The following is a 107,785-nucleotide window of genomic DNA, read 5'->3' on the forward strand; positions in this document are numbered from 1 at the left end:
AGGACCCTCCCAAGAGGTACAAGGTAACGCTGGCCTCTGACAAATGGAACTAGGCCAGGAGCTTCTCAGGAAGATAGCTCTGTAATGAACACCTCGCTAAAAGTGAAACATCTATTACTCATAACTCTTGTAGTATTCTTTTTCTCTTCTTTTATCTCCTGGTCTTTAGAAAGTTTTGCTACAACATTCCAGGCTTATCTCAGCTGTGTTAAGTACTGGAGTATGGAGCCACAATCAAAGGAAAAGAGAAGCAATCGGCCTCCTTTCTTCGTGCTCCTTCCCTTAGGCTACCAAGATGGTAGTTATAGTCTTTAGCAATAATTTCCAAGGGACACATGTATTTTTTGCTTGAAGGTTCAAGCACTCTTCCCCACATTCCATTGCAACATCTCTATTGAAGCTTCTTCAGCTGCAAAAAACAGGAATGACCTAACTGCAGAACCAGTGACCTCCTTGGCTATTATCCTAATCAAACTCTCTTCATCATTTAAATTGCTAATGAGCTCCCCAACCTCTCTCAGCATTCACACTATTCTCTAGGTAGCCTTCTCAACGTCTCTCATTCCTAAATCTACTTCTTTTTCATTGATTCTTCCCCTTCAGTGACTATTAAATGTCAGGTTTATCTCTGACCAGATTCTCAGTTATCTCAACTTTTCCCACAGAAGAAGGGGACTTCCAAATCTATGGTTTTTCACTCCAAACATTCTTTTGAATTCCAAACCAAATGTACAATGGCCTGTCATGAATCTCAACATGAACATCTTGTAAGTATCTCAAGCTCAACATGCCTCAAACCAATCTTCCAAAGCTGCTTCTGCTCTTCCTCCTCTAGTTGATTTGCCCACACTGGTTAATGGCATTACTAGTTATCTAGTTCCCAAACAAAAATTTTTCACTCTTGTATCTCCTTCACCTTCCAGTTGTCAAGTCCTTTCAAGTCTGCTTTCAAAAAATGTCCCTCAATCCCTGAATAGTTATTGACAAAATCAAATCTTGTTTTGAAAAGATGCTGTTAACAATTGGCTATCCACAAGCATAAGAATGAAGTCAGATCCCTTCCTCACACCATAAATAAAAATTAACTCAAAATGGATAACAGATCTAAACGTAAACCTTTCCAACTTGAGTTAGAAAGAGCTTTTGTGATAGGACATCATAAGTACAAGTAACAAAAGGAAAATTAGATTAATTGGACTTCATCAACATAAAAATTTTTGTGCTTCAAAGAATACCACCAAAAACGTGAAAAGACAACCTATACAACATGAGCAAATATAACTCATATACCCGCTAAAGGGCACATCCAGAATATGTAAGAATTTACAACTGAACAAAAAGACAATACAGTTAAAAAATGGACAAAGGACTTGAATAGACATGTCTCCAAAGAAGGTATACAAATGACCAATAAGCAAAGAACATGTTCAACATCTTTAGTCAATGAGGAAATGAAAATCAAGCTCATAATGAGAGAGCACTTTACAGCCACTAGAATGCTGTAATAAAAAAAGATACATAATAACAATTGTTGGTGAGGATATGAAGAAATTAGAACCCTCACACATTGCTTGCAGGTATGTAAGATGGTACAGTGCTTTGGAAAATAGCTCGGTAGTTCCTCATAAAGTTAAACATAGAGTTACCATATGACCTGGCAGTTTCACTCCAATATATATACCCAAGGGAACTGGAAGCCTATATCCACATAAAAACTTGAACAAGAATGTTCATAACAGCATTATTCATAATAGCCAAAAATGGAAAAAACCCAAATGTCCATCAACTGGTCATTGGATAAACAAATGCAGTAATAATCATCATACAATGAAACATTATTTGTTCATAGAAAGAAATGAAGTATTAATACATGCTACAACATGGATGAACCTTGAAACATCATGCTAAGTGACAGAAGCCAGTCACATTAGGTCACATATTTTATGATTCCATCCATGAAATGTCCACAACAGGCAAATCTGTAGACAGAAGTAGTTTACTGGTTACCAGAGGATGGAAGCAGTTAAAGAGGAATGCAGAATGACTGCTAATGGTTATGGGGCTTCTCGTGGGGGTGATAAAATGTTTTAAAATTGATTAATGGTTGCACATGTCTGTGAATATATTTAAAAACCCTTGAACTGTAACACTTCAAGTAGGTGAACTGTATATGCAAACTATATCTCAGTAAAGGTGTTATATTAAAAAAAAAATCCCTCAAATCTGTCTTCTATTCCCCATGCTCATAGCCACTGCCTCAGTTTACAGTGAATAACTAACTGGTCTCATTTTCTTAAATTTCCTCAACATCTCCTCCCCACCCACCTATTGTATACCTCCATATAACTATAGTTGCCTTTTTAATACGTATCTGTTTTAAGCAAAGTATATAATATGTGAATTATAAAGGATAAAACTTATACTTCTAACCACATAAAATTAAAACTTTCTATTGTGATAAAACATCATCAAAATTTTTTCAAAGAAAAACTGGCAAAAACGTGTGAAAGCCATGACAAAGTCTTCATTTTCATAATATACAAAGAGAAAGGAACAATAAAATAAGAACCATACAGGGCTTCCCTGGTGGCGCAGTGGTTAAGAATCTGCCTGCCAATGCAGGGGAAACGGGTTCGAGCCCTGGCCTGGGAAGATCCCACATGCTGTGGAGCAGCTAAGCCCGTGTGCCACAACTACTGAGCCTGCACTCTAGAGCCCGTGAGCCACAACTGCTGAAGCCTGCGCGCGTAGAGCCCGTGCTCCTCAACAAGAGAGGCCACCGCAGTGAGAAGCCCGCGCACCACAAGGAAGAGTAGCGTCCGCTCGCCGCAACTAGAGAAAGCCCGCGCAGCAACGAAGACCCAACGCAGCCAAAAATAAATATATTTTAAAAAACCCAAAAAAATCATACAATAAGAAAACTGAACAATAATGGACGAAAATAGGCCAAGCACAGGAACAAGTATTCAATTAGCAAGATCAGTAATTGTCAAAATGAAACGATATCCAAACTGACTTAACAATAAAAGAAATGAAAAAAAAAAGATTTTTTTCTTCCTACAGAGATGGGCAAAAATTATGAAGACTGACAATACCCAGGCCTGGCTAAAGTTTTAGAAAATAGACACTTGGAGTGAATGTTAAATTGTTAACCTTTTTAGAAGGCAGCTTGACAATATCTATTGAAATTTTAAATTTCATACTTTCTGATCCGTGATTTCTGCTTTGGAGGAATCCTACAAAATACTGGTACAGCATATACAGATAAAAGTTGTACTTCTGGGCTTCCCTGGTGGCGCAGTGGTTGAGAACCTGCTTGCCAATGCAGGGGACACGGGTTCGATCCCTGGTCTGGGAAGATCCCACATGCCGCGGTGCAACTAAGCCTGTGTGCCACAACTACTGAAGCCCGCGCGCCTAGAGCCCGTGCTTCGCAACAAAAGAAGCCACCGCAATGAGTAGTCCCCCGCACCGCAACTAGAGAAAGCCCACACGCAGCAATGAAGGCCTGCATGCAGCAATGAAGACCCAACGCAGCCAAAAAAAAAAAAAAAAGTTGTACTTTTATCACTGTAGCATGTTCACTACTCAGAAAGGCCTTTCCTAGTCATCCTTCCTATGAAGCTCCTTCTCTTGCAGTTGTTGGGGGTTTTTGGCCGCTTGCAGGACCTTAGTTCCCCGACCAGGGATTGAATCCACGACCTCGGCAGTGAGAGCTCAGAGTCCAGACGCCAGAGAATTCTCTGTTAATTTCTATTTTAAGTGTTTGCTGCTTCCTTCAATGCCCAGCCTGAGACCTGCAGGAGAGTGGACTCTCCATAACTGTAGAATAAATCAATGGTGTAGCTATTGATGAAATACTATGTAGTTGTTAAAAAGAATGAAATATAACTATGTATATTGACTCGAAAACATGTCCAGGTATATATTTTAAAAATAATACATATGTTCATTATTTAAAAAAATTTAAATACACAAATCTAAAAAGTAAAAAGTTAAAGATATACACTGCATTCCTATTAAGTTTCAAGATTAACCATTATTAAAAACTTTGGGGGTGTGTATACACATATATGAACACACATGTTATATATGTACACACATTACAGAATACATACGCATGCTGTTTGTATACATGTATAATTTTTTGTTTATTTTTATAAGTCCTTGCCTACATTTAAAAATTTTTTTTAAATTTATTTTTGGCTGCGTTGGGTCTTCGTTGCTACACGCGGGCTTTCTTTACTTGCGGCAAGCGGGGGTTACTCTTCGTTGAGGTGCGCGGGCTGTTCATTGCGGTGGCTTCTCTTGTGGCAGAGCACGGGCTCTAGGTGCGGGGGCTTCAGTAGTTGCAACACATGGGCTTAGTAGTTGTGGCACGTGGGCCCTAGAGCACACGGGCTTCAGTAGTTGCGGCGTGTGGGCTCAGTAGTTGCAGTGCATGGGCTGGGCTCTAGGGTGCCTGGGCTTCAGTAGTTGTGGCTCACAGGCTCTAAAGCGCAGGCTCAGTAGTTGTGGCGCACGGACTTAGCTGCTCCGCGGCATGTGGGATTTTCCCAGACCAGGGATCGAATCTGTGTCCCCTGCATTGGCAGGCGGATTCTTAACCACTGCGCAGCCAGAGAAGTCCCCATGTACCATTTTTAAAAATGGTGTTATATAAATACATCATTTTAGAATTGTGATATTTTTTTCACTCAACAATAAATCATGGGCATCCTTTTATATCAGTGCATTTGTCTGTAGATATGCTGTACTGTGGTCCATTAATATGGTAGGGAACACCATAAGTGATTGTCCATTTAGGTTGCTTTGCTATTACAAATAATACTGCAGTAAACATCTTTGTGCAGTTATCCTTGTGAACTTCCGAGAGCATTTTGTAGGATAAATTTGTAAATATGGAATTCATAGTTCAAAGGTACATATATTTTACATTTTGAAAAGAATGACTACATTTCCCTTTCCTAAAGTACTAATTTTTATTTCTACCAGCTGTGTAAAGAGTATCTTCTTATATCCATCCAAAACAGAATTTTTTAAAAAAATAAATTTATTTATTTTATTTATTTATTTTTGGCTGCGTTGGGTCTTCGTTGCTGCGCGGGCTTTCTCTAGTTGCGGCGAGCGGGGGCTACTCTTCCTTGTGGTGCGCGGGCTTCTCACTGTGGTGGCTTCTCTTGTTGCAGAGCACGGGCTCTAGCCGCGCGGGCTTCAGTAGTTGTGGCACGCGGGCTCTAGAGCTCAGGCTCAGTAGTTGTGGTGCATAGGCTTAGTTGCTCTGCGGCATGTGCGATCTTCCCGGGCCAGGGCTTGAACCCGTGTCTCCTTCATTGGCAGGCGGATTCTTAACCAGTGCGCCACCAGGGAAGCCCCCAAAACAAAATATTGATCACCCTTTTTAATTTGTCCAATCTCCTAGGTAAAATAAGATATAATTTCTATGTGCATTATTATTGAAGTAGTAAAAATATGAGTACACATGCCTCACATTTTTGTTGTAGTTGATAATGTTGTGTGATATGCCACCCCATAGAAGATACACAACATTACTTCAAAAAAGGCAGTGGTCAAAAGTATGGTTAGAATGATCTCATTCCTTATAAATAAACGAGTTATATATAAACACATACACACATGCACATGTGCACAGGAAAAAATATGGAGCATTACACCAAATGATTAACTCTAGTGAGTAAGATTATAGAGACCTTTCACTTTATCTGATATCTATTTTTCTGGAATAAACTTTACAAAAAGAAAAAAGAATAAGTATACGTTGTTTTCAGTGAAAAATACTTTTAAACACATATCTGATTATATCACTGCTGTGCTCCAAACTCTTCAATGATTTGTTGCCTACAGAAGAAAATTCACATTGATACAGGAAGCACTCAAGGCCTTACACAATTTCATTCACTCCTATCTAATCTGATCACACAAACTACCTCTATACTCTTTTTATTGTGATTTTCTCTGCCTGAAATATGGTTATTTACCTTTTCTGCCTGTTGCCATACCTCCGAGGCCCAGCTCAAATATCCGTCCACTTGCGTTCTTTCCAATCCTCAGGAACAATTAATTATGCTCTCCTGCGTGCTTACACAGTACCCCCTTTTTTTTTTTTTTTTACAGTTCTATTACAGGACTAACCATAATCTTATGTACTATAGTTGAGTGCACATATGAATTCCTTTAGAGTCCCTTTGTTTTCTTCCGGCGCTCAGAACAGGGCCTAGATTACCAAGATTGCAGTTCCAAGGGGGGAGAACAATAGGCAATGTCACTACAGAATATTAGACTTATGGGACTCATAAACTCCCATGGTGACACCACATAAGATTGTGCCAATTGTGTCTGCACACCCAAACTACCATTCACGTCACGGTTTATGCCAATAGCGCCTTCCTTCCCCCAGCCCAGCTGTGCCTGATTTCCGGTCTTGCGTGGAGGACCTGAGGGAGAAATAAAAAATGCAGACAGGAGGAAGGGGTGTGGTATTGTCCAGAAGGCTTCCCCTTTGAGAAGGTAGGTTGAGAAAGACCTGAAGGCTCCGTGGTAGTTGCCCTGACAAAGTAGGAGGGAGGGAGATAGGAGAAAATTGTGTTCTAGGTTGAGGGGACAGAGTGAGAAAGGGCTGGAAGGTTGGACTATGGTGTGTTTGTGATCCTGCAAAAATGTCCACATGGCTGACCTGTAGGGGGCCAAGGGATGAGAAGAAGCTGGGAAGTAAGCAGGGATCGTATCACAAATGGCCTGATATGCCAGGCGAAAGAGTCTGGACTCTATTCTGAGGACCACAGAGAGCCAGTAGGTTAAGTACCGTAAAAACATGAACACAAATTTTAGAAAGATTACTGATTGTACTAAAACTAATTAGGAGCTTTCTATAATAGATGACAATGGCTTGAACTGAGGTACTGGCAGGGGGCTCAGAATATCAGGTATCAAAAGGACGTAAAAAGTACATTTAATGCAAACCTCTGTTCTCAAGGGAATTTCCTTGAGAGGCAGATCTTATGATTTTCTGTTTGATTTTATTTTTCCGAAAATACAGATGGGAAAATAAGACATAGAAATAGTTGTGACAAAGCAGGAAAAAAAATACAAAACCTGTCGGTGGGGTATTCATTCAATAAATGTCTACTGATCAACTACTACATATTGGGTCCTAGGCACAATTCTCCGTATAACACAGAAAGACATATCAAGGCTTAAAGCGACTGCTAAGCTTCAGGATATGTGCTATCTGATCATGGAGAAAGAGCATTTCTGAGTGCTGGGGGCCCTCCTTGTAGGATAAAATCTTTTAGAAAATATTTCAGCTATTTCTCAGTTTGTTTCTCTAGAAGAGAGGCAAGGTTACATACTCATTAGATGATCAGGTGCTCCTCTTTAGCATTCCTCACCTTGAACTGGGTTTGGAAGGGTAACCTTAAGTTTATCCACTGCAAGAAGGCTGTGTGGATTGACCTTCCCTTCTCTTTCTCCTATGTTGGAAAGAACTATTCCTCCTCCAACTTCCACAGTTTTTACCAAGGGGACTTCCCCACGTCTGGGGCACGTTTATTTTCATCTTGAACTGTTCCATATCACTTTCTCTCTCCTGCTTGGCTTTCGTCACCAACCCCGTGGAGCCATAGATAACACTTTACAATTTAAGAACAAAAGATATTTGGAATGTTAGGTACTCAGACAAGGAGAGATGTCTGGGACGTAGCATAAGCAGGAAAAGGGGAAAGGTGAGGTAGGTTGACATCTCCTGGCAGTAGGTGCAGGAGTTCCCATCTCCAGAGACCTCTCATTGCCTGGAGACACTGGTTCTTGCTTAGGATTAAGTTAGGTTCTAGAAACTCTCAGAATTAGATCATCTCTAAGGTCCCTTCCAGTTTTAAAATTTTACAGTTCTCGTAAGATTTCCACAACATATCTTTTCACAAGGTCAATTTGTAAAGAGAACTAGATAATTCTTTATTAAAATTAGGATTGAGGACCTGAGACTCATAGATAAATCTGGAAATAGAAGTTACATTTCTGGGATCTCCTACAGTTCCTTCAGTAGATTCCTATAAAAGTTATCCAAAACATTAACAACCTTTTGCCTTTAACTTTTGGCCCCTCTTACAATCCAAACACCAGTAAAACAAGGAGTATTAGCTAGGGAATTTGTTTAAGTTGTGCAATGTGTTTTGAAGAAAGTAATTTATTTTTAATATGCGGGATAAAAGAAACAGGTAGAGTTGTCAGATCTAGCAAAAACAAAAAAAATAAACAAATAGAATGCCATTAAATTTGAATTTCAGGTAAACAATGAATAATTCTTTTAGTATAAATATGTCCCATGAAACGTTTGGGACACACCTATACCACAGAACTATTTCATGCGGCAACTCTCAATAGAGGGAGTTCTGTTCCATCCCATGGGTTGTTAGGAGGATTAAATCAGAAAAAGTGGAGGAAGTGCCTAACACAATAAATAAAAGTTCTTTTTGCTTTCCCCTCAGGCTGAGGAATATGATATTAATAATTTTCAATCATCCACGTATAGACTGCAAAAAAGTTCAACCCCAGTCACCCTGCATACTTCTGGTTCATTTTTCCCTGCTGTCCATCTGTCTTAGCCACAGAAGTGAAAAAAATGAAAAAATACTCAGTATTGGATGAAACATATTTAGAAAAGTAAATCTGCTAGTGGTTATTAAAAAGTCATAAATTATTGTGGTTTAGTCATACAATAGCTTCCATTAGCACAAAGAACTGGCTTTATATTGGGCAGCTTCAGATGTTAGAAAAATTTATGGTATAAAGTGAAAGGCCTATTCCCAACTGCATGACCTTGGCTGATCAGTAGAATGGTGACAGGCATGGACTTATTGGAAGGATTAAATAATATAAATTAAAGTTCTTTGAAAATTGTAAAGCACTAAGCTGTCACTGCGCTGAGTCCCACACAGTATAGGAAGTGAGGATTCCTTAACCAGAGGTCATGCAATGGCTCACCCCACAGGCAGACTTCCCTCAAAGGCATTTCTCTCTATATGCAGCTTGGGAAACTAGTGAGTATCATTTGCCTGGTACGTACCATGACTTCATCACTTTATCACTTCCCAGGATAACCCCTTAACTATCACTCTGCACCTATCCTTACATCCTCTTAAGACAGTTATGTCAATTCCAGTTCCTACTTGTTTTCTGATGACCACCCACCTCACCCTTGCTCCCCAAATGGTTGTATCAGCAATGTTGGGACGATAGGGAGAAATCTAAATAGGTCATGGGATATAACCCTTATTCTCCTTGATCTGGCTGTGATGCCTTCCTTACCCTAAACATTTACCACTGTTCCTCCCGGTCCACAAACGCTGCTCTTCTTAAGGCACCAGTCTAATAACATGAAGTAGACTTTTTCTTAAGTTATAATTAATTAGCCGTATCATTTTGCACACAATTTTACTCCAGTAGCCTTCATACTGGGCTATCTTTTTTTTTTTTTTTTAAGATGCATTAGCCACATCTCCCACCAGAATGGTACATTGGTTAGAGTTGATGAACCTACATAGTTCACGTTAGAGTTTACTCTTGGTGGTGTACATTCTGTGTGTTTGGACAAATGCGTAATGACTTGCATCTAGCATTATGGTATCACAGAGTGTACTTTCACTGCCTCAGAAGTCCTCTATGCTCCACCTAGTTAGTCATCCCTCCCTTTCCTCTCCACCCATTTTTGATAAAATAATTTTCCAAATCTTCAACTTTCATGAGTTTTCTTTGCTAAAATTGTTTTTCTTAAGAATGTGCCTGGTTTGCTCTTTTTTCTTTCCCATCTTTCTTTTCACTGCTTTCTCCTACTTTGTAAAAGAAAAGCTCATCTCTAACCCATCTTAAATTTTTACTATGGTGCAACGGGCACAACTTGGGAGCGCATAGTTCCTGAGGGAGAGTGCTCTGACAGTCAATGCGGCATTGATGGCAACTGTTAAAGGGCGAAGCACCTTCCCAGTGCTACTCAGAGGATGCTCATCTGTGGATGGACGACATCAGCATCTCCTGGGAGCTTGTCAGACGTGCAAATTTACAGCTCCGCTCCACACCTGCTGGGTCAGACTCTCTGAAGGGTAGGGCCAAGAAATCTGTCTTAACAATAACAAGCCTTCAAAGCGAATCTTAAATGTACTAAAGTTTTGGAAGCAGCATCTGGTAAAGAAACCCTCAGCAAAGTTCCAGAGCATCTGTTTGTCTTAGAAGTGAGAAGTAAGATGGTTGACGCGGGGACAGAAGTTAACATTTTTATTTGAAATAAGAAAGAAAGTCAGACTTTTTTGTGACAGAGAAGAAGTCTGATTTGGCTTACTGGTTTGCCCATGAGCAATGGCTTTGTCATTTAGTTGATAATTCCACATACTGCATGAGCTATGTCTGTATTCAAAGGTTTTTACCAAGGGCAAAAAAAAAAAAAAAAAAAAGTCTACAAGGCCTGTGGGCTGGTTGTAGTTTAGGGGCAAGTGGAGCCTGAAATACAGCCGCTGCTCCCGTATCACTGGCCAGCCCTGTTCCTCAGCCAGAAGGAGGGGCACCTTTACTCTGCACAGCGGGACTGTCTCTAGAAAACTGTCCAGTCTGCTTTTTCCCAAAGAGACCCCTTTTCCTAATTTGCTCAAAGTTACCAGAAAAGCTAAAAATGGCCCCAAAAACATTCGAGACAGAAGAAATTAATCCCTGAAAGTTATTTAAACATTAAAATAAATTATTTTAATCCCCTGAATTGGCAGGCGGATTCATAACCACTGCACCACCAGGGAAGCCCAAAATAAATTATTTTAGATGTCAACTTAAAAATGTGTGTGTGTGTGTGTGAGGTGGGGCGTACATAGTTTTTCAAAATTATTTTCTGAGTAAACAAGCCAAAAGGGAGATCACTGCTTCTTTCTTTCTGTGTTGCTCTGGCACCCACCCTCCACCCTAAATCTCTTCCTTTCTCTGTGGTTCTATTTCTTATACCCCATCAAAACCTATCGTGTGGGGACTTCCCTGGTGGCGCAGTGGTTAAGAATCCAGTTCTTCCTTGGGGCTTCCCTGGTGGCGCAGTGGTTGAGAAACCGCCTGCCAATGCGGGGGACACGGGTTCGAGCCCTGGTCCAGGAAGATCCCACATGCTGCGGAGCAACTAAGCCCGTGCGCCACAACTACTGAGCCTGCGCTCTAGAGCCCGCAAGCCACAACTGCTGAGCCCTCGCAGCACAACTACTGAAGCCTGCGTGCCTAGAGCCCATGCTCCGCAACAAGAGAAGCCACCGCAATGAGAAGCCCGCGTACTGCAACGAAGAATAGCCCCTGCTCGCCGCAACTAGAGAAAGCCTGCTCAGCAACAAAGACCCAACGCAGCCAAAAAAAAAAAAAAAAAAAAGCTTATCATGAACAGCTTCCTTTCCTTTTACCTTCTGCTTGATCTTTTGCCTAAATGTTCTCAACTTTATTCTCTTCTCTTGGGGGCTTTGCCGATTCATTGATAGGACAGCACTCTCAGGCCTAACTAAATACACCAACCCATCACCAGCTCACCTCATCTGGACTCAGCTGGATTCTCATTTCCAGCCCCTGTGAACCCACAGGACCAGGAAGGGAGCCCCAAGGGCACACATCGCCACCTGGCGGCCGACTGCTAACCAGACCTGGCGACACCAGGACGCTCTCAGTGACACGGGGACAGGCCTGAAGGCAGATTGGCAAGAAGCACCAGTCGCGGATGGAACTGCCAGGGTTAGCTCCCTCTGCTTGGGTAACAGCATCTTCTCTGGCTGGAAACATCCTTCCAAATCTGTTTCTCTCAAAATTCATTTCATCTTTCATAGTCCAGTGTAAATGCCATGATCCCTTTTTCTGACCTTTCGAGTTAGGGGATCTCACTCCTCTACAAGTCTCAGAGTGGGGTCAGCACTTCATTATAAGTCAGGGAGCTCCACATTGCCTAATCCGAACTATTTCTCCTCCTCTAGTGCCTCAGAGACTCAGGTCCTTTGAAGTACATGCCATCAGGATATTGCAATCTGCTGATCTCCTGGGCCACTTCCCCTCATTCACTGGAAATTTAAAAACCTGACTCATTCTCTTGGTTACACAACTCCTACTGTCCTCATTTCTAGTGACTTCGTCATCCTTGGAAACAATTCATCCCATGCGCTGGCCTCAGTGTCTTATCCGCTCATTTCCAATCATCTTGTTTTCCAGCCCACCTTAGTCACTTATTCTCATGGTGACACCCTAGCCCTGGTTATTAGTAACAAATGCACTCCTTCCAAAACTTCTATTTCTTGCATCTCACACTGATCGTTATCGCCTCTTCAACAATTTCTGGACAGAAGTAGGAATTTTAAGCTATTGACTCTATCAAATTTTCACTGCCCATCATCCTTCTATTTTTACTTTCTATATCTCCCAACTTAAATTGTTTGATTCATCACTCTAAACACTCCTTTGCATAAACTTGCAACTCCCTCGCACTTCTTTCCCTCCTGCTGTATTCCTTGGTAAAACCCCAACCCTTGTTAAATCCAGCTCTAATTACTCTGCTTGCTTGCATTCACTAACTAAATAAACATAACTGGAGAAAAATCCACAACTGTGCTAACTGGTCTCGCATTAAATTAGATGATAATCTCAAGTGGGCTCTCCCGCTGCTCTGCAAAGCTTTATTTTCCCAAATCGATTCACTCCCTGTTGTCCAAGAAAACAGTTTCACACCTTTTCCTCTCGACTCAAATTTCCAGGATCTCCTGTCCTTTTTCACACTTAGCTGATAATCTCATTTCTTATTTCTTTGAAAAACTAAAGAAATTTCTCATCTTCCTACTTTCCTACCAAATCGAATTTGACTGAATCAGTATCCACACACTCAGCTTGCTTCTTGTTGAAATAGACTGATTGTCTAACATCTCCTAAGGCTAGCCCATCCACCACAGAACTGGATCCCTTTACCTCTGACCTTACTCAAGAATTTTGTCCTAAAAGCATTTCCCTTATATCATCAAATTTTCCCTTTCTACTAGATCCATATCATAATGTCTCTTAACAACACTTTCCCTTAGATAAAGACAAACTTCAGAAAAGTAGATACTTCTGGCATGGTAAGAAGCTAGAGGAGAATCTTACAATACATACAAGACTCGATTTCTTAAGCAGGGTGGGTATCAAGGTGTTCATTTGCGAAATTCTTGCCTTGTTCACAAAGACAATGCTGAAAGCGAAGGAAGCAGCGCTGAAAGGCATCCACACACTGCGCCTCTGAAGGCAACCCAATATCCCTGGAAGAGCGCCCCCCGCAGAAACGAGCTTGACCACTATGCCATCATCAAGCCCCCCTGACGTGGGTCAGCCATGAAGAAGACAGAAGACAACAACATACTTGTGTTCATAGTGGAGGTCAAGGCCAACAAGCACCATATCAAACAGGCTGTGAAGAAGCTCTGTGACACCTACATGGCCCAAGGTCAACTCCCTGATCAGGCCTCATGGACAGAAGAAGGCATGTGTCCGACTGGCTCCTGATTATGATGCTTTAGAGGTTGCCAACAAAATTAGGATCATCTAACCTGAGTCCAGCTGATTAATTCTAAATATAAAATTTTTCACCATAAAAAATTCTTATAATACATCCATTCCTTCAGAGTAATGAAAGAAATAATTCTTCTCTTGACCTCAAGTCCCTTCTCAAGGTAAGCGCCCCTTTAATGTAAATTCCTCCAATTCCTCAAACCATTCTCTATTAAACCTACTCTACTTAGGCTTTTGTCCCTCCTGCAGTTTGAACAAATCCTATCAAGGTCATCAGCGAACTCCATCTTATCAAATCCAAGGGTCAATTCTCTATCCTGCTAACTTGACCACTCCAAAACATCTGACAAAACTCATCACTCTCTCCTTGTTCGAGTAAATTTCTTCCCTTGGTTTTTCATACACCAATTTGCTCTGGTTTCTCATTTATCTTACTGCCTTTTATCAGCATTTCTAAATGCTGGAATGTTCCCAAGGTTCAATCCTTAAGACACTTTTCTACACACACTCACTCCCTGGGTTCTCTCCTCCAGGCCCATGGCTTTAAATCCATTTACATCAAATCTCGGTCTCCAGTTGGACCTGGTCTTTCGGCTGTAGACTTGGATGTCTCCACATGGAGGGCTAATGAGAATCTCAAAGCCAGGAGTGCCCCAGGCTCCTGCTCACTCCTCTCCTAACTTGTTCTTCCTCCAATTTCCTACCTCAATTGCTTAAGCTAAAAATCGAGGAACTAATATTGACTTCCGTATTACGTTTGAACCCCATGCCCAATTCATTAGCAAGTCCTGCCTGTTGAATCTGGCAGTTTTTACTACCCGTTACTACCACCGTTGCCCAAGTCACCGTCATCTCTACCAATACAACAGCCAATAACTGATCTTTCTGCTTCTACGTTTGCCCCCTACAGTCCATTCTCCCACTCACAGAAACAGTGATCTCTTAAAAACATAAATCTGCACTTACTTGTCCCCTGGTCAGAATCCTTCCAACATATTTAGAAAAAAAAAGGTAAGCATCTCATCATGGACTACCGGGCACTACGTGATCTGCTCTGGGCTGTCTCCCCACCTCACTTCCTGCCACTCTTCTCCCAGATGCACCACACTCCTTCCCTGCTGTTCTTTGAATGCATGGGCCAAATGCAGCCTACCCCGTTTTTGGTTGTCGTTAATTTTTTTTTCCTTAACTTTTTGAGATAATTATAGATTCACAGGTAGTTAGAAATAATACAGAAATCCCATATGTTCCTCACCCAGTTTCCCCTAATGGCAACATCTTGCATAACACAGTCACAATATCACAACCAGGGAATTGATATTGATAAGTCTGCTCACCTTATTCAGATTTTGCCAGTTTTACATACACTCACTTATGTGTGTGTGTTTAGTTCTATGTAATTTTATCACTTGTGTAAATTCTTATGACCACCATCCCGGTCAAGATACAAAATATCAGTAGTTCTATCAGAAGGATACCTCCGAAAAGAAGGAGAAGGAGAAGGCAAAGGAGGAGGAGGAGAAGGAGAAGGATCCCTCGTGCTTCTTTTTATAGCCAGTCATCTCTGGCCCCGAGTCCCAACCAGTGGCAACCATTAATCTGTCTTCCATCTCTATAATTTTGCCATTTAAAAATGTATATATAAAGAAAAACAAATAAAAGAAAAAAATGTATATAAATGGGACCTATTTTAGTTTGGGCTGCCGTAACAGAGTAGCATAGACCGGGTGACTTAAACAACATTTATTGCTCACAGTTCTGAAGGCTGGAAGTCCAGGATCAAGGTGCTAGCATGGTTGGGTTCTAGTTAAGGCCCTTTTCCTGGTTTCCAGACAGGCATCTTCTCACTGTGTCCTCACACAGCAGAGGAAGACTGAGCTAGTTCTCTGGCTTCTTATTTATTTTATTTATTTATTTATTTATTTATTTATTTATGGCTGCGTTGGGTCTTCATTGCTGCGCGCGGGCTTTCTCTACTTGCGGCGAGCAGGGGCTACTCTTCGTTGTGGTGTGCGGGCTTCTCATTGCGGTGGCTTCTCTTGTTGCAGAGCACAGGCTCTAGGCATGTGGGCTTCAGTACTTGTGGCTCATGGGCTCTAGAGCGCAGGCTCAGTAGTTGTGGCTCACGGGCTTAGCTGCTTCGCGGCATGTGGGATCTTCCCGGACCAGGGCTCGAACACGTGTCCCCTGCATTGGCAGGCGGATTCTTGACCACTGTGTCACCAGGGAAGTCCGTCTGGCTTCTTTTTATAAAGACACTCATCCCATCCATAAAGGCTCCATCCTCATGACCTAATTACCTACCAAAGTCCCCATCTTCAAATACCATCACATTGGGGATTAGATTTCAACTTATGAATTTTGAGGGAACACAAACATTCAGTCCGTAACGAGATCACATAACATGTAACCTTTCGAGTTTGCCTCTTTTCACTTGGCATAATTTCCTTGAGATCCATCCGAGTTGTCGTATGTATCAGTAGTTTGCTCCGTTTTATTGCTGAGTAGTATTCTATGGTAGGAATGTACCATAGTTTGTTAACCTTTCATCTGTTCAAGGACAATTAGGTTGTTTCTAGTTTTTGGCTCTGACAAATAAAGCTGCTATAAACCTTCAAGTACAGGTTTTTTATGATTACATTTTTATTTCTCTGGGATAAATGCCTAAGAGTGCAATTGCTGGGTGATATGGTAAGTGCATGTTTAGTTTTGTAAGAAACTGTCATATTCTATACCAGAGTCGTTGCACCATTTTATACTTTCACCAGTAATGTATGAAGGATCCAGCTTTTCTGCATGCTTGCCAGAAAATGGTGTTATTATTTTTCATTTTAGCCATTCTGAAAGGCACGTAGTTATACCTTATTGTGGCTTTAATTTGCATTTCCCTAGTGGCTAATGATGTTGAGCATCCTTTCATGTGCTTATTTGTCATCTGTATAATTTCTTCAGTGAAATGTCTGCTCAATGTCTTTTGCCCATTTTATTAACTGTTGATTTTTTTTAATAACAGCTTTATTGAGATATAACTCACATATTATACAATTCACCATTTAAAGTGTACAATTCAGTGGTTTTCAGTATATTCACAAGGTTGTGCAACCACCGTCATAATTAATTGTAGAACACTTTCATCACCCCCAAAAGAAAATCCTTACCCGTTAGCAGTCACTCTCCGATTTCCCCCAAACTCCCAGGCCCAGGCAACCACTAGTCTACTATTTATCATTATGGATTTGCCTACTCTAGACATGTCATATAAATGAAATCATATAATATGTGGTCTTTTGTGACTGGCTTCTTCTACTTAGTACAATATAATGTTTTCAAGATTCATCCATGTTGTAGCATGTATCAGTACTCTATTTCTTTTTATTGTTAAATAATATTCCATTTTAGGGAATTCCCTCGTGGTCCAGTGGTCAGGACTCGGCGCTTCCACTGCCGAGGGCTGGAGTTTGATCCCTGGTTGGTGAACTAAGATCCCACAAGCCACGCGGTACAGCCAAAAAAAATAAAATAAAATCCATTTTATTGGACATACCACATTTCATTTATCTGAGCATCAGTGGATAGACATTTGGGTTGTTTCCACTATTATGAACAATGCTGCTATGAGCACTCAAGTCAAGTTTTTGTATGGACATATGTTTTCATTTCTCTTGGGTACATCTAGGAGTGGAATTTCTGGGTTGTAGGGTAATTCTGTGTTTAACTTTTTGAGAAACTGCCAGCTGTACCATTTTACATTCCTACCAGCACTGTATCAGGGTTTCGATTTCTCCACACCCTTGCCAAAACATTCCAGCATCTGTATTTTCAATTATAGACAACCTGGTGAGTGTGAGGTGATATCTCATTGTGATTTCCGATGTGCATTTATTTCTCTAATGGCTAATGATACTGGGCATCATTTCATGTGCTTATTGGTCATTTTTATATCTTCTTCTGAGAAATGTCTACACAGATCCTTTGCCCATTTAAAAAATTGGGTTATTTGTCTTTTTATTATTGAATTGTAATAGTCTTTATATATTCTAGATACAAGTCCCTTATCATATACATGATTTGCCAAAATTATCTCCCATTCTGTGGGTTGCCTTTTCATTTTTTTTTTAATGAATTAATTTATTTACTTATCTTTGGCTGCGTTGGGTCTTTGTTGCTGCGTGCGGGCTTTCTCTAGAAACTAGAGAGCAGGGGCTACTCTTCGTTGTGGAGCACCGGCTTCTCATTGCGGTGGCTTCTCTTGTTGTGGAGCACGGTCTCTAGAGCGCAGGCTCAGTAGTTGTGGTGCATGGGCTTAGTTGCTCCGCGGCACGTGGGATCTTCCTGGACCAGGAATTGAACCCATGTCCCCTGCATTGGCAGGCAGATTCCCAACCACTGTGCCACCAGGGAAGCCCCTCTTTTCACTTTCTTGATGGTGTCCTTTGACGTCCAAAAGTTTTTAATCTTGATTATGTCCAACATATCTATTTTTTTTATTTGCTACGCATACTTTTGGTGTCATATCTAAGAAAACGTTGCCTAATCCAAGACCATAAATGTTTATGTGTTCTTCTAAGAGTTCTATGGTTTTAGCTCTTACACTTAGGTCTTTGATCCATTTTGAGTTCCTTTTTGTATATGGTATGAGGTAAGGGTCTAACTTCACTCTTCTGCATGTGGCTACCCAGTTGACCCTGCAACATTTGTTGAAAACACTATTCTTCCCCATTGAATGGTCTTGCCATCCTTGTTGAAAAATCAGTTGAACACAGATGCATGGGATTTATTTCAGTACTCTCAATTCTATTCCATTGATCTATATGTCTAACCTTATGCTAATACCACACTGTCTTGATTATAGTTTACTGTTGAGTTTTGTTGAAAGGGCTTTTTATTTTCTAGATGCAAGTCCTTTGTCAATATGTGCTTTGCAAATATTTTTTCTGTGGCCTATCTTTTCACTATCTTTATAGGGTCTTTTGCAGAGCAAAAGCTTTTAATTTTAGTGAGGCCCTATCTATCTATCTATCTATCTATCTATCTATCTATCTATCTATCTATCTATCTATCTAGGCCTGTGCTTTTGATGTCAAGCCTCTGCCTGTTTTTGTAAATAAAGTTTCATTGTAACACACCATGCCTACCTCCTTACATAATGTCTGTGGCTGCTTTAGTAGCCATGTTGAATAGTTGTAACAGAGACCACATGGCCCACAAAGCCTAAAACAGTTACTATCTAGTTCTTTACAGAAGAGGTTCTTGACCCGCTGCTCCAATCTGCTAAACCTTTACACTCCAGCACCCTTACACACTCCCTCTGTCTGAAACACTCTTTCCTTGGATCGCCTTCTCATGGCTGGCTCTCTAGTGTTATTCTGGTTTCTGCTCAAATTTACCTTAGAGAGGCCTTCCATGACCATATTATTTAGAATACGCAACCCTCCCCATCATTCCACCATCTACTCCCTTACTTTATTTTTCTTCATAGAATTTATCACTTCCTTCACTAGAATAAGCTCCATGAGGGCAGTCTCAGGCACCAACAGTGCCTGTCATATAATATCACTCAAGAAATACTTGAATAAATAAGTGAGTCACAGAGAACTATGTGGAAACCACGTCTTTCCAGGAAAAATAATTCTATTGATATTTATTACCCCATAAACTATTTTGTTAGAGGAACAACACTTGAATGAAAGAACAATAGGTCTGATTCCCTTCATGAACTGTATAATGATGTTTATGTGTCATTTTACCTCCATGGCATTCCCTAACATATCGAGCTGAAGAGTTACATACGGCTGGAGAGCAAGGATGTTTGAAAGTCTTTACATTTGTTTTCTAACTCTGTATTCCTTCCTGATCTCCTCTTGAGCCTGAACTGAAATTCAATGGGTCGATAATAATGTAGGTTATCTTTTTCACACTACAATTGATTTCTCCTGATTGCTCTTGAATTCTGAACCTCTTGATCTGTCTGTAGGGGAACAATGTAGAACAGAGGAAAGGAAAGAGAGCTTTGGCATAAAGATACTGGTCACAGGCCAGCTCTAGCACTAGTTATGTGACCTTAAAAACATATCTCAAGATCTTAAACCTTCTTTTCAGATAGTAACATCTGCCTCACAAATAAATGTATGTAAATAATAATTAATTCCCAATTATTTAACATCTTCTATATGCCAATGTGAGATTATATATATATCTGTCCCCGGTTCCTGGCATAGACCTCTTAAAACCCTTGTAATTTCCTAAGTCATAAGAACACTGGGAACATCTCTCGTTCTAATAATTGTCTTTGACCAGGTCCCTGACGCAGGGCTCCTAAAACCCTTGTAAATTCCTAAGTGATAAGAACACTAGGAGCCTCTTTTGTTCTGATGAGGTGACTGTGGGTGGGCTCCTGGATGGCTCCAGGATGGGGGCTGGTCACCAGCAAGACCAAGCCATGATTAGAAGCTTGGAATTATCAGCCCACCCCTCGTCCTCCAGAGATGGGAGAGGGGCTGGAAATGGAGTTAATAATTGATCATGTCTATGTGAGGAAGCCTCCATAAAATCCCAATAGTAGGTTTGGAGAGTTTTCAGGTTGGTAAACACATCACACTGGGAGGGTGACGCACCTCAACTCCATGGGGACGGAAGCTCCTATGTTCAGGACCCTCCCAGACCCTGCCCTATGTATTTCTTTATCTGGTTGTTCATCTGTATCCTTTATCATATCTTTTAATAAACTGGTAGACATAAGTGTTTCCCTGGGGTCTGTGATCCATTTTAGCAAATTAATGGAACCCAAGGAGGGGGTCATTGTAACCTCTGATCTATAGCTGGTTGGTCAGAAGCACAGGTGATAACCTGGGCTTGCAACCAGTGTCTGAGGTATGTGTGTATGGGGGCCGGGACAGCAGCAGTCTTGTGGGACTGAGACCTTTACTTGTGGGATCTGGTTAGATAGTGTCAGAATTGAGTTAAATTTTAGGACATCCAGTTGGAGCCACAGAGAATTGCTTCGTGTGCAGAAAAACTGAGATTTTTTCCTTTACAGCCAAATACTTTGCTAAGTGCTGAGAATATATTATCTAATTTAATTGTCACAATAATCAGCAAAGATCGATGTCATCCAAAGAGTTAATTATAGTGTCTGGCTAATAGGTATGAAATAGGACAAACTTTCACAGCCATTTGCATCTGGCTATGTCAAAATGGCCTTGTCAAAAGTAAAATCACTGTTTTTTTGTTTTTTGTCTTTGTTGGGGTATAGTTGATGTAAAATCACTGTTTTTAATGCCAGTAACAACAGCAACAACTATCTTAAACCTTTGCTTATCCTTAATTCCCACTAAAATTCTGGGGACTCTGTCCTTTAATTTCTCTATTATTGAGATGTTTCACAGGCACGTACTTCTTTTTTAATAAAACAACCACCACAACGACGATATATGATATCTTAACAATGATAAGGTTGGCATAATTAGGAAGCCCACAGATAACAGAGGCAGACTACCCTATGATTTTTGAAATGGAAAAACACAGTAGTATCCAATCTTAAATAGTCAAATCTAATTATTAAATAATTATGCAGCAGGGGGAGCTTGGTGGGAGCTGGGGTGGGCGGGGACACAGTGGCTTTGCTCACCATTGGTAAAGGGGTGAACACATTTTAAAAAAGGATCACTCCTTGATTTCTGTGTGTCACACCTTGTCCTCACAGTGTTTCCACCAATGTCTTTCCAAAATAGCCTTAACAACTATCATGTAAACGTACCACCTTTAAAAATGTATTGACTTTTTAGATTTTCCAAAAGATGCGTTGTTTTGGAAAATGTGCTACGAAGAGCAATTGCCCGCCCTGTTCTTCCCCCAGCTCTGCTTTCCTTAGTTTGACCAATAAAAAAATTGGGAAAGAATCTGGCAGTCTGATAAGACCGCCATTCAAGATTCCAGTGAATTCCCTGAGAACGAGCTTATTTAAAGTTTTTCTGGATACATCACATGGGCTAAACCCTTGGCTTCAGGCAATATGTGATCTAGTCACCAGATGAGGCCTACCCTGTCCCCATCCCAGGCCAAAGGGTCATAAATTCTTTAATATCTTTTTGTGACTCTTCATCACAGTGCTTTGCAAGTAATATGACTCAGTTACACTTTAGAGTCTGCTCTATAAGAAGAGTTCTTATCATGGTGCAAATTCAGCTATGATTCTTCACACCTATATAGTCATGGCAGTTTTTAAGGAAATTCCCTCTCATCCAGTTGTGTATAATTTTACTGAGGCCTGTTTGCAATTACAATGCTGAACATGGATATTTTATCATTTTTATTATTCTTGATGTTAAAGCACAAAATGCTACAAATGGCAAATACTAATTAATTGTGAATAGAAATAATATGGGAATGTACCAAGTCTATTGGCTGCAATAGTCTCTCCCACCACCACTTATGTAGGTCCACATTAATAAGACAACAAAAGTTTAGAGAGATGACAGGTATTGAGATTACTAACATAACCATGACAAAACAAGCTGATACCAATCTGACATAAATTCTTAATACTCACATCCTGTTTGTTGCTCTCCATCTCTCTGCTATACTAAGAATTGACTCGCCCTCCAATTCTTCTTTAAGGTACTGCTTCCTGTAAATTGTAATTGGCTAGTTATTTATTTGCTTTATCTACTTAAGAGAGATGAGGCTGTGACAGCCCCCCGACCCACTGGCACACCAATAAGTACTTGTGGAAGTAGGTGAAACCTCATATAATTCTAGTGTCTTAGATTAACTCAATTCTGGGGTCCTCAACAAAGCTCTTTCCACTTGTTCAGTAGCCAGTGGGAAGAATTTTATCAAGTAAAGGGAGAGAAAACGGAAAGAGCTGAATATGGTGCAAAATGGAACCTGTATATTTTGAGTCATTGCTCTGTCACCAACTAGCACAGTTTCCCCATCAGCAAAAGGAGCAGGGATACGGTGAACTTGCTGTCATAAAATTCTGTGATTTAATGTGGCTTATTTTACCATATAAAATTAATAAAATATTTGAAATAAACCACCTCCTCACAGCTTCACCTGAGCCTAAACAGCATCAGTGAGCTGCAGTGGAGTCAGAAATCAGGACTCTGCTTAACCAGTTATCAAGTCCGAGTGTTTCCTCCTTGACCAGCTCTCCTGACTTGGATGCATAGTTGGGGATCAGCTGAGATGTATGGTGAAACACTAGTATTATCTCCTGAGTTTATTAGGAGGAAGGGGAGAATTAGGACAGACCATTCCTTTGACTATTCCACAGCCTCCTTATTACCCTTTCCTTTTCATTTCTCTCTGCAGCCCCTGCCCCCCAGTGTCTCTCCTTTCCTCTGTCTGCTAGTTCTTGGCTTCCAGGTCATCATCATTCGGGGAAAAAATAAAAACAAAAAAACTCTACAACTCTTCTAACTCAAATAAATATACTTTTCTTTAAAAGTAAGGTGCTATACTTGCAGTGAATGAATGAATGAGCCATAATTTTCTAAGGAAATTCCAATTTTCATCTTTCAAAAACCTACAGAGCTATCATTTGCATAGCACTTAAACTCCTGGTAGGTATCTTTCAAGGCCAGCACAGTTCCCTTTGCCTGGATGGTTTTTCTACGGCTCTCACTTTCTTCAGGTCTTTGGTCAAAAGACACTTCCTCAGACCCATTCCTTCCCCCACCCGCAATTGAATATGCCAGTCCCCTCCCCATTTCTTACTACGTATTTTCTTCATAAGATTTATCACTGTCTGGCATTTTATTACACATCCACGCGTTTTCTTGTCTATCCCTTCCCTAGAGTATAAACTCCAGGAGGGCAGGGCCATTGCCCACGTCGTTCACTGTGAGGTCTCCAGCACCTGGAGCAGGGCTCGGACACGGTAGGTGCTCAGGAAATAACAAATATTCTCTCCAGTACTCTGGGGCTACTTGCTAGTTTCTCCAGAGTCCCAGGACCCCCTTCTCCCTTAATGCCGCCCAACCATGAGTCACCACCCACCTCTACCCGAGCCCAGCTCGGAAGCTCGTCCTCCCGCCTGCCAGCCACAGGGACAGCGCTGCGCACCCACCACCCGGACCGGGCAACTGCGGTTGGGCCCGGCGGCTCCGCTCAACCGCCCATCTCCGGGGTCACCCACGCCGCTCCGCTGGTCCCAGGAGGCCACGCCCGGGGGTGACAACGATGCCGCCACTGCGCTTCCGCCCGCCAGGCTGCGCGGCCGTTAGGACCCCCGCGCAGCTACGAGATGCCCAGGATTCTGTTTTGAACGGTCCGTTGATGTGGGAGGAAAGCGTGACTCGTGGGTCCGGCTGCCTCCGTTAAGCAGGACGCAGGCAGCCACCCGCGGCGTGAGCAGGGGTCGCGCTCTTGAGTCCCCCCAACCGCGGCCCCAGTCCTACTTCTCACCTTCGCGGCAAACTGACCGGCCGGGCCGAAGCCCACCCCGCTCCCACCCGGCGCCCCGGCGTCTTCGAGGAGAGAGCGGGGAACCCTTTACGGGGAAACGACTCTGGGCCCCACCATCCTTAATGCCGCCGTGAAGAGGGTGTTAACATTTCTGCTTTAAGAGATACCGGTTCCCTCTCAGCGCCTCCGCGCCCCGGGGGGTGATGCCCTCAGACAACTCTGCGGGGTGGGCCGGGGTCGAGGCTGAGAAGGCAGAGGGCAATTTCTAGTGGTTCTTTTGGACCGCGTGGCTCTTTTCTAATGAAAAGCCCCAAATGTCTTTCCTTCCACCTCCTGGAAAGGACTCTTGAAAATTTGGGGTTAGAAGTAATAAAGGTCGTCCCGCGCTGCCTCGTGGGTGTCCCCTAGCTAACTTGGAATTATTTGGAGCCTCATAGTGATAGCATGGCCTTTAGCAAGGGCTGAGTCAGTAGTGACAAGGTTTTTTTTAAAATGTCTGCATTACACTTCTCAAAAGGGAATATTCCCAGTGAGCAATAAACTAAGGAAAAAGGTGTGCAACTGAATTGGTCATATCAGGGAACTCCAAATTAAAACCACAGGAGATGCTACCGTACACCCACCAGGATGGTTAAAATGAAGGAGGAGGAAAAGGAAAGAGAGAGAGAATGCCAAATACGTGAGGCCCGAACTTTCATATGCGGTTAATGGGGGTACAAGTTGATAAACTGGTGCACTTTGGAAAATATTTAGCAATATTTATTAAAACAGAACATATGTATATAATGGAATGTTACTCAGCCATAAAAAAGAATGAAACAATGCCATTTGCAGCAACATGGATGGACCTGGAGATTATCATATTAAGTGAGGTAAGTCAGAGAAGGATAGATATTATATGATATCACTTGTATGTGGAATCTTAAAAAAATGATAGGAATGAACTTGTTTACGAAACAGAAATAGACTCACAGACATAGAAAACAAACTTATGGTTACCAAAGGGGAAAGTGGGGGGGATAAATTAGGAGTTTAGGATTAACATATACACACTACTATATATAAAACAGATAAACAACAAGGACCTACTGTATAGCACAGGGAACTCTACTCAATATCTTGTAATAACCTATAATGGAAAATAATCTAAAAAAAAATGTATGTATACTGAATCACTTTGCTCTACACCAGAAACACAACATTCTTCAATAAGAAACACAACTATACTTCAGTAAAACTTATTTAAAAAAAACCAAACAGAACATATGCCTGCCCTATGACCCAACAATTCCACCCCTAGATATATACTCAATAGAAATGCATACACACGTTCATCAAAAAATAGGTATTAGAATGTTCATCTCAGCAGTATTCATAACAATGCCAGACTGGAAATAATCCAAATGTCCTTTAAGAGAAGAATGGATAATTACATTGTGTTATATTCACACAATGGAATATTATACAGCAATGAGAGTGAATGTGCTACAGCAACCTGCAATTATATGGATGAATCTCACAAAGTTGAGTGGAAGAAACCAGGTGCAAAAGAGGACATATCAAATGATTCCATTTATATAAAGGTTCAAAAACAGGCAAAACTAAGCTGTGGTGTCATAAATCTAAATCTGTGGTTACACTTTGGGGGGTTGTGACTGGGAAGGGACACCAGGACTTCTGGGGTGTGTTCTGTGATTTTGTCGGGGTGCTGTTAACTTTGTAAAAACAATAATCGAACTGAGCATTTTTCCATATGTGTTTTACTTAAAAATGTTTTTAATTAAGAAAAAAAAAGGGACTTCCCTGGTGGCGCAGTGGTTAAGAATCCGCCTGCCAATGCAGGGGACACAGGTTCGAGCCCTGGTCCGGGAAGATCCCACATGCTGCGGAGCAACTAAGCCCGTGCGCCATAACTACTGAGCCTGCGTGCTGCAACTACTGAAGCCCACGCGCCTAGAGCCTGTGCTCTGCAACAAGAGAAACTACTGCAGTGGGAAGCCCGCGCACCTCAACGAAGAGTAGCCCCCGCTCGCCGCAACTAGAGAAAGCCCTCGCGCAGCAACGAAGACCCAACAGATCCAAAAATAAATAAATAAAATAAATTTATTAAAAAAAGAAAAAAAAAGTCTTAACTATTATTAATTTGTCCAAGTTCTCCTCTATTCAATTCAACATACATTCATTTTATAGTCACTATATTAGTAAAAAGCCTTAACTATTATTAATTTGTCCAAGTTCTCCTCTATTCAATTCAACATACATTCATTTTATAGTCACTATATTAGTAAATAAGGCACTAGGAGGCACTGTGGAGTCCTGGAAAGATGTCTCTGCCTCCCAGGAGTTCATCATCTAGGAGGTGTTACAAATAAAAGTCATTGCTTGGGCGTAGTCTTTAATACTATACTAACTGTTAGGGAAGTCCAAAATAATTACCTTGGAAGAAAGTTGGGGAAAAGAATATGCATCTATGCAGAGTTTCTGAGTTAGAAGGGATCTTAAGAGGCTCATAATTTCTCATGGGCAGGGACCAGGGTGATCAACTGTCTCACTTTCCCCAGGACTCAGGGGTTTCTCACAACAGGGGACTTCTAGCACTAAACCCACGATAGTCTTGGGCACCCTGGTATGGATGCACACTCTAGCAGGGGCTGAGCCTGATTCATCTTTGAACTTGCTGAAGTTTCCAACATAAAGTCTGGGACATAGAAGTTGATTAATAAGCTCAATGAATATTTGTTGAAATAGGGGAAAATGGTAACAGAAATAAAGGCACCTGTTTAGGTGATGCCAGTTGTTTTTTGGGAGCAGGAATTGTGCAAAATGTGGGTTAGGGACAGGTTGAGGAGGGCTTTGAATGCCAAGCTGAATAGTGTGTTTTATATTTTATTGGTAGCCATGGAATGCTTTTGAACAAATACAGTGACATGAAAAAAAATCTGTGTTTCTCCTCATTAAATCTGGGTCACTGAACAGGACTAGATGGCCTAAGTAGGGTTGGCATAAGTCTACAAGTTGAGGTCCATGTAGAAGGTTATTAGGAGTCCAGAAAAAAGTTAAATAATAGACTTTCAGACCCTTAAGGGAACTAAGAGCTTCACTAATCTAATGCCTTCCTTATTTTTAAAAAAATATATTTATTTATTTATTTGGCTGAGTCGGGTCTTAGTTGTTGCATGCGGGATCTTTCATTGTGGTGCATGGGCTCCAGAGCGTGTGGGCTCTCTAGTTGTGGAGCACGGGCTCTAGAATGTGCGGGCTCAGTAGTTGTGGCCCATGGGCTTAGTTGCCCCACGGCATATGGGTCTTAGTTCCCAGACCAGGGATCAAACCTGCATCCCCTGCATCAGAAGGTGGATTGTTAACCACTGGACCACCAGGGAAGTCCCCTTCCTTATTTTTTAAATATTTTTTTCTTATTACAGTAGTTCCCTCTTATCCACGGGGGATACTATCCCAGACCCTCAACGGATGCCTGAAACCGCAGATTGTACCCAACCCTATATATACTATGTTTTTTCTTATACATACATACACATGATAAAGATTAATTTATAAATTAGGCACAGTAAGAGATTAACAGCAGTAACTAACAATGAAATAGAACAGTTGTAACAACATACTGTAATAAAATTTATGTGAATGTGATACCATGACAGTACATCTGATAAAGCAGCTGGCTGCCAAGTGAGTAATCAGCATCAATAAACTGGACCAAGGGATGATTCCAGTCCCTGGCAGGACGAAATGGGATGGCTTGAGATTTCATGATGCTACTTAGAGTGGCGCGCAATTTAAAACCTGTGGATTATTTCTGGAATTTTCCATTTAATATATTTTCAGACAGCGGTTGACCATGGGTAACTGAAACCTCAGAAAGTGAAAGTGCTAAGAGGGTACTACTGTATATGTTCCTTTTACAAACTGTTTCTTCCATACCTTTTTTCCCCCCTCCTTTCTTAAATGTTAATATTTATCTGTAATAGTAATTTTAGTTCGCAATAAATGAAGGCCCAGTGGTAAGGTGACTTGTCCAAGTTCATTCGGCAGGTCCTAAGCAGGTCCTGGTGTTTTTCCTGATTTTCCTGATGCCCAAGGGGCTATCTGACTCAATGTCTCATGTTCTCACTAATCAAGATGCCAGTGGTTTATCTTTACTCACTGGAGGGCTTGGGCCTGTGATGAGGAACAACAGCAGTTTTTTTTCCTTGAGATTTAGGTCTCTTCAGAGACAATTTGTGCTTTTGCTTATTGGGCCTCATCACAGGAAAAGTGACAGTTCTTTAAGTATATGAATTATTAACCTAAAAATAATATTGCATGTTTCCACATATTCATTTAACATTACTAGGAACAAAATGCCCTTTTCTCTCATAAACACAATTTTTTTTTAAAGGTTCTAATGTGTTTTTATTGATTAGAATTGTAGTTGTAATCCTTCCGTCATACATATAATATGCAGTAATAATCAAATATCTGATACTAAAATAACTTACTGATAAATTCTAATACTGAACACAGAATAGTTCTATCTCTACTAACAATAAAAAACAAAACCACTTAGTTCATCTTGGAAAATTTAAATTCTGGCCATTATTTTACAAGTTAGGAATCTGAGTAATCCAACTTTGAGATGACTTTCTCATTGTAGAAGTTTGCTCTGTCGACGTACGTTAGTTTTGGGATTCCCTCTTTTTCAAACCATCCCTGCATATGACGCACTTTGGAGATGGGACCTTGAAATTGCCCTCATACTGTGCCCTGGTCGGTGTTCTGGACCCAGCCTCCAAATTCCAGCTTTTGCCCCTCAGCCTGAGTATATTTGCGGAAAAACACCCCGTGTGCCTTCCCCCCAGTTTCATAACCCACTGATATCAGGGTGTCCCCTTATCCCATGCTCATGCTCAAACCCTCCTCGTCCTCCTCTCACGCGGCGGGAACTACCCAGGCGACCACCACGCCAACGGTTCCCCGAGCCGAGTAACCGACGCGCCCGGAAGCCTAGACAATTCTTGAAAAAACTTTTAACATCCTCCCCCTCCCTTGACCCACCCTCAATCCCACTTTGGCATAAGCAAGATATACCTTATTATGCTAGAATTATTTACAGCCTAGTAATAATTTTCCCATGGTACTTTTATTATTGCAGATACAGCTGCCTCTCGTTCCTCCTCTTATTTCTAAACTATGGCCATAACGATACTGAAGGGCTAGTATGATATACTCTCTTGTAAACTACCTGGCCTAGGAGATCCTTGAAAATCATAAAAAGATGAGATCACTTTGGATGAACAGAAGGTACCTGTTCCTGAATCTTGACCCATAGCCCTTGCAGCTCTGCAGTGGGGACAGTTATAATACTAATGGGAAGTCCTTACTCTGGTCCCTCAATTTCAAAGCACAATTTTTAGACAGTGTTAAAGCTTTGCTGAAATGTAGCTATAAGAAAAAGTCTGGACTAGGAAAAAAAAAAAAGGTCCATTTGTGCTGGGAAGCAAGGGAATTCCATAATTTACAGTATAGATGGCATCTCTCAACACTCTCAAATAGTTCTTCCTACCCTGGAATTGCAGATTGTAGGTTAAACACCTTATTTTTCATTCACTGGATGTAGAGGATATCTTTTCTCCAATTCCATCTATCTTTTCAATTTTTCTAGGAAGGTAGGTTGAGGGGAAATCTACTTTCAAATTTTAAATGCCTCAGGGTGTTAAGGAGAAAATGGTAGCATTTTCACAGGTAGGTAGCTTCCCAGGTAGATCTGTGGGAGCAGACTTATCTTTCAATTTATGGCTGGAAAAACCCAGGTGCTGAGTGTGAAACATTTTTCCAGAATCATAAAATTGGCATAGATACCTTTAAAAACATACTTTAAAGGTCTGGCATACTTTGTAAAAAGTCTTCTCATTTTGGTTCGGTTCATAACCTTCTATGTATCAGACACTGCTAGACACTGGATATGCAACGATGAATAAAATACACTCCATATCCAAGCAGGTTTCTGTAATGTGATTAATGCCCTTCCTTCAGACAAACTTTTACAGTTTCCTTCACCTTCACGCAGCCTCTCCGATTATTTTGTGAATGGTTTCTTTAGGAACCCAGCTGCTCGGATACTGTGATCCAGGGTCAGTCCTTAACTTTCTGTATGAGAACCTCGGTTTCCCCATCCTTCCCTAAAGGCAAGGCTAAACCCCACGCTTTTCCTTTCTTCTGTCTCTTTCATCCTTTTAGTATAAGTAAATGGGAAGTCTGGGACCAAAGGCTCATACGAATTTAATTATCACGTATATTTTAGAAAACCACGGTAGCCGCTAACTTCGCTGAGTAAACAGGAAACTATCGATCCCACGCAGGAAATGGCCTTGTTTGAGGGCAACGAAGGTTTCGCGGATTTCCCTTTCTCCTTCAGTTCTCTTCTAAACTCATTTCCGGGTTTCAATCCATTTGGTCCTTCACTACAATAGCGGACTCCGTCTCACTCTTCCCAATCCCACCGTAGACAGCGACCCTGAGAAAATGGCCAATTGGCCCTTCCCTTTCGTGGACATCTTTACGCCTTGTTTTACATCACGGCAAATCCCAACCAATCAGTAGTTGGGGTGGGAGGTACTAAAATAATCTTCACTTCCTTCCCAAACATCCGCCTCTCGCTTGCGTCCTCCTGATAGATTACTTACGCAGCCAATCAACAAGCAACCTTGGGCCCGGCCTACCTTAAACCCAATCAATTAAAATGAAGATGGGGAATTGGGCGGAGAATGGAAAACTTGCCCCCTCTTTTGGAAATGCTTTGAAGAGGTGCGTCCGGATTTCTTGAACTTAACAATTTTCGACCAACGATCACTGCATACTGCGTGTCTCAAACGCCCCAGTTCTGTCCCCCTTCGACCTCACCCCAAGATGAGCCCCACCACTCACATCCCTCCCCCCGCTCGCCCCCCATTTCAGTAGAACACATTCCCATCCTGAATCATCAGGAAAGGAACCAAACCCCAAAAGCCCGTGCTTTACACGTTCCTCCCCGCGCCGGTAGAGTAGGGGGAAGGGGAGACCCTGCAGACTCCGGCGCCAATCTTTCCATTCAGTGTGTCTCTCCTCCCTTCCCCACGTTCCCGGGTCTGAGCTGACACGGGAGTGGGAGGAGCCGAGGGCCTGCTCGGCTTGGGGAGAGGCTAACGCTTCTTAAGGTGGCGCAGAGCTGTTAGGTGGCTGGGCCTCTAAACAACTGGGATGTGACGTCCTCCTGCCTCCCAGCTTCGCTTCCCACGGAGTTTCTCATCTCTGGTCCCCTAACCTTAGTCCTAGTCTTATTTTTAGAAAGAATAAACAGGTTGGGTAGGTAAACTAATGAAACTTACAATAATAAAGTTATGTAAAAGAAATACAAACCACGGAGAGAGCTTTTCCTTTACGATGTAATCTCTTCTTCTGTGTTCTATTCTTTTCTTCCGAGATTACCTTTTAAAGTAGCCGCTAGAATTTTTCTGATGCGCAAATGTGGGCTCAGATTTTGTCTGATAAATATTTTTAAGTGAATCATTTGTATGTTTGTTTATTCTCTCCCCACTAGATCTGACGACAGCCTCTAAAGGAAGCAAGAACCCTTTGCTTAGAGGTTGCGGGTTACCTCCTAGTCCTTTTACCGAGGGTCCCCTGGAAGCTGGAAGAGCGGAGGTGGTATATCGGGCCGCCTTGCACTCTTGCCTCTAGTTCAGTCTTCTCAGTTGTAAAATGGGGATACCGTCTAGGTTTAGTGTTAGTACTAAAAGACTTCGTGTAAATGAAAACACACTGTGATCTGAAAGGTGTAAACAAACATTAGATAATATTATAAATATAAAGCATGTAATAGTAGTAAACATTTACAGAGTCCTTACTATGTTCCAGTGCTTTTAAACAGTATTTAAAAAAAAACTATTTATTTTGTAAAATTTCAAACATATGCAAAAGTAGAGAGAATAGTATTAAAAAAAGACAAATGAAAAAAACCCACGTTGTAATAAGCAACACTTGGCTAGTCATTTATTATCTATACCTCTCTTCCCCATCACTTGATTATTTTGAAGCAAATTTCAGGCTTTTCATGACTAAATAGTATGCCTCTTTAAAAGATAAATATCTTTAAAAAATAATAACACAATTCTATTAACATATCTAAAATATAACAGTAATTCTTTTATATCACCGAAGTCAGAATTGAAATTTCACCAATTGCTTGATAATGTTTTTTCCAGTTGCTTTGTTCAAATCAGGATCTCCCCAAATGTCCATATATTGTATTTGACAGATATGTCTCTTGATCCATATAGATTGCATTTGGTTGCCTTGTCTTTTAAGCCTCTTTCAATTTCTAGGTTACTCTTCCTTCATGCACTTATCTAAGTGCATTCCATGCATGAAATCACACAGTCCCTCCCCAACACTATGAAGTAGGTAATATTATTATCCCCATTTTACTGATGAGGAAACTGCCTACCAGATCAGTTAAATGACTTAAGTTCTCAGTTATTGAGTGTCAAAGCTGGGATTTGAACACACAAATTTTATCCACTATACCATGTTTCATATAACACACAGGTCTTTCATAAGTGCTTCCAAAATACGTATTGTGGCATATTGGTCACCAATAGTATGAAGAAGCATTTCGCTCAAGGCAGACTAGCACTCATGAAGAATTATATATAGGGAGGGTGGGAGGGAGGGAGATGCAAGAGGGAAGAGATATGGGAACATATGTATATGTATAACTGATTCACTTTGTTATAAAGCAGAAACTAACACACCATTGTAAAGCAATTATACTCCAATAAAGATGTTAAAAAAAAGAATTATATAATATGTTCTATTATTGAGAAGGGTGAATCTTTTACATTTTGATTCCTTGCATGTTTCAGTGACTATATTTTTATTCTGCTCCATATCACCCTCCTTAATAGAAAGTAAATGGAAAATGAATGCAAGTGCTTCTCCCTGTCTCAGGGCAAAAGCAAAACAAAACTAGCTTATCGGTTTCTTTTTTTGATTTAAAAAAATCACATAAGCAAAAGCCATACAAATGCTAATTATAGATATAGTAGAAAATGAGGTAAATTATAATAATCTTTAAGCTTACATCTTTGGTATATATCCATCTATGTGTTTGTGTGTATGTACATACACAAATACATACATACACATACATATATATTTTAAAAAGCAACTATATAATCATATTATACAAATTGTTTTTCTTTTTTTTTTTTAAGCATGTTAAACACGAGGTTTATTTTAACTATGAGTCCACTATGTGCTATACTGACAGTAGATACAGGGCCAGAATAAGGTTGTAAATATTCATACATGTGTAAAAAAACTACAACTTACACATACTTTATTTACTTGATTGAAAGCCTTGTGGTACATAAAATGCTTTCTGTAGTTGATCTCAGCTTTGTTCCCACCGAAGTGAGTTGTATCTGGGTTTTCTGTGCTCAAGACTTCTCAATTGCTGCTGCTGCCACTGTTGGTTTGTTTTCTTTCAGGATCAAGGTGGGTACTTTCATATAAAATCTTGTTTTTAATTCCTTCTCTGTCAAGTCTTTCCTGGATTCTTAGCTTTGCATAATTATACCTGCAGTGGAACCAGCATCCTAGTCACCAAGATAAATCCTCACACTCCGGCGTTACATGATCTTCTAATTCTACCTCCCCCTTCGCGGGCTCCCCGTGATCCGGCGCATCCGCCAAGGGGACAGTCGGCGCCTCCCTACAAACTGTTTTTTAACACGATTTTCTCACTGGAATATATTTAGATACATGAAAAAAAAATTCGTTCTTTAAAATAATACGTGACTATTGCAAATATCTAAATGGTAAAGAAGACATAAAAAGAAAAACAATTCCTCACTAATTCTATTTCCCAGAGTTAAATAAAATGACTCATTTAAAAGCTAAGTAGCATCCTATTATGTAACTGTACCATAGTATATTTAACAGTAACCTTATTATGGATATTTATCTGATTTCCTACAGTTATAAATAATGCTGCAGCAAATGTCTTGTATATGTCAAATAAGTTCTTGAGCTTTTAATTTTTCTCAATTTCCAGGAAAACAGAGTCTAATCCTTCCCTAACTTTCCCATTTTTAGTACTTTGACCTCTCTACCCCTGATCCTCAAATTTCATATACATAAAAAATGTCAAAAAAGGGTTGGAAAAAGAAACATAACAAAACATGTAACACATAGCAAGAAACATTTGATGCCAAATTATCTGTGTGTGGGAGAATGAGTTAATGTTTCAAAGAAGAAGGGAAAATACAGTTTTAATCCTGGATATTGCAAGGGTGGAAAGAAAGAAAAGGCTCAATTGGAATTTACTGCCTTTAATTACATTTAAAGGAATGACTTTTAATTCTGACAGCTCAGGAAAATGGAATATAAGTTAAGAGTCATTTGGATTTTGGATGTGTTAATTTAAGTCCTGACTTTGCTTCTTACTAATCATCTGTACTCAGAAGTAGTCAATGCCTCTAAGTCAGTTCTCTCATCTGTAAAATAGGTTTAATAATAGTGCCTTATGGGATTGGGAAAAATTAAATGTGATAATGCATGCATAGCTGAATTCCTAGCACATTGTAAATATAATGTAATTTATATATATATAGTATTATATATTTAGCTAGAAGACAAAAAAAAAAAACAACCTTTAATATCTAAATGTGAAATGTAGTGATCAAGCTGTAATCCTGAGTATGCATTCTTTTTTTTTAGCAATTAAAATATTTCATGGATAATATTTTTGCTTTCTTATTACTTTATGTGACAGAAAGTAGAGTACTTTGAGAAAAGTTTAATAGGCCAGAGGCTGAAATATATAAGAATTTGCAGAGGAATAATATGATTCCAGGAGGAAAAATGGAGGTGGTCTGCCTGATGGCGTTTTCTGTCTTTGGATGAGGATCATTCTATAAGGGGCAGAGGATGTGAACATTCTATACTGTGACCTGGATAAGATTTGTTATAGAATTGTCAAGTGAACTGAACAATATTTTTTTGAACAATATCCTTTATCCTTTGTATACTGTACAGTTTAAAAAGCATTTTCACATAAGTGAGCTCATTTGATTCCTGCAGCAGCCTTATTGGGTGGGCAGGGCGAGCATCAGGATCCCCTCTTCGCTAACCAAGATTCCGTAGAACGAGGGCCTTGCACAAATTTATAAAGCTAGATTTTCTGATGTTTAGTCCAGAGTCTTCTCCGTTGCACGCTCGTTTTCCCCTTTCTACACTCAGTCATTCCACAAGCATTTATTGAACTCCGGGATGATATCAAGACTAACAGACTAACTTCGGCCCAACCCCATACCCCTTTAAAAGCTATCCCAGGGGAAAAAGAAGCCCATCAAAGACATTCCTGAGAAAACCGATGTTCATCAGCGTACAGAAAACAATGAAAAAAGGTCAGTGTGGCAGAATTAGCGTTGAACTGAAATTGACAGTTCCTGCGGCGCGAAACAGGGACTCTCCCGACAGACAGCAGGGGGGTGTCATCTCGGGTGGATGGCAAGCTGCACGGGGCCAAGTGGCGGGGTGGCGGCCGGAGGGGAGCGAGCGCGGCGTGCATCCCCGGGGCCGCGGGAGGCGCGCGGCGTGTCCCCAGGGAGCGCGGGGTCGGTGGCGCGGCTCCTCCGGCGCAGCTCATCCCCGGCGGCGCGGCCCGCGGCTCGGCTCCGCCCGCTCCTCCTTAACCCGCGCGGGGAGGCGGCGGCGGCGGCGGCCCGGCGGGCGGGGGCGGGGGAGGAGCGCCGAGCACGGCGCGGAGGCCGGGGAGGAGCCGGGGCCTGCAGCGGAGCAGAGCGGAGCCCGAGCCCCGGCCGAGCCTTGACACCGTCCGTCCGCCTCCTGGTTCCCCGGGAGCCCGGACTGGCCGGAGCCCGAGCTGTGGCGGCGCGGGGAGCGCCACGCGCCGGCGGGAGCGGAGCGGACGGGACGGGACCAGAGAGGAGGCGCGGCCGCCGCAGCAGCAGAGACGGGCGTCGGGAGCCGCGGCCTCCCGGCCCCAGCTGCCCAGGCCAGCTCCGGGAGAGCGGGGAGTACGAGAACCCCACCCTCGGGGGCAGCCCCAGGAGCGGAGGCGGGAGCGGGGACGGGAGCCACCTCTCCCCCGGCCGGAGAGATGACCCTTCGTGTTCGGGCGAGGGAAAGAAGAGACCTCTCTAGGGGACGAGTCTCTTCTTCCTAGAGGCGAGGAAGATCCCCGTACCGGCCCGGGGATGGAGCTCCCGAAGTAGAGAGGGGTGATCCTTACCAAAGGCAGCGAGTGAGACCGCCCCGGCGGGCCTCCACTCCTCCAAACCCACTCTTCTCAGTTCTGGACTTTTGAGGCATAAAGGAAGGGGGATATGCCTATGGAGTAGACACCCTCCATCCCGTCCACAGGGGAGAGGACTGCTTACACTCAGCGGCAGAGGACACTCCAGGGAAAGAAGAGGACTCGGCTCTCAGCCTTTCAGGAGAGGGGAAGAACTCCCCCCGACTTCCTTGTACCTAGACAGTGGAACAGGGCAGAGCCCCTCCGCTCAGATCTCCAGCGGACAGAAAGAGGCCTCCACTCCCGACAGATTCAGTTTGGGGGGGAGGGGGACTCCCCCGAGGGGGAGGAGACAACTCCCGGTTGGGAGAGGCTCCTCCCCTCGTCCCCAGGGTCACCGGCCGAGTGTGGGGACTGTGCCACCTTCCCCAGGTGGGACCTCCTTCTCCTCCCCCTCCCCCTCCCCCCGCTCCTCCTCATCAGGGGACCCAGTTCCCCTCCCCAGCTTGGGAGGCTCAGCCAAGTACAGGAAGAGCCACTGAGGATGAGACTCTTCATCTGCCTCTGAAGAGGGGAGTCCCTCCAACCCCAAACTCCAGTACCAAGTGGTCCTCTCCCTCTGCTGGGGGGGACTTGGAGACAGGTCAGTGCTTTCTTTCTTTCATCTTCTCTCTGTCATGTTTAGGCACTAGTGGGTGTAGGGGGCTGAGATGGTGACTCTTGGGTTTCATTACAGGGGAAGGTAGAGTAACAACTCGAGAACCTTCTGGGAAATGTGTTCTGAAGCTACTGGATTCAAGCCCTCATCTTGCTGCAGAGGCTCTGAGAAATGGGTTTCTTAGTGTTGGGGGACTAAAGGGATGGGATTCATTTGAGGTCCCTTGGGAAGTGTATGTTTTCATGCTGAGGGCAAAGGGATATCAGAAAACACCTGCATCTTCAGCACTCCATCCACACAGTGTAATAATGATGGCAAGCCGCATCCCAGCCAGACTCCCATGCCACCCTCCATCCTTGGGCCTTTTCATGCAGAGAGTGGGCTCCCACTAAAGTCGTGGTGGCATTTGGTGGCCTGGTCTTGTCTGGGGCTTCTGTTGGTATTACATTTTCTTACCTGTAACCCTAAGTCACTTAATGTCCACCAGAGCTGTTCTCTGCAGCCCACTGTGATTACTGCTCCCTTGACAAGAAAACCAGTCTGTCTCCACTCACCCTGCCTCCAGCACCAAGAGGCCTCCTCTCATGACATCTCCATTCCTGGCCGGAAGCACAAAGTCCACAGGGAAAATGGGGATCCCATGTCCCGAGGCAAGAAGAAAGGGTGCAGGGGAATGCCAGCTCCTGGGTTGAAGTTCCTCCCTAATGTTGGCCGGGTACCACTGCGCCAGTGCCCTACACCGCTCCTGTCTTGCTGACAGTTCCCCAGGAAAAAGCAGATCCTGGGGAGGAGGAGAGGAGGGTTGCTGCCCAGCCTCCTTCCAGTCTTCCATCGAAATCAGTTCACTGCCAGGGAGATTTGACCCCCCCAAGGAGTTTCCTTTCAGAAAAGCACCTAATAGTCTCACCCTCTGCCTTCCTGTTTCTTGTTCAATTCTGGGTCTCTGGAACCTTGTATGTAAGTTTTCTTTCATAAGATAATAGCAGGAATCATCAAAGCCCAGACTGTTCAGAAAAGGCAAGAAAAAGGTGCCAGGAACTCCTTCTGGCTGAGCCTGGGCTATGGGTTTAGTAGCGCTCTGCCTTTCAACCTGGGATCCCTAGCTGGGTGCCTGCTTTCCTGCCTCACCTTTAGGAAATACCTCGTCTCCTGTAAGGGGCATTAGGACCCCACAGAGAGTCCAAGTGGGAGGCTTCATCTTATTTGGGTTTTTATGTTTCCTCCTTTCTCTGTCTGGGCATTGGGTGGACTGTCTGAGTCTCTAAGTACATCCACTGGGTCCTGGAAGTTACCTGTTAGTCATGGTCAGTGAGACAGGGCTCTAATTCAGGTTTGTATGGCTGTGCTGTAGAATGATGTGCATCTGTTTCTTACTTCAGGTGGATGTGGCTCTATCCACATCCGTGCAAGGTGCGGGGACAGGTACATGTGTGCTTTTCAGACTTAGCCTCCAGTTACCTAGAACTGTGCGTTTCTGGTAGGCCTCTAAGAGCAGGTGCCCCTGTGCAGGAACGTGGAGAGGGTGCTGGTGAGAATGCCCAGCTGGGAGGAAAGGCTTGGCCTGCGCTGTCCAGTGGGAGCGCTCATGGATGGCTGCATGAGAGTCATCCCACGCAGCAGGGCAGCCCAGTCTCAGGCTAGGACCACTTCTTCTAGGACTGATAAGAGAGCTTCATTTCTGATGTTTCTGGTCTAAAAAGCATGAGGATCCTTGGCTCTTAACTCTAGAACTCCCTCCCCCATTTTTTGAAAAGAGCCAGCTCTGTGGAACGGCAGACTATTTCTCACAAAGCACTTTACCAGATGCTGGAATGCTACTTGTTGAATGGCTCAGAGTGAGCTGGACCACAACACCTGCAGGTGTCTCACTGCCACACAGCGTAACTGGCCCTGCTGGGACGGAGTTTCCCTAGTTCTCTTTGCCTCCGTGGAATCAGTTAGAAGCATATGGCTATTGAATTGGAGTAACTATGACTTAGAGAGTGCTATTTTCCAGATCATGTCTTATGACTAGACCTAGTTCCCCCTGAAAAATAAGGGATGATATTCCCCCATTTCTTCATCCTGGGGAGTCTACTAGTCCTGGCATTGGTCAGTCCTGGGGCGACACTCCCCCCAAAGGAAAAGTTTGAGATTCTGACATCCTGAAAACTATTGAGAACTCAGTGCAGGTGTAAAGCACTGCAAGTTCGCTACTTCCAGGCTTACCTGTATGGTCTGTCCATTTTCTAATTTTCAATTTCTAATATTCTCCTTTTTTTCTCATTCAAAAATGGTAATTGCTATACTTACATAACACTAGTGCTTTAAAAATTTTAACTCAAGGTAATCCTCCCAACAACCCTATGTAGGTACGGTTATCACCTCTGTTTTCCAATGAAGGAACTACAACACAGAGAGGTTAAGTAACTTGCCTGAGGTTGCACAGCCAGTAGGTAGTGAAGCCAGGATTGAAACCCAGACAGCCTGGCTGGTAATCGGTAATGTGGCAGACTTAGCCACTGCTCTATTAGTTTCTGCGTTATGTACAGAGCAGGAAGTTATCATTCCTTAATGTCTGACCTTGGCACCGTACAGAGAACAATTACTGACCTTTCAGAGAAAATGGGAAGAAAACTGTGCCTATTGTTTTGGGTCTTACATGTCTCACCCAGGATCAGTCCTCCCCCACTACCCACCCATAGAATGTCTTTCTGTTCTTCTCTGCCTTTCTCCCAGTAGTGTAGTGTTCATTAGACGTTCCATGGATGTGATGGAGCCTGCCCTTTGGCTGCCTTTCCCAGTTTCTATGGGTATTTCCTTTCAGTCTTCCAGCTCGCAGAGAAGAATGTAGCCTGACTCAGGTTCTGCCCCAGCCCAGTGGCACGAGGCCCACCTGGAGAGAGAGGTCTGGGTAACTAGGTTGGTTGGACTGAGAAATGGAAGTACCTTTTGTGTGCCTTTCTAATAATAGCCCTGAACATTAGCCTGGTGCCATTATTTTGGGGAGTGTGGAATGTGTGGCAGCCACTGGCTCTTTAAGCTTCCTTCACGTCCCTCCAGGAATGAAGCTTGGACAGTGTTTATGACTGCATCCCTTTTATTGAAAGGGGGAAACTGAGGCAGGAAGACTTCAGGGAGCAAGGGGCGGTTAGGGACATTTAGTGAGTTAATGTCAAGGTTCGGAATAGAATCAAGGAACCTCACTCTCTGAGGTTCCACACGCTGGGCTGCCCTTCAGGAATGGGGAAGTGATGGGGGTGAGGAAGTGGGATGGGTTTAGGAAGAACGGTGCTGAAAGATCAGTAGGACCTTTGCTGCAAGCGTCTATCGGAAGGTATTTTGAGTGCTGGGGCGGTATCTAGAGGGCTGGCTGGGAGGGTGCTGGAGAAAGGTTAAATTTAACCTCAGTGTCCTAACCTGGTACTGGGGAAGTGCTAGGGAAGGGCATAGAACAAGTAGCAAAAGGCCAAGGGTGCTTCGCTTTCCGGAATTCACAGTGATTGGCACTGCCAAATGGGTTCTGTAAACCACTTTGATTGTACTCTCATGTCCCTCCCTGTCCAACGTCTGGAGAGTTTCAAATGAAATGTCCCCTGAAGGCTTCTGTGTACTTAAGGTGAGACTTCCCAAGGATCTCTAGCAGGAGACAGTAGGGAATAGGGTAAAACTTCCTTACAGCCCCAGGCGAACCCCGGTCATCGTGAACCCGCTCATTGCCATGTTCCCGTTCGGCTGGGATAACCCAGCTACGGGAGCAGGTGGCTGCCCTTCGCGCCCTGCTTTACCCCAGAAGCTGTGCTGCTTTGACTTAGTAAAGTGCTCGGAGGTCTGAGGCTTCCCGGAATGCTTAAATGTCCCTATTAGTTTCCAAGTTTCCGTGGTTTGGGGGCAAGATGGTGGTGGTCGGATGGGAAGGAGAGTGGTGGGGAGAGGAGCTAAGGATAAAGGGGAAACCCCATCGTGGTGCTGTTTCTGAACGGGGCCTTTAAAGTTTTTTCTCCTGTCAAGCAGTTCTTGGGTTGCAGTTGGGTCTCATGCTGCCCAGGCCCCCGAGGCGCTAAGGTATTTTATTTCCTTGAGCCTTCGGGAGTGGGCGTGTTGCTGGTGAGGAGGAGCGCAGGGCAGGGGACATGCGCGTGCTCGCAGAGACTGCGTGGGTGGGGAACTTGGGGAATTGGGAGATGAGTGAGAATGCTGACCCTTTGGAGAATGTCTCCAGGGGAGAAGAGTCACTAACTAGAAGAGTGAGCCAATAGCCTGAAAGATGTGTTGGAGGCGGAGACTGGGGTAGGCAGGCCTATCTGCGATTGAGCTTCTAACTACAAAGTGTGTGGATGTGTGTGTAGTTGTATGTAACGCTGGTGCGTATTATCTGGGTGTGGATTTAGAGGTTATATACGGAATAGGTTTTCTGTCCAGGATTCTGAGGCATGTTAGCCTTGGCTCCTCTAGAGCGACGCCTCGATGGACCCTCAGCAGGGGTCCGAGGAAGAAATCCTAGCTGGAATCTGGCCGGCTGTGCAGGCACGAGCCGGTCAGGCAGCAAGCGCTTGCGGGGTGGCTGGCATCGACCCCAGGGGAGAGCCAAATGGCTACCAAGTGGTTCCTGCCAGCCTTTCCAGATTCTGCGATGCAGATCTCACCCACCGTTCTTCACCTTCCCCCACCGAGACGTCACTCTAGCTGCACCTCTCCGCCTGCAAGAGCGCCCAGGCTGCGTGGGTGGCAGCAGGGCGTGCAGACAGCAGGCGTGGGCGGGTTGGCAGCGTCAGGAGTTTGCATGGAGGTGCAGCAAGCGTGCGTGCCAGGCCGGGAAGGAAGGAGAGAGGAGGAGGGCGGGAGAAGGGGAGCTAGCCCTTAGCCCCAGAATGGTTATTTTTAGCCCGGCGATCTGATTGTTACCGGTGAGCGCGCAGCTGGGTGTCTCCCTGGCTCAGTGCAGCAGGGCAGGCCGAGAGGTGGGAGGGCCTTGCCAGTGACTTCTTCCTGGTGTCGGTGTCTGTGGGCGGGAGCTCGCCAGGGGGAGCTTTAAAGGTGCCAGGGCAGCTGTGCTCGGGCTCCGTTCGCTCTGTGTGTGACTTTGTGCCCTATGGGTAACGTTATGCCGTGTATCTCATTGTGATCTCTGGTCGTGAGCCACTGTTGATGTGTCTGTCTTGCATCTGTGCTTGGCTGGTTGTCACATGTAACTTATGTTGGGAAGTATGTAATATGCCTCATGTGCACGCGTATGTGGGATAAAAAGGAACTAACGTGAAACATCTTTAAAAGTATTGGTGTGTGCTTCATCAGTGTATACTTGTGTTTACTCTGGTTGTTTTTCTTTACACATTCACCCGTGCTATCTATCTGTGGATGTTGAATGTAAATATAACAAGCATCACATAACTGGAGAATAGACTTTGGCTGAGTTTACCTGCTATTTATTTTATTTTATTTTATTTTTAAAATTTATTTCTACATAGTTTAAAAAAATTATGTTATAGGGCTTTAAGTGAGAAGAATTGAGGGAATAGCTCAGTTTGGTGGGTGGTTTGATCTCCTTTTTAGTCCTGTGCGAAGGGAGAGGCCTCTTGGCCATGTTCCACGTGCAGATGTAGAGTAAGTACCAGTCTATCACCTGGTAGGTAATTGGTGACATATCCATTTGGGGGTTCTGGTAACACCTGGTTGAGGGCTATCCCAGGAGAGGAGTCTTCTACAGGAATTAGAGTGGGAAGACCCTCTTCTTCCCTTAAAGCCCTAGGATTTGTGTATTACTTGCCACCAGTAACCACAGGTAATATTTGTCTATTCTGTTTTCCTCTTTTTCCTCTTCTCTGCAGAACCCAGAAGTACCATGGCTTCTGACCTAGAGAGTAGCCTCACCTCCATAGACTGGCTCCCCCAGCTGACCCTCCGGGCTACCATTGAGAAGCTTGGGAGTGCCTCCCAGGCTGGGCCTCCAGGCGGCAGCCGCAAATGTCCACCAGGCTCACCCACAGATCCTAATGCCACCCTGAGCAAAGATGAGGCAGCCGTCCACCAGGATGGCAAACCCCGATACAGCTACGCCACCCTCATCACCTATGCCATCAACTCCTCTCCAGCCAAGAAGATGACCCTCAGTGAGATTTACCGCTGGATCTGTGATAACTTCCCCTATTACAAGAATGCTGGCATTGGTTGGAAGGTGGGACGGCTTCTATACCCTGAGATGATTCTTAGCCTTGACAACCTTTTCGTCTACTTTTATTTCTTCCTATAACCTGGTCCAGTTCACTCTGAGCGTCTCAGAGATGTGTGAACTTAAAAATCTCAAATCTCCCATCCGTTACTTTTTTTCCAGAGTTGAACAACTTCCATAAGGTGTATCGGGGAAACTCCAGTGATACCGAGGCACTAAGTATAGTTATGGGGGCAACAGGATGCTGACGCTTATCAGACCCTCTTATCCTCTGGTTCATTTCACAGATATTTATTGCCACTCTACTCTGTTGAAGTCACGTGCAAAGTGTGGCATTGCTCCATCCTACCTAGAGGTAGCATCTCATCAGGTTTGCAGAGCTTCATTCCACATAGTCATCATCTTTTAAAAAATTGTGTACGAAGGAAAAGAATAATATAATTAGGTTCTTCCCCAGCAGTTCATCCACCATGCAAGGAAGGAGAGGATAAGTTGTTTGGCTGGAGATAAAGGAAAAAGGGGCCTCCCCTTCCAAGCAAAGAAGGAAGACTGATGTTCTCAGTCCTTTGGAGCAATCACTCGCTTGCCAATTGTTGAGTAGGAATGGGGATTTAATGTAGGTCTGTCACTCTGTAAATCACCAGCTGACATACAGACCAGATGATGAGCTGGAGACTGTTGAAAGCATTTAGTTTTTCCTTTAGAAATATGTTCCTGCTAGCTGCCACAGCCTCCAGCCACCTCACCCAAGACATGTAGCAACAATATTTCTTTCCTCCAAATGTGACCATTCCATGGGCTGTTGAGAAGACAAAGGCGAACTGTGCCTTGTTTCACTCATAATTTATATTTTGTTATCATTTACATCATCAGTCTTTGCTTTTTTTTTTTTTTTCCTTGGCCACACCACTCGACTTGTGTGATCTTAGTTCCCCGAGTAGGGATCAAACCCACGCCCTTGGCAGTGAAAGCTCAAGTCCTAACCACTGGACCGCCGGGGAATTCCCACATCATCAGTTTTAAAACATTGTTCTTTCACTACTGATAGAATGAGTTAAGGGACTGGGCAGATGTGATTTTTTTTTTAATTGAAGTATAGTTGCTATACAATATTATGTAAGTTATAGGTGTACAATATAGTGACTCACAATTTTTAAAGGTTATACTCCATTTATAGTTATTATGAAATATTGGCTATATTTCCCATATTGTACAATATATCCTTGCAGCTTATTTTATACACAATAGTTTGTACCTCTTACTCCCCTATTCCTATATTGCCCCTATTCCCCTCTCCTCACTAATAACCACTAGTTTGTTCTCTATATCTGTAACTTTGCTTCTTTATTGTTATATTCCCTAGTTTGTTGTATTTTTCAGATTCCACATGTTAGCGATATCGTACAGTATTTGTCTTTCTCTGTCTGACTTATTCCACTAAGCATAATGCTCTCCAAGTCCATCCATGTTGCTGCAGATGCAAAATTTCCTTCTTTATTATGGCTGAGTAGTATTCTGTTGTGTGTGTGTGTATGCACACACCCCACATCTTCTTTATCCATTCATCTATTGATGGACACTTAGGTTTGGGCAGATGTGATTTTGAGGCATTTATATACCTGTTGTTAGTTGGGTGGAAAGATTGAAAAACTATATAATCAGCTTTCTAGAAGCACCTGGTAGTCAAATTTACAGCCATTACCTCTCATCAATTTAATTGCTTCCTTTTTCTTATCTCATTGCTCTTGCTATCTGATAGGTAATTTCCTCCATCAATATAGTTAAGAGGTGCTTTGTTTACCCTGATACTTGAACTTTAGTGTGTGTTATATCCCTTTGTGTCCCTCTGTGCACTACTGGAAAATTTCCTGCTTTGCACAATGCTCAAATCTAACTTGCTTCTCTGCTTCCCCAGAATTCAATTCGGCACAACCTTTCTCTCAACAAGTGTTTCCGGAAGGTGCCCAGACCTCGGGATGACCCTGGGAAGGTGAGATTCTGCTGTAAGCGGTGAAGGGAGGAGCTGGAAGGAGCGAGAAGTAGTTGACAGCTTAGAGTCCTATGGCTGTTTTAATTACCCAGAAGAGGAAATCATGTTAATTAGGAAAGCAGCTTTATTTTTTTCCTCAAAGGAAGAGCTTGGTTATCAAGCAAGTGAGTCCCCATGAGAGTGAATGACTAAGGAAGACTGAAATTTTTTTTAAATAGAAATATTTATTTAAAAAATGGACTTTGATGCCCCCTTTTTTGTGCATGGTGCTCTTTCTAGATGTAAAAGGTGGGCTTAATAACCTTTGTAGGAGTTTTTCTATATAAAAATCCCATGATTTTTTACCTTCAAAAGAGAGAAGGGATAGATCATCCTCTTTGTTTGACAGCTGTGGATGCTGAAGTTCAAGAGAGTTTTGCCTCAGATCACATGGAAGGGAAGGGTTGGTCTGGACATTTCCAGCTCTTTGAACTAGATGCTGTGTTCTGTCCCTCTAGTATGATCGAGGTCTCAGTGAGCTGTTAGGACAAATTTAGTCCTCAAAAATAGCTGGTACCCTCAGGATTCTATGTGAATTTCCAGTCATTTTTCATTTCTTTCTTTTTTTTAAGGTTCCAGATAGATGATCTTCTTTAATGTTAATGTTATTTATTTATTTTTTAAAATTGAAGTATAGTTGAATTTCAGTCCAGTCATTTTTAAAAATATAACTCTTATTTTATGTGAAAATCCCTTCAAATGTCTACTTTTCCAAAGGTGGGAATTTCCGTATATAATGATTTTTTTTTTCTTTATGGGGATGGGTTCTCCTTCTAGGGCTCTTATTGGACAATTGATACCTGCCCTGACATCTCCCGGAAGAGAAGACACCCTCCAGATGATGATGTAAGTCTCCACCTCAATGAGATGCCATTTATGGGCCAGCTGCTCCTTCCACATCTTTGCCTGCTTTTTCAGTCATTTCCTAAATTTGGGGCCAAGGTCAAATACCAGCAGGTGTGGAACCATCGGTCTTGGGAGGATGTTTAGCATCTGCTTATAGATTTCTCTTCTTTCACAACCCTCAGCTATCCCAGGACTCACCAGAACAGGAGGCAAGCAAGAGCCCACGGGGAGGCGTTCCAGGGAGTGGAGAAGCCTCACTGCCTCCCGAGGGGAATCCTCAGATGCCACTCCAGAGCCCCACATCTATCGCCAGCTACAGCCAGGTAGGAGGTGGAGGTGGCAGGGGATATAGGGATGGATGGATGGGTGGGTGGATGGATGGGTGGGTGGATGGACGGGTGGGTGGATGGGTGGATGGATGGGTGGTTGAATAGATTCATATATCTGTTGGTTCAAAATTATGTGTTGAGTATCTGTGCTGTAGTAGGCAGATAAATTGGGAAAGAAGGAGAAAGGGAAAGAGGGAAGCTGAGAGAGAGATGGAGAGAGAGAGAGAGAGAGAGACAACAAAATTTTAAGAAAGATCAGAAAAAAAGTGGTGAGAAGACAAGAAAGAGAGCCAAAAAGGTTATGAGAAAGGAAAGATGACTATGGATGTAGCACAGGAAAAGGGCAAGAAGCTACATCAAGATAGGAACGAATGAGAAAAGAAGGAGAAAATGATGCTCATTCATTGAAAAGGTGGGAGAGGATGAAGAGGACAGGCAGGAGAACTTGGTGTCCACTAAAGGGTTGTATTGGTCCCTCACGTAGGACACGGATCGAGTCTTTCTTACCCCTTTCTGCAGGGCACAGGGTCTGTGGATGGCGGAGCTGTGGCAGCAGGGGCTCCAGGCCGAGAGAGCACCGAGGGTCCCCCTCCCCTGTACAACACCACCCATGACTTCAAATTCTCCTACTCAGAGATCAATTTTCAGGATCTAAGCTGGTCCTTCCGCAACCTCTACAAATCCATGCTGGAGAAGTCCTCTTCCTCCTCTCAGCACGGTGAGTCTGGAGTGGGGAGGGGAGCAGAGACGTCCTTGGGTTTTTGAACAGATGGGGACATTCTCTTCTTTCCCTCTTTCTTACTTGTAACACAAGGAGAGGTTGATCACTGGTCAGGGAAAGCATGTCATGAGCCAAAACTGCTTGGAGTCAGAGCTCTTCTGGCTTAGTTCTGAAGGACAGCTGTTTTAAGAGGCGGGCTGGGTCATTAGTTTCAGTAAGTGAGTTGGAGGAATCCCCGGTCTATTAGAACTAAGGGCCGTGATTTTATGGCTGCCAGCAAGTCATTCTGAGGATGGCCACTAGGGGACAGCAGTAGTTTCCTTTTCCTAAGAATCCCTGCGTTTCACTGTGAGAAGAATTTATTTTTTAGCGTATTTATGTTAATTTTTATTAGGAACAATTTCAAACAGATGCAAAATAGAGAAAATAGTATAATAAACCCTCATATTTTCATTGCCCAACTTTACCAGTTACCGATATGTTAAGCTTGTTTTGTTTACCACCCAGCTTTTCTTTTAAACGGAGGAATTTAATGCACATCATTCTACCTGCAAATACTGGTTCAGTATGCATCCTTAATGATAAAGACTTTTCTTTTAGTTATGCATTGCCATGATGACTCCTAACACAGTAAATAATGCTTCCTTAATATCAGTTTATATCTCATCCATACTCAAATTTCCCGAATTAACATATGAGAATGATTTGAAGTCGTTATTGGGAGACTTTTTGAGAGATTGTCTGGTTCAGTGCTCTGTGATTCCTGTTTCTTAAATTTTTATTTTTTATTTTATTTTTACTTTTTTTTTTTTTTGCCGCACCACACGGCTTGCGGGATCTTAATTCCCTGACCAGGGTTTGAACCCATGCCCCCTGCAGTGGAAGCACGGAGTCCTAACCGTTGGACCACCAGGGAATTCCCCTAAATTTTTAGAAAGAATTTAGAGGTAGGGATGAAGTCAGGACTTTAGGTGAATCATCAGATCTTGTTCTGTCCAGTGGCCTTGGATAGGTGGCCGGAGATGAGTGGAATGATAAAAAGTGGTTAGGAGTCACTTCGGGGAAAATTGTATTAATTGTCATTAATTGTCTTTTATATCCCAGGGGATTCCTATCTAGCGTTGTGTTGCTAGATTGCAGCATTTGCTTGAGAAATGAGTCCAACTCAGGTGATTTGGTTGATTGGAAGTAGGGAGCTTGGAGGGCTCCCAGAAACAAAGGGAAAAATTAGATGGAGCGAGGACAGCAGAGAGTTCACTCAAGTTTAATCACGGCTGAAAGCCCGGGTCTCCATCTCGAGCTCTTCCCTGCCCCATCTGTTTGAGAAATTCATCCGTCCCCACTCTACTGCGCACCCGGACTCCGTTTTTCGTAGTGACTACAAGGAGGCAGAAGCCTGTAGGACAATAAGGAAAAGGAGAGAACAGAGGCTCATGGCTTTGTTTTATTTATAATTTGCTTTTGGAACTTTACCTGATGTCCGATGTCTTTTGAAACTGTGATTCCAGGACTACATCCCAGATCCTTGAAAAATAGCATGAAAAGGTGCATGCTGACCTTTTGGCTAAAATTTCAGCGGTTGTCGGTGCTGTCGAGGGCCTCCGTCTGTCGGTTAACCCTGCCGGGGGGAGGAAGGGGGCCCAGGGGACCCTGCTGTCCCAGAACGTCCCGTCTCCACCCAGTGGACGTCCTGAGCGATGCGTTGCCCCACTGACGTACCCGCTTCCCCCCCCCCCCCCACCCCTCCCCGCAGGCTTTTCGTCTCTCCTGGGGGACCTGCCGCCCTCTAACAACTACTACATGTACCAGCAGCCGCCGCCGCCGCCGCCGCCCCAGCCGCCGCCTCCGCAGCCGCAGCCGCAGCCGCAGCAGGCACCTGCCCAGGGCCCCTCCGCTGTGGGCGGTGCGCCCCCCCTGCACACCCCAAGCCCAGATGGTTGTGCCCCACCAGGGGGGAAGCAAGCGGGGGCCGAGGGCTACGGGCCGCCCCCTGTGATGGCCATGCACCCACCCCCGCTGCAGCACGGCGGCTACCACCCTCATCAGCACCATCCCCCCACCCACCCTGCCCAGCCGCCGCCGCCGCCGCCGCCGCCGCAGCAGCAGCAACAGGCACAAGGCCAGGGTGCCATCAACAGCACTGGCTTTGGTGAGTAGGGAGGGTGCAGGGAGACCCTAGAGGACTGCGGGTTGAGCCGCCTGTTCTGACTCTGGCAGGAGGTGCGACTGGTTAGGAAGTTAACCGTGGGTCTTGTAGCCTCTCTCCCGTGAGAGCGCGTCTGAGCCGCGGAGGTTGCTGCTTAGAGCTCTATATTAGAGAATTCTTGGATAAATCGGGATGGTTTTCCATATTCTTCTGCCCATGAGCTTGGCTGTCTGTAATTAAAGCATCGATAGCTTTGTTTGTCCTAAATCTCCAGGGAGGGAGAGTCCAAAATTATCTTGGTCATGCAGCTGATAACCTACGTAGACGCAAGAATCTTGCATTCAGTAGTCAATCTGCTGTCAGTTGGCGGCTGTCTTACCCCTCACTCTGTCTCATTACCACGTCCCCCTCCTCTTTACAGCCTTTCCTCCTGACTGGTGCTCCAATATTGACTCCTTAAAGGAAAGCTTCAAGATGGTGAACCGGCTCAACTGGTCCAGCATTGAGCAGTCACAGTTCTCAGGTCAGTGATCAAAGGATGGTGCCTGGAGGGAAGAGGGATATAGCGGACGTGGAAAAACCCAGTGGAAGCCGGAACCAGGAGGGGATGGTTAAGTGAAGCTTGAGGATGGAGGATTTCATGTTACACAAGGTGGATGATATTGATGCCCTCTTCAAGTTAGTTTTAATTAATTTTTGCCTTAACGCAAAATATGACGGTGGTTTATTCCACTGAGTTTTATCTTCAGGAGAACAAGGCTCTCAGGAATTCCACACCCTGGACCACTATTTTGTAGTTTTGTCACCATTTACTGACAGTGTGACCACGGCTAATTCACTCAGTCACTTTGAAACTTCTATTCATCAGAAAGATGGAAATTATAACAAGAATTTACTAAGGAACCAAATGTAAAATAGATAGCTAGTGGGAAGCAGCCGCATAGCACAGGGAGATCAGCTCGGTGCTTTGTGACCACCTGGAGGGGTGGGATAGGGAGGGTGGGAGGGAGACGCAAGAGGGAAGAGATATGGGGATATATGTATATGTATAGCTGATTCACTTTGTTACACAGCAGCAACTAACACACCATTGTAAAGCAATTATACTCCAATAAAGATGTTAAAAAAATTTTTTTAAAAAGAAAAGAATTTAGTAAGGAAGAAATCGAATGAGAGTTTGAAAATGTAGGACTCTAACAGATGTCAATTATTGGTAGCGCATATAATCAGCGGTGTTGATTGGCCATGTAGTTGGAGCAGTGAGTTGGGCATAGAACCGCTAGGGGCACTGGGGCCTCTGCAAGGCTAGCCTTTCTTGCTGCTCTGTTTGCAGAGCTGATGGAGAGTCTGCGGCAGGCAGAGCAGAAGAACTGGAGCCTGGACCAGCATCACATTGCCAATCTGTGTGACTCCCTCAACCACTTCCTCACTCAGACTGGTCACGTGCCCCCCCAGGGGGGCTCCCACCGGCCACCCGCCCCCGCCCGCATTGTTGATTCCTGTGCCCTCACTAGTGGCAAACAGGAGCCAGCCATGAACCAAGGTACCGCACAAAGCAAGCTGCCAAGGAGGTGGAGACTGGATGATGAAAAGGAAGGGGGACGAGAAGGGCAGAAGAGAACTGAGAGACATCAGCTTATGAGCAGTGATCCAAATGCCAAAGAAATAGACTGCGTGATTCCTTTTAGATCTTGATCTGGGAGGTCAGGGTTACTGAAGAAAAGGGAAGAGGAAGTCCCTGTTCCAAATTTGTGTCTCAGTAACCCCTCCCTGGATCGTAATTAGGTGGAGTTGTGATTCTCTACAGTTGTATGGTCTTCAAACTGGTGAAGTAAGAGTCGATGATCACGGTTCTATATTTGTCATCCTTCTGAGAGCTGTGATATTGAACTCCACTAGTATCGGGTCCCTTTGTGCCCTAAGTGGTGAGGACTGATAGCTTCTGCAGAAAGCCTTGATGCCCACAGGAGCTACAGAACAGAGCAGGGAAGGGAGAAGAGATGAAGGGGAGGAAGAGTATTTTTTTCTCCCTCTCTATCTGACTCTGCTTCCTTGAATACGATGGTCCCACTCACTTAACTCTTGTCTTGCTTTGGCAGTGAACTCTTACGTGCACCCTCAAGCCCCCCACCTCTACCCGGGTCCATCACCAATGTACCCACTTGCCACCCAGGACTCAGCAGGATACAATCGCCCAGGTAAGAGCCAGGAAGCTTGTTTCACCACCAGTGAGTTGTTTGGCTTTCCTATGGCTCCGAGTCTGCATTCTTGGCTCTTTTGCCTGCACCTGCTGGGAGGGGGTGAGCCTTCCTGATTCTCAAGGCTGGAGGGTGGTCCACCTGCTAGGGAGGTGTATGTCATGGGAGACTAAAGAAGACCAACTTACTTTAAAATGAGCTCGTGCCGGCAGTGATGAAAGGAAGTAGAAGCATGGCTATAAACAAAAGATAGACGTGTAGAACATTTATGCCTAGCTTCGGAATCTAGGTGGGAGATACACTCAGACAAATGACATGAACATGTTATGCAAATGTACCTGCTTTGTGCCCACGTCTGCTTTCTTGTCTTCCTGACCTCTAGTATCAGGGTTCTGGGATTGAACTACCTCTGATGGTGAGAGTAGGTGGGGAGACCCTAAATTGCCATAAATACTACAAAACGAACAGATCCTTCACCTTTAAATGCACTTGAGAAAAATCACTGTTATCATGCTGCCTAACCACAGTGTTTTCAGTTTTGGAGGAGATGTTCAGCTCTTTGTCCATGTATTCCTTCTCCGTGTCATTTATATACAAATTTCTGTATTGCTATTTCATGTAATAGTATATTCTGTATGTTTTTTTGTCATTATTACGTAGTCTTCATAAGTATAATTTTTTTTTTTCTTTTTTGTTTTTTGGCCGCGCATTGTGGCTTGCGGGATCTTAGTTCCCCGACCAGGGATCACACCCGGGCCCTTGGCAGTGAAAGTGCAGAGTCCTAACCACTGGACTGCCAGGGAAGTCCCCATGAGTATAATTTTTAATGGCTGCATACTGTGACATTGCCATGTGGCCTAGTTTACTCTGAGTCTTTCCTGAGATCTCACTGAAGTGGTGGCCGGAAACAAAAATAACCCTGGGCTGATAAGGACCATAGTTTCCCCAGACCTTCCCCATGGTGGTGTTTGGAGTTGACCACCGTCCATCAAGATGGATAGAACGGCTTCCCATCCACTCTCCTTTTAATCTCCTTCTCTCTTCCCCACAGCACACCACATGGTCCCTCGGCCGTCAGTTCCACCTCCTGGGGCCAATGAGGAGATCCCCGATGACTTCGACTGGGACTTGATTACCTAGTGCATCTGAGCGCCTGGCCATCAGCCCAGGGCTGGGTGGTGAAGTCTGGCAGTGGGGAAAGCGCAGCCCCAGCCCATCCCTTCTGCCCTTGCCTGTATATAGATATATATCCTCTTTTTTTTTTTTTTTTTTCTTTCTCTGCCAGAAAAGCCACCGCAAGATGCTGCCGAAGATAACCCCCTCTTTTCTGCCTCATTCTTCCTCTTCCTTCTTGTTTTTTTCCTAATTCTTTTATTATTATTCTTATTATATTATTATTATTATTATTGGTTATATGCTGTCTCCGGTCTCCTGTCCCTCCACCATGGACCACGTCCACCTCTTGCTAATTTAAAATCATCTGGCTGGAAGGTGAGGCCATGAGAGCCGCAGAGAAAGGTCTCAAACTTTGATTTCCCTTTCGTGTTGGGAAAGTCAGCGCTAGTCCCACCTTTCAGCCCCGCATTGTTTTCTGTGGATATCCGTTCGATCCAGGACTGGAGAAGCCACATTATCAAGTAGAAGGGATCTAAAACACTGCTTGGCAGCCATGAATTTGCAGGTTTTACTCAATGGTGCTAATTTTGTCCTCTGAGCTCTTCCTTGTCCCTTTATTTCTCCAGTCCTACTTCTGCTGAATCTCATTCCCCATCAAGGGCAAGAGTGATGGTGGTGGCAGTAAAACCCTAGTGGAATAAGAGGTCTGGGTTGGGTCGAGTAGAATATCGTAGAGGGGTGATGGAATATAAAACAGTCAGAAATTGCGTCTATGCTACTCTGTCAGATAAACTGCCATTGGCTTATTCCTGGCCTGTTCTCTGTAGGAGATAGAGTCGGGCTTAGCCAGAACTCTGCTTTTCTGGTGGAAATGAGGACAACTCTTCAGCATAGGTTCAGCTTTTTGGAGATGGTTTCAGTTGAACCATTTTGACTTTTTAAACATCATTTTCTCTGGAAATTAACTGTGGCTTTTATTTGCATTTACCAATTATCCTTTCACCCCCTTATCTCATCCAGCAAATATTATTTTGTCCTCCTTTAGTTGTCTGCTCACCTCTTCCACCCATGGTATTTTCTTCCCCCATTTTCTGGCATTCTCAAGAAAGGAGAGTAACCCATTATTCCTTGTAGTCTCACCATGTCCTAGGGCAAGACGGGAATCTCTTTCCCACCCATCATAGCAGAACCAAACCTACAGTACTGGTGGCAGGAGGGTGCGGGGAGGAGAGGGGAGCTGGCATAGACATGGGTGGAGAATATTTCAGTTATTTAACTATGTAGGCAAATGCTTCTCTTGGAATCCAGATCATTGGGGCTGAAGCTTTTGCAATCAGGCTTTTGAGGGGTGAAGGGAAATTGGTAGAGGGGAATAAGTAACCTAAAGCAAAGAGCTCCATGAGGGCCAAGGGAGACCCCCCCAGAGAAAGGTACAGGGATAACTTACCTCCTTTAACAAGGAGAGTTAAGCCTTGTTAACTTGGCCATGATTTATTGCTGCAAAGTACTTAGTGTATATTTGATATTAATCGTTGAATTTTAGTCATGAGAGAGAAGAACAATTTTACTTCCGTTTTTATTTTGCTGAATGTTCACTTTCTCAAAGCTGCAGGACAAAATGTACGGAATGGACAAGGCCACTCTCTCTGTGATTTCTGCTTTGTGTTCATATTCTTTTATTTACCCATGCTTTCTGCTCTCCTGCTTTTCCCCCTCATCTGCCCCTTCCTTTCTTTGTAAGGGATTCTATATGAGAGTTTGTTGAAGACGTCCAGTGAGGCTGAAGTTAGGGGGCAAGAAAGGGCAGTTAACTAAACAGCACTTTATTTCTTTGAAGTTCTTTGTAAGAATTAGGGGTGTGAGTGGTGTGAATCCCCCATGGTGTCGGAGGGCAGTCAGTGGGGTTGAAGTATGCTGTAAGATTTCCCCTTGGGGAAAGGAGAATTTCTCTTGAGGGTGGTGACACGCCTTTGCCCAGTGTCCTTATCTGAGGCGTGTCTTCCTTATCCTTCCAATCAAGGTGCCTCCTACATACAACGTCCCATCTGTTCTCCCTAAGATTCCCCCTTGACAAATCATCACTCTTTTCTAAACCCCTTTTCTACCCAGATCCATACAGGATTTGCAAGGGTAGACTAAATCAGACATGTAAATGTCTCTTGTTTATATTTCATCTGTGTCTTCTGGGTCATTAAGAAGGGTCAAAAATGAGGGTCATTAAGAACTCTGGCAGGCAGCCAGAGTAACTGAAGTCTGGGGCTAGGGCTGGAGATTGGCCGTCAGGCCTTCTGGGATTTTAGCTCCTCTCCACTAAACCCAGCCTTGCTAAATGGCACAGGACAAACCTGACCCTCTTTGGGCCTTGGTTTCCCCTCCCCTCCATGAAATGGAAAGAATCCTACTTTGTCTTGTTGGTCCAGCGTTGCTGGCCGTGAAAGTTTTGTCATTGTTTTTGTCTTGGGTGATGTGTGCAAAACTGCAGGAGCTCACTGCCTAAAAGAGGAAGTAAGGGAGAAAGTGGAGGAGAGGGACGGAAGGAGCAATTCTTTGGTATTGATCCACCCATCCCTGCCTTTCTTTCTTCAACCCCCATGTTTCTGGTTTGGTGAGTCCTTCATACCACCCATACTGCTTTGCATTGGTGCAGGCTGGGGCGGGGGGTGTATGGTCTCACAAGTTGTTGTTGTTTGCATGCTTTCTTAATAAAAAAAAAAAAAGAATGTTTATGGTTTTATCTTCCTGGCGCTGGTCTCAAATTTGTTTTTGCCCGGGTAGGAAAAGAGAAACCTGAAAGCATTTGTCTTCTATTGCCCCTCCTCACCACCCCTCACTGGGTTTGATTAGTTGACCCTGACATTTTTGGTAAGATTGATGGGAAAAAAGAATTAAAAGCATGCCTTTAACATTCTTTTTTTCAAATGCTATTAAATATAGCGAAATATTGTTGGGAGAGGCAGTCCCCCCTTGCAGCTTGATGTGTGGACTAAGCCATCTTGCTTGCATTCTGGGATATTTTAAAGATTAAAGATACTACAATTTGAGGAGGACTTGAGTCCCCCTCTGGGACTTCCAGGGAACACTTACAGGTACTCGCCAGAGTTTTTCATTGGAAATGAGGGAATTCCAATTGTGGGGATTTCTTCAGAATACATTTCCAGGGTAAATAGAACTCTCAAAAGGAGTCCAGAAATGTCAACTATTAACTATTGAATCTTTATAACTATGCCAGAATCATTCACCCTGGTATCCTATACAGTAACCCTAGAAGTTAGGGACTTATACCCAGGGTCCCGTGAGAAATGTTGGGATTTCCAGAAGCCCAGCTAATCATCATTATAGCAAGCCTACAGCTACCCACTATGAGATTTATGTTTGCCGTATGTTTAGAGATTATGATATATTCTGAGGGTCAAACAATTAAAAGGATCCATGAATCTCTCAGCCTTGCAAGGAACCATTCAAAAAGAAAGCATTTATTCACATCAAATATATGATCAGATTAAATTGGAAGGTAGCATGGCAAATCTCACATCATGTCAGATATCATTACTGCACAACTGAAAGCATTCCTAGTGATTTGAAATTTTTCCACATAGTACTTTATAACTTATTTGTAGTCCAGACCCTCCCCTCAACCACTGAACAAAGGATAGTGCCTTGTAAAGTCTAAGACATCTCATTTTCTATTTTTCAGATTAAATCACTGTACGCAGATGAGGCTATGTTGTAGTACAAACAAAACCTGAAAATTTAGAGGTTTAACACATGAAACTTTATGTACAGAGAAAAATGAGAAGGTGATGGGGGTTTAATAATGTTTTCTGAAAAAAAATGAAAGAAAAAGAGAAGGGGGGTTGGAATGGGTCGACAAAGTAGAAGAAAATGTGTGATCATGAACAAATTAAAGGATGATGGGTAATGAATATTGGGATGCTGAATAAACAAAAAATATGAATGTGTTTGGATAAAAATCATCATCTTTCAAAACAAGAAGTCATATTATCACGTCTACAAAAACTAGCAGCATAAGGTCATGACTTAGAAATATCATGGTGAATATCAGAGGAAACATCTAAAATCGTTTCAAAGGTTATCCCTGGGAAGTGGGAGTGGGAGGAAGGAGGGGCTGGGCAGAGTGGGGCAGGAAACCTGTTAGATTTCATTATAAGCCTTAGGTTCTCTTTAAGTTATGTGCATGTATTACTTTGGTAAAGAAAGATTTAATTAAAAAAAAACTCGAAGATATATCTGGTAATTTTGGCATGAAAGATACACACCTACAGTCATGTTTTCTTTTAAAGTTGGATAACGTGCCCAGAGGGTACTCAGTTATATTGCAGTGAATTCAAGAATAGCTGCCCTATCCTCCACCGTCTTTCTCCTTTCATTTGAAATGAGTTTCTTGGAAAGTACTAATGTGGAACTAGGGGAGGGGAGTAATTTGCGTCTTATGAAACTATTGGTTATTAGAGGCAAAGTCTGGAAGAAGATTTAGAGGCAGGGGAGGAATAAGGGAATTAAGGAGCTTAAGAAAAGGAATGAAAGATAGATGATTCTATCAATAGGCAGATAGAGCAAACAGAGGGAAGAGAGAACTCCCCGAAATGCGGCTTACACACTGTTTCATGAGAAAGTCTTTAGATACCTAAGTAGTCTGTCTTTACACAATAGATGCTTAATTAGTTGTAATAATGAAAACTCAGAATTCCTACGTCCTGTATCCAGGAGTATTCCAAGTTGCAGGCATCTGGCATTGTACTCTGCTCCAGACTCAGACTCATAACTCCTTGTTTTTATAGACTTTGCACCTTTTTTTTTTCATTTAAAACTATCACCACCACCATCACCACAACAAAACCATAGAATAAATGATCACCTTTCACTCAGGTAGGACTAGAAGAAATGGTTTTAACTTGAATCTGGAAGGAAATTAGAAAGAAATTTAATGATGGAAACATTTTAAAGGAGACTGCCTTCGCATTTATTTCACGTGGCTTTGTTTGGGATAGAAATAGACTAATTTTTACAATGCTTCCCAAATTTAGCATTCATCTGAAACAAGGGAGTTTGTGAAAACACTGTCTGAGCCCCACCCCCAGAGACTGATTCAGCAAGTCTCTGGTGGGGCTGGAGAATTTGTATTTCTATCAACTTTCCAGGTGATACCGATGCCACTAGTCTGGGACCACACTTTAAGACCCTCTGGATTGATTCTTTGACAGTTTCTGAAATCCCCTGCTCCCCATCTCTGTCGTCTTCTTAGAAATATGATGCACTGGGTGAATGCCTAAGAACCTCTGCTTGGGTCAACTGCTCCCTATTTTCACACAACTGTACTGATACTGTTTTTTTCCAAAGAGACTTTGTTTGGGGGGCAGCTAGTAGAGTGTGTCAAGTCCTCACTGAAAGCTGCCTCCAGAATTCCCTGCATGGACTGTCTTGCTTTTTTCCTAAAATCTTTCCCCAGAAGGGCATAGAGGAAGGGATTGAAGCAACTATTGGCAGATGCTAAAGCAAGAGACACATGGTCCCAGGACAACAGAGCTTCCCCAAAGGGAGTTTCTGGGTCAATAAACAGTAAGAGGGCTCCAACAATGTGGTACGGAGCCCAGCAGACAAGGAAGACAGCCACCACCACCATAGCCACTCTCAAGGTTTTGCTCCGAGACTTGGTGAAGCGGCTCCGACGCATTCGGAAGATAATGAGGCTGTAACAGGCCACCATGAGGATAAAGGGCAACAGGAAACCCAGCACGAGCCTAGTGATGGTTATTGCTACCTGGGGTGTTGGCACTTGATGGCCATATGCAAATTGGCCTGAATCATCATCCTGGAAATCTTCCAATAGCTCCGATGTGTATGAGGAGTTGCCGGAGGCACTAGAGAAAAGCTCTAAATCAGCAGGAAGAAAAGCATCAGAGTTCTCCAGTGGGTTAGTTCTGTGATCTTCAATGGGAAAATCACTGGGGGTTGTAGCTGAGACCTCATCAGCTGGTTTAAAAACATTGTAATATGGATGTTGAACAGATAATCTAGCTGAATCCATAGGGAGTGAATGTCCAGAAGTTCTTTGAAATATTTGAGAACGGAGGCCAGCGGTGGCTGCCCAGGGACAATCATTTGTTTGTTGAGAGAAAGAATCTAACCTATCATCATCCATTTCTTCAGGCAGCTCAACAATGGAGTTGTCAAGAGACCCATTTTCCAGTAGATCAAAGTTGAAGTCTGAATAATCTAATGATCTGTAGAGACCAAAATTGTAGCCACACATACTATGGTTGTCTATAGTGAACGTTTCCCGGTATATGAACACAGGTATGCACATTACAAAAGCCACCACCCAGATACATCCACAGATAGTGAAGGCTGTCCCCACATTGCGATGATTCTGGCACCAGATTGGCTTGAGTACCAAAAGACAGCGGTCCAGGCTAATGGCGGTCAGCAGGAAGACGCTGGCAAACATGTTGAGGACAATGATGGCGGGGATGAGCTTGCAAAGGAACCAGCCGTAGGGCCAGTGTCCTTGGAGAGCCAAGTGAACCAGGGAGAAGGGCAGGGAGAGGCAGCAGAGAAAGTCAGCCAAGGTGAGATGGAGAAACCAAACTGTGCTCACACTTCGTTGCATCTTTAGGCCAGCCACCCACAGCACCAGCCCGTTGCCTGGCAATCCCAGTAGGAAAGTGAAACTGAGAATGACCATGGAGAGAATTACTTGGGGTTCATCCCAGGGCTGTGACGGTAGGTCAGTTGAATTGGTCTCAGCAGAGAAAGACTCCATTGCTAAACTTTTATAAAAATATAAACAAAAATGTTAAAACTATCTTTAAAAAAATGCATATTCTTAGAATTCTAACCTCCCCACATAAAGATGTAGAGTCACAAAGACCCTCACACTGTTTTAGTTTTATTTTCTGACTTCACATTGGATTACACAAAAACATTCTCTGAAAGACAATTTAAAATCTGCTGTATTGACATAGAGAACAGACTTGTGGTTGCCAAAGGGGGTGGTGGGGGAGGGGAGTATTGGGAGTTTGGGATTAGCAGATGCAAACTGTTATATATAGGATGGATAAACACTACTGTAGAGCACAGGGAACTATATTCAATATCTGTGATAAACCATAATGGAAAAGAATATATATATATATATATATATTTATAGCTGAGTCATTTTGCTGTACAGTAGAAATGAACACAACATGGTAAATCAACTATACTTCAATAAAATTAAAAAAAAATTTTTCTGTTTTGGCTGTGCCCTGCACCACCTGTGGGATCCTAGTTCCCCGACTAGGGGTCAAACCCAGGCCCTCGGCAGTGAAAGCTCAGAATCCTAACCCCTGGACCACCAGGGAATTCCCTCCATTATGTCTTTCAGATACAACCTCATTTTTTCCTTTTGCTGTCAAATTTATCAAGAGTTGTTTTCCCTCTTTGCGTTGATTTCCTTACCACTCATCATTTCTTTCTTATTTGTTTTTTATGAGTATAACTTGAGAAAAATAGCTTGATTATTGCAGAAACAGAAATCATTCATGGAGATAGGGAAATCCCTGGCAGTCAAGGGGTTACGACTCCACGCTTCCACTGCAAGAGGCGCAGGTTCCATCCCTGGTCAGGGAACTAAGATCTCACAAGCCACTTGGCATGGCCAACAAAACAAAACAAAACAAAAAAAGAAATCATTCATGAAGAAACTTAGAAAACATAAGCAAGCAAAAATAAGAAAATAAAAATGTCATATACCACTAGTCAGGGATTACTATTTTAGTATCTTAATTTACATCCTTCTGGATCTTTTTTCACATACATACATGTATACTATATGCATGTATATTTTTTGTTAAGCAAAATTTAACAAAATTAGATTATACTGTGCATATTGGTTTAAAATTTTTTTTAATTGTGGTGAAATACATATAACATAAAACTTACCATCTTAACTATTTTTAAGTGTACAGTTCAGTAGTGTTAGGTATATTTACATTATTGTGCAGCCAATTTTTAGAACTTTCTCATCTTGTAAACCCGAAACTCTATACCTATTAGAAAACAACTCCTCACTTCCCTTTCCCCGCAGCCCCTGGCAATCACCATTCTACTTTCAGTTTCTATGCATTTGACTCCTCTAGATACCTCATCTAAATGTAATCCTACAGCATTTGTCTTTTTGTAACTGGTTTATTTCACTTGGCAAAATGTCCTCGAGTTTCATCCATTTTGTAGTGTGTCAGAATTTTCTTCCTTTTTAAGACTGAATAATATTCCACTGTATGGATGTACCACATTTCGTTTATCCATTCATCTGTCGATGGATATTTGAGTTGCTTCCACATTGTAGCTATTGTGGATAATGCTGCTATGAACATGGGTGTAAATGCATATTGTTTTATATAAACTGCTTTCTTTTATCACTTTTATCAGTTAGCAGTCTCCACATTATACAGTAAGATTGTACCTTAAGGAATACTCAGACTTTATCCATTTTTTCCAACTGTCCCCAAAATAATCCTTTATACCTGATTTGTCAACAATTATATCCAGTCTAGGATCACACTGCATCAGGATGTTTCTTAAGTCTCTTAATGTAGCATTGTTTCTCTTTTTCAAGGATACTGTCTTGTTTTGGGGTCTGTTGTTCTCACCACTCACTTCACAACCCTTTGTAATTGGTCTTCTGCCCCATCATGCTGCTAGAACTAACTCTAGATAACACACCCAAGCATCTTTTTCTCTGTCTTTATCCTCCACAATATCCATGTCATTTGATACACTGGCTTCTTAACATTTTCTTCTCTTGGCCTCTGTGACATTACCCTTCCCTGATTTTCAACAGTCCCATAAACATACCCTACTTTATAGCTTTCCTGAACAACTCACTATTCCAAGTCAATACCATTTTCTATTCCTTGGCTAGTGCTGTTTACTTCTATATGGAATTATATCCTCCACCTTAACCTTCTCTTTCCTCCATTCTTAATCTCTATCTGTTGAAATCCTAGCCATTCTTTAAGATCAAGCTCAAATATACCTTCCTTGAAACTTCTCTTATAATCCCAGTCATAATTTATTTCTTCAGCCTCCTATTTTTGGGTGTATGGGGGGGTTGAACTTCTTTTCATATTCTCTGTGCAATGATGCATTTCATCTTGTATTATAATTCTTTTTGTGGCTGTCTTATCTATCATTCTGGCCTTAAGTTTCATAATGGTAAAAAACAATCTTGTTCTTAAATGCTCGTTCCACAGAATTTAGCACAATTAAAGATTACTTGAATGGATAGATGCTCATTTTGGGGTTTAACTTTTTTTCTTTTTCAACTAAATGAAAAATTCTTATTCCTATCCATTTAATCCAGTAAGGATGCTGTCTTTTCTAACTTCCTTTTTTGTTTTCCAGTTCCTAATTCTTACTGGCTATAACAGCATTTTATGTTTCCTTTTGTAGAAGTCCAAAATACTTGTGTGACTTGAAGCTGTTCTGCTGAGTTAACTACAAGCTGCCACAGGGATTAGCAGAAGTTAAAATAACTAAGACAAGAAAATACTAAAAAAGAAGAAGTGATTCTCATTCTCCTTTCGGTAACCTTGCTTATTCCAATATTCAAGTCCTGTCAGGGTCACTTCCTTCGCTGTTGTATGTGGCAACTACCCGGATCCACTGTCCTACACACATATTCATGCATAGACCCATAAAATATTGAGAGACCGATAGAGTCATAGAATTCTAGGACTGAAAGGAAAGTTAGCAATCATTTCTTCTTGTCTCTATTTTTATTTTGTAGTTTTGGACACTGAAACTCAGCAAATTAAGGGACATATTCACAACTAGGAAGGTTGTCAAATCCTAGGTCCAATGACTGTCAGGCCAATACTCTTTTTACTACAAACAATCACATAACTGAAAAGCCTTTGGTATTGCTAATAAAGGGAAAGGCACCAAGAGCTGCACAATAATAAAGAATAATAAGGAAGTGATAAAGATTGAAAAGAGCAAAATTCCAATACAAAGAAATTAAGTCATCTGGCGTGAGCTATATTTTAAATATTACATAGTATCTGTCTTGAAATGAAAGTATATATGAATCAGAATCTTAAAAATCTTTCTGGGCAAGATAAGATAACATTTTATATTTCAACAAGTGTTTTGGCTGAAAAGTACCTTTACATTTTTTTTTTTTTTAGTTTTCAATACTGAATTGGCCAACCAGTAATTAAAAAGATAAGTAAAATCCTGAAACCAAAATTCAACTATGATAGGGAAAGAAAAATAAAATTCTGATTCCAGAATCAGAACTAGATGACAGAATCAGTAGCAATAAGGAATGAGCAAAATAAATAAATAAGAGAAATGGAATGAGGAAAAAAATATATACATTAAGAAAAAATAGGCAGGGGCTTCCCTGGTTGTGCAGTGGTTAAGAATCCGCCTGCCAGGGGCTTCCCTGGTGGCGCAGTGGTTGAGAATCTGCCTGCCAATGCAGGGGACACGGGTTCGAGCCCTGGTCTGGGAAGATCCCACATGCCGTGGAGCAACTGGGCCCGTGAGCCACAATTACTGAGCCTGCGCGTCTGGAGCCTGTGCTCCGCAACGGGAGAGGCCGCGATAGTGAGAGGCCCGCGCACCGCGGTGAAGAGTGGCCCCCGCTTGCCGCAACTAGAGAAAGCCCTCGCACAGAAACGAAGACTCAACACAGCCATAAATAAATAAATAAACAAATACTTTAAAAAAAAAAAAAAAAAGAATCCGCCTGCCAATGCAGGGGACACGGGTTCGAGCCCTGGTCTGGGAAGATCCCATATGCCGCGGAGCAACAAAGCCCGTGTGCCACAACTACTGAGCATGCGCTCTAGAGCCCGCGAGCCCCAACTACTGAGCCCACCTGAAGCCCACGTGCCTAGAGCCTGTGCTCTGCAGCAAGAGAAGCCACTGCAAGGAGAAGCCAGTGCACCGCAGTGAAGAGTAGCCCCTGCTCGCTGCAACTAGACAAAGCCCACGCACAGCTACAAAGACCCAATGCAGCCAAAAATAAATAAATAAAATAAATAAATTTATTTAAAAAAGAAAAAAGAAAAAAAAGAAAAAATAGGCAATCGATGATTTGGAAAACATAACTATTGGAGAAAGCTGGAATCAAAGGTGAGAAGGAGAAACAGCCAGTTTAAGAGAGGGGAAAATGATGTAAAAATTCAATATTAGTTCCAGAATGAAAATATTAAGAACAAAGATAAATAGAATGTGGAATATTTAGAAAAAGAAAAAGGTGGACATGGGAATAAAGCAAAAGAAATAAAAGTTGGGGAAGGAATAAGGGGAAATAGAAAATAATGACCCTCAAACCATTATCAATAATGAGCAAAACAAGCTGCGCACAAGTCCTCAGGTGGATCTAGGTTTCCTTACCAAAAACCCGAGATAGTAGCTGAAGACTTCAGCATGGATCTGGAGGTCTCCACGAGTCCCGTCTTGACCACAGTCAAGTATGTTTAGGAAATTTGCTGAGCACCTCCTCTTTCCTCTCTCTCTTCGTTTCTGATGATAAATTAAACCCAACACTTCTGACAACTATCTGACTCCACAGGAAGAGTTTCAAAGTGAGTCATTTCTAAATGTTTCATATAAGAAAAGTAAGAAAAACAGAAGTGGGAGAGCATGGTTCTCAAAAATTGTCTGCAGGACACAGAGTATGGTTAGAGAGAGAGTACTTTTGCACATCAGCTTCCCACTTTATAGGTTTTTGGATTTGCTTTGTTTTAGAAATGCACAAAAATGATCCTATGGTATGTGAGAGTGGGGGTGGGGAGTAACTGGGGGGAATGACGTGCACAACCCCATGTAATGAATTTCAAGTAACATCTCTTACATGCTTAATATGTGTCAAAGAAGTGTGTCATGCAAAAATCAGATGAATTAAACTATGTTCTAATCTCTAGAGATTCACAGTCTGGTGAGAATATGTACCCATACAACAACAACAAAAAAACACCTGTAATACAATTCAGACTATAATGATAGAAATAGCAGTAGAAGTAAAAGAGTAGAAAATAACATGTAGGGGTGTATTTAGCCTGGGGCAATCTAGGAAAGTCTTAAGGTAGAAATAAGGTCTGGGCAGGTTCTTCAAGAATTATGGGACTTCTCTAGAAAGAGGTGACAAGCTGTTTACTTTTACTATCTTTATTATTATTATCTTTTGGGCCATTTCAGGGCATGTGGGAATCTTAGTTCCCCGACCAGGGATCGAACCCGTACCCCCTGCAGTGGAAGTGCAGAATCTTAACCACTGGACCACCAGGGAAGTCCCCACATCATACTTTTAAAATTATTCTATATTATACCATTTAGTCAATTATTCCCCTTTTCATGGATATTGTTTTTATCACATTTTAAAGCAGTTATAAACAATGTTTCAATGAGTACTCTTGCATTTTACACATCTATGAAAATTTCTGTAGAATAGTTTCCTAGGACTGTAATTGCTAAATCTATGTATGTGAATTTACATTTTTGAAAGGTATGGCATTTCCCACTAAAGACACTCCACCAATTTACACTTCCATCAACGGTGGCGAGGGTATCTATTCCATTTGCAAAAGGTAAGGTCTTTATCATTAAGTTCAATATCATAAACAAGTACTCTGCTCTTAATATAGACACTACGCTTTGCACTGTAGGAGATGCAGAAGCAATGAAAGATGTAAATATATAATTATAATTGAGTAAGGGCTGCTAGCAGGGTAGTCCTGGGAACATGGAAGAGGGAAAGACATTCTCACTGAAATAAACATGAAGATAATGCACTGAAGAGATAACACTTGAGCTGGGCTTTAAGGCTGGGTAGAAATTTGACAGACACTAATAGTGCTATAAAATAATTTATCTGTATCTCTGCCCTACTAGACCAAGAGTTTGTTCCTATCTCCAGAGCCTGCTACCATGCCTGGAATAATACATGTCTGGGGCACCAATGAATGAATGAATGAAAGTTTGGTTGAAAAGGATGTTGGCTTTTGAATATAATTCAAAGAATTAATTTGAGTCTTTAAAGTTGTTTCTGGTGTGGATCCAGTTTTACTGATTCCTCTTTCTCTAAAGATTATACAGCAATTAAAACCAGTTGGAGAACTTCCAGCTATATTACTTGGATTTTCAGATCAGGAAGGAAATTACTGAAAACACCTTGTGAATAGGACTCCTATTTCTAGATGGCTTCTGTCCCTTCTTATAAAGTACTAGTTTTATGGTGTCATGTGGAAAACTTGGGGGGAATTTATGTGATTCTCTTCTGTTTTGTCCCTTTTTAATATCTAATTATAAGTTTCTAAGCAGAGATCAGCTGCTTTGGAAAGAGTGAAATTTTGAATATATGTTGCAAACACAGCCATATTAAAACATTTTATGAGTCACTGATTAATTCTACATTTTCAGTGATGGAAATCTGTAGTCATTTGGCCAAAATAAAAATTTTAGAATTGTATAATCTCTAGCCTGCTCTGTCTGAGAGAATTAAAAATAAATATATGACAAAGTTTCTGTCCTTAAGGACTTTGATGAAAAATGATTAGATTCATTATTAGACCAAGTATAATTATACTTTAAATGAAAAAATAACCAAGTGTCAAAAACTATGGATGACATAGACAAATGCTATGGCTAGTTAGCAAAGGACAAATCTGATGAAACCTGGCGGAGGTTAGAATTAGCTGGAAAATTTTCATGGAAGAACATTCTTGTGGTGAAAACTGCTCTAGATTAGGAATTTGAGTTCTAGTTTTAGTAATAACTAAATACTTGACCTTGGGCTGGATGCTTGACCTAGAATTTTTTTCTTAGATGTAAAATTAAAGGGTTGGCTCGAGTGATCTTTAAGGTTTCTTTTACATCTAACAATCTATAATTCTCCCATTTCAAGTAGGGGGAAAACACACATTAAGGTGGAGGTAAGCCCAGCGTGAGTGAATGACACAGGTAAAGTGGTCTGGCTGGAGTAAAAAGCACACAGGGAGCAATAGAAGGTGCGTAGAGAGCCTGAGCTTGAATTCCAGCTCTGCCACTGCCTAATTGTGTGGTTGCACAGGAATTTTTCAGACTCTGTGTTTTCATTTCCTCACCTGCAAAACAGGGATTGTGTCAGGTTTTATTTATTGATACTCAGGTCCATTCCCATTCTTCCTTATTATTTGTCTAAGTGAAGTCTGGGTACTGCATTTCCGAGACTGCCTCTCAGGCAGGGTCTGCCTAGGCTCTGCCAGAGGGGCATGTTCATGTGCTCTTGGGAAGTGAAGAGAAAAGGGAATCATTGCATTTGATTCTTTTTTTTGAGATTAATTTTTATTGGAGTATGGTTGATTTACAATGTTGTGTTCGTTTCTGCTGTACAGCAAAGTGAATCAGTTCTACATATACATGTATTCACTCTTTTTTAGATTCTTTTCCCATAGAGGCCATTACAGAGTACTGAGTAGAGTTCATTGTGCTATACAGTAGGTCCTTATTAGTTATTTATTTTATATATAGCAGTGTGCGTATGTCCATCCCAATCTCCCAATTTATCCCTCCCCACCCTTTCCCCCTGGTAACCGTAAGTTTGTTTTCTACATCTGTGACTCTATTTCTGTTTTGTAAATAAGTTCATTTGTACCATTTTTTTAGATTCCACATATAAGTGATATCATATGATATTTGTCTTTCTCTGTTTGACTTACTTCACTCAGTATGACAATCTCGAGGTCCATCCATGTCGCTGCAAATGGCCTTATGTCATTCTTTTTTATGGCTGAGTAATATTCCATTTATATATGTACCACATCTTCTTTATCCATTCCTCCGTCGATGGACATTTAGTTTGTGCAGAGTTTGCAAATATGTTTTAAAAATAAAAGAACAAAACCATAAAATAGAATAAACATTAAAAATATTAAAATAAAAAAGAGAGAGATTGAAAGGGGGATCATTTATTTTCTGGCTCCTTCAGCAGCAGACAACTCTGGTGGGTTTCCGTAACAGAGGTGGCAGGTGTGACCTTGGCAGCTGCTGGCAGCTGTGGGCTCTGGCAGGATTACTGGTTTCAGCAGCAGCTGCAGCCCTGTGAGAATTTCTCTTCCAATTTTAGGGAAGTACCTTCCTGAAGTTATATTATCTTCTCCCCCTTTATTCCTCTAGTCCTTCCAACACTTTTGCAACCAAGTCCTTGTATTAAATACCTTGTTTGAAATACCTACAATGGTTTCTGTTTTCCTGGCTGGGCAATGACAGTTGCGGAATATTCACTGTACCTACTCTATAGGAGTGCTAGGAGTAAATAAATTAATACATGCAAAGCGCTTAAGACACTGCTGGCACATAAGCATTCAATAAATGTTAGCAGTTATTATGTCAAAAAACTAATGTGGCTTCCAGTTGCCTATCGTATCAAAACTATTCTCCCATCTTGGACTCTTAGCAAATAATTTACAGAATGTTCCCTTCACATTGTTAAGTTACACCCTTTCTGTCGAATCAAATTCTAACCCATAGCCCTCAAGGATGTAGATTTGACACACTCTCTACTCCCTATAGTATAGCTGCCTAATTATGCACATAGTTATAATAAAACAAAGTAAGAGCACAAACTGAAGAACAAAGTCACCCAGAAATTAAAGTAATTCAGTCAAAAGGTAAATAAAATAAAACAAACAAAAAACTCTTAATCCAATCATAGTAACAAATATCTGATGCACTGATGCCTGGATCTTGAAAGAATCCAGTCAAATTTGGCATGATGAATCATTCAAATCTGAGTGGTTTAAAGAAAATTTAGCAAACTTTGTTTCTTCTATTGATTTATTGATTATCGATTTTCTATTATAATATGTATCCAGGGCAGTCAGCCAAGGAAGGGAGATTGAAGGGGAAGTAAACTGGGTGTTTCATGAACATCCTTTGTGACTTTAGTTCCATGAAACCCAAAATGGACCAGGGACTAGGTTTCAGTTTGTGTTTATCTGATCTAATGAGAAGGCATAAGAAAATTTTGCAGGGGTGACAGAATTCAGGATTATTGAGGGGTAGATGGCTCTCATAAATGTTTTAAGTGTAGATAAATTTTTGAGTAAATTTTGATGGATTTTTTAGGGTAGCTATCCTATTTGTGAATTATTTAGAAAATGTCTTCTCCATTTCATTTATCCTTTGCCTTTTTGTCCCCATTTCATTTCCACTAGAATGTGGGCAAAGAAAGTGGTGATACAAAATGATGTTGGGTTGAAAACCACCCAGTTTTTCCTTCTGTGCAGGGAAAACCACAGGTCTCCATCTCCCATGTGTCTCCTCTACTTTCACACAGGACACTTCACTTCTGACACTTGTGGTCACCAAATGTGTGTGTTTCCCCCCCCCCCCCCACATCAAACAATTCTGCAACATCAGCTGGGTGTCCTACAATTTAACTCAATTCTGACACTATCTACCTGGAGATAGCGTCACATCCCACAGGTTAAGGGCTGAGTTCCACAAGACTGCTCCCCACTTCAGATGCCAATCGCAAGTTGTAGATCCCCAGGTTACCCACAACTTCTCTCTGTCTTGGCTACTAATCAGAGGTTCCCATGACTTTCTTCCCCTTGGATTCGATTATTTGCTAGAGTGGCTCACAGACTCAGGGAAACATTTATTTAGGTTTACCAGTTTATTAAAGGATATGATAAAGGACACAGATGAACAGCCAGATGAAGAGCTACATAAGGCAAGGTCTGGGAGCGTCCTGAGTGCAGGAACTTCTGTCTCCAGTAGGGTTGGGGTGTGTCACCCTTTTGGTACATGGATGTGTTCACCAACCTGGAAGTTCTCTCAACCCCATATTATTGCGATTTTTTGGAGGCTTCATCACACAGGCAAGTTCAATTATTAACTTCATTTCCAGTCCTTCTCCCTTCTCAAGAGCACGGGGGGTGGGACTGAACATTCTAAGCTTCTAATCATGGCTTGGTCTCTCCAGAGCCCTTATCCAGGAGCCATCCAAGAGCCCACCCAGTCACCTCATTGGATCAAAAGACACTCCTATCACCAGGAAATTACAAGGGTTTCCCTTGTGTCAGAAACCGGGGTCAGTGACCAAATACTAGAACAAAAGATGCTCCTAATGCTCTTATCACCTAGGAATTTACAAGGGCTTTAGGAGCCGGGGGCACAGATCAAGATATATATATTTCCTATTATAAATCACAGTAGCACGCATACTCATTTCAGGTGAAATGTTTTTTTCTACACTGGCCATATTTGTCAGTCATTTAGGGAAAAATGGTGTTAGAATGGTAACTCCATTTTAGTTATTATGTTCTTTGTTGTGCAGCTTCTGAAATTCTAAAACTGAATGTGTCTATGTTTATAATTACCTAAACAAACATGATCATTCTTGTTCCAAATATAAATTAATATTAATAATAGTGATAACTTACACGTTGAGGACATCTACCAGACACTGTGCTGAGTGCTTCATTGGCTGCATGTTATTTAACTCTAACGACACCCCAATGATGAGACAGGTACTAATATTAGTACCTCATTGTCAAAAAAGACACTGAGATGCAAAGAGGCTAATGAGTTATCCAAATTCACACCACAGTGTAAATGGCAGACTTAGAACCAGACAGCTGGCCTCCAGAGCCTATGCTCTTAGCCACCATGCTGCCCTGTGAATGCTAATCCGGTCCTGTCTCTGTGTTCGTGGAAGTTATGTTCTATAATGTCACCAGGAACACTGAATTAGCAGACACTGGACCACTGCTGCTAGGGGATATATGGGGTTGAGTTCTGCCAGCCTCTGGTCACTGCATTTTGGTCAAATGATCAAATTTTTTTGCCCTCCGCACCCCTGTTGCTGCGCTCTCCTCCATGGCTCTGAAGCTTCCCCCCCCCCCACCTCCACCACCCCCCCCACCCCCCACCTCCACCACCACCCCCCCACCCCCCACCTCCACCACCACCCCCCCCACCTCCACCACCACCACCCCCCCACCTCCACCACCACCCCCCCCACCCCCCCACCCCCCACCTCCACCCACCCCCCACCCCCGTCTCTGCCAGTTGAGGGGCTTCCTAGTGTGTGGAAACTTTTCCTCCTTCACAGCTCCCTCCCAGAGGTCCAGGTCCCATCCCTATTCTTTTTCTCTGTTTTTTCTTTTTTCTTTTGCCCTACCCAGGTACGTGGGGAGTTTCTTGCCTTTTGGGAAGTCTGAGGTCTTCTGCCAGCGTTCAGTAGGTGTTCTGTAGGAGCTGTTCCACATGTAGATGTATTTCTGATGTATTTGTGGGGAGGAAGGTGATCTCCACGTCTTACTCCTCCGCCATCTTGAAGGTCGTCCTGAGAAACCTTATTGTATATTGTTGATTCATTAACATTGACCTCTCTGCCAACAGCACTATAATTCATGCCCAAACAAGATGAACTAACACATCTATATCTCAGCCTTCTTGTGCTTATGGACACTATATAGCACTCCAGCGCTATGCTTAGGGGTCATTTTAAACAGCAAAATCACCAACAAAAAGTACAAAAATGCGAAAAACTTGGCACTAAATAGGCTGTGTAAAGGATCCTTGTTTACAATAAGAGAGATGAAACAAGAAGGCAGAGCACCACCCGGATTGACCTCAGCTGATGACGTACTTGTCTAGTGACTCAAATTTTTTTGCCACCCTGTGCATGTTAGGGAGTGACTGTGAATGTTGATTTGGGGGTTACAAATAAATTTAAGCAAATAGGCAAATTCACAGATATTGGAATCCATGAATGAGGAGGATCTACTGTACTGCTAAAAGTTGTATATTCTGGCCATTCTCTGGATAGAGCTGTTAGGGCAGAATTGCATATTGGTTAAGGACCCGGGCCTGGAGACACTTAGATCTATGTCTGTCACTTGTGACTATGGACAATAATTACTTAATCTCACAGCAGGATAATAATAGTACATATCTGTTGTTAGGATTAATAATATAATGCACACAAGCATGCAGAACAGTACTCAGTACTTAATAAATGCTACCTTTACTATAATTCAACCAATAGGCACAGGAATACTAATTATTCATGCAAACATTTAAATATAAGGTATAAGCAGCTGTTATGTTTGTATCAGAAATGTAAGGATTTCTCTCCTGACACTTAAATATTGGATGAGCAAATCAATGAACTTTCTGTATCTCAGCAATTTTTTTTAATGAAAATGGGGATAATGCTACCTATGGGCAAGACTGTTGTGAAAAATGAATGAGATAGTGTATATGAAAACACTTCGTAATCTTAAAGGTGCTATGTAAATATCAGGTAATATTATCATAATTATTGTTATACAAAATGTTTATTGTTGAAATCAATAACTAAAAACTTAGTTGATTCACATAGCACCTGTTAAATTTTACTGTGAGGTATATAATCCATTTGAAAGAGTGTCTATAATAAATATGTACATTTTAAATAATAATAAAATGACTACCATGAGCTTACCATCCAGTTTTAGAAGTAGAATGCTACCCGAATCTCTGGAGCACCTCCTGTGCCCGCCCTAATCACCTTCCTGAACCCCGCCTCCCAAGAACCCACAACTGGGAATTTTGTGTTTATCATTTCCTTACATTTTAAATATGGCTTTGCCATTTAACTGGATACCCCCAAACAATACAGTTTTAGATTTGTCTGTTTTGAAACATTGTCCAAATGGACAATTTTGTTTTTATCTTTTGTTAAACTTATTTTTTCTTCTCCTAAAATTAAGTTTTTGTGATCTATCCATGTTGTCCATAGCAAGTAGTTCATTCATGTTCACTATTTATTTACACTATCCTGTTACATGAATACAGCACAATTGATTTGTCCTAATGATGGACATGTATTTCCAATGTCTCGCTGTTATAAATGATAAACAATGCTGCAGTGAATTCTTAACTACTGCACCACCAGGGAAGCCCTGTAGATTAGTCTTTTTAAGAATTTCATATAAATGGAGCCATACAGTATGTACTCTTTTGGGCCTGGCTTTTTTTTGTTGTTGCTGTTCGGTATAATGTTTTTGAGATCTATCCATGTCATTGTGGGTGTTAGTAGTTCCATTTTAAAAATTGCTACCCCTGAGTGTTAGTATTTGATCCTCTTTATTGCTATTCTATTTATTTTATTACTATTGTATGTCAATATGACAGTATTATAGGGATACACCACAATTTGTTTACCCATTCACCTGTTGATAGACATTTAGTGTTGTTTCTAGTTTTTGACCACTGTAAAAAAAACTGCCCTGAATATTTGCATATATGTCTTTTTGTGAACATATGTTTTAGTTTCTCTTGGGTAAATATTTCAGAGTAAAATGCTGGGTCATGTGATAAATGATATATTTAACTTTTAAGAAAATACAAAACTATGTTTTCCAAAATGGTTGTGTCATTTTAACTCCCCACTACCAATGTATGAAAGTTGCTCTGTATTTTTGCTCCATATTCTTGCCAGCACTTTTTGCTGTCGTCAAGTTTTCTTTTAAGCCATTATATTAGGCGTGTTGTGTTATCTCGTTGTAGTTTCATATATATATATATATATTATATATATATATATATATATATATATTTCTTGTAACATCTTTTTCTGGTTTTGGTATCAAGGTAATATTGTCTTATAAAAATTAGTTGGAAAGTGTCTTATCTCTTCTTTTTTTTTAAGAGCATTTGTATGGTATTTACATTATTTCTTCCTAAAATGTTTGATCAACGATGAAACATTTTGGGCATGGAGGTTTGTTTTTTTTTGGGGGGGGAAGGTTTTTAGTTATAAATTCAAATTCTTTAACAGGTACAGGGCTATTCAAATTTTCTATCTCTTCTTGAATTATTTTTGGTAAATTGTGTACATCATTACCATTTAAGTTATTAAATTTGTTGGCATAAAGTTGTTAATAATATAGAGATGTGGAAGTTCACGTTTCATTTTATAATTTCATATTCTCTGAATTTTTTGCAAAGTATATGTAGGGTCCTTACATTGGGGGATTTGGGGAAATGGCTAAGTTAATAAGTTAAATGATTGGACTTAAGCAGAAATCTTGTATTATTCAAGAATTATTACTGCCTACTATGTGAAGGGCAATGTGCTGGGTGCCGAAAAAGCAAAGTTCTTGCCTTTATAGAGCTGATGGTTTAGTGGGAGATATTTGAAGAATAATAACACGTTAGGTACAACGAAAAGGTATAACAGAAGCAAGTGGAAGCATTAGAGAAAGTTCATCTAAAGGACCTGGCAAAGTCACAGGAGGAGGTACAATTTGAGCTGATATGTGACCATATTAGTTTGCCAAATTAACAAGCTAGGGGAGAGTGTTTAAGACAGAAGTTTTAATGCATGCAAAGGTATGAAGAATATGAAGAACACGGACAACTCAGGAAACCTTAAGTAGTTGAGGATTACTGAAATTTTAAGTGAATGTCTGCTTTAAAAAAAAATCTTGGATCTCTTTTATGGCCTTAATATCTATATACCTGTATTTATTTATATACTATATATATTATACACACACACACCTCAAAACATCCTATAGTAATGGATATGCCATTACCCATTTTCTGTTGATAGACATTCATGTTGTTTCCATTTTTCACTGTTACAAACAATGCTGTAATAAACATTATTGTACGTACTTTTTTGCACACATTAAAAACTTCTCTAAAATAGCTATTAGTGGATTTGCTACATTGAAGGTTACCTACAATATTCTGATCAATTCTAAATTTACCTTCAGAAATGTTGTACCAAATTACCTTCCTGCTTGCAGTGTACAAGAGTAGCTGATTCCCCACCTCCTCGTAAGGGCTAGATATTATGATTCTCTTTGAATTTTAAGAGATCACTTTGCTACGCAGGGTAGACAAATTAGAGACAGGTTTCCAACCAGTCAACATAATGAAGGGGTGAAGATCACCGCTGTTGTAGTCAGACAGCCTTGAGTTGGTATCTCGGTTTTCCATTTGCTGTCTGTGCTACTTAAATCAATTAAGTGATGGAGTGGTGGCAAGTTTACCTTTGGAGTGTACGAGGCATGTGTTTATGGAGACAGTAGAATCTATCATTATAATAAGACTGGGAGCAAACAGTGGCTATTAAATAGTTCATGGTGCTTTCCCAATGGGTCAGGAATGAGTTGATCCCATTTACAGGTTAACACGGGCAAAATTTCCAAAAAGATAACCAGAATACACACTGAAAGTGTGGCAGACTATTTCAACGGTGCCGTTCTCGAAACTCTGAGATAAAAAGGTGTTATAAGGCAATGGATCAGGCTGGGTGGCCATTTTTGAAGTTTGGACTCTGGAAGGTTAAAATCCACCACGTCTGTCTACGCCTGGGTCATACACTTTCTGTAGGGACCCAACTTGGGAATACCGACGGGCGGATTCCCCTTTTCTGCTTGGAAACTACGGTTTCTAAGACACTTCTTAAAGTGACTCTTGGAAGAAAGAAACTCGCCCGACTTCACGAAGGTCTGCACCCTCCCAGAGCAATGCGGGCCCTTGCCAGAGCAAGACGGCGCTTTCCCCCCTCGCTTCTCGGGGATGGAGCGCTCCTTAACGGGAATCACTCACTTGGAGGCCACCCTTGCCCTTACCCAAGATGGTGAGTCGCGCAAACTCACCGTTTCCAGGTTTCAACATGGCTTCCCGGACCCGCGGCACCGGAGGTTAATCTCAGGAACCCAGCGGAACTCTCGCGGAAGTAGCGTAAACGGAAGTTGTTGCGTAACGCGACTCCCCGCCTCCACGTCCCCCCCCGTGCTGACGCCGCGCCCCCGGCTGGGCGGCGAGCAGAGCCAAGATGGCGGCCGAGTTGGAGTACGAGTCTGTTCTGTGTGTGAAGCCCGACGTCAGCGTCTACCGGATTCCGCCCCGGGCCTCCAACCGCGGTTACAGGTACTAACCCCGAGGTACTGCGGCACGCGCGTACCCGGTCGGGGCTGACACTTTGCTCCTCAGTAGCACGCTGCCCGTGCCTGCCACTGCCACCTCTGGGTTGTCACCTTGCTAGGTTCCCCACCTGGGTTGTTGTCACCCTGTCCTCCTGCTCTTCCCCCACTCTGGACTGCTGTCATCCTTGTTTCCGCCGCTTAAAAAAATGACCATCCTGCATCCTCCCACCCCTCCTCCCCCGGACCCCTCTGGGTTACCCCTCTGCTCTCCATCCGTTTCCAGTCGTGTCTGCTCCATCACCAGTCACCTTTCCTTCGCTCTTCCCTGCGTCCTTTAGCTTGTCACCCTCATCTTCCCCTCGCTGTCTGTCCCCGCTCCCCATTTCCAGTACCTCGTGCGCATTTGTGGGTAATCTTTGTGTCGTTGGCCCCTCTCCGGATGAGCTAATTTGTCTTTTGTGCTGTTCCGTCTTGTCACCAAATCTCATCATCCACCATATGGTTTTTCCTTTCAGCTCTTTTGCCAGTGGGCAAAGGTTATGATCCTAAGTTTTCCAATGGTTGTCCAGTCTGTCTCTTTTCAATGTTTTCTTGGTGATACTATAGTATTTTCAATCTTTCTTCCCTACCCCCTTCTCTCCATTTCGCCTATAGCTTTTACTTCCAGAGTTAACGCAGCATTTTCACTGGAGGGCTGACTAACCACCTTGTAACCCAATGACTAGGAGGGTCTGAGTATGCTGTAGGAAGTCACCAAGTCATGTAGTCCAAAGAGTTCACATGTAACTCACTGGGTTGCATGTTAAAAAATATGAGTGTGAGCCCTCGCAACTTTACAGCTGTATGATTTGAGACAAATCTCTTAGCCTCTCCAAGCCTCAGTTTTCTCATCTGTAAAATAGAAAAAAAAAAAAAAGGTGGTAATAAAACCTGCTCTAGCTAGGTACCTTGTAGAAGTTTTTAGAGGGTTAAATGAAATCATATAATAAATGTGAAAGAGAATTTAAGATAAATTTCCTAAAAAGAATTTAGGAAAACAGTAAAGCAGTATATAAATATGAGATACTGGTTTGATTTCTCTCTCTGACTCACATCACGATCATGATTTTCCTCTTGGCATTTATTACTACCTTGGCTGAAACGTTATCTTCCTGTGTCCAGTGTTTTGCCTCCTTATCAGAGGTTCATTCATCGTGAATCAGTATCTTTCTGCTTGCTGACCTGTGCACTAGACCCTGTGGGTTGTACCTTTTGGCAAAGAGGTAGTCCTGATTTCAAGCTTTCAATCATACTCCAAATTGACCATGAATAAGACTCTACGTGCTTTTTGATGGTAGTCACAGGTACTAATATGTGTGCGTCAGTTGAGAACTCTCCTTCTTTGGCGAGCCCTCCTTGACCCTCCATTCTGGCTTAGGTGTGCTCTTGGTGCTTCCATAGCACCTGGGCTTGTCTTTATCACAGAGCTCTTCCTTCTGCATTCTCATTGATTGTTTGGTCTCCCAGTTCTCCAGACTAGACTGTGAACAACTTGAGGTCTTTTTAAACTTTATATTCCTAGGGTCTAGCACAGTTTCCGGCACATAGTGGAGACTCTGTAAATGTTGACTGAAAGAAATTAGTAGATTACATTTAAATTAGCATTGATTGAACTGTGAAATAAGGTAAAATAGCTCATGACCTCTAACTTTACACGTTGAGACTTCCTAAAGGATATGATACACGTTGAAATGAGGTTCTGTTCTTTTTCTTCTATTTCAAGCTTTTTAAAAGCTTGAAGCTTCTCTCACCCGTCTGCTTTCTCTATCTTCACTTCTGGTTTATCCTTTATCCTTATGTCAATTAACTGCATTGAGCTATCAAAGCAATTTCTTAATTTTCCTCTTTTACCCTTTTTCTTGTTGTCATTCTGTGTTTTCCATGCTTATTATTGACATCTTATCCTACAAGAGGCTTTTTACATCAACCACTCTTAGTCAGTGAACAGAGCAGAACTGAGTTTGAATTGTGATTCTCATTTATTTGCTGGGTTACCTTTGGCAAGTCACTTAACTCTTTTGAACTTTAGTTTCCTCGTCTGTAGAAATGGATATAATATTACTTACTTTGTGAGATCCTCTCAATTTTCACAAGAATGGGCATAATGCCTGGAACAGGTGCTTGATAAATACTACTTTTCTCCCATTTTGTCTGTGTCCATTTTACATTATGAGCATGATTTGTTCTCCAGGCTGCCATTAAAGGAAAAACTGGACTTTGTAGGAAGCAGGAGAAATGCTTTCTTTGAGTGACTAGTAAGATGAGAGGGAATAATTGACTTTGATTCACCTAGCATAAGCTGTTGCTTCCCAGACTTTCACTGACCAGACTTATGGAATTTAGGTTGATGCAAAACTTATAAATGATTAGAAAATGGTTTCCCAACCTATAAAACTTTTTTTTATTCATCATTACCCTCCTCCTCAGCTAAATCAGTATTAAACCCTATAGTGTGTTTTAATGTAATGAAAAGAGTGCTGGACTTTGAAGTTAGGGATTGTTACATAGTGTGTCATTGTCTATTTCTTCATTTAGAGAGAGGTGGTAGACTTTTCATGCCTATTCCATACGGCTGCTATAAGATTTATTGCCAAGGTAGATGAAAATTTGTGAGGTTGGTTTAGAAGATCAGTAAAACCAAGAGTTCCTCAGGCTAGGTCAGGGGAGTGGGAGAGGAGGTAAGGCTCAGGGCTGAGGGAAACTGCTGCCATGAGTATCCATTCATTTACTGAGGATTTGTTAAATATTGGCCACCAGACACACAAATGAGCCTAGGAAGCTGTCCAAAGAAGCGTGTCTAGTAGGCTTGTTCCTGATATTTTCAGTAGCCCATTTCCACTATGTCTAGCTCATGGCGGTATAGTGGAATAAGTAATGACTCATTAAAAAAATTTCATAGACAGGGACCTCTAGAGCTTGCTCTAATCTGGATCAGATTCAGATACTTGAGGGTCTTTGAGGCGGGACATCAAGAGAGAAGGGTGCGACAAAGATTTTATCTTGTAAATCCTATTCAGAACTTGTCCTAATTTAAATTTTCATTTCTTCCTTTCCACCATTTGCTTACCATCTTGTGAAACTTATTTTTATTCAGATATACTTTATTGTTACCTTCCTAACCTGCAAGTATTAGTCTTTAGGTTCCCAGGGATGAGTTTTTTTTTTTTTTTAGGATGAGTTATTAATAACTTTTATTTGCCCTCCCTTTTCCACACTGCTGGCAAAACAAAATCACAAATACAATGTTTTGTAAAATTGTTTCATGTTTAAATAATGTCTTAGATTTCATTCAGATTCATTTATAACACAGATCATAAGGATTCAGTGTTTGTACTGTTTCCATGGACATTTGTATCTCTAATCCACAAGTCCTTCCTGAAGTCCAGATTCATATATTCAAATACATACTCTGTATCTCCTCTTGAAAATCTGTAAGACATCTCAGACTCAACATAGCTAAAACTGAACTCCTGATCTTTCTTCCCAGACTTGCTCTACTTGTAGCCTTTCTCATCTCAATTATTGGCAATTCCTCTGTTCAGCCTAAAAACTTTGGAGTCATCCTTGATTTTATCTTTGATGTCTAGCTTTCTCTTCTACCTCAAATCCATTCCATTAGAAAATCCCGCTGCCTTACTTTAAATATATCCACAGTCTAGCCATTTCTGCTCCTTTCTCTTCCTAGTCACCATCGTGACTCCCCTAGATTAGTACAGTAGTCTCTTAACTAATCCGCCTGCTTCAGTGTTCACATTGCTGCATCTCTGCTATGATAGCAAAGTAATCCTCTTAAACTAAAAGGGAGATCATGTCACACCTCTTCTTAAATGGCTCCTTTTTCACTCACAGTAAAAGCCAGAGTTCTTACAATGGCTTACTGACCTGTCCCTCAGTTAGCTCTCCCACCTCATCTCTTTATTCTAACCACAGTGGCCTCCTTGCTTCCTTGCTTGAGGGCATATAATGGCAGGCATGCTCCTATCTTAGCATCTTTGCACTAGCTGTTTCCTACACCTGGAATGCTTTTCCTCCAGATATCTGCATGGGTAACTCTCACTTCCTTCACATTTTTGCTCACATTTCACCTTGTTAATAAGGCCTGCCTTATTAACCTTGACCACCCTTTTTTTTTTTTAACATCTTTATTGGAGTATAATTGCTTTACAATGTTGTGTTAGTTTCTGCTCTATAACAAAGTGAATCAGTTATACATATACATATGTTCCCATATCTCTTCCCTCCCGCATCTCCCTCCCTCCCACCCTCCCTATCCCACCCCTCTAGGTGGTCACAAAGCACCGAGCTGATCTCCCTGTGCTATGCGGCTGCTTCCCACTAGCTATCTATTTTACATTTGGTAGTGTATATATGTCCATGGCACTCTTTCACCCTGTCACATCTTACCCCTCCCCCTCCCCATATCCTCAAGTCCATTCTCTAGTAGGTCTGTGTCTTTATTCCCATCTTGCCACTAGGTTCTTCATGACCTTTTTTTTTTTTTTTTTTTCCTTAGATTCCATATATATGTGTTAGCATACTGTATTTGTTTTTCTCTTTCTGACTTACTTCACTCTGTATGACAGACTCTAACTCCATCCACCTCACTACAAATACCTCCATTTCGTTTCTTTTTATGGCTGAGTAATATTCCATTGTATATATGTGCCACATCTTTTGAATGCTGCAACCTGTTCATTCTCCCACGACCCTCCCGATCTCCCTTTTCTGCCTCTGCATTTTCTTTTTACCGTAGCAGTTATCACCTTCTGAGATGTTAATTATTTTACTTATTTATTGCTTCTTTTTTTATTATCTATCTTCTATTAGAATGAAAGCTTCATGACGGCTTTAAATTTGGTTCCCTCTTGTATCCCAAGTACCTAGAACAGTACCTGCAACTTAATACACACTCTGTAAATATTGGTTGAATTCAGTGAAAGATAATATGTTTAGGGATTTGGGAGGCTTCTGTTACCCAATATATTTCATTTAGTAGACTTTGTTGTTCCCTGATCAGCAAAACACTATTATATAAAATACCATCTACAGTATTATATAAAATAGTGTCATTGTGATAAATTTTTAAATTGCTTTTTTTTGTACTTTTATATACTTTTATTGATGCTTTTTGGACTTCAGTAGTAACATTTCTTCTATTTGCTTTGGACTGTGTGTAACATGAGGCATCTGTATAGAGAGAATCATGAGTTAGTCTTTTGATTATTTAATACGTAGAAAGAGTAAGCAATTCAGAAGAGGGAAATAGAAATATGGCAAATGATTCTGCGAAGGTTTTTAGTGTATTAAAGACGTTGACCCGAGGCCTGAGGCTTCTCCATTTTCCTATCCTAGGGCATCTGACTGGAAATTAGATCAACCTGATTGGACTGGTCGCCTCCGAATCACTTCAAAAGGGAAGATTGCTTATATCAAACTTGAGGATAAAGTTTCAGGTAATCTGTGCTGGTGACTCTCTAACATATTAAGGATACTGGTTTGGTGTTCTTTTATAAATACCTTCAAATTGGGGACTGGCGTGGAAATACTTGTTAATTGAGTTTTAAATGTTTGCTTCCTTTGCTCAAAGAAGTCTTTTCCTTACCTGTCAGGGGAGCTCTTTGCTCAAGCACCAGTAGAACAATATCCTGGTATTGCTGTGGAGACAGTGACAGATTCCAGCCGCTACTTTGTAATCCGGATCCAGGATGGTACTGGTAAGGGATCAGGGATTTTGAATGGGTTGAGATTAGGAAAATAGTTAATGCAGTTCAACAGAAGTGTGCCCCAATGCATTTATCTTACTTCAGTTTACTAAATTTTTCCTCCCCTTTGTCCAAAGTTAACTCTAGTTGCTAAAGGAGAAGGATTAACATGTTTGTAATAGATATGAACACAAGTTCCAAGATGTGGTTATTAAAAGTAGATGTAAATAAATCAAAATGTTTATCTAACCAAAGAATTGACACATATTGCCTGTTCATTGTTGTGGTGGTTTTTTGTGGGACTATCTTACATCATCTGTGTTTATGGCAGTCATCTTTTCTCCAATCAGAGGTTGGCAAATTTTTTCTGTAAATACACAGATAATAAATATTTTAGGTTTTGTGGGCCAAATGATCTCTTGCAACTACTCAGTTCTGTTGATGTAATGTGAACGCTGCCATGGGTGGTATGTAAACAAACTGGTGTGCCTTTGTTCCAGTGAAACTTTATTTACAGGAACAAGCTCTGGCAGCATTTGGCCCATGGGGTGCATGCAGTTTGCCGATCCCTGGTCCATGAGAAAATATTTCTCATTCACAGATGTTATCTAGTTAGGGTAAATATTACATTGATATTTTCATTGGATAGAGTTTGCCCTAAGGGATACTTCCTGTTCTGAAGATTCCTGTCTTTTTCACAGGGCGTAGTGCTTTCATTGGCATTGGCTTCTCAGATCGGGGTGATGCCTTTGACTTTAATGTCTCTTTGCAAGATCACTTCAAGTGAGTGAAGCTTGTCTTTAGTTACCAGGTTAAATGTTTGGGGAATGCTGCTCCTCAGTTGAGTGGGCACTATCTCTTTTACCTCCTGGTTTCTTTACTTGGTAAACTAGTTCACGTGAATGTAAATCTTCCCATTCACTCTGTTTTCTTACATTATATTTGTATCTATTCTATCCTTTCCTTATAGCTAGAATATGTTTTTAATCCCTTGTACAGTGGTTTGAGATGGGGCTTTTGTTTATGCCTCTGGGGAATTTGCCCTTGCTTTTAGGTGGCTGAAGGAGGCATAACAGTAACAGCAGGGCTGTCTGTGAGATATATGGGGAGTTATGTGCCAGTTTTGTTACTCCATGTAGCTGACATGTGTTGTGCCTGTTGCGGTATTTCTTCAGCCCATTCGATCTTGGCTCAGCTGTGGTGGACAGCACCATGCACACTGTCGGCTTCCTACCTCAAGGGCAGGCTTTTCTGCCTTAGGACTTCCTGAAATTGTGGAAGGCCACCCAGTTAGCAAGGGGGGCAACCTGGAAGGACTGAGGAATTAACACCCCCTCAGGGGCCGCCCTCAACCGTGGGGGATGGGTATTGGTGGCTAAGTGCCCTCTTTTGGAGGGACAAGTTTAATATGCATTTTGAATGGTTCCTCAGCGGTATTGAACCCCAGTTGCCCTTTCTTGGCTTTTCTTCCTTTCCTTTCTCACATCTCATGTTCCCTTACTCTACTTTCTGGAATCATGTTTCACATAAATTAGCTACACTCAAATTTGTGTGTCAGACTCCGCTTTCAGGGAATCCCAATTAAAATAACTTACTCTTTTACTGAAGGTGGGTAAAGCAGGAGTCTGAGATTTCCAAAGAATCTCAGGAAATGGATAATCGTCCCAAGTTGGATCTGGGCTTCAAGGAAGGGCAGACCATCAAGTTGAGTATTGGGGTGAGTATGGTTCCCCCCACCCCTCCTTGTATTTCCATAAGCCTGTGACTTACTCTTTTTCTTTCTCTCACTCTGCTTCTTTTTTTTTTTTTTGTAGAACATCACAACCAAGAAAGGAGGTGCTTCTAGGCCCAAGACTACAGCGGCTGGGGGCCTAAGCTTACTCCCACCCCCGCCTGGAGGCAGAGTCACAATTCCCCCACCGTCCTCCTCAGTTGCCATCAGCAATCATGTCACTCCACCGCCCGTACCAAAATCCAGTCATGGAGGTACTGATGCAGGTAACTCTCTCTAGCACTTTAACCTTGAGAAATCATATCTTAGGGTTTAACTGGGTAACACCTATTTGCCAAGGATAGTGTCGATGGTTTTGCTGTTAAATGGCGCTTGACACTGACAAGGTGATTCTGGAAGCCTCTAGCAAGGCATTGAAGCTTTTCTAGTGAGCTGAGAGTCATGGTTCTGGGTGGTTCTTTGGCTGAAAATGAGTAGATATTGAGAGACTGTTTCCTTCACTGTACCTTGGTGAGAGAGATGCTAGTGGGCCTGAGAGTCAGATGGACCAAGATTTTGGTCATGGCTCTGCTACTTTTTATCTGAATGTGTTGGGTAACAATATTTAATTTCTTTGAGTCTCAGTATCCTTACCTGTAAAATGGAGATGTAAAACTACCCCAAGACTGTGAGGGTGAAATGATGTGATGGCACCTAGCCCAGTTCTTGGAATATAGTAGCCATTCAGTGAATGTCATTTCTTAATCTGTTCCATTTCTTCACAAGGGCAATGAGAGGAAATGAGACGACATCTGGGTTTATGAGTACATTTTCGTTTTTCTTTACTGTCTGGTGGGAAAAAAGAATAGATATAGTTATTTCCATTTAAAGGATGAGAAATTAGAACTTGGGAAGGAATTTTCCTAAAATTAGAGAACCTAGTATTAGAAGCTGGGAGTTTTAAGTTATATCATTAATTAGTTAATTATAATTTAATATAATTTAAGTTTTAAATTATATCATTAATCATTTGTAATTGATTGCTAAGAGCAAACTTTCTCCTTCTGGAATTTTTGAGGTAAAAGTGGTTATAGGCTACTTCTTTTGGTAAGTGTCGCCAGAAGGCACTGAGGATAGTATCTAAGGTTTATTTATTTTTATTTTTTAAAACTAAACTTGATAATTGTAGATTCACATGCAGTTGTAAAAAATAATACAAAGAAATCCCACATACCCTTTACCCAGTTACCTTCAACATTTTGCAAAATTGACATTGAGACCATCTCCTCATCTTACTTAGATTTCGTCATTTTTACGTATTCTCATTTGTGTGTGCAGTTGACCCTTGAACAGTGCAGGGCTCAGGTGCACTGACCACTTCCTCCCTGCTCTCCCCCCGCCATGCAGTCAAAAATCTGTGTATAACTTCATAGTTGTCCCTCCGTATCTGTGGTTCCAAATCTGCAGATTCAGCCAACCACAGATCACGTAGTACTGTAGTGAGCATTTATTGAAAAAATATCCCTGCGTAAGTGGACCCACGCAGTTCAGACCCATGTCGTTCAAGGGTCGGCTGTAGTTCTGTGCAGTTTTATCGTGTGTCGGTTCCTGGATCCACCACCATGGTCAGCATACTGAACGGTTCCACCATGACAAGGATCCCTTGTGTCGCCCTTTTATAGCCACACCTCTTTGCCTCTCCCCACAATCCCTAACCCTCAGCAATCAGTCACTAATCTGTTCTCCATCTCTAATTTTGTCACTTCAGGAATGTTACATAAATGGAACCATATAGTATATACCCTTTGGGATTGACTTTTCCCACTCAGGATGATTCCCTGGAGAGTCATCAAGTTGTATATATCAACAGTTTGTTCCTATTTATTGCTGAGTAGTAGTCCATGGTATGGATGTACCACAGTATGTTTAATCATCACCCATGGAAAAGCATCTGGGTTGTTTCCAGTTTTTGGCTGTTACAAACAAAGTCACTGTGAACATTTACGTATAGGTTTTTGTGTGAACATAAGTTTTTGTTTCTAAAATTTTTATTATGTTTCCCCTTTTCTTATTTCTTCTCTTACCTTGTATTCAGATATCCTTTTAGATTTGGATTCTCCTGCTCCTGTAACGACACCAGCACCAGCTCCAGTTTCTGCAAGCAATGACTTGTGGGGTGACTTTAGCACTGCATCCAGGTATTAGCATAGGGAAACCAGCATACTCTCAACCAGCGTATTGATGATGTATGTACGGTCAAATGAAGTCTCTGATCTGGGAAAGCAGGGCATTTGTAGGTCATATAGAGTCTTCAGCAGGAATTCTGGGTAAGGAAGTATAGGAGTGCTGGGGATGGTGGGATAAGAAACCTGTAGCATGAAGCTTGAGTGGAATATCTCAGGCCTTAATAAGTAGAATTGCTGTGAAGTATAGTTTCAGGAATTCTGGGCAGAAATTTCTTACTGTTAAGGATGGAGTCCCTATCCTAATATGCCTTTGGCTATCTCTCTGTTCTGTCTTGCAGCTCTGTTCCAAACCAGGCACCACAGCCATCCAACTGGGTCCAGTTCTGAGGAGCACTGGCAGGACGTTAAGGACAGACTTGAAGAATCACAATGACCTTGAGGGCACCAATCTGAGGGGAGCTCGGAACCCCTTCCCTCCCCAGAACCAAAATTATTGAACGGTTGTTTTCATAGCTTCTCCATTGCGTTCAGGCTGGTGTGTCACTCCCCGGTGTTCCTTGCTGTACAGCCAAGAAAGTATTTCTTATCTCCTGTTCACTATCAGGGCAGGGGAATAGTGGGTCTTATGATACTTGTGGCTGACTATTGCAGGGCTCTAAAGGCCAGGGTCTCTTTGGTGGGGAAATAACCTCCAACATCTGTAAAATTTTCTCCATCTTTAAATTCTTTAACTTTTTTCAGAATCATCTCATGACCCTTGTGTGCCTCTTTGTGAAGCTCTGTTTAGCAATTTCAGGGGAGACAAAAACCTCAGAACTTCCTTTTCCATTAACTGAAGACTCTAAAAATGGACAGACTGATCACAGTGTTTACAGATTCAGAATTTTGATAGGGGTAGGTGTGAAGAAAGACCTGTTTCCTGGGTCTCTGCTATATATCCTCCCTCAGGCTTGTCTTATTCAGTGAACATCCAGTGCTGGGTGCAGCCCCCTGACCCTCTAGTGTCTAGTGTGTTTACATGTCTCTTCCTGTGACAAGAGGGTTGTGTTGGTGGCACCCCACTCTTTTGTTGAATAGTGCAGCATCTCTGATCAGTGGGTGTCTCTTGGATGAAGGAGGTTCAAGGGACTATGTTTTCCTACTTATATTCTAGAGAAGCAGTTACTTTCTTGCAGCTCCATCTAGTTGCTGCATTTGAAGCACAGCGTTACTTTGTAATGGCCCCATTATTTGTCCTAAAGTTAAAGGGTTTAGAGTTTTTAACCTAATTTGTAGAGCAGAGAGGTTGAAAGCACTTAACTCTTGTTCGGTACCCACATTGCCTTGCTGCCTGGGTATCTGGCTCCTTTTCCTACACATTTTTTCAGTCCACCAGCTCTTCAACAGAAAGCTGCTATTACATGTACCATCATTTATGAAGCAAGCTGGAGAGCCATGGCTTTAGCTGTGCTAGGTTTTGCCCAAATGACGGCTGCAATACCCATCACCGGGAGTATCTCAGAAGCAAGTTGCCCCCCCCCCCCCACTTTCCCTCTCTCTGCCCACCATTCCTTTTACAATGCTGTGAAGGGGTCCCGCTCTTAGGTGAGCTGGCACCAGCTATTTTGTCTGCTTAGGGGCAATTTTGAGAGTGAAATGGGAGGATCTCACTTCTTCCCTTAGCACCTATTTGGATGTGTACCCTCTGGCTGAAGGGAGTCCTTATATTTAGTTTCAAAATAGATTCTCTCTCTTGGATTTCCTTCTTGACTCTTTTTAACTTTGGGTCCATTTTTTTTTTTTTTCCACTGCTTCCCGTTCCAGGCAGCTCTATTCTTGCAGAGCCATGGCAGGACATTTAAAAATTCCAATAGAAAACACTAAAAGGAAAGCCTGTAGAATCACTAGTGACTAACTACTGGGAGCCTACTTTCTCAGTCTTCATCTATGTTGTGTTCTTTGTGTTCTCAAGATAATATATTATGTATTTGAATTGCTGAAAAATTGAGAATGAACTTTCAGATATATGTATATAGAGCATACGTATGCTGTATTGGTGCAATAATGGTAATTAAAAATATAGAAAGAGGTAGTGTCTCTTTTATCTTTCTATTTGCCTGTTTCATTATCTTTTTTATTTAATTGACCCAATATAGGTGGCCAGTAGGTAATAAAAGGACATTTTATATCGATTACTCATTTTCAAGAAATGGAGGTTTTAAGAGGTTAAGGCTAGACCTCTGTCCTCGTGTTTCTAAACCCACAGAGGCTCCTTGTCGAGATCATTTGTATTTATTATTTATTTGCTGGTACAGTTAATTTCATTTGCTTCAAATTATCTTTGTGATCTAGGCCACCTTTCATATCCCAGAACTATGGTCAGCATAAATGAAGGGAATCAATGCATGAGATAGAACTAAAGTGAGAGTCATAGACTTTGGAAGCCAGAAGGATCTCGGCGTTCTCATTCAGTGATTGTCACAGGCGATGAATCAGAATGATATGGGTGCTTTTTTTTTTTTTTTTCTTTTTTTGTTTTCAATTTAAAATAACATACTGCTCTCTCCAGAGATTCTGATACACCTCCCCCATTTGCCCTCCCAGGGAAGGGCTTGGATGGCGTCCCCAACCATGGCCTTTCTTACCATTACTGAGGTTGTGAGGCACTATCATGGATAAACATGTATCCTAAACTGCAGGGGGTTTTTTTGGGCAGAAGATGCAGATGATAGTTTTTCCAGCTCAACCCCCTTGGTTAGGCATTGACATCTGCCTTCACGGTTGTCATGTGAGCTTTTATTACTCCTCACTTCCTCCATTCCGATAACCTTCTAGGTAGTTGGCTTGCCTCTAGCTTTCTCAGCCCTAGTTCAGCTTACACGTTGCCACCAGAATAATCTTCCTGAAACCAAACCCTGCTCATGCCCTTTCCTCCCCTACTCATTGATTACCTTTAATAATTTTCCTTTGCTTACAGATTAAAGTCCAAAGTACCATTTCATCCTCAGCTCGCAATTTTCCCTTTCACTCAGTCTGCTCCTGCGCACTAGTCATTCTGCAGATGCCATCAGCACCATGGGCGTTGAGTGCTTGCAATTCCCTCTGCCTAGAATTCCTTCTCTCTCTACCTGCCTGGTGAAATCCTTCCCATCCTGGAAAGCTCAAGTGCTGCTTCATGAAACGTTACTTATCCCCTCAGTCTGAAAGGTGATCTCCCTTGTTTTTTGGGGTTGCTGTTGAAATTCTCTTCTTAACTACTTTGTAAGCTCTTTGATATAAGGACCATGCCTTCATTTTTATCTACTCAATACTTACCATATGCCATAAATATATACTTGTTGAATTAACAGTGATTTCAGTGAAGAGGGACTAGACATCAGAAAGTTGGGTTTTTCCTTTTTCACTCATTCTCATTTTGGTTGTTCCTAGCTACAGGACATAAGTATTCCTTATATGCTTTGTTATAGTTGCAGAAGGTCTCATTTATATGCTCCAGAGTCAGTTAATATTAGGGCCCACGAAAGTAGCATTGAAGACAAATTTTACTTTGGTACATAGACGCTATGGCCTGGGAAAAGGAAAACTGGATATCATGTAGCACAGCTGCTGATAAATCTGGTAGCTTACTGTCTGATCTCAGTTATCACAACTGGCTAAGATTGCACTTGGTTATATTTAGCTTTTTTTTTTAGCTTTTTAAAAAAATCATTTCTCTTGTTGCCTCTTAACTGTACATGAGGAAAATACATATGGTTTGTGACTAGAACTCATACTCAGGAGCTCCCCATCAATCACATACTCTCTTGAGAAAGAAAGGAAAAAGGAAGAGGATTACATTTACTTGCAAGTCCCTTAAGCCTGGGAAATGTATAGGCTTGGTATGGTTTTCACAGCAACCATGGTTGAAACCATGTCGTATGGCATTTATTTCAGAATAAGAATTGTCATTTTCAGTCCCTTTTTGAAAGTTATTAAGATATGGGGGTGGTATGTTTTTTAAAAAGCTCTAGTATACTAAAGTCTACATCTCAGTCAGGAGTGAAATAATTGTCCTTTGAGACCTCATGTTCTGCCCTATCAATCTAAGACTAGTGTCATCCCCTCAATTAAACAATAATGCATTAAGACCAACCATGAATGTTTCTGTTTGCTTTTTAATATTTTCTTTTGTCTTATGTGTGTTCTGCCACTGCACCTAATAATAGTAAAAAAATGTCTTTGAGGCAATTTCTGTGAATGCTTTTAACTGGCTGCATATCAGCATGGGACCACTAGAGGACGGGCTCCCCCTAGCAACTCTAGCACAGCGGTAGGAAATACTGCTCAGATTTCCTGGTGGCAGGGGAGACACCTAAAGACATAAATGAAGACTGTCAAGGGACATTTCATCTATGGAGTCTAAACATGTACCCGATCCAAAGTTTGTTGGGAATGTAGAAAAACAGCTGTTTGGGTAGGTGGAAAATGAACAGAATAATACTTTCTTCAGACTTTAATACTTAAATAAATCTTTGAATGGGGAATATACTTATTGATTTTAATGACTCCCCCCCCCCCCACTTCCCCAGTCCCACCAAAATAGGTGATTAATGGGAAGTAAAGAGGAGTGGTTATGAGCATGAATTTGGGAAGAGACAGACTGCCTTGGCACAAAATTTTACTCTGCCACTTACTGGCTTTTTGACCTTGGGCAAATTAACCCTTGTTTGCCTTGGTTTCCTCATATGCAAAATGAAGATAATAGTTCCTACTTTATAGAGTTATTGTCAGAATAAAATAAGTTAAAAATTTAAAGTGCTTAGAACAAAGCCTGGCATATGGTAAATTCTCTGTTAGTACTGCTTCTACTACTGCTGCTTGGCTGGCTATCCTAATTCTGGCTATTAGGATTGCAATAACATGGTAAGTATAAGGGCAAAATGATGAGATCCTTTCCTTTTTTTAAAAAATTAATTTTTATGGGGATATAATTGACATAGCATTGTAAATGTTTAGGTGTACAAAATGTGATACATTTATTGCAATAATCCTAGTGTTAGCTAACACTTCTGTCATGTAATTGTCATTTCTTTTTTGTGGTGAGAGCAACTAAGATCTAATCTCTTAGCAACTTGGAAGTTTGTAATATAATATTGTCTATACAGGCATACCTCATTTCATTGAACTTTGCTTTATTGCACTTTGCAGATACTATGTTTTTTACAAATTGATGGTTTGTAGCAACACTTCATCGAGGAAATCTATCAGTGCCATTTTTCAATAGCATTTGCTCACTTTGTATCTCTGTGTCATGTTCTGGTAATTCTCACAATATTTCAAACTTTTTCATCATTATTATATTTGTTATGGTGATCTGTGATCAGTGATCTTTGATGTTACTACTATGACTTGCTGCAGGCTCAGGTGATGGAAAGCATTTTTTAGCAATAAAGTATTTTAAAATTAAGGTATGTATATTGTTTTTCAAGGCATAATACTACTGCACACTTAATAGACTACAGTAGAGTGTAGACATAACTTCTGTATGCCCTGGGAAACCAAAAATTCGTGTGACTTGCTTTATTGCAATATTCGCTTTATTCTGGTAGTCTAGAACTGGACCTGTGATTTCTCCACGGTATGCCTATAATGACTGTACTATGCATTAGATCTCCAGAACTTATCTACTGGTTGAAAGTTTGCATCTTTAAACTGCATCGCCCCAATTCCTCCACCTCCTAGCCTCTGGTAACCACCAGTCTACTCTCTGTTTCTATGAGTTTGGCTTTTTTAGATTCCACGTGTAAGTGGTATCATAAAATATAGTATTTGTCTTTCTCTGACTTTTCTCACCTAGCATAATAACCTCAAGGTCTCTCCACGTTATTGCAAATGGCAAGATTTCCTTCTTTCTTATGGCCGAATAATATTTTCTTACATATGTATACCACATCTTCTTTATCCATTCATTGCAAATGGACCCTATGATTGTTTCCATACCTTGCTATTGTGAATAATGCTGCAGTAAACGTGGGAGTGCGTGTATCTCTTCAATACCCTGTTTTCATTTCCTTTGGATATATACCCAGAAGTGGAATTGCTGGATCATATAGTAGTTCTATTTTTAATCTTTTGAGGAAACTCCGTACTGTTTTCCATAGTGGCTGTACTAGTTTTCATCCCCTCCAAGAGTGTGCTAGGGTTCCCCTTGATCCACATCCTCACCAACACTTGTTATCTCTTCTTGTCTTCTTGATGATAACCATTCTAATAGATGTGAGGTGATATTTCATTGTGGTTTTGATTTGCATTAGTGATGCAAATGATGGTTAGTGATGTTGAGTACCTTTTCATGGAAATGGGTCCCAAGCATCATTCTTGCCAGCCTGGGCCCCAACCCTGGGACTCAGAACAGTGTGAATTAGAAATGGTTTCTTTGTGGTCTTGAGTCACACTGAGTTGGTCAACTGCTTGTGACTCTAAAAAAATGATCTTTTGGCTATTTGTATGTCTTCTTAAGAAAAATGTCTGTTTAGTTCCTCTGCACATTTAAAAAATTGGATTGTTTTTAGTTTTTGTTTTGTTACTGAGTTGTATGAGTTCTTTATATATTTTGGATATTAACTTCTTATCTTCTTATCAGATATATGGTTTGCAAATATTTTCTCTTATTCCGTAGGTTGTCTTTTCTTTCTTTCTTTCTTTTTTATTTTTTTTTGATTGTGTCTTTTGCTGTGCAGAAGCTTTTTAGTTTGATCTAGTCCCACTTCCTGATTTTTGCTTTTGTTGCTTGTGCTTTTGGTGTGATATCTAAAAAATTGTGGCTAAGACCGATGTCAAGGAGCTTCCTCCATATGTTTTCTTCTAGGAATTTTATGGTATCACGTGTTAGTACTAAGTCTTTAATCTATTTTGAGTTAATTTTGGGGAGTGGTGTAAGATAGTGGTCCAATTTCATTTTTCTGCATGTGGTTATCCAGTTCTTGCAACACATAGTTTTGTTGAAAAGACTGTCCTTTCTCATTGAGTGTTCTTGGCTCCCTCGTCAAATATTAGTTGACTGTAAATGCAGGAGTTTATTTCTGCACTCTCTATTTAGTTGCATTGGTCTATGTGTGTCTTTTTATGCTAGTTTTTTTATGTTTTAATTATGATAGCTTTGTAGTATAATTTGAAATTAGGAAGTGTGATGCCTCTGGCTTTGTTCTTTTTTCTCATGATTGCTTTGGTTATTACTTTTTTGTGGTCTTTTGTAGTTCCGCACCAATCTTAGGATTATTTTTTCTATGTCTGTGAAAAATGCCATTGGAATTTTGATAGAGGTTGTGTTGAATCTATACTTGGCTTGAGTAGTATGGACATTTTAGCAATATTAATTCTTCCAATCCATGAACACAGGATATATTTCCATTTTTTTGTGCCCTCAGTTTCTTTAATCTAAGTTGTAGTTTTTGGTATATAGAAATTTCACTTCCTTAGTTGAATTTATTCCTAAGTATTTTATTGTTTTTGATGTTATTGTGAATGGGATCATTTTCTTTATTTCTTTTTTGGTTGTTTCACTGTTAGTATATAGAAAGGAGACTGATTTTTATGTGTTTAGTTTGGAACCTGTAACTTTACTAAATTGATTTATTAGTTCTACCAGTTTTTTGGTGGAGTTCTTAGGATTTTCTATATATAGGATCATATCATCTGCAGAGACAATTTTACTTCTTTCTGATTTGGATGACTTTTATTTCTTTTTCTTACTTGATTCGTCTAACTAGGGCTTGCAGCACTATGTTGAGTAGGAATGGTGAGAGTGGGCCCCCTTGCCTTGTTCTGAACTTAGAGGAAAAGCTTTCAACCTTTTATCATTGAGTATGATGTTAGTTGTGGTCCTGTCGTATATGACCTTTATCGTGTTCAGGTATGTTCCTTCTCTACACAATTTGTTGAGAGTTTTTATCGTGAAAGAATGTTGTAATTAATCGAATGCTTTTTCTGTATCTATTGAGATGATCCTGTGATTTTTGCCTTTCATTTTATTAATGTGGTGTGTCACAGTTGATAATTTTTGTATGTTGAACCATCCTTGTAACCCAGGGATGAATGCCACTTGATCATGGTGTATGATCCTTTAAATGTACTGTTGAATTTGGCTTGTAAATTTTTGTTGAGAATTTTTGTATCTATATATCAGGAACATTGGCCTTTTCTCGTACCCTTATCTGGCTTTGGTATCAAGGTAATGCTGGCCTTGTAAAATGGGTTTGGTAGTGTTCCCTCCTCTTGAATTTTTGGGAAGAGTTTGGGAAGGATTGCTGTTAATTTTTAAAAATGTTTGGTAGAATTATTTAGTGAAACCATCTCGTCCTGGCCTTTTCTTTGTTGGGAAGTTTGTGATTACTGATTCAGTATACTCACTTGTTATTGGTCTGTTCAGATTTTCTATTACTTCCTGCTTCAGTCTTGGTAGGCTATATGTTTCTAGGAATTTTTCTGTTTTTCTAGGTTATCCAGTTTGTTGCTATGTAATTTTTCATAGTAGTCTCTCATGATCCTTTGTATTTCTGTAGTATCAGTTGTAATGTCCCTCATTTCATTTCTGATTTTATTTGAGTCTTTCCTCTTTTTTTCTTAGTCTCGCTAAAGGTTTGTCAATTTTGTTTATCTTTTCAAAACACCAGCTCTTAGTTTTGTTGATCTTTTCTATTGTTTTTCTGGTCTGTGTTTCATTTATTTTCACTCTGACTTTAGTTATTTCATTCCTTCTACTAACTTTGGGCTTAGTTTGTTTTTCTTTTTCCAGTTGCTTGAGGTGTAAAGTGAGGTTGTTTATTTGAGATCTTCCTTTTTTCTTAATGTAGGCATTTATTGCTAAAAACTTCCCTTTTAGAGCTGTTTTTGCAGCCTTGCATAGGTTTTGGTATGTTGTGTTTCCATTTTTGTTTGTTTCAAGATATTTTTTGATTTTCTGCTCGATTTCTTTGACCTATTGGTTGTTCAGGAGTGTGTTAATTTCCATACATTTGTGCATTTTCCAGCTTTCCTTTTGTTATTGATTTCTAGTGTCATACTATTGTGTTTGGAGAAGATACTTGGTATGATTTCAGCGTTCTTAAACTCGCTAAGACTTGTTTTTTGGTCTAACAAATGATCTATTCTGGAGAATGTTCTGCACTTGAGAAGAATGTGTAGTCTGCTTTTGTTGGAAGGAATGTTCTGTATATGTCTGTTATAGGTCCACTTGGTCTAAAGTAGGGTTGAAGTCCAATGTATCCTTTTGATTTTCTATCTGGATAACCTATCCATTGTTGAAATTGGGGTATTGAAGTCTCCTACTATTATTGTATTGTCTGTTTCTCTCTTCAGATCTGTTAGTATTTGCTTAATATATTTAGGTGCTCTGATGTTGAATGCATATATGTTTATGATTGTTATATCTTTTTGATCATTATATAATGACCTTCCTTTTTTTTTTTTTTTTTTTTTACCATATTTGGCTTAACGTCTTATTTTGTCTGATATATTTATAGCCACCTCTACTTTCTTTTGGTTTCCACTTGTATGGAATATCTTTTCCATCCCTTCATTTAGCCTATGTGTGTTCTTAAAGCTGAAGTGAGTTTCTTATAGGCTACATATAGCTGAGTCTTGTTTTCTCAGCCACTCTGTGTCTTTTCATTGGAGAATTCAATCCATTTACATTTAGAGTAATTATTGATAGATAAGGACTTATTAATGCCATCTTTCTAATTGGTTTTTGTCTGTTTTGTAGTTCCCTTGTTCCTTTCTTCCTCTCTTGCTGCCTTCCTTTGTGAATTGATGATTTTCTTTAGTGGTATTCTTTGATCCTCTTCTCTTAATTTTTTGTGACTCTACTGTAGGTTTTTGCTTCAGGTTACCCTGAAGCTTGCATAAAACATCATTTCCTTCCTTCCTTCCTTCTTTCTTTCTTTCTTTCTATCTATCAATCATCTATCTATCTGTCACAGTGTTGTGTGCTGATAACAATTTAACTTTGATTGCATACAAAAATTTCACCCTTTTATTCCCCCTTTTTATGTTTTTCATGTCACTATTTACCTCTTTTTATATTGTGCGTTCATTAGCAAATTATTGTAGCTATAACTATTTTTAACACTTCTATGTTTAACCTTTATACTAGAGTTAAGTGGTTAGCATACCACCATATCACAGTATTAGAATATCTGAATCTAACTATATGCTTACCTGTATCAGTGTGTTGAATTTTTTTTTTTTAAACATCTTTATTGAAGTATAATTGCTTTACAATGGTGTGTTAGTTTCTGCTTTATAACAAAGTGAATCAGTTATACATATACATATGTTCCCATATCTCTTCCCTCTTGTATCTCCCTCCCTCCCACCCTCCCTATCCCACCCCTCTAGGTGGTCACAAAGCACCGAGCTGATCTCCCTGTGCTATGCAGCTGCTTCCCACTAGCTATCTATTTTACATTTGGTAGTGTATATATGTCCATGACACTCTCTCACCCTGTCACATCTCACCCCTCCCCCTCCCCATATCCTCAAGTCCATTCTGTAGTAAGTCTGTTTCTTTATTCCCGTCTTGCCACTAGGTTCTTCATGACCTTTTTTTTTTTTTTCCCGTTAGATTCCATATATATGTGTTAACATACTGTATTTCTTTTTCTCTTTCTGACTTACTTCACTCTGTATGACAGACTCTAACTCCATCCACCTCATTACAAATACCTCCATTTCATTTCTTTTTATGGCTGAGTAATATTCCATTGTATATATGTGCCACATCTTCTTTATCCATTCATCCGATGATGGACACCTAGGTTGCTTCCATGTCCTGGCTATTGTAAACAGAGCTGCAATGAATATTTTGGTACATGACTCTTTCTGAATTATGGTTTTCTCAGGGTATATGCCCAGTAGTGGGATTGCTGGGTCGTATGGTAGTTCTATTTTTAGTTTTTTAAGGAACCTCCATACTGTTTTCCATAGTGGCTGTATCAATTTACATTCCCACCAACAGTGCAAGAGTGTTCCCTTTTCTCCACACCCTCTCCAGCATTTATTGTTTCTAGATTTTTTGATGATGGCCATTCTGACCGGTGTGAGCTGATACCTCATTGTAGTTTTGATTTGCATTTCTCTAATGATTAATGATGTTGAGCATTCTTTCATGTGTCTGTTGGCAATCTGTATCTCTTCTTTGGAGAAATGTCTATTTAGGTCTTCTGCCCATTTTTGTTTTTTTTTTTTGTTTTTTTTTGTTTGTTTGTTTTGGTTTTTTTAAACATCTTTATTGAAGTATAATTGCTTTACAATGGTGTGCTAGCTTCTGCTTTACAACAAAGTGAATCAGTTACACATATACATATGTTGCCATATCTCTTCCCTCTTGCATCTCCCTCCCTCCCACCCTCCCTATCCCACCCCTCTAGGTGGTCACAAAGCACCGAGCTGATCTCCCTGTGCTATGCGGCTGCTTCCCACTAGCTATCTATTTTACATTTGGTAGTGTATATATGTCCATGACACTCTCTCACCCTGTCACATCTCACCCCTCCCCCTCCCCATATCCTCAAGTCCATTCTCTAGTAGGTCTGTGTCTTTATTCCCATCTTGCCACTAGGTTCTTCATGACCTCTTTTTTTTTTTTTTTTTTTCCCTTAGATTCCATATATATGTGTTAGCATACTGTATTTGTTTTTCTCTTTCTGACTTACTTCACTCTGTATGACAGACTCTAACTCCATCCACCTCATTACAAACACCTCCATTTCATTTCTTTTTATGGCTGAGTAATATTCCATTGTATATATGTGCCACATCTTCTTTATCCATTCATCCGATGATGGACACCTAGGTTGCTTCCATGTCCTGGCTATTGTAAACAGAGCTGCAATGAATATTTTGGTACATGACTCTTTCTGAATTATGGTTTTCTCAGGGTATATGCCCAGTAGTGGGATTGCTGGGTCATATGGTAGTTCTATTTTTAGTTTTTTAAGGAACCTCCATACTGTTCTCCATAGTGGCTGTATCAATTTACATTCCCACCAACAGTGCAAGAGTGTTCCCTTTTCTCCACACCCTCTCCAGCATTTATTGTTTCTAGATTTTTTGATGATGGCCATTCTGACCGGTGTGAGCTGATACCTCATTGTAGTTTTGATTTGCATTTCTCTAATGATTAATGATGTTGAGCATTCTTTCATGTGTCTGTTGGCAATCTGTATCTCTTCTTTGGAGAAATGTCTATTTAGGTCTTCTGCCCATTTTTGGATTGGGTTGTTTGTTTTTTTGTTATTGAGCTGCATGAGCTGCTTGTAAATCTTGGAGATTAATCCTTTGTCCGTTGCTTCATTTGCAAATATTTTCTCCCATTCTGAGGGTTGTCTTTTGGTCTTGTTTATGGTTTCCTTTGCTGTGCAAAAGCTTTTAAGTTTCACTAGATCCCATTTGTTTATTTGTGTTTTTATTTCCATTTCTCTAGGAGCTGGGTCAAAAAGGATCTTGCTGTGATTTATGTCATAGAGTGTTATGCCTATGTTTTCCTCTAAGAGTTTGATAGAGTCTGGCCTTACACTTAGGTCTTTAATCCATTTTGAGTTTATTTTTGTGTATGGTGTCAGGGAATGTTCTAATTTCATACTTTTACATGTACCTGTCCAATTTTCCCAGCACCACTTATTGAAGAGGCTGTCTTTTCTCCACTGTATATGCTTGCCTCCTTTATCAAAGATAAGGTGACCATATGTGCGTGGGCTTATCTCTGGGCTTTCTATCCTGTTCCATTGATCTATATTTCTGTTTTTGTGCCAGTACCAAACTGTCTTGATTACTGTAGCTTTGTAATATAGTCTGAAGTCAGGGAGCCTGATTCCTCCAGCTCCATTTTTCGTTCTCAAGATTGCTTTGGCTATTCGGGGTCTTTTGTGTTTCCATACAAATTGTGAAATTTTTTGTTCTAGGTCTGTGAAAAATGCCAGTGGTAGTTTGATAGGGATTGCATTGAATCTGTAGATTGCTTTGGGTAGCAGAGTCATTTTCACAATGTTGATTCTTCCAATCCAAGAACATGGTATATCTCTCCATCTATTTGTATCATCTTTAATTTCTTTTATCAGTGTCTTATAATTTTCTGCATACAGGTCTTTTGTCTCCTTAGGTAGGTTTATTCCTAGATATTTTATTCTTTTTGTTGCAATGGTAAACGGGAGTGTTTTCTTAATTTCACTTTCAGATTTTTCGTCATTAGTGTATAGAAATGCAAGCGATTTCTGTGCATTAATTTTGTATCCTGCTACTTTACCAAATTCATTGATTAGCTCTAGTAGTTTTCTGGTAGCATCTTTAGGATTCTCTATGTATAGTATCATGTCATCTGCAAACAGTGACATCTTTACTTCTTCTTTTCTGATTTGGATTCCTTTTATTTCTTTTTCTTCTCTGATTGCTGTGGCTAACACTTCCAAAACTATGTTGAATAATAGTGGTGAGAGTGGGCAACCTTGTCTTGTTCCTGATCTTAGTGGAAATGGTTTCAGTTTTTCACCATTGAGGACAATGTTGGCTGTGGGTTTGTCATATATGGCCTTTATTATGTTGAGGAAAGTTCCCTCTATGCCTACTTTCTGCAGGGCTTTTATCATAAATGGGTGTTGAATTTTGTTGAAAGCTTTCTCTGCATCTATTGAGATGATCATATGGTTTTTCTCCTTCAATTTGTTAATATGGTGTATCACGTTGATTGATTTGCGTATATTGAAGAATCCTTGCATTCCTGGGATAAACCCCTCTTGATCATGGTGTATGATCCTTTTAATGTGCTGTTGGATTCTGTTTGCTAGTATTTTGTTGAGGATTTTTGCATCTATGTTCATCAGTGATATTGGCCTGTAGTTTTCTTTCTTTGTGACATCTTTGTCTGGTTTTGGTATCAGGGTGATGGTGGCCTTGTAGAATGAGTTGGGGAGTGTTCCTCCCTCTGCAATATTTTGGAAGAGTTTGAGAAGGATAGGTGTTAGCTCTTCTCTAAATGTTTGATAGAATTCGCCTGTGAAGCCATCTGGTCCTGGGCTTTTGTTTGTTGGAAGATTTTTAATCACAGTTTCAATTTCAGTGCTTGTGATTGGTCTGTTCATATTTTCTATTTCTTCCTGGTTCAGTCTTGGCAGGTTGTGCATTTCTAAGAATCTGTCCATTTCTTCCAGGTTGTCCATTTTATTGGCATAAAGTTGCTTGTAGTAATCTCTCATGATCCTTTGTATTTCTGCAGTGTCAGTGGTTACTTCTCCTTTTTCATTTCTAATTCTATTGATTTGAGTCTTCTCCCTTTTTCTCTTGATGAGTCTGGCTAATGGTTTATCAATTTTGTTTATCTTCTCAAAGAACCAGCTTTTAGTTTCATTGATTTTTGCTAGTGTTTCCTTCATTTCTTTTTCATTTATTTCTGATCTGATCTTTATGATTTCTTTCCTTCTGCTAGCTTTGGGGTTTTTTTGTTCTTCTTTCTCTAATTGCTTCAGGTGCAAGGTTAGGTTGTTTATTCGAGATGTTTCCTGTTTCTTGAGGTAGGCTTGTATTGCTATAAACTTCCCTCTTAGCACTGCTTTTGCTGTGTCCCATAGGTTTTGGGTCGTCGTGTCTCCATTGTCATTTGTTTCTAGGTATTTTTTGATTTCCCCTTTGATTTCTTCAGTGATCACTTCGTTATTAAGTAGTGTATTGTGTAGCCTCCATGTGTTTGTATTTTTTACAGATCTTTTCCTGTAATTGATATCTAGTCTTATAGCGTTGTGGTCGGAAAAGATACTTGATACGATTTCAATTTTCTTAAATTTACCAAGGCTTGATTTGTGGCCCAAGATATGATCTATCCTGGAGAATGTTCCATGAGCACTTGAGAAAAATGTGTATTCTGTTGTTTTTGGGTGGAATGTCCTATAAATACCAATTAAGTCCATCTTGTTTAATGTATCATTTAGAGCTTGTGTTTCCTTATTTATTTTCATTTTGGATGATCTGTCCATTGGTGAAAGTGGGGTGTTAAAGTCCCCTACTATGATTGTGTTGCTGTCGATTTCCCCTTTTATGGCTGTTAGTATTTGCCTTATGTATTGAGGTGCTCCTATGTTGGGTGCATAAATATTTACAATTGTTATACCTTCCCCTTGGATCGATCTCTTGATCATTATATAGTGTCCTTCTTTGTCTCTTGTAATAGTCTTTATTTTAAAGTCTATTTTGTCTGATATGAGAACTGCTACTCCAGCTTTCTTTTGATTTCCATTTGCATGGAATATCTTTTTCCATCCCCTCACTTTCAGTCTGTATGTGTCTCTAGGTCTGAAGTGGGTCTCTTGTAGACAGCATATATATGGGTCTTGTTTTTGTATCCATTCAGCCAGTCTGTGTCTTTTGGTGGGAGCATTTAATCCATTTACATTTAAGGTAATTATCGATATGTATGTTCCTATTCCCATTTTCTTAAATGTTTTGGGTTTGTTATTGTAGGTGTTTTCCTTCTCTTGTGTTTCTTGCCTAGAGAAGTTCCTTTAGCATTTGTTGTAAAGCTGGTTTGGTGGTGCTGAACTCTCTGCTTTTGCTTGTCTGTAAAGGTTTTAATTTCTCCATCAAATCTGAATGAGATCCTTGCTGGGTAGAGTAATCTTGGTTGTAGGTTTTTCTCCTTCATCACTTTAAGTATATCCTGCCACTCCCTTCTGGCTTGCAGAGTTTCTGCTGAAAGATCAGCTGTTAACCTTATGGGGATTCCCTTGTGTGTTATTTGTTGTTTTTCCCTTGCTGCTTTTAATATGTTTTCTTTATATTTAATTTTTGACAGTTTGATTAATATGTGTTTTTGCGTGTTTCTCCTTGGATTTATCCTGTATGGGACTCTCTGTGCTTCCAGGACTTGATTAACTATTTCCTTTCCCATATTAGGGAAGTTTTCAACTATAATCTCTTCAAATATTTTCTCAGTCCCTTTCTTTTTCTGGGACCCCTATAATTCGAATGTTGGTGCGTTTAATGTTGTCCCAGAGGTCTCTGAGACTGTCCTCAGTTCTTTTCATTCTTTTTTCTTTATTCTGCTCTGCAGTAGTTATTTCCACCATTTTATCTTCCAGGTCACTTATCCGTTCTTCTGCCTCAGTTATTCTGCTATTGATCCCATCTAGAGTATTTTTAATTTCATTTATTGTGTTTTTCATCGTTGCTTGGTTCCTCTTTAGTTCTTCTACGTCCTTGTTAAATGTTTCTTGCATTTTGTCTATTCTATTTCCAAGATTTTGGATCATCTTTACTATCATTATTCTGAATTCTTTTTCAGGTAGACTGCCTATTTCCTATTCATTTGTTAGGTCTGGTGTGTTTTGACCCTGCTCCTTCACCTGCTGTATGTTTTTTTGTCTTCTCATTTTGCTTATCTTACTGTGTTTGGGGTCTCCTTTTCACAGGCTGCAGGTTCGTAGTTCCCATTGTTTTTGGTATCTGTCCCCAGTGGCTAAGGTTGGTTCAGTGGGTTGTGTAGGCTTCCTGGTGGAGGGGACTAGTGCCTGTGTTCTGGTGGATGAGGGTGGATCTTGTCTTTCTGGTGGGCACGTCCACGTCTGGTGGTGTGTATTGGGGTGTCTGTGGCCTTATTATGATTTTAGGCAGCCTCTCTGCTAATGGATGGGGCTGTGTTCCTGTCTTGCTAGTTGTTTGGCATAGGGTGTCCAGCACTGTAGCTTGTTGGTCGTTGAGTGAAGCTGGGTCTTGATGTTGAGATGGAGATCTCTGAGAGATTTTCGCCGTTTGGTATTACGTGGAGCTGGGAGGTCTCTTGTGGACCAGTGTCCTGAAGTTGCCTCTCCCACCTCAGAGGCACAGCCCTGATGCCTGGCTGGAGCACCAAGAGCCTTTCATTCACACGGCTCAGAATAAAAGGGAGAAAAAATAGAAGGAAAGAAAGAAAGAGGATAAAATAAAATAAAATAAAGCTATTATAATAAAAAATAAGAAAAAATTATTAAGAATTAATTTATTAAGAAAAAAATTTTAATTTTTAAAAATAGATTTATTAATTTTTTATAATAAAAAATAAGAAAAAAATTTAAGAAAAATTTTTTTTAATTTTTTAAAATAAAATATGAAAAAACTTATTAAAAAATATTTTAAAAATTTTTTTAAAAATAGAAAATAAGGAAAAAATTATTAAGAAAACATTTATTAGGGAAAAAAATTTTTTTTAAGTAAAGAAAAAAAAAAAACAAAAACGGACGGACCTAACCCTAGGACTAACGGTGAGAGCAAAGCTATACAGACAAAATCTCACCCAGAAGCATACACATATACACTCACAAAAAAAGGAAAAGGGGAAAAATTAATATATCCTGCTCCCAAAGTCCACCTCCTAAATTTGGGATGATTCGTTGTCTATTCAGGTATTCAACAGATGCAGGCACATCAAGTTGTTTGTGGAGCTTTAATCCGCTGCTTCTGAGGCTGCTGGGAGAGATTTCCCTTTCTCTTCTTTGTTCGTACAGCTCCCGGGGTTCAGCTTTGGATTTGGACCCGCCTCTGCATGTAGGTCGCCTGAGGGCGTCTGTTCCCCGCCCAGACAGAACGGGGTTAAAGGAGCAGCTGATTCGGGGCCTCTGGCTCAGTCAGGCCGGGGGGAGGGAGCGGTACGGAGGAGGCGGGACGAGCCTGCGGCGTCAGGGGCGTCGTGACGTTGCAGCAGCCTGAGGCGTGCCGTGCGCTCTCCCGGGGAAGTTGTCCCCGTATCACAGGAGCCTGGCCGTGGCGGGCTGCACAGGCTCCCGGGAGGGGCGGTGTGGAGAGTGACCTGTGCTCGCACACAGGCTTTTTGGTGGCGGCAGCAGCAGCCTTAGCGTCTCATGCCCGTCTCTGGGGTCCGCGCTGATAGCTGCGGCTTGTTCCCGTCTCTGGAGTTCGTTTCAGCGGCGCTCTGATCCCCTCTCCTTGCGCGCCGCGAAACAAAGAGGCAGGAAAAAGTCTCTTGCCTCTTCGGCAGCTGCAGACTTTTTCTCGGGCTCCCTCCCGGCTAGCTGTGGTGCGCTAGCCCCTTCAGGCTGTGTTCACGCCGCCAACCCCAGTCCTCTCCCTGCGATCCGACCGAAGCCCGCGCCTCAGCTCCCAGCCCCCGCCCGCCCCGGCGGGTGAGCAGACAAGCCTCTCGGGCCGGTGAGTGCTGCTCGGCGCCGAGCCTCTGTGCGGGAATCTCTCCGTTTTTCCCTCTGCGCCCCTGTTGCTGTGGGATCCGCGCCGATAGCCGCGGCTCGCGCCCGTCTCTGGAGCTCGTTTAGGCGGTGCTCTGAATCCCCTCTCCTTGCGCGCCGCGAAACAAAGAGGCAAGAAAAAGTCTCTTGCCTCTTCGGCAGCTGCAGTCTTTTTCCCGGACTCCCTCCCGGCTAGCACCGAAGCCTGAGCCTCAGCTCCCAGCCCCCGCCCGCCTCGGCGGCTGAGCAGACAAGCCTCTCGGGCTGGTGAGTGCTGCTCGGCACTGATCCTCTGTGCGGGAATCTCTCCGCTTTGCCCTCCGCACCCCTGTGGCTGCGCTCTCCTCCGTGGCTCCGAAGCTGCCCCCCTCCGCCACCCGCAGTCTCCACCCGCGAAGGGGCTTCCTAGTGTGTGGAAACCTTTCCTCCTTCACAGCTCCCTCCCACTGGTGCAGGTCCCGTCCCTATTCTTTTGTCTCTGTTGTTTCTTTTTTCTTTTGCCCTACCCAAGTACGTGGGGATTTTCTTGCCTTTTGGGAGGTCTGACGTCTTCTGCCAGCGTTCAGTGGGTGTTCTGTAGGAGCAGTTCCACGTGTAGATGTATTTCTACTGTATCTGTGGGAAGGAAGGTGATCTCCGCGTCTTACTCTTCCGCCATCTTGCCCCCAGTTTTCTGAATGTTTTTGTGTTACTAATTAGCATCCCTTCATTTGTGCTTGAAGAACTCCTTTCAGCATTAATTATAAGGGAGTTCTAGTGGCGATGAACTCCCTCAACTTTTGTTTGTTAGGGAAAGTCTTTGTCTCATTTCTGAATGACAACTTTGATAGGTAAAGCATTCTTGATTGGCTATTTTTTTCTTTCAGCACTTTGAATATATCATTCTATTATCTCCTGGCCTGCAAGATCTCTGCTGACAAATTTGCTTATAGCCTTATGGGGGTTTGTTTGTATGAAAGAAATATTTTTTCTCTTGTTGCTTTTGAAATTCTCTCTCTGTCTTTGATTTTTGACAGTTTTACTATAATGTGTCTTGGAGAAGATTGTTTTAGATTGAGCTTTTGGGGTGACCTTTTGCCTCATGAATTTGGATGTCTAATCTCTTCCCAGGTTTGGGATATCTTTAGCCATTATTTCTTTAAATAGCTTCCTGTCCCTTTCTCTCTTTCTTCTCCTTCTGGTACTCTAATAATAGGTAGAATGTTTGTCTTAATGGTTTCCCATAAGTACTGCAGGCTTCTTTTCTTCCTTTTCATTCTTTTTTTTTTTCTTTTTGCTCCTCTGATTGGATACTTTCAATTGATCTGTTGTCTACATCACTGATTCTTTATTCTGCTTGGTCAAGTCTGAAGTTGAAGCTCTCCATTGAATTCTTCAGTTCAGTCATTATATTCTTCATCTCCAAAATTTCTGTTTGGTTCTTTTTTATGTTCTAGCTCTTTGTTGAACTTCTCATGTTTTTCTTGTTGTTTTTCTGATATCATCAAACTGTTTATCTGTGTTCTCTTATAGCTTTCTGAGCCATTTTGTTTTATTTTGTTTTATTTTATTTTATTGCTTGCACCATATGGCATGTGGAATCTTAGTTCCCTGGCCAGGGATCGAACCCATGCCCCCTGAAGTGGAAGCAAGGAGTTTTAACCACTGGACCACCAGGGAAGTCCCTGAGCCTCTCTAGAACAATTATTTTGAATTCTCTGTCAGGTAATTCCTGGAACTCCATTTCTCTGGGGCAAGTTACCGGAGGTTTACTGTGTTCCTTTACATGTTTCCCTGGTTCTTCGTTATCCTTGTAGCCTAGCATAGTTGTCTGAGTATCTGAGGAAGCAGTCACTTCTTCCAGACTTATGGACCAACTTTGGTAAGGGAAGAATTTCACCTGTGGGTGGGGGCATGCTGAAGCATGCTGTAACCCCAGGTCTAGTGATGCAAGGTGCCAAGTGCTGGGGTGTGTAGTTGCGCTGGGTCAGGGTCAGGGTGGGAGCATGATGTGTTTTCTGTTCAGGCTGTTGTAGTCCACAGCATCAACAACTGTGTGGTCCTTAGTGAGCACTGCAGGGGGTTCATAAAGGCTGTAAAGAATTTTGGGGTCCTCAGTGGTACCCCCAGGTCCAGTGGCTGGGGACCAGGAAAGGCTGTGGTGGAGGGTGGAGCTGGTGGTGTGCACACACTTGGCTGTGGGGACCAGCTGCAGGTGCCTGTGAAGTGGCTGGGGTCAGTTGCAGACACACACGTAGTGGTGGGGGCCAGGGCAGGCAGCAAGGGTCAAAGCCAGCTCTGGGCTCACTGGCAGCTCTGGGGGCCCCGGCTGTCAGCATGCTCTCCTCTGGTTGCATAGTCTTTCCCTTGGGGTGTGTGCACTGCTGTGGAAGCTGGTGACGGGCGTCAGGCTGGCAGTGTGCAAGCACACAGCTGGAGAGGGAGGCTGGGTTCGAGTATGCACAAGGTGTCTGGGGTCAGCTGCTGAGGTCTGTGCTGGCATCTTGAATTTTGCAGCTTCAGAGGCCTGGGCTGGCTGCCAGTGTGGTTCAAGGGCTCCAGTGAGGGTGGGGTGAGGGCGTTGGAGGGAGTGGGGAGAGACTCAAACGGCTGGCAAATGTGATTTTGCAAATGTGAGTATGAAATGTGGATATAAAAGCTAATGAAATCTGCAGGGGGTTCACTGCAGCTCTGTTAGTTTCTGCAGTGGTGAAATCTGCTGGGTTTGTCTGTAGAGCAAGTCACTGAACTGTGAGCTCTCCAGTTGTGTGGCTGCTATTGGTAGATCCTACTTTTCTTCCTTGTTTCTAACGGTCTCTATGCATCTCAGCTTTGCTGGTCTGGGTAGGGTGAAACTGAAGTGGGACCTTCTTGAATTGTCCTGAAAGGCTAGGGAAGTGGATCTCTCACGCCACTCTTCCTTTTTTGATAAGGGGAACTCTTTCTATCTGGGAAGTTCCTTCCTGGTACTAAACGATGTTGGTTTGGGGGGTGGGCTGATGTAGGCAGAATGAAACTGTCTTCCATCTCCATAACCTGATTATTCTCAGGTTTTCTGTTCCACTGTGTTGCTGAAATTTCTAAAGCAGACTCCAGAGCTCCCCCAGAGCTGTTTTTGTTAATGGATAGCTGTCTAATTGTTGATCTTTTTTGGGGGGGGACAGAGGCTGGGGTCTCCTATGTTTCCATTTTGGTGATGTTGAAAAATAATTGATCCAATTCCTTGATATATGATAGAACAAGATATTCCAGATTCACCTTGTACTTTCGTACTGGTTTTTGTTTTTAAATCTAAAGCCCAGGGAGAGGTATTACCGATGGGCGGTCTCTTTCTAGTTTCCCTTTCATTTAATTTAAAGTTTTGCATTGGTTCTGAATTAGGCAGAGGTCTTAGTTCTAAATTCTTGTTTCATCCCCTTCGTGTGCTTTTAAATCCACACCTTTAGCCATTACTGGACCTGATGATCTCCACGCAGACTTGATGACTCTCAGTTCATGAAGGTTAACTCTGGTTACACTTTCACCTCTTGTCCCGTGTTTGTGTGTTCTGAATCTGTGAGGACCCAGTAATAAGCTAAGAGCATTTCTCAAGAATAGAATGGTTACTTGCTGAAAGGGCATGACTTGCTCTAATGAATACTAGAGGCCTCCTCTGAATTATCCTTTTAGGGTTTGCCTGTAGAATCAAACTTAGCCTTTGGTTTTTGGCTTCTTCAGCCTGCAGCTATAAACAATAAAGGATTCTTTTAACATAGTCTTAGAAATTCTGGTTTTCAGGTTTTACAGTAAGCCAAGAATTTAGGGCTTTGAACTTGTTACTCTCTTCCTTTAGGTTGTCCAGGGCCATAAGAAGCAACTGTGCTCTATAGTTCTTACATTCTCTTTCCCTTGTGGTCATTTGGTCTCCTAAAGTCTTGTCTTCCTTGGGTACTCTTTTTTTTTTTTTTTTTTAACTTAAAAAAAAATTTTATTGGCGTATGGTTGATTTACAATGTTGTGTTAGTTTCAGGTGTACAGTAAAGTGATTCAGTTATTCGTATAAATATATTCATTCTTTTTAGATTCTTTTCTCATACAGGTTATCACAGAATATTGAGTAGACTTCCCTGACAACACTTAAAAAAAAATTTATTTTATAAAAGTATAGTTGATTTACAGTGTTGTGTTAATTTCTGCTGTACAGCAAAGTGATTCAGTTATACATATATATTTATATTCTTTTTCATATTCTTTTCCATAATGGTTTATCACAGGATATTGAATATAGTTCCCTGTGCTAGGTGACAACATGTTTTAATTTGTGGTTTAGTCTATTCAGGCTGCTATGAAAACAAATACCAGGAATTAGGTGGCTTATAACAACAAACATTTATTTCTTATAATTCTGGAGGCTGGGAAGTCCAAGTTCCTGGCATTGGCAAGTTCTGTGTCTGGTGAGGACCCATTTCCTCATGGACGACTGTCTTTTCGCTATAACCTCACCTGGTGGAAAGGGTAAAGGAGCTTTCTTAGGCTTCTTTTATAAGGACAGGAAGTCCATTCACGAGGGCTCTGCCGTTATGACCTAATCACCTCTCGAAGGTCCCACCTCCTAATACTATCACCTGGGAGGTT

General features: G+C 41.6%; 3 protein-coding genes and 1 pseudogene across 6 annotated transcripts; 2 read left to right on the top strand and 2 right to left on the bottom strand.

The window, feature by feature from the left end:
• Positions 1 to 28,551: 28,551 nt before the first annotated feature.
• Positions 28,552 to 28,860, bottom strand: LOC133101197 (acylphosphatase-1-like; annotated as a pseudogene).
• A 6,919-nt stretch (positions 28,861 to 35,779) lies between these two features.
• On the top strand, positions 35,780 to 55,178 carry FOXJ2 (forkhead box J2). Of its 2 annotated transcripts, XM_061205570.1 has the most exons (12): positions 35,780 to 36,035; positions 36,382 to 36,896; positions 42,719 to 43,065; positions 44,975 to 45,049; positions 45,866 to 45,934; positions 46,117 to 46,257; positions 46,783 to 46,981; positions 48,738 to 49,133; positions 49,552 to 49,653; positions 50,464 to 50,673; positions 51,230 to 51,328; positions 52,380 to 55,178. In XM_061205570.1, the coding sequence occupies exons 3-12, from the start codon at positions 42,733 to 42,735 to the stop codon at positions 52,466 to 52,468; spliced, it is 1,713 nt and encodes a 570-aa protein (XP_061061553.1). In that variant the 5' UTR covers positions 35,780 to 36,035; positions 36,382 to 36,896; positions 42,719 to 42,732; the 3' UTR covers positions 52,469 to 55,178. The 2 variants fall into 2 exon arrangements, with proteins under 2 accessions (XP_061061553.1, XP_061061552.1); XM_061205569.1 differs by having other exon boundaries at positions 35,780 to 36,896.
• Positions 55,179 to 56,452: 1,274 nt separating this feature from the next.
• C3AR1 (complement C3a receptor 1) lies at positions 56,453 to 67,312 on the bottom strand. Of its 3 annotated transcripts, none has more exons than XM_061205236.1 (2): positions 67,156 to 67,312; positions 56,453 to 59,227 (listed from the first exon to the last, which is right to left on the bottom strand). In XM_061205236.1, exon 2 carries the CDS (start codon positions 59,223 to 59,225, stop codon positions 57,768 to 57,770), a length of 1,458 nt encoding a protein of 485 aa, XP_061061219.1. In that variant the 5' UTR covers positions 59,226 to 59,227; positions 67,156 to 67,312; the 3' UTR covers positions 56,453 to 57,767. The 3 variants fall into 3 exon arrangements, with proteins under 3 accessions (XP_061061219.1, XP_061061218.1, XP_061061217.1); XM_061205235.1 differs by having other exon boundaries at positions 56,453 to 59,232; XM_061205234.1 differs by lacking the exon at positions 67,156 to 67,312 and adding an exon at positions 63,854 to 63,916 and having other exon boundaries at positions 56,453 to 59,232.
• A 7,958-nt stretch (positions 67,313 to 75,270) lies between these two features.
• Positions 75,271 to 87,073, top strand: NECAP1 (NECAP endocytosis associated 1). The gene is made up of 8 exons (XM_061204481.1): positions 75,271 to 75,379; positions 80,767 to 80,867; positions 81,024 to 81,128; positions 81,818 to 81,899; positions 82,725 to 82,833; positions 82,931 to 83,114; positions 84,923 to 85,025; positions 85,352 to 87,073. Exons 1-8 carry the CDS (start codon positions 75,285 to 75,287, stop codon positions 85,398 to 85,400), a joined length of 828 nt encoding a protein of 275 aa, XP_061060464.1. The 5' UTR covers positions 75,271 to 75,284; the 3' UTR covers positions 85,401 to 87,073.
• Positions 87,074 to 107,785: the final 20,712 nt, after the last annotated feature.

The sequence above is a fragment of the Eubalaena glacialis genome, chromosome 11 (assembly GCF_028564815.1).
Source record: "Eubalaena glacialis isolate mEubGla1 chromosome 11, mEubGla1.1.hap2.+ XY, whole genome shotgun sequence".
In the NCBI taxonomy this organism is placed as follows: Eukaryota; Metazoa; Chordata; class Mammalia; order Artiodactyla; family Balaenidae; genus Eubalaena; species Eubalaena glacialis.

Bases quoted from the DNA above. Each gene is read 5' to 3' on its own strand.
- FOXJ2 (XM_061205569.1), top strand. From the start codon at position 42,733: ATGGCTTCTGACCTAGAGAGTAGCCTCACCTCCATAGACTGGCTCCCC. The intron at 46,982-48,737 runs GTGAGTCTGGAG...CCCTCCCCGCAG, and splicing joins CTCTTCCTCCTCTCAGCACG to GCTTTTCGTCTCTCCTGGGG. The intron at 49,134-49,551 runs GTGAGTAGGGAG...TCCTCTTTACAG, and splicing joins CATCAACAGCACTGGCTTTG to CCTTTCCTCCTGACTGGTGC.
- NECAP1 (XM_061204481.1), top strand. From the start codon at position 75,285: ATGGCGGCCGAGTTGGAGTACGAGTCTGTTCTGTGTGTGAAGCCCGAC. The intron at 81,900-82,724 runs GTGAGTGAAGCT...CTTTTACTGAAG, and splicing joins TCTTTGCAAGATCACTTCAA to GTGGGTAAAGCAGGAGTCTG. The intron at 83,115-84,922 runs GTAACTCTCTCT...CCTTGTATTCAG, and splicing joins TCATGGAGGTACTGATGCAG to ATATCCTTTTAGATTTGGAT.
- C3AR1 (XM_061205234.1), bottom strand. From the start codon at position 63,888: ATGCTGAAGTCTTCAGCTACTATCTCGGGTTTTTG. The intron at 59,233-63,853 runs GTAAGGAAACCT...TTTTTATAAAAG, and splicing joins GCTACTATCTCGGGTTTTTG to TTTAGCAATGGAGTCTTTCT.